This window comes from Cherax quadricarinatus, chromosome 43 (genome assembly GCF_038502225.1).
Source record: "Cherax quadricarinatus isolate ZL_2023a chromosome 43, ASM3850222v1, whole genome shotgun sequence".
Classification (NCBI taxonomy): Eukaryota; Metazoa; Arthropoda; class Malacostraca; order Decapoda; family Parastacidae; genus Cherax; species Cherax quadricarinatus.
Genome location: NC_091334.1, coordinates 32,230,939 through 32,375,117, shown reverse-complemented (window position 1 = coordinate 32,375,117; position 144,179 = coordinate 32,230,939). Strand labels below are relative to the sequence as shown.

Below are 144,179 nucleotides of genomic sequence, written 5' to 3'. Positions count from 1 at the left end.
ATCCAAGGAATTGGAACTACTTTTCCTTTTCATGGATAGATCCTGATTACCTTCCATTCCTCAGGAACTGTATAGCCCTATATATTTAACACTTACCAATAACGATAATAATAATGCGGTAATATTAATAATGTAATAATAATGATAATTAGTACATAGCACATTATTAACCCTTTCAGGGTTTCGGCCGTTCTAATACGGCTTACGCACCAGGGTCCATGACGTACTAGTAGTCATAAATTCTAGCGCCTTCAAATCTAGTGAGAGAACGCTGATAGGCCTACATATGAAAGAATGGGTCTATGTGGTCAGTGTGCGCAGTATAAAAAAAAATCCTGCAGCACATAGTGCATAATGAGAGAAAAAAAAAACTGACCATGTTTTTGGATTAAAACAGCGAATTTGCACTGTATTTTCGTATGGTATTTATTGTTGTATTCTAGTTTTCCTGGTCTCATTGTATAGAATGGAAGACATATTACAGAAATTGAGATAATTTTGACTGGTTTTACAATGAAAAGTACCTTGAAGTTGAGCTCAAAGTAGCAGAAATGTTCGATTTTTACCAAAGTTCAAAAGTAAACAAATCATGCTAAGTGTCCAATACATGTCAACTGGTGAGTCTAATTTTCTTTCACAAGTGCGCCGATATTATTTATACCATTTCTACACTAATGCAGTAGTCTGCATAACAGTAAATCTTCTATTTTTTGTGAGAATAAAAATTCAAAGTGGAAAGCAAAAGAAATGTAAGAGGGGCCTGGGGACGTGACTAATGAACAGAGGAAATGTTATTTTAGTGCCAGGAATGTCTTTCTTGTTTATTCTGGACCCTATTTGGAAATTGGCATCTTTTGAAATTTGTATGAAATTGGCAAAACTGCTAAATTCTGACCACTGTACTGGATAGTTCAAATCAGTAAATTGGTGGTTTCTTGTACTCATTCGATAGAAAAAAATGGAGTTCTAGCGAAATAGTTATGATTTTTGTCGACTAGTACATTGGAATTGGCCGAAAATAGGGCTCAAAGCGGGCAAAATCGCCGATGCATAAACATTGAGAGCATAATTCCGTAAGTTTTCCATCAAATTTCATACTTTTGGTGTCATTATGATTGGGAAAAGATTCTCTATCTTTTCATAAGAAAAAACTGTTTTTTTTTTTTTTTTTAAATTTGGGGGACCCTGAGAACAAGTCTCTGAGAGGGCCTGTGGACCCTGAAAGGGTTAATGTATACTCTGGGTCACACAGAGCCTGGGATGACACTACCATATTTTATGGCATTGAAGACACTATTTTTTCCCAAAATAAGTCTTGAAAATTTACCCAGAGTCATGGAGGCTGAAGTACCATTTGTCTTTTATTCCCAAACTTAGCCAATCAAAACTGGAGGGCATCCTCAATACCAGATAGTCTTGTTCTATGTAAAATACAGTAATCAGGTTTGATCCAACGAAAGGAAAGATAGCTTCAGTTTCTTGGATCAAGTCCTTCACAAGGATCAAGAGTCGTTCAACATCAAGAATGTTTCACCGGGATCAAGAACACCAACTCTGGAAGGTATTACATAGTACCAGGTGTGTACAATGATGTTAGCTGTCCGCAACACCCGAACTGTGAAATTAATATTTTGTGATGGTCCAGTTGTCTTCTTAAATAGCAGACTTAGTCCACTGATGGAGAAGACAACCAGACACTAAGAATACAAGTATTGTAACCTGTACTACTACAGAACAGTACAGTACTGTACAGTAAGTTTACAGTACTCTATGTAATTTTCAGTAATTTTACTTACCCTTTTTTTGTGGTAGAGATAAGAGGTGTAAACTGCTGTGATCAATACTGGTGACACAGAATAACTTTATTCTGAGTTAGAGGAACTGTAAAACACCGCTAGTGAAAATAATGTAGATGACTGTGATGTAGATGGTTGAGATGTTGTAGATGGTCGAGAAGATGTATATGGCTGAGATGTAGATGGCTGAGATGTAGATGGCTGAGATGATGTAGATGGTTGAGATGATGTAGATGGTTGAGATGATGTAGATGGTTGAGATGATGTAGATGGTTGAGATGATGTAGATGGTTGAGATGATGTAGATGGTTGAGATGAAGTAGATGGTTGAGATGATGTAGATGGTTGAGATGATGTAGATGGTTGAGATGATGTAGATGGTTGAGATGATGTAGATGGTTGAGATGATGTAGATGGTTGAGATGATGTAGATGGTTGAGATGATGTAGATGGTTGAGATGATGTAGATGGTTGAGATGATGTAGATGGTTGAGATGATGTAGATGGTTGAGACGATGTAGATGGTTGAGATGATGTAGATGACTGAGCAGATGTAGATGACTGAGATGTATATTTCACGTATGTGCCACTGAGACACCAGACTCAACCTTCCTTATTAATGTTAAGTGCTTAACACTGTGAACCACAAATTTCATCTTGGCAACACCACTTACTGTAGAAGTCACTCTTAACTGCTCTTTACTTAACATATTAATAAAGTCACACAAAATGCTCTAAATCCAGGGAGAATTAAAGACTAAATAATGAGTGTATGTGTGAGTCAGCACAAACAATAAACTAGCACAGGTGACCCACAGCTCAGGGAACAATGAAAACAAGCAGGGCCTGGACGTGGCCACTTTGGACAATAACGGACAAATGTCAAGAGTTAGTTGACATGGCCCATTATTTAGAAAACAACCGTATATTATTGCTATGGACAAAAATGTGGAATTACGTACTTTTGGCCATTTTGTCCCATAATCAGAACATTTGCCTGGCCAGAGTTTTTGTTCAAAATTATCAAAATCCATTAATGAGATGTTTTACTATATGACACCACACATGCCCATTATAACCCAAAGCATTCAAAAAAATATTTACAAATGTGGCATTTTTTTTATGGTTCAATTTAATTACAATAATTAAATATTGGTTTAAGTATATAAATATTTGAAGTATAGTGTTATTATTATTGTTCAAAAAAATACAGTAGTCCCTCCGTATCTGCAGGGAATACCTTCCAAGACCTACAGTGGATACCTGAAACCGTGGATAGTAGCAAACCGTATACATAAGTAATTTTTTTTACATATATACCTATGATAAAGTTTAATATACGAATTACACATGATAAATCGAGAATTAGTACTTTTTCACTAGTGGGAAGCACTTCACAGCTTCTCTTAGGCTTTGAAGAACTGTCACTATCACTACTTTTGTGCTTTGTGACCATTATTAAGCAAAATTAAAGGTTATTTTCAGGCCATGGTAAACCACAGACAACTGATACCACGGAAACCTAATCCTCAGATATGGGGGTTCTACTGTAATTTTTTTTTTTATGTGTTAATGAGACTTTGTATTGTCTTCTGGCAGGGAAAGGAAGTTTAGGTGGAGGGAGTACTAGAACAGTCAGCAACTTCCAACCAACAATGAAGACACCAATTAATCCCACTTGTTACTGGGAAATGCAGTACATATATCATTATATGGTTTTTTTTTTGCAGTTTAATGGCACTATCCTCTATGATGTCCAACAGATGGGTGTGTTCAGGTGCTATTATCCACATCATATAGAGGTGCAAAATGAATTAGCAACACTGGCAGTAAAACCTTAATGCAATCCCCTTATGAGCAGGACAACAGAGTTGCCTATCCTCTTGTACAGAAGTTTTTAGATCAGCTAACAGTGAATACTAGACAATTTTTGTGAGATACAATGGACCCAAGCCGTATCTCTCTATTTTTAACCAGGATGAGGACCTGGGTTCATTTGTTTAATCCCACTTTTAAAATTACGTTGTAGTTAGACTTGCGTGCAGTTCAGCACCCTATCTGTACTCATGGTGTTGTTGGTAATGCTATCCTTGTTGAACTTTCTTCTAATGTTATTCTGTTATGTCACAGCTCTTTTTTTACTGTTATGTCCAAGATCATTTTGTTCCCTAGTGCCATCAATATAATATGGTTAACCCTCTACTAAATAGGCTAACAAGGGGGAGCAGTTGTCTGTTGATGAGAAATGTGGTGGAGAGAGATGAGATTGTTTTGCTGTAATCATATCAATAATAGACAATTCCATAACCAATGTTGTTTGGTGTTGCTGACTAATCCAGCAGATTTTGCCTCAAACTTCTGAGGTACATAAACTCGGAGATTTACTTGTCGCTGCGAAGGTTAATTTCTAGGAGACAATGTTATAGGTATAAAGGATGCAAAACTTTTCAACACCTACCTCCATTACAAGGGAAGATCCCGACACATTCCTAGCTATCTTCAAGTTCCTTAAGTCAATTTTACTAGCATCAGGAGACCGATTGTTCAGGCCATTAACCAGGCCTGGTCTGAGACCAGATTGCAGGGGCAATGACTCCCAGAATGAGCAACCAAGTTATAATAATGTAATCAAGTTAAGCACTAAACCTGAAGGGATTATACAATGTAACAGATAGGTATGCCCATTAACCCTTTGACTGTTTTGGTCATATATATGTCTTACGAGCCAGTATTTTGAACATATTACCTGGAGTTTACCTGGAGAGAGTTTCGGGGGTCAACGCCCCCGCGGCCCGGTCTGTGACCAGGCCTCAAATCAAATCAAATCAAGCGGCTTCAAATCAAGCAGGAGAAAGCTGGTAGGCCCACATGTGAGAGAATGGGTCTGTGTGGTCAGTGTGCACTGTATAAAAAAAATCCTGCTGCACACAGTGCATAATGAGAAAAAAAACTTCGACCGTGTTTTTGTATTAAAACACCGAATTTGAGGTGCATTTTCGTATGGTGTTTATGGATGTATTCTCGATTTCTTGGTCTCAATTGATAGAATGGAAAACATATTACAAAAATAGAGATATTTTGATTAGTTTCATGGTGAAAATGACCTTGAAATTGAGCTCAAAGTAGCGGAAATTTTCGATTTTTACCAATGTATGCTAAAATTACTAAATAAATAAATAAATAAATAAATAAATAAATGTTCATGAGTAAGCAAATCACACCACACGTTCAAACACGTCAACTAGGGAGTCTAATACAGTATTCTTTCACTAGTGCATTGATATTATTTATACCAGTTTTGCAATAATGCAGTAGTCTGCATAACAGCAAATCTATTTTTTGTGTGAATAAAAAATAAAAACAGAAAGCAATAGTAATATAAGAAGGGCCTAGAGACATGACTAATGAACAGAGGATATGTTATTTTAGTGCCAAGAATGTCTGCATTGTTTATTCTGGACCCTATTTTGAAATTGGCATCTTTCTTAATTTGCGTGAAATTGGCCAAATTGCCAATTTCTGACCACTTTATTACGTAGTTGAAATCGGTAAATGGGTGGTTTCTTGTACTCAATTGATAGAAAAAATGGATTTCTAAAGAAATAGCTATGAGTTTGGTCGACTGGAACAATGGAATTGACTGAAAATAGGGCTCAAATTCGGCGAAATCACAGATGTGTATACATTGCCGAGATCGCTAACTTCACAGGAGCGTAATTCTGCAAGTTTTCAATCAAATTTTGTACTTTTGGTGTCATTACCATTGGGAAAAGATTATCATTTCATAAGAATTTTTTTTTTTTTTTTCAAAAAATTTTTCAACATAGAATGACAGTTTCAGAAAGGGGCTTGCGACAGTCAAAGGGTTAATCTTTGAGGGCATCTATCTACAGTGGAACCTCGGCACTCAAACTTAATTGATTCCAGAAGACTGCTCGAGTGCCAATCTGTTCAAGTACAGAACAAATTTTTTCCAACCAGTTTTCTTTTTGGTTGGTCGTTATCACTAACCCTTAGGCCCCATGGTGACTCATTTATACAAATACTGTAACATAAAACACCAAAAAATGCGAAGAAACATGAAATAGTTTACAACGAAGTTCTGGCAGGTCATGTTTGGTTGGTCGAGCGCCAAGCATACAGTCGACTAACGAGTGATTTGTTTACTGAACAAAGTGTCTGAATACTGAATTCTTCGACTACGGAGCTGTTTGAGTAACAAGGTTCCACTGTATTTGGGCTTCAATGTAATGCTTCTCTATAACACAGAGTGAGTGAGTGAGTGTGTATGAGTGTGAGTGTGTGAGTGTGTGAGTGTGTGAGTGTGTGTGTGTGTGTGTGTGTGTGTGTGTACTCACTCACCTAGTTGTACTCACCTAGTTGAGGTTGCGGGGGTCGAGTCCGAGCTCCTGGCCCCGCCTCTTCACTGATCGCTACTAGGTCACTCTCCCTGAGCCGTGAGCTTTATCATACCTCTGCTTAAAGCTATGTATGGATCCTGCCTCCACTACATCGCTTCCCAAACTATTCCACTTACTGACTACTCTGTGGCTGAAGAAATACTTCCTAACATCCCTGTGATTCATCTGTGTCTTCAGCTTCCAACTGTGTCCCCTTGTTACTGTGTCCAATCTCTGGAACATCCTGTCTTTGTCCACCTTGTCAATTCCTCTCAGTATTTTGTATGTCGTTATCATGTCCCCCCTATCTCTCCTGTCCTCCAGTGTCGTCAGGTTGATTTCCCTTAACCTCTCCTCGTAGGACATACCTCTTAGCTCTGGGACTAGTCTTGTTGCAAACCTTTGCACTTTCTCTAGTTTCTTCACGTGCTTGGCTAGGTGTGGGTTCCAAACTGGTGCCGCATACTCCAATATGGGCCTAACATACACGGTGTACAGGATCCTGAATGATTCCTTATTAAGATGTCGGAATGCTGTTCTGAGGTTTGCTAGGCGCCCATATGCTGCAGCAGTTATTTGGTTGATGTGCGCTTCAGATGTGCCTGGTGTTATACTCACCCCAAGATCTTTTTCCTTGAGTGAGGTTTGTAGTCTCTGACCCCCTAGACTGTACTCCGTCTGCGGCCTTCTTTGCCCTTCCCCAATCTTCATGACTTTGCACTTGGTGGGATTGAACTCCAGGAGCCAATTGCTGGACCAGGTCTGCAGCCTGTCCAGATCCCTTTGTAGTTCTGCCTGGTCTTCGATTGAGTGTATTCTTCTCATCAACTTCACGTCATCTGCAAACAGGGACACCTCAGAGTCTATTCCTTCCGTCATGTCGTTCACAAATACCAGAAACAGCACTGGTCCTAGGACTGACCCCTGCGGGACCCCGCTGGTCACAGGTGCCCACTCTGACACCTCGCCACGTACCATGACTCGCTGCTGTCTTCCTGACAAGTATTCTCTGATCCATTGTAGTGCCTTCCCTGTTATCCCTGCTTGGTCCTCCAGTTTTTGCACCAATCTCTTGTGTGGAACTGTGTCAAACGCCTTCTTGCAGTCCAAGAAAATGCAATCCACCCACCCCTCTCTCTCTTGTCTTACTGCTGTCACCATGTCATAGAACTCCAGTAGGTTTGTGACACAGGATTTCCCGTCCCTGAAACCATGTTGGCTGCTGTTGATGAGATCATTCCTTTCTAGGTGTTCCACCACTCTTCTCCTGATAATCTTCTCCATGATTTTGCATACTATACATGTCAGTGACACTGGTCTGTAGTTTAATGCTTCATGTCTGTCTCCTTTTTTAAAGACTGGGACTACATTTGCTGTCTTCCATGCCTCAGGCAATCTCCCTGTTTCGATAGATGTATTGAATATTGTTGTTAGGGGTACACATAGCGCCTCTGCTCCCTCTCTCAATACCCATGGGGAGATGTTATCTGGCCCCATTGCCTTTGAGGTATCTAGCTCACTCAGAAGCCTCTTCACTTCTTCCTCGGTTGTGTGCACTGTGTCCAGCACTTGGTGGTGTGCCCCACCTCTCCGTCTTTCTGGAGTCCCTTCTGTCTCCTCTGTGAACACTTCTTTGAATCTCTTGTTGAGTTCTTCACATACTTCACGGTCATTTCTTGTTGTCTCTCCTCCTTCCTTCCTTAGCCTGATTACCTGGTCCTTGACTGTTGTTTTCCTCCTGATGTGGCTGTACAACAGTTTTGGGTCAGATTTGGCTTTCGCTGCTATGTCATTTTCATATTGTCTTTGGGCCTCCCTTCTTATCTGTGCATATTCGTTTCTGGCTCTACGACTGTTCTCCTTATTCTCCTGGGTCCTTTGCCTTCTATATTTCTTCCATTCCCTAGCACACTTGGTTTTTGCCTCCCTGCACCTTTGGGTAAACCATGGGCTCATCCTGGCTTTTTCATTAATCCTGTTACCCTTGGGTACAAACCTCTCCTCAGCCTCCTTGCATTTTGTTGCTACATATTCCATCATCTCATTAACTGGCTTCCCTGCCAGTTCTCTGTCCCACTGAACCCCGTTCAGGTAGTTCCTCATTCCTGTGTAGTCCCCTTTCTTGTAGTTTGGCTTCATTCGTCCTGGCCTTCCTGCTTCTCCCTCCACTTGTAGCTCTACTGTGTATTTGAAGCTTAAAACCACATGGTCACTGGCCCCAAGGGGTCTTTCATATGTGATGTCCTCGATATCTGCACTACTGAAGGTGAATACTAAGTCCAGCCTTGCTGGTTCATCCTCTCCTCTCTCTCTCTTGTAGTGTCCCTTACGTGTTGGTACATGAAGTTCTCCAGTACCACCTCCATCATCTTAGCCCTCCAAGTATCTTGGCCCCCATGTGGGTCCAAGTTCTCCCAATCTATCTCCTTGTGGTTAAAGTCACCCATGATCAGGAGCTTTGCCCTGCATGCATATGTATATATGTGTGTGTGTGTGTGTGTGTGTGTGTGTGTGTGTGTGTGTGTGTGTGTGTGTGTATATGTGTGTGTGTGTGTGTGTGTGTGTGTGTGTGTGTGTGTGTGTGTACAGTGGACCCCCGGTTAACAATATTTTTTCATTCGAGAAGTATGTTCAGGTGCCAGCACTGACCGAATTTGCTCACATAAGGAATATTGTGAAGTAGATTAGTCCATTTCAGACCCCCAAACATACACGTACAGACGCACTTACATAAATATACTTACATAATTGGTCGCATTGGGAGGTGATCGTTAACCGGGGGTCCACTGTATATATACAAGAGCAAGCGAAATATACACAAACACTGATCTCTGGCTGAAGGAGACTTGAACCTACGAATCTTGGAACAAGGTATGCATTGCTATACCAATCTCACCACACTGGACCAATTCCTTGGTATCCAGCATGCGCTAAACGTTTTGATCCAAGGCAGCCAACCAGAAATTATACACAGGAGGGATTGCATATTCGGCACCCTCTTCTCGGTGTTCCATTATTCACTACGTTCAATGCTTTTACCACTGCACCACCATTTTCACACAAAATCTGCATAAGGGAAGGGCAACCAGCACCATATTTTAAGGTAAGTATTGTATGTTATTATTATTATTATCACACTGGCCGATTCCCACCAAGGCAGGGTGGCCCGAAAAAGAAAAACTTTCACCACCATTCACTCCATCACTGTCTTGCCAGAAGGGTGCTTACACTACAGTTTTTAAACTGCAACATTAACACCCCTCCTTCAGGGTGCAGGCACTGTACTTCCCATCTCCAGGACTCAAGTCCGGCCTGCCGGTTTCCCTGAACCCCTTCATAAATGTTACTTTGCTCACACTCTAACAGCACGTCAAGTATTAAAAACCATTTGTCTCCATTCACTCCTATCAAACACGCTCACGCATGCCTGCTGGAAGTCCAAGCCCCTCGCACACAAAACCTCCTTTACCCCCTCCCTCCAACCTTTCCTAGGCCGACCCCTACCCCGCCTTCCTTCCACTACAGACTGATACACTCTTGAAGTCACTGTTTCGCTCCATTCTCTCTACATGTCCGAACCACCTCAACAACCCTTCCTCAGCCCTCTGGACAACAGTTCTGGTAATCCCGCACCTCCTCCTAACTTCCAAACTACAAATTCTCTGCATTATATTCACACCACACATTGCCCTCAGACATGACATCTCCACTGCCTCCAGCCTTCTCCTCGCTGCAACATTCATCACCCATGCTTCACACCCATATAAGAGCGTTGGTAAAACTATACTCTCATACATTCCCCTCTTTGCCTCCAAGGACAAAGTTCTTTGTCTCCACAGACTCCTAAGTGCACCACTCACCCTTTTCCCCTCATCAATTCTATGATTCACCTCATCTTTGTACAGTGGACCCCCGCATAACGATATTAATCCATTCCTGAGAGCTCATTGTTATGCGAAATTATCGTTATGCGAATGAATTTTCCCCATAAGAAATAATGGAAATCAAATTAATCCGTGCAAGACACCCAAAAGTATGAAAAAAAAATTTTTACCACATGAAATATACATTTTCCTACACACAAAGAGGAGGATACATGCACAATAGTAGAGTAGTACATGCACAGTATATATTGTGCATGTACTACTCTACTAAATGAAGAATGACACTTACCTTTATTGAAGATGCAGCAATGACTGATGAGACACTGTGTCCTGGGAGTGCCTTTTCCTCCTGAGTACTGTAGGTCCTGTTTGGCATTTTCTTCCAGAACAGGCCTTATCACACTGTGTATGCCACTACGATATTTAAATCTCTCAAACCAACTTTTGCTGGCTTTAAATTCACCAATATGAGTACTAGTTCCAGGCGTTTTTCCCTGTTCACCTGGGTGTTAGTCGACTGGTGTGGGTTGCATCCTGGGAGACAAGATTAAGGACCCCAATGGAAATAAGTTAGACAGTCTTCGATGACACTGACTTGTTTGGGTTATCCTGGGTGGCTAACCCTCTGGGGTTAATTGTTTCTTGGTATTCTCACTAAGCCACACCAACAACGGTACTACAGCAGCAGCTGACAGTGCTACAGCAGCAGCTGACAGTGCTACAGCAGCAGCAGACGGTGCTACAGCAGCAGCAGACGGTGCTACAGCAGCAGCAGACGGTACTACAGCAGCAGCAGCAGCAGCTGATGGTGGTACAGCAGCAGTAGCAGCTGATGGTACTACAGCAGCAGCAGCAGCAGCAGCTGATGGTGGTACAGCAGCAGCTGATGGTGCTACAGCAGCAGCAGCAGCTGACAGTGCTACAGCAGCAGCTGACAGTGCAGCAGCAGCTGACAGTGCTACAGCAGCAGCAGCAGCTGACAGTGCTACAGCAGCAGCAGCTGACAGTGCTACAGCAGCAGCAGCAGCAGCAGCAGCTGACAGTGCTACAGCAGCAGCTGACAGTGCTACAGCAGCAGCAGACAGTGCTACAGCAGCAGCAGACGGTGCTACAGCAGCAGCAGATGGTACTACAGCAGCAGCAGCTGACGGTGGTACAGCAGCAGCAGCAGCTGACGGTGGTACAGCAGCAGCTGACAGTGCTACAGCAGCAGCAGACAGTGCTACAGCAGCAGCAGACAGTACTACAGCAGCAGCAGCAGCTGACAGTGCTACAGCAGCAGCAGCAGCTGACAGTGCTACAGCAGCAGCAGACAGTGCTACAGCAGCAGCAGACGGTGCTACAGCAGCAGCAGATGGTACTACAGCAGCAGCAGCTGACGGTGGTACAGCAGCAGCAGCAGCTGACAGTGCTACAGCAGCAGCTGACAGTGCTACAGCAGCAGCAGACAGTGCTACAGCAGCAGCAGACAGTACTACAGCAGCAGCAGCAGCTGACAGTGCTACAGCAGCAGCAGATGGTACTACAGCAGCAGCAGCTGACGGTGGTACAGCAGCAGCAGACAGTGCTACAGCAGCAGCAGACAGTGCTACAGCAGCAGCAGCAGCTGACAGTGCTACAGCAGCAGCAGCAGCTGACAGTGCTACAGCAGCAGCAGCAGCTGACAGTGCTACAGCAGCAGCAGCAGCTGACAGTGCTACAGCAGCAGCAGACGGTGCTACAGCAGCAGCAGACGGTACTACAGCAGCAGCAGCAGCTGACGGTGCTACAGCAGCAGCAGCAGCTGACAGCGCTACAGCAGCAGCAGCAGCATCAGCAGTTGACCATGGTACCACAGTATTTCGATAATATTTCTCACCCTTTTTATCACAGGGTTGGCACTAGAAGCTTTCTTGGGGCCCATGGTCACTTATTTTGCAGATAAAATCACCAAAAACGCTGTAATAATACGAAATGTTCCGATTGTATGCTTGGATGTTACCGCGGAGGCTGGCTTGTAAACAATGCCACCGGCGGAACATGTGAGGCTGGCTCAGGCCGCACATTAGACGCGTTTCGGACGAACAGCGTTGAGCGGGTTTTTTAGCGGTATGCGAGGCAAAATCTTAGCGATAAAATGTATCGGTATGCGGATTTAACGTTATGTGATGCCAATGGTATGCGGGGGTCCACTGTATTTGTATGTATTGAACATTTGTTTTACTTTTTCATCTATTTGTTTTATGCCTAGTTGTATTAGGCACTTAACCCTTAAACTGTCCAAACGCAGATCTATGTTCACTCGCGTGGCGCTCTGAATATTTTGAAAAATAAATATTTTTTTTTTAAATGAAGAGCATATTTTTCTACAAGTTATAGGATAAAAAAAAATTGGATCAGTACTTACTGATATATAAGACCGCGAAGTTGGCTCTGGATGCTCACCTGACGGCAACAACCGATTCTTGCTGCTTGCAGAAGTGTTGCCGATATACCTTTTTTAGTCGTTTATATTTTAACTTGTATATTTTTATGTTCTGATAATTACAATTTATAATAGTTCTTGTGATTTTATAGCCAATCTTTGTTGTGACACTAATATTAGGTACTGAAATAGTACTCAAATAGTCACAATCACACTGACAGGTGAACATTTTCACCTGCCTGGGTCATTTACTACTGTCCAGAAATATATACGAAGTATTTATAGGTTCCAGCAATGCTTTAGAAATGCTGGACTATACCTTGAAGCATGGTGTTATGAAATGCATCCCTATACTGTTGACAGTCCAGTGACATCTGATAAATGCCCACTGCTCCAGCTAACCCTCCTCTATTTGTTATCACTGTTACACACAAACATATCTTGTATGTCTATCTATCTGTCTGTATGTCTGTCTGTCTTTGCCTGGAATCTTTGGGTTATCCTAGGTAATTTACACTATGTATAATAACTGTACTTACGTGTACATGTGAGAGAGAGAGAGAGAGAGAGAGAGAGAGAGAGAGAGAGAGAGAGAGAGAGAGAGAGAGAGAGAGAGAGAGAGAGAGAGAGAGAGAGATACAGAGAGAGAGAGAGAGAGAGATACAGAGAGAGAGAGAGAGATACAGAGAGAGAGAGAGAGATACAGAGAGAGAGAGAGAGAGAGAGAGAGAGAGAGAGATACAGAGAGAGAGAGAGAGAGAGAGAGAGAGAGAGAGAGAGAGAGAGAGAGAGAGAGAGAGAGAGATACAGAGAGAGAGAGAGAGAGAGAGAGATACAGAGAGAGAGAGAGAGAGAGATACAGAGAGAGAGAGAGATACAGAGAGAGAGAGAGATACAGAGAGAGAGAGAGAGAGATACACAGAGAGAGAGAGAGAGAGATACAGAGAGAGAGAGAGAGAGAGATACAGAGAGAGAGAGAAAGAGAGATACAGAGAGAGAGAGAAAGAGAGATACAGAGAGAGAGAGAGAGAGATACAGAGAGAGAGAGAGAGAGATACAGAGAGAGAGAGAGAGATACAGAGAGAGAGAGAGAGAGAGATACAGAGAGAGAGAGAGAGAGATACAGAGAGAGAGAGAGAGATACAGAGATATAGACAGAGAGACAGCCAAAGCCAGCCAGCCAGCCAGCCAGCCGAATACATAAGAACATAAGAAATAAGGAACACTGCGACAGGCCTACTGGCCCATGTAAATCAGGTCCATGTCACCCCTCCCACCCTGGCTTTGACCAATGACCCACCTAGTCAGGTCACATCCACTGAAGGAAGGAGCACGACATCAGACCTAGTAGCACAAGCTAGTCAGGTCCAACTCACACCCACCCACACTCACTCGTGTATTTACCTAACCCTCGCTGTAGTTGTCATCACTGTTACACACAAACATGCCTGTCTGTCTGTCTGACTGCCTCTGCTTATGTCTAGCTCTGCTTATCTGTCTTTCTGTCTGCCTGTGTGTGCCTGGAGTACATATCAAACTCCTTGAAAATTGGTGTTATGACAACTGTTGACAGCTCAGTGACATTTGATAAATAGGTACTTGGGGAACCCTGGATTTACTTGTTTTCAATGATACACGCAAACATGTTTGTCTGTCTATGTGTCTGTCTATCTTTGCCTGGAATTTTTGGGTTATCCTAGGTAATTAGGTAATTTACACTATGTATAATAACTGTACTTATGTATACATGTGAGAGAGAGAGACAGAGATAGACAGAGATACAGACAGAGAGACAGCCAGAGACAGCCAAAGCCAGCCAGCCAGCCTGCTGAATACATAAGAACATAAGAAAGAAGGAACACTGCAGCAGGCCTACTGGCCCATGCAAGGCAGGTCCATGTCTTCCCCCCCCTGCCTTAGACCAATAACCCACCTAGTCAGGTCACATCCACTGAAAGAAGGAGCACGACATCAGACCTAGTAGCACAAGCTAGTCAGGTCCAACTTACACCCACCCACACTCACTCATGTATTTATCTAACCTATTTTTACTTTCCTCTTAAAAGTGGAGTGGTAATGCGACATGGCATCAGTGAATCACTGGTGTTTGCCACGCTATTTGCTCTAGCTGCCGCTCAATTGAACTGGTGCTCCCACAAGGTACTAAGTGGTTACTGAGTCTTTTATTACTGCGCACACTGAGTGCGCAGACACATTCTTTCATGTGATGAATGGTTTGAAAAACCGACAAGTTGAAGATTGAGACACTTATGCAGCATATGGGAATCTTTATTCAGGAAACGTTTTGCCACACAGTGGCTTCATCAGTCCAATACAAAGAGGAAGGCGTAAGGAGAGGAGGAGTATGAGGTAATCAGTCCCTCAGCCTGGAGTCGATGGACTGAACACATCGACTCCAGGCTGAGGGACTGATTACCTCATACTCCTCCTCTCCTTACGCCTTCCTCTTTGTATTGGACTGATGAAGCCACTGTGTGGCGAAACGTTTCCTGAATAAAGATTCCCATATGCTGCATAAGTGTCTCAACATTCTTTCATGTCTAGGTGACTCGAGCCTATTGTGCCAAATTTGAAGGAATGAAAATAAAACATAAATCTACATTCGGAGTGCTACGCGTACAAACATGGATCTACGTTTGGATAGTTTAAGGGTTAATGTATGATAGTGTAAACATGTTATCAGGCATTTTAGATGCATTAAAAAAAATTGCTCTTTTTCACCTGCTGGCAATTTTTGCTTACTGCACAGTGTGGGGAACCTAAGAGCCATACAAATGGGGGCCAACTGTACTGTGTACTTTCATAAGCCTCATTTTTGTTAATCAGCCGTCTGTTTTTTAAGACTGTTCAACTGCCTCCCAGCACACATAAGGGGGATTACCAACAGACCCCTGGCAGTCTTCAAGCTGGCACTGGACAAGCACCTAAAGTCAGTTCCTGATCAGCCGGGCTGTGGCTCGTACGTTGGTTTGCGTGCAGCCAGCAGCAACAGCCTGGTTGATCAGGGGCTGATCCACCAGGAGGCCTGGTCACAGACCGGGCCGCGGGGGTGTTGACCCCCGAAACTCTCTCCAGGTAAACTCCAGGTAAACATCAGCATCAGCTGCCATGTCAATATGACGACTAAGATAACGCCCTCAGTCACTTTGTTTACCTAAATTTATGCAAAAGTATGCAAAAAACATCAAGTGAATAGTCACCGTAATACAGCTTATATAACTGAGATTATGACTTAAATAAAAAAAAATGAAAATTGCCTCCCCTCTATATGAATTAGAAAATTTATAGCAAAGAATGCATATGACATGAAGCTTTCAAGGAAGACATGTGAGGATTACACAACACTTGGAAATCAGAGAAGCAGTCAAGAAATTCAGCAGTTTGATAAACCAGGAAAAGGTATTCAAATTGTATTCATGGAAAAACCTTAAGCCAACAGGGATTATACAGCACCTGGGGAAAGGAAAGTAATCATGTTCAATCCAAGGAGAAAGTACCTCAGATTCCTTGAAGCAAGAGCTCATCATCATTAAAAACTCCCTCCTTGAAGGGCTTAATCAGCATAACTAAAACTTTGAAGCAGTGTGATGCATTTCAACTACCAGTGCAGTCGCTGGTACTCTATGGCACGGCAGCTGCCAGCTGACCGCCAGTAAGAACAGAAGCCATTCACACACAAACCACAAAATCATACGAGGGAGAACTAAGGAATACTGATGGGTATTTAGTGTATGTTAGTGCTAAATACATACAGTTACCCCAGTAATATTACAGTACAGGTAATATGGCATCATTGTGACCTGCAGTGTGCCAGATTAGTGAGTCTGCCGGATTACAGAGTGGTTAGGTTAGAATACACTTAATTAACCTATCACTAGAGACTTTCTGCTACGTCTTCCTCATTTTTATCACTGCTTTCTCGTCCACTGGCTTGTTGCTGTGGATATACAACCATCTGTACAAATTCTATGTCAGTATAATGATGAAATTTGAGTCAGTATAATGATGAAATTTGAAATTATGCTAGCTGAAATTAGTGAAGGATCAGTGACAGAACCGGATAACTGATTGCCGGATTAGTGATGGCTGACCTGTATACACATTTTCTCTGATGTTGGACTAGAGAAAACGTATATATCTTGTTTATGTTACGTATCGTGTTTACTATATAATTTTGAAAAAATATCATAGATGGATTAATGAAAATGTGTATATTAATGTAATATATGATATTTAATGAGACTCGGTGATTATTAACCCTTTCAGGGTCCAAGGCCCAAATCTGGAGTCACGCACCAGTGTCCAAGAATTTTAAAAAAAAAAAAATTTTATTTTTTCTTATGAAATCGTAGAGAATCTTTTTGTGAAGGTAATAAAACAAAAAGTACGAAATTTGGTGGAAAATTGACGAAATTATGCTCTCACGAATTTTGATGTGTCAGCGATATTTACGAATCGGCGATTTTGCCGACTTTGACTCCCATTTTAGGCCAATTACATTATTCCAATCAACCAAATTCTTAGCTATTTCACTAGTATTACTTCCATTCTATCGATTGAGCACAAGAAATTGCCAAGTCAACTGTTTCAACTACAAAATAAAGTGATCGGAAATTGTTAATTTGGCCAATTTAACACAAAGTTCAAAATATTCCAATTTCAAAATAGGGTCCAGAATAAACAATGTAGGCATTCCTTGCACTAAACTAACATTTCCTCTGTTCATTAGTTATGTTTTGAGGCTTTACAAATAAATTCCATTTTGATTTTTTATTCACATAATGAATTTTTATTCACACCAAAAAATAGAAGATTTACTGTTATGCAATACTGTAATAATTGTATAAATATCATCACCATATTTGTGAATGTATATTAGACCCACCAGCTGACGTGTATTAGACGTGTGAGGTCGTTTGTTTACTCTTGAATATCGGCAAAAATTTAACATTTCCGCTACTTTGAGCTCAGTTTCAAGCCATTTCCAGTGCTAAAACCAATCAAAATCATCTCTATTTCTGTAATATGTCTTCCATTCTATCAAATGAGACCAAGAAATCGCAAATACAACTATAAAAAACATACGAAAAAACACTGCAAAGTTGCTGTTTTAATCGAAAAATCATGATTTCAGTTTTTTTCTCTCATTATACACAGTGTGCTGCAGGATCTGTTTTATGTGGTGCACACATACCACATAGATGTATTCTCTCATATCTAGGCCCAAATGTACCACTCACAGTTTATCAGAGTGAGCTGAGCTCATGGCATAGATCTACAGTTTGGACACTCACCATAAAGCCGTAGATCTACGGGACGGACCCTGAAAGGGTTAATGAGTATTATTTTTTTTTTTTTAACAAGTCGGCCATCTCCCACCGAGGCCGGGCGACCCAAAAAGAAAGAAAATCCCCAAAAAGAAAATACTTTCATCATTTAACACTTTCTCCTCACTCACACATAATCACTGTTTTTGCAGAGGTGCTCAGAACACAACAGTTTAGAAGCATATATGTGTAAAGATACACAACATATCCCTCCAAACTGCTAATATCCTGAAACCCCTCCTTTAAAGTGCAGGCATTGTACTTCCCATTTCCAGGACTCAAGTCTGGCTATATAAAAATAACCAGTTTCCCTGAATCCCTTCACTAAATATTATCCTGCTCACACTTCAACAGATCGTCAGGTCCCAAATACCATTCGTCTCCATTCACTCCTATTGAACACGCTCATGCACGCCTGCTGGAAGTCCAAGCCCCTCGCCCACAAAACCTCCCTTACCCCTTCCTTCTAACCTTTTCAAGGACGACCCCTACCCCGCCTTCCATCCCCTACATTTTGAAATGCTCTCCATGTCATTCTACTTTGATCCATTCTCTCTCAATACCAAACCACCTCAACAACCCCTCTTCAGCCCTCTGACTAATACTTTTATTAACTCCACACCTCCTAATTTCCACACTCTGAATTTTCTGCATAATATTTACACCACACATTGCCTTTAGACAGAACATCTCCACTGCCTCCAACCGCCTCCTCGCTGCTGCATTCACACGCCCATATAAGAGTGCTGGTACTACTATACTTTCATACATTCCCTTCTTTGCCTCCATAGATAATGTTTTTTGTCTCCACATATACCTCAATGCACCACTCACCTTTTTTCCCTCATCAATTCTATGATTAACCTCATCCTTCGTAAATCCATCCGCCGACACGTCAACTCCCAAGTATCTGAAAACATTCACTTCTTCCATACTCCTCCTCCCCAATTTGAAATCCAATTTTTCTTTATCTAAATCATTTGATACCCTCAACACCTTACTCCTTTCTATGTTCACTTTCAACTTTCTACCTTTACACACACTCTCAAACTCATCCACTAACCTTTGCAATTTTTCTTTAGAATCTCCCATAAGCACAGTATCATCAGCAAAAAGCAACTGTCAATTCCCATTTTGTATTTGATTCCCCATAATTTAATCCCACCCCTCTCCCGAACACCCAAGCATTTACTTCTTTTACAACCCCATCTATAAATATATTAAACAACCATGGTGACATTACACATCCCTGTCTAAGACCTACTTCTACCAGGAAGTAGTCTCCCTCTCTTCTACACACCCTAACCTGAGCCTCACTATCCTCATAAAAACTCTTTACAGCATTTAGTAACTTGCTACCTATTCCATATACTTGCAACATCTGCCACATTGCTCCCCTACCCACTCTATCATATGCCTTTTCTAAATCCATAAATGCAATAAAAACTTCCCTACCTTTATCTAAATGCTGTTCACATATATGCTTCAATGTAAACACTTGGTGTACACATTCCCTACCCACTCTAAAACCTCCTTGCTCATCCACAATTCTACATTCTGTCTTACCTCTAATTCTTTCAATTATAACCCTACCGTATACTTTTCCTGGTATACTCAGTAAACTTATTCCTCTATAATTTTTACAATCTCTTTTGTCCCCCCTTCCCTTTATATAAAGGGATTGTACATGCTCTCCGCCAATCCCTAGGTACCTTCCCCTCTTTCATACATTTATTAAACAAAAATACCAACCACTCCAACACTATATCTCCCCCCTGCTTTTAACATTTCTGTCATGATCCCGTCAGTTCCAGCTGCTTTACCCCCTTTCATTCTACGTAATGCCTCATGAACCTCCCCCACACTCACATCCTGTTCTTCTTCACTCCTAAAAGATGGTATACCTCCCTGGCCAGTGCATGAAATTACCGCTTCCCTTTCTTCGTCGACATTTAAGAGTTCCTCAAAATATTCTTGCCATCTAAACAAAACCTCCATGTCCCCATCAACTAACTCCCCTACTCTGTTTTTAACTGACAAATCCATTCATTCTCTAGGCTTTCTTAAGTTGTTTAACTCACTCCAAATTTTTTCTTATTTTCATTAAAATTTCTTGACAGTGCCTCTCCCACTCTATCATCTGCTCTCCTTTTGCACTCTCTCACCACTCTTTACTTTTCTTTTACTCTCCATATACTCTGCTCCTCTTATAACACTTCTGATTTGTAAAAACCTCTCATAAGCTAACTTTTTCTCTTGTATCACACCCTTTACTTCATCATTCCACCAATCACTCCTCTTTCCTCCTGCACCCACCCTCCTATAACCACAAACTTCTGCCCCACATTCTAATATGTACTGCATTTTTAAAACTATTCCAACCCTCTTCAACCCCCCACTACTCATACTTGCACCAGCCCACCTTTCTGCCAATAGTTGCTTATGTCTCACCCAAACTTCCTCCTCCCTTAGTTTATACACTTTCACCTCCCTCTTACTTGTTGTTGCCATTTTCCTCTTTTCCCATCTACCTCTTACTCTAACTGTAGCTACAACTAAATAATGATCCGATATATCAGTTGCCCCTCTATAATTGTGTAAATCCTGGAGCCTACCCATCAACCTTTTATCCACCAATACATAATCTAACAAACTACTTTCATTACGCGCTATATCATACCTTGTATATTTATTTATCCTCTTCTTCATAAAATATGTATTACTTATTACCAAACCATTTTCTACACATAGCTCAATTCAAGGCTCCCCATTTTCATTTACCCTTGGCACCCCAAATTTACCTACTACTCCCTCCACAACATTTTTGCCCACTTTAGCATTAAAATCCCCAACCACCATCACTCTCACACTTAGTTCAAAACTTCCCACGCATTCACTCAATATTTCCCAAAATCTCTCTCTCTCCTCTACACTTTTTTCTTCTCCAGGTGCATATATGCTTACTATAACCCACTTTTCACATCCAACCTTTATTTTACTCCACATAATCCTTGAATTAATACATTTATAGTCCCTCTTTTCCTGCCATAACTTATCCTTCAACATTATTGCTACTCCTTCTTTAGTTCTAACTCTATTTGAAACCCCTGACCTAATCCCATTTATTCCTCTCCACTGAAACTCTCCCACCCCCTTCAGCTTTGTTTCACTTAACCCTTTGAGGGTTTCGGCCATACTAGTACAGCTTACAACCCAGGGTTTTTGACGCACTAGTACGCCTAAATTCTAGCGCCCTCAAATCTAGTGGGAGAAAGCTGGTAGGCCTAAATATGAAAGAATGGGTCTACATGGTCAGTGTGCACAGTATAAAAAAATCCTGCAGCACAGTGCATAATGAGAAAAAAAAACAACTTTGACCGTGTTTTTGGAATAAAACAGGGACTTTGCAATGTATGTATTTTCGTATGGTATTTATTGTTGTATTCTAGTTTTCTTGGTCTCATTTTATAGAATGGAAGACATATTACAGAAATTGAGATGATTTTGATTGGTTTTACAATGAAAAGTACCTTGAAATTGAGCTCAAAGTAGCAGAAATGTTCGATTTTTACCAAAGTTCAAAAGTAAACAAATCATGCCAAGCGTCCAATACACGTCAACTGATGAGTCTAATATTCTTTCACAAGTGCGCTAATATTATTTATACCATTTTTACACTAATGCAGTAGTCTGCATAACAGTAAATCTTCTATTTTTTGTAAGAATAAAAATTGAAAGTGGAAAGCCAAAGAAATATAGAAGGGGCCTGGGGATGTGACTAACGAACAGAGAACTTGTTATTTTAGTGCCAGGAATGTCTTTCTTGTTTATTCTGGACCCTATTCGGAAATTGGCATCTTTTGAAATTTGTGTGAAATTGGCAAAATTGCTAAATTCTGACCACTTTGATAGTTGAAATCGGTAAATGGGTGGTTTCTTGTACTCATTCAATACAAAAAATAGAGTTCTAGCAAAATAGTTATGATTTTTGTCGACTAGTACATTGGAATTGGCCAAAAATAGAGCTCAAAGTGGGCAAAATCGCCGATGCGTAAACATCGTCAAGACCACTAACTTCGCGAGAGCATAATTCCGTAAGTTTTCCATCAAATTTCATACTTTTGGTGTCATTATGATCGGGAAAAGATTCTCTATCTTTTCATAAGAAAAAATTATTTTTTTTTTTTAAATTTGAGCGCCCCTGAGAACAAGTCTCGGAGAGGGCCTGTCGACCCTCAAAGGGTTAAAGACAGGACATCCAGCTTCTTCTCATTCATAACATCCACAATCATCTCTTTCTTATCATTTGCACAACATCCACGCACATTCAGACTTCCCACTTTGACAATTTTCTTCTTATTCTTTTCAGTAATTATTACAGGAAAAGGGGTTACTAGCCCATTGTTCCCGGCATTTTATTTTACTTTTACAACACGCATGGCTTACGGAGGAAAGATTCTTATTCCACTTCCCCATGGATAAAAAAGGAAAAGCCATAAGACCAAGAACTATTAAGATAAAATCAAAGAAAACTCAGACGAGTGTGTATAAATAAACATGTACATGTATGTGTAGTGTGACCTAAGTGTAAGTAGAAGTAGCAAGACGTACCTGTAATCTTGCATATTTATGAGACAGACAAAAGACACCAGCAATCCTACCATCATGTAAAAAAATTACAGGCTTTCGTTTCACACTCACTTGGCAGGACGGTAGTACCTCCCTGGGTGGTATCATTATTAATATGGCATCTCGAGACATAAGACACTCTTAGTGATTTTAATGTGTACCTGCATACCAGCACAGTGTGTAAGTATATTTAGGTACAGGTATACATAAGTATAATTATCAGAGTATATATAAATATGAAATAACTTTTAAAAACACTTGAAATTCTGGAAAGTTTCCAGACATAACGGAGAGAGCGGTGGTCATGGAGCTCACAGAGAATGTAAACAAACTGGGTGGGGTGCGGTGACCGTATTAGAAAGTCAGGTGGGGGAGCCGTATAGCGAGTTTTGGTCATAATTTGAAATGTCCGTATTAGAGGAATGCTGTAAAGCGAAATGCCGTAAAGCAGGGCCCTACTGTATATCAAAAGTTTATTGTACTGACACAAGTTCAAGGAGAGTAAATAGAACATTATAGGTTTCAACCACATGGGATGCAAAACTTAAATGGGTTTGGAATAAAGAAAATTAGGATACAAATGTAGACTTGGGATGCCAGAGAAAAGTGATTCTCTATTGTGTATGTTGCATCAATGGAATCTTGCTACGCTCCTGCCAGCAATTATAAGAAAACTTATCTAAGTCAAGTGAGTGCCTGCTTGCTAAATTATACACCTTTTTCCAAACTGCTACATATAAGGTTCAACAGAAATCAACATGTAAAGCTAATCTCAATTATACTTTCATTTATCCTAGAAGATGATAAACAAAGACAAGGAGGATAGGATTAGCTGGTAAACAAATGAGGCAATTTCCTTCAAACCAAGAAAGCCAGGAAGATGTGACATGGGAGAGAACTTATCAAGAAGGTTATGTACAAGAGAGAAAATAAGATGAAAGTTTAGGAGATGCAGATGGCACCAAGGCAAATTGGAGGGAAAAATGGGAAAAGGATGGGAGGCAGAGAAGAAAAGGGAACTGAAGCTGCAGAAGTAATGTCTAGTGGTTTCCTCTGATCAAGAGCTACATGCCTAGGAGTTATGGATAGGCAACCACTCTGCAGACAACTCATTTCTGAAAAAAATGCTAGAGAAATACTTTTCTTGTCTCAATATCTGAGACATCATGTGCTATACTTGCAAGAAGCAGCAGCTAAGGACAAGACACACAAGGAGAGGGTACAACAGAACAGGCAATGCTAGCCAAGGTACTCAAAAGAAACTGAGGCAAAGGAATCTACCTGGAGTCTACATGGAGGGAGTTCCCAGAGTCAACTCCCTTGTGGAACAGTCCTTGACCAAGCCTCCCAGTGAATTAGGACCTGATCAACTAGGCTGCACTCTACATTACTAGGGTACAATCAAGAAGCAACCAAGATATGCATCGGCAAAAACATATTACCCCAGGATTTAGGGAATAAAAACTAAGTCTGTCCAGAGGCGAAAAGTAAGAAAAAATACGAGAGTGAATACACAAATAGCCTGCCCATAGAAGGAGCCTACGACGACGTTTCAGTCCAACTTTGACCACAACTTTGTAAATGGTCAAAGTTGGACTGAAATGTTGTAAGCTCCTCTATCCTATGTGAGGGTTATCTGTATACTGTTCCAGTCATGAAATTGTGCCTTTTTGTTCTTTATGAGAGGGATGATTAGGATTACTTGGAGGTTCACAAGAGTTTAAAGCTGGAAAGTACAGTAATAAAAAATGCATAAATAAAACAAGGGTATACAAAAATATCCCACCCATAAGAGAAAAAAACTTATGACAACATGCTGGTCTGACTTGGACTGTTAGTATGTGTAATGAGATAGTGACCCAAGTGGAACCAAAACATCAAGAGTTTCTTTCTAATTTTCTTCTTTCAATAAACTGGTCATATCCCACTGAAGCAACGTGGCCCAAAAAGAAAAACAAAGTTTCTCTTTTCAACTCTAGTCAGGTTATTTGTGTATTGTTCCAGTCACGGTATTGGTATATAACCCTTAAACTGTCCAAATGTAGATCTGCATTTTTTTTAACATTTGAAAGAAAAATAAAACGTAGATTACGTTTGGAGCGCTCGCAGTGCAAACATAGATCTATGTTTGGACAGTGGAAGGGATAATATCCACAACTTGATAAGTGAGATGCACGTACTGGCTAATTTCGACGGGTATCAGTATTAGTACTGCCCTAATACTGGTATCAGCACTGCCCTTATACCAGGTATCAGTACTGCACTAACATTAGGTATCAGTACTGCCCTAATATTGGATATCAGTACTGCCTTAATACCAGGTATCAGTATTGCCCTAATACTAGGTATCAGTATTGCCCTAATATTGGGTATTAGTGCTGCCCTAATACTGGGTATCAGTATTGCCCTAATACTGGTCATCAGTATCACCCTAATACTGGGTATCAGAATTGCCCTAATACTGAGTATCAAAATTGCCCTAATACTAGGTATCAGTACTGCCATAATATTGGGTATCAGTATTGCCCAAATATTGGGTATCAGTATTTCCCTAATACTGGGTATCAGTAATGCCCTAATAATAGGTATCAGTATTGCTGTAATACTGGGTATCAGTATTGCCCTAATACTGGGTATCAGTATTACCCTAATACTGGGTATCAGTATTGCCCTAATATCAAGTATCAGTACTGCCATAATACTGAGTATCAGTACTGCCCCAATACTGGTCATCCATATCACCCTAATACTGGGTATCAGTAACAGCAAAAGATCTGATATCGTCCCATCCCAAGTTCTGACTTTTTTTTTCATCATTGTATGTTGAAAATCCTACTTTTGTAAGTAGGTTAAGTAACTTATGTACCTAACAACAGTATATTTCGCCTAAACTACATTACCTGTGTTGTACTGCATAAAACACAAAGCTGAATTTGAGGAAGATGACATTTTTAAGGTCAATGATGCAGTCAAGACTAGCCGAGGCATCAAGACTAGCCTGAGTCATCAAGACTAGCCTGAGTCATCAAGACTAGCCTGAGTCATCAAGACTAGCCTGAGTCATCAAGACTAGCCAGAGACATCAAGACTAGCCTGAGTCATCAAGACTAGCCAGAGTCATCAAGACTAGCCTGAGTCATCAAGACTAGCCAGAGTCATCAAGACTAGCCAGAGACATCAAGACTAGCCTGAGTCATCAAGACTAGCCAGAGTCATCAAGACTAGCCAGAGACATCAAGACTAGCCTGAGTCATCAAGACCAGCCAGAGACATCAAGACTAGCCTGAGTCATCAAGACTAGCCAGAGTCATCAAGACTAGCCAGAGTCATCAAGACTAGCCTGAGTTATCAAAACTAGCCAGAGTCATCAAGACTAGCCAGAGACATCAAGACTAGCCAGAGTCATCAAGACTAGCCTGAGTCATCAAGACTAGCCAGAGTCATCAAGACTAGACTGAGTCATCAAGACTAGCCTGAGTCATCAAGACTAGCCAGAGACATCAAGACTAGCCAGAGTCATCAAAACTAGCCTGAGACATCAAGACTAGCCTGAGTCATCAAGACTAGCCAGAGTCATCAAGACTAGCCAGAGTCATCAAGACTAGCCAGAGTCATCAAGACTAGCCAGAGTCGTCAAGACTAGCTAGTCATCAAGACTAGCCAGAGTCGTTAAGACTAGCCAGTCATCAAGACAAGCCAGAGTTATCAAGACGAGCCGTTGTCATCGAGACTAGCTGCAGTCGTAAAGACTAGCTGGAACCATTAAGACTAGCTGCAGTCGTCATGACTATTTACAGTCGTCAAGACCAGTCGCAGTCGTCAGACCAGTCACAGTCATCAAGACTAGTCGCAGTCATCAGACCAGTTGCAGCCGTGAAGACTAGTCGCAGTCGTGAAAACTAGTCACAGTCATGAAGACCAGTCGCAGTCGTCAAAGCCAGTCGGAGTCATCAAGACTATCTGCAGTAACAAGACTACTCGCAGTCATCAAGGTAGTCTCTCTGAGGAGAAACAACGTGCTGCACGACCCAAAATTATTATGCACTCACCTTTCTAACAAACCTCTTCTAAAAAGTTACTACAGTAGGACCCTGCTTTATGGCGTTTCGCCTTACGGCGTTCTGCTAATATGGCAATTTCAAATTATGACCAAAATTTGCTATATGGCGAGCAGTCTTTCAAATATGGTGCACCCCACCCGGTTTGTTTACATTCCCCGTGAGTACATCTCTATTATGTCTGGGAATTTTCCAAAATTTTAAGTGTCTTAAAGTTTTGTGTATTTTATATATACTCCAATAAATATACTTGTGTACCTGTACCAAAAATATACTTACACATTGTGCTGGCATGCAGGTACACAGAATCACTAAGAGTTTCTCTACTCTTGATGGCATATAATCTCTTGGGTGCACTAAATGTCATATATTACATTAACATAGACATTCCCATTAATCCGTATATGATAATTTTTTCAAAATTATATAGTAAACACATTACATAACATATAAACATGATACATACACCCACAGTATAAAAATTGACATAAATATGAGATTTCCTTACTAAGAGGTTGGTGGGAGGGTCGGAAGAATTACGTTTTCTCTAGTCAAACACTAGTAACTCAACCAGAAATTTATTCCTTTCATATGCCTTCACTCTATCTACAGCTATTCATAACCCTTGTGGGTTTAGTGCTTCTTTATGATGATGATAATAATTTGTAATAATAATAATTTGTAATACAGGTTGGCCATCAGTAATCCGGCATCATTGTGACCTGCAGTGTGCCAGATTAGTGAGTTTGCTGGATTACAGAGTGGTTAGGTTAGAATACACTTAACCTATCAATAGAAAGACTTTCTGCTACGTCTTCCTCATTTTCATCACTGCTTTCTCCTCCACTGGCTTGTTGCTGTGGATTTACAACCATCTGCACAACTTCTGAGTCAGTATAATGATGAAATTTGAAACTATGCTAGCTGAAATTAGTGCCAGATTACTGATGGAGCCAGATAACTGATTGCCGGATTAGTGATGGCCAACCTGTAATAATAATAATTTGTCAGACTATCATTCCTTCTAAAAATTACATGAGAATGGAAGTGTTGGTCTTTATTTATTCTACTGTACTACTGTGGATACAATTCGTCGTAAGCTCCTCTCTTCTATGTGCGGGTTATTTGTGTATTGTTCCAGTCACGGTATTGTGCCCTTTTTTGTTATTTATGTAAGGTTTTAGTATGAACGTGTATCAACCATAACCAGACAGTTTGTTAACGTAAGTAATCTGCGGCTCTGTCATCTTATTCGTTCTCTCTCTCTCATCTATTCGTTTTTATCTCGCTTACTCACCTCTCACCCTACATTAAGACTACAAATATTTTAGAGTAAGTAACGAGTGTATTGTATATGCATTTTATCGCTCTAGGGAGCTTCAAATGTCGCAGTAGGTGGGGTTGGCCAGGCAAGATGCCATACCTCCCACATGACTTTCTACAAATGAATACTTTTCACCTCTCACCCATTAAGACTACAAATATTTTAAGGTAAGTAATGAGTGTCCTGTAAATGCATTTTACCACTCTAGGGCATTTTAAGCATCGTAGTATATTAGGTATGGGTGGGGTGGCCAGGAGGGCTACCACACCTGACTCCTTACAGTAAATGCTACTCACCTTTTGCCTTACATTAAGACTACAAATATTTTGAGGTAAATAATGAGTGTACTGTGTGTGTGCATTTTACCTTTTTTGTTTTTTAATGCCTAGTTCTATTGCTAACTTAATATATGTTTGCACAAACTTATCTGGCATTTATAAGTGGAAAAAAAATGGCATTCTGCTCCCCAGCGAAGTCTGCTTTCCAGCAGTAGCCTGGAACCTAACCTGTGGAAAAAAAATGGCATTCTGCTCCCCAGCGAAGTCTGCTTTCCAGCAGTAGAACCTAACCTGTGGATGGCACTGCTAAGTCTGCTTTCCAGCAGTAGCCTGGAACCTAACCTGTGGAAAAAAAATGGCATTCTGCTCCCCAGCGAAGTCTGCTTTCCAGCAGTAGCCTGGAACCTAACCTGTGGAAAAAAAATGGCATTCTGCTCCCCAGCGAAGTCTGCTTTCCAGCAGTAGCCTGGAACCTAACCTGCTGTATAAGTGGGGCCCTACTGTATTTTGATAAAGTAAAAGTACATAAAAAATTTAAATACCAAGTAATATGAAGGCATTTCCATTCACTATTTAATTTTGGATGTACGTACTTTCTTAATCTAATTTACAAAATAATCCCAGTATATAGAAGAGTTTTTAAGAGGGCTGACTGAATCAACAAAATCATATGGATCACACTGCAATGAAAGAGCAAGATGCAAGAGTAAACCTCTGGATGCAAGAGTAAACCTCTGGATGCAAGAGTAAACCTCAGGATGCAAGAGTAAACCTCTGGATGCAAGAGTAAACCTCTGGATGCAAGAGTAAACCTCTGGATGCAAGAGTAAACCTCTGGATGCAAGAGTAAACCTCTGGATGCAAGAGTAAACCTCTGGATGCAAGAGTAAACCTCTGGATGCAAGAGTAAACCTCTGGATGCAAGAGTAAACCTCTGGATGCAAGAGTAAACCTCTGGATGCAAGAGTAAACCTCTGGATGCAAGAGTAAACCTCTGGATGCAAGAGTAAACCTCTGGATGCAAGAGTAAACCTCTGGATGCAAGAGTAAACCTCTGGATGCAAGAGTAAACCTCTGGATGCAAGAGTAAACCTCTGGATGCAAGAGTAAACCTCTGGATGCAAGAGTAAACCTCTGGATGCAAGAGTAAACCTCTGGATGCAAGAGTAAACCTCTGGATGCAAGAGTAAACCTCTGGATGCAAGAGTAAACCTCTGGATGCAAGAGTAAACCTCTGGATGCAAGAGTAAACCTCAGGATGCAAGAGTAAACCTCTGGATGCAAGAGTAAACCTCTGGATGCAAGAGTAAACCTCTGGTAAATGCAAGAGTAAACCTCTGGATACAAGAGTAAACCTCTGGATGCAAGAGTAAACCTCTGGATGCAAGAGTAAACCTCTGGATGCAAGAGTAAACCTCTGGATGCAAGAGTAAACCTCTGGATGCAAGAGTAAACCTCTGGATGCAAGAGTAAACCTCTGGATGCAAGAGTAAACCTCTGGATGAAAGAGTAAACCTCTGGATGCAAGAGTAAACCTCTGGATGCAAGAGTAAACCTCTGGATGCAAGAGTAAACCTCTGGATGCAAGAGTAAACCTCTGGATGCAAGAGTAAACCTCTGGATGCAAGAGTAAACCTCTGGATGCAAGAGTAAACCTCTGGTAAATGCAAGAGTAAACCTCTGGATGCAAGAGTAAACCTCTGGATGCAAGAGTAAACCTCTGGATGCAAGAGTAAACCTCTGGATGCAAGAGTAAACCTCTGGATGCAAGAGTAAACCTCTGGATGCAAGAGTAAACCTCTGGATGCAAGAGTAAACCTCTGGATGCAAGAGTAAACCTCTGGATGCAAGAGTAAACCTCTGGATGCAAGAGTAAACCTCTGGATGCAAGAGTAAACCTCTGGATGCAAGAGTAAACCTCTGGATGCAAGAGTAAACCTCTGGATGCAAGAGTAAACCTCTGGATGCAAGAGTAAACCTCTGGATGCAAGAGTAAACCTCTGGATGCAAGAGTAAACCTCTGGATGCAAGAGTAAACCTCTGGATGCAAGAGTAAACCTCTGGATGCAAGAGTAAACCTCTGGATGCAAGAGTAAACCTCTGGATGCAAGAGTAAACCTCTGGATGCAAGAGTAAACCTCTGGATGCAAGAGTAAACCTCTGGATGCAAGAGTAAACCTCTGGATGCAAGAGTAAACCTCTGGATGCAAGAGTAAACCTCTGGATGCAAGAGTAAACCTCTGGATGCAAAAGTAAACCTCTGGATACAAGAGTAAACCTCTGGATGTAAACCTCAAGAGTAAACCTCTGGATGCAAGAGTAAACCTCTGGTTGCAAGAGTAAACCTCTGGATGCAAGAGTAAACCTCTGGATGCAAGAGTAAACCTCTGGATGCAAGAGTAAACCTCTGGATGCAAGAGTAAACCTCTGGATGCAAGAGTAAACCTCTGGATGCAAGAGTAAACCTCTGGATGCAAGAGTAAACCTCTGGATGCAAGAGTAAACCTCTGGATGCAAGAGTAAACCTCTGGATGCAAGAGTAAACCTCTGGATGCAAGAGTAAACCTCTGGATACAAGAGTAAACCTCTGGATGCAAGAGTAAACCTCTGGATGCAAGAGTAAACCTCTGGATGCAAGAGTAAACCTCTGGATGCAAGAGTAAACCTCTGGATGCAAGAGTAAACCTCTGGATGCAAGAGTAAACCTCTGGATGCAAGAGTAAACCTCTGGATGCAAGAGTAAACCTCTGGATGCAAGAGTAAACCTCTGGATGCAAGAGTAAACCTCTGGATGCAAGAGTAAACCTCTGGATGCAAGAGTAAACCTCTGGATGCAAGAGTAAACCTCTGGATGCAAGAGTAAACCTCTGGATGCAAGAGTAAACCTCTGGATGCAAGAGTAAACCTCTGGATGCAAGAGTAAACCTCTGGATGCAAGAGTAAACCTCTGGATGCAAGAGTAAACCTCTGGATGCAAGAGTAAACCTCTGGATGCAAGAGTAAACCTCTGGATGCAAGAGTAAACCTCTGGATGCAAGAGTAAACCTCTGGATGCAAAAGTAAACCTCTGGATGCAAGAGTAAACCTCTGGATGCAAGAGTAAACCTCTGGATGTAAACCTCTGGAAGAGTAAACCTCTGGATGCAAGAGTAAACCTCTGGATGCAGAAGTAAACCTCTGGATGCAAGAGTAAACCTCTGGATGCAAGAGTAAACCTCTGGATGCAAGAGTAAACCTCTGGATGCAAGAGTAAACCTCTGGATGCAAGAGTAAACCTCTGGATGCAAGAGTAAACCTCTGGATGCAAGAGTAAACCTCTGGATGCAGAAGTAAACCTCTGGATGCAAGAGTAAACCTCTGGATGCAGAAGTAAACCTCTGGATGCAAGAGTAAACCTCTGGATGCAAGAGTAAACCTCTGGATGCAAGAGTAAACCTCTGGATGCAAGAGTAAACCTCTGGATGCAAGAGTAAACCTCTGGATGCAAGAGTAAACCTCTGGATGCAAGAGTAAACCTCTGGATGCAAGAGTAAACCTCTGGATGCAAGAGTAAACCTCTGGATGCAAGAGTAAACCTCTGGATGCAGAAGTAAACCTCTGGATGCAAGAGTAAACCTCTGGATGCAAGAGTAAACCTCTGGATGCAAGAGTAAACCTCTGGATGCAAGAGTAAACCTCTGGATGCAAGAGTAAACCTCTGGATGCAAGAGTAAAAGAGTAAACCTCTGGATGCAAGAGTAAACCTCTGGATGTAAACCTCAAGAGTAAACCTCTGGATGTAAACCTCAAGAGTAAACCTCTGGATGCAAGAGTAAACCTCTGGATGCAAGAGTAAACCTCTGGATGCAAGAGTAAACCTCTGGATGCAAGAGTAAACCTCTGGATGCAAGAGTAAACCTCTGGATGCAAGAGTAAACCTCTGGATGCAAGAGTAAACCTCTGGATGCAAGAGTAAACCTCTGGATGCAGAAGTAAACCTCTGGATGCAAGAGTAAACCTCTGGATGCAAGAGTAAACCTCAAGAGTAAACCTCTGGATGCAAGAGTAAACCTCTGGATGCAAGAGTAAACCTCTGGATGCAAGAGTAAACCTCTGGATGCAAGAGTAAACCTCTGGATGCACTAGTAAACCTCTGGATGCAAGAGTAAACCTCTGGATGCAAGAGTAAACCTCTGGATGCAAGAGTAAACCTCTGGATGCAAGAGTAAACCTCTGGATGCAAGAGTAAACCTCTGGATGCAAGAGTAAACCTCAGGATGCAAGAGTAAACCTCTGGATGCAAGAGTAAACCTCTGGATGCAAGAGTAAACCTCTGGATGCAAGAGTAAACCTCTGGATGCAAGAGTAAACCTCTGGATGCAAGAGTAAACCTCTGGATGCAAGAGTAAACCTCTGGATGCAAGAGTAAACCTCTGGATGCAAGAGTAAACCTCTGGATGCAAGAGTAAACCTCTGGATGCAAGAGTAAACCTCTGGTTGCAAGAGTAAACCTCTGGATGCAAGAGTAAACCTCTGGATGCAAGAGTAAACCTCTGGATGCAAGAGTAAACCTCTGGATGCAGAAGTAAACCTCTGGATGCAAGAGTAAACCTCTGGATGCAAGAGTAAACCTCTGGATGCAAGAGTAAACCTCTGGATGCAGAAGTAAACCTCTGGATGCAAGAGTAAACCTCTGGTTGCAAGAGTAAACCTCTGGATCCAAGAGTAAACCTCTGGTTGCAAGAGTAAACCTCTGGTTGCAAGAGTAAACCTCTGGTTGCAAGAGTAAACCTCTGGATGCAAGAGTAAACCTCTGGATGCAAGAGTAAACCTCTGGTTGCAAGAGTAAACCTCTGGATGCAAGAGTAAACCTCTGGATGCAAGAGTAAACCTCTGGATGCAAGAGTAAACCTCTGGTTGCAAGAGTAAACCTCTGGATGCAAGAGTAAACCTCTGGATGCAAGAGTAAACCTCTGGATGCAAGAGTAAACCTCTGGATGCAAGAGATGCAAGAGTAAACCTCTGGATGCAAGAGTAAACCTCTGCAAGAGTAAACCTCTGGATGCAAGAGTAAACCCCTGGATACAAGAGTAAACCTCTGGATGCAAGAGTAAACCCTGGATACAAGAGCTGGATGTAAGAGTAAACCTCTGGATGCAGAAGTAAACCTCTGGATGCAAGAGTAAACCTCTGGATGCAAGAGTAAACCTCTGGATGCAAGAGTAAACCTCTGGATGCAAGAGTAAACCTCTGGATGCAAGAGTAAACCTCTGGATGCAAGAGTAAACCTCTGGTTGCAAGAGTAAACCCCTGGATGCAAGAGTAAACCTCTGGATGCAAGAGTAAACCTCTGGATGTAGGAGTAAACCTCTGGATGCAAGAGTAAACCTCTGGTTGTAAGAGTAAACCCCTGGATACAAGAGTAAACCTCTGGTTGCAAGAGTAAACCTCTGGATACAAGAGTAAACCTCTGGTTGTAAGAGTAAACCTCTGGATACAAGAGTAAACCTCTGGTTGCAAGAGTAAACCCCTGGATGCAAGAGTAAACCTCTGGATGCAGAAGTAAACCTCTGGATGCAAGAGTAAACCTCTGGTTGCAAGAGTAAACCTCTGGTTGTAAGAGTAAACCCCTGGATACAAGAGTAAACCCCTGGATGTAGGAGTAAACCTCTGGATGTAGGAGTAAACCCCTGGATGTAGGAGTAAACCTCTGGATGTAGGAGTAAACCTCTGGTTGCAAGAGTAAACCTCTGGTTGCAAGAGTAAACCTCTGGATGCAAGAGTAAACCCCTGGATACAAGAGTAAACCCCTGGATACAAGAGTAAACCCCTGGATACAAGAGTAAACCCCTGGATACAAGAGTAAACCTCTGGATGTAGGAGTAAACCTCTGGTTGTAAGAGTAAACCTCTGGATGTAAGAGTAAACCTCTGGTTGCAAGAGTAAACCTCTGGATCCAAGAGTAAACCTCTGGATCCAAGAGTAAACCTCTGGTTGCAAGAGTAAACCTCTGGATCCAAGAGTAAACCTCTGGATCCAAGAGTAAACCTCTGGTTGCAAGAGTAAACCTCTGGATCCAAGAGTAAACCTCTGGATCCAAGAGTAAACCTCTGGATCCAAGAGTAAACCTCTGGTTGCAAGAGTAAACCTCTGGATACAAGAGTAAACCTCTGGTTGCAAGAGTAAACCTCTGGATACAAGAGTAAACCTCTGGTTGTAAGAGTAAACCTCTGGATACAAGAGTAAACCTCTGGTTGCAAGAGTAAACCTCTGGATACAAGAGTAAACCTCTGGTTGCAAGAGTAAACCTCTGGTTGCAAGAGTAAACCCCTGGATACAAGAGTAAACCTCTGGTTGCAAGAGTAAACCCCTGGATACAAGAGTAAACCCCTGGATACAAGAGTAAACCTCTGGTTGTAAGAGTAAACCTCTGGTTGTAAGAGTAAACCCCTGGATACAAGAGTAAACCTCTGGTTGTAAGAGTAAACCTCTGGTTGTAAGAGTAAACCTCTGGTTGTAAGAGTAAACCCCTGGATACAAGAGTAAACCTCTGGTTGTAAGAGTAAACCCCTGGATACAAGAGTAAACCCCTGGATACAAGAGTAAACCCCTGGATACAAGAGTAAACCTCTGGTTGTAAGAGTAAACCCCTGGATACAAGAGTAAACCTCTGGTTGTAAGAGTAAACCTCTGGTTGTAAGAGTAAACCTCTGGATACAAGAGTAAACCTCTGGATACAAGAGTAAACCCCTGGATACAAGAGTAAACCCCTGGATACAAGAGTAAACCTCTGAGTAAACCCCTGGATACAAGAGTAAACCTCTGATACAAGAGTAAACCCCTGGATACAAGAGTAAACCTCTGGATGCACCCCTGGATACAAGAGTAAACCCCTGGATACAAGAGTAAACCTCTGGATACAAGAGTAAACCCCTGGATACAAGAGTAAACCTCTGGTTGCAAGAGTAAACCCCTGGATACAAGAGTAAACCTCTGGTTGTAAGAGTAAACCCCTGGATACAAGAGTAAACCTCTGGTTGTAAGAGTAAACCTCTGGTTGTAAGAGTAAACCTCTGGATGTAGGAGTAAACCTCTGGTTGTAAGAGTAAACCCCTGGATACAAGAGTAAACCTCTGGTTGTAAGAGTAAACCCCTGGATACAAGAGTAAACCTCTGGTTGCAAGAGTAAACCTCTGGATGTAGGAGTAAACCTCTGGATGTAGGAGTAAACCCCTGGATACAAGAGTAAACCTCTGGTTGCAAGAGTAAACCTCTGGTTGCAAGAGTAAACCTCTGGTTGCAAGAGTAAACCTCTGGTTGCAAGAGTAAACCTCTGGTTGCAAGAGTAAACCTCTGGTTGCAAGAGTAAACCTCTGGATACAAGAGTAAACCTCTGGATGTAGGAGTAAACCCCTGGATACAAGAGTAAACCCCTGGATACAAGAGTAAACCCCTGGATACAAGAGTAAACCCCTGGATACAAGAGTAAACCTCTGGATACAAGAGTAAACCCCTGGATACAAGAGTAAACCCCTGGATACAAGAGTAAACCTCTGGATGTAAGAGTAAACCCCTGGATACAAGAGTAAACCTCTGGATGTAAGAGTAAACCCCTGGATACAAGAGTAAACCCCTGGATACAAGAGTAAACCCCTGGATACAAGAGTAAACCTCTGGATGTAAGAGTAAACCCCTGGATACAAGAGTAAACCCCTGGATACAAGAGTAAACCCCTGGATACAAGAGTAAACCTCTGGTTGTAAGAGTAAACCCCTGGATACAAGAGTAAACCCCTGGATACAAGAGTAAACCCCTGGATACAAGAGTAAACCCCTGGATACAAGAGTAAACCCCTGGATACAAGAGTAAACCCCTGGATACAAGAGTAAACCTCTGGTTGTAAGAGTAAACCCCTGGATACAAGAGTAAACCCCTGGATACAAGAGTAAACCTCTGGTTGCAAGAGTAAACCTCTGGATGTAAGAGTAAACCCCTGGATACAAGAGTAAACCCCTGGATACAAGAGTAAACCCCTGGATACAAGAGTAAACCCCTGGATACAAGAGTAAACCTCTGGATGTAAGAGTAAACCCCTGGATACAAGAGTAAACCCCTGGATACAAGAGTAAACCTCTGGATGCAAGAGTAAACCCCTGGATACAAGAGTAAACCTCTGGTTGTAAGAGTAAACCCCTGGATACAAGAGTTACAAGAGTAAACCCCTGGATACAAGAGTAAACCCCTGGATACAAGAGTAAACCCCTGGATACAAGAGTAAACCCCTGGATACAAGAGTAAACCCCTGGATACAAGAGTAAACCCCTGGATACAAGAGTAAACCCCTGGATACAAGAGTAAACCCCTGGATACAAGAGTAAACCTCTGGTTGTAAGAGTAAACCTCTGGTTGTAAGAGTAAACCTCTGGTTGTAAGAGTAAACCTCTGGTTGTAAGAGTAAACCTCTGGTTGTAAGAGTAAACCCCTGGATACAAGAGTAAACCCCTGGATACAAGAGTAAACCCCTGGATACAAGAGTAAACCTCTGGTTGCAAGAGTAAACCTCTGGTTGTAAGAGTAAACCCCTGGATACAAGAGTAAACCTCTGGTTGTAAGAGTAAACCCCTGGATACAAGAGTAAACCTCTGGTTGTAAGAGTAAACCCCTGGATACAAGAGTAAACCCCTGGATACAAGAGTAAACCCCTGGATACAAGAGTAAACCCCTGGATACAAGAGTAAACCCCTGGATACAAGAGTAAACCCCTGGATGCAAGAGTAAACCCCTGGATACAAGAGTAAACCTCTGGTTGCAAGAGTAAACCTCTGGTTGTAAGAGTAAACCTCTGGATACAAGAGTAAACCTCTGGTTGTAAGAGTAAACCCCTGGATACAAGAGTAAACCTCTGGTTGCAAGAGTAAACCTCTGGTTGTAAGAGTAAACCCCTGGATACAAGAGTAAACCTCTGGATACAAGAGTAAACCCCTGGATACAAGAGTAAACCCCTGGATACAAGAGTAAACCCCTGGTTGCAAGAGTAAACCCCTGGATACAAGAGTAAACCTCTGGTTGTAAGAGTAAACCCCTGGATACAAGAGTAAACCCCTGGATACAAGAGTAAACCCCTGGATACAAGAGTAAACCTCTGGTTGCAAGAGTAAACCCCTGGATACAAGAGTAAACCCCTGGATACAAGAGTAAACCCCTGGATACAAGAGTAAACCTCTGGTTGTAAGAGTAAACCCCTGGATACAAGAGTAAACCCCTGGATACAAGAGTAAACCTCTGGTTGCAAGAGTAAACCTCTGGTTGTAAGAGTAAACCCCTGGATACAAGAGTAAACCCCTGGATACAAGAGTAAACCTCTGGTTGTAAGAGTAAACCCCTGGATACAAGAGTAAACCTCTGGTTGTAAGAGTAAACCCCTGGATACAAGAGTAAACCTCTGGTTGTAAGAGTAAACCTCTGGTTGTAAGAGTAAACCCCTGGATACAAGAGTAAACCTCTGGTTGTAAGAGTAAACCTCTGGTTGTAAGAGTAAACCCCTGGATACAAGAGTAAACCCCTGGATACAAGAGTAAACCTCTGGATGTAAGAGTAAACCCCTGGATACAAGAGTAAACCTCTGGTTGTAAGAGTAAACCTCTGGTTGTAAGAGTAAACCCCTGGATACAAGAGTAAACCCCTGGATACAAGAGTAAACCTCTGGTTGTAAGAGTAAACCCCTGGATACAAGAGTAAACCTCTGGTTGTAAGAGTAAACCCCTGGATACAAGAGTAAACCCCTGGATACAAGAGTAAACCCCTGGATACAAGAGTAAACCCCTGGATACAAGAGTAAACCCCTGGATACAAGAGTAAACCCCTGGATACAAGAGTAAACCCCTGGATACAAGAGTAAACCCCTGGATACAAGAGTAAACCCCTGGTTGCAAGAGTAAACCCCTGGATACAAGAGTAAACCCCTGGTTGCAAGAGTAAACCCCTGGATACAAGAGTAAACCCCTGGATACAAGAGTAAACCCCTGGATACAAGAGTAAACCTCTGGTTGCAAGAGTAAACCCCTGGATACAAGAGTAAACCTCTGGTTGTAAGAGTAAACCCCTGGATACAAGAGTAAACCTCTGGATGTAAGAGTAAACCCCTGGATACAAGAGTAAACCTCTGGATGTAAGAGTAAACCCCTGGATACAAGAGTAAACCTCTGGATGTAAGAGTAAACCCCTGGATACAAGAATAAACCTCTGGATCCAAGAGTAAACCCCTGGATGCAAGAATAAACCTCTGGATCCAAGAGTAAACCCCTGGATGCAAGAATAAACCTCTGGATGCAAGAGTAAACCTCAGGATGCAAGAATAAACCTCTGGATGCAAGAGTAAACCTCTGGATGCAAGAGTAAACCTCTGGATGCAAGAGTAAACCTCTGGATGCAAGAGTAAACCTCTGGATGCAAGAGTAAACCTCTGGATGCAAGAGTAAACCTCTGGATGCAAGAGTAAACCTCTGGATGCAAGAGTAAACCTCTGGATCCAAGAGTAAACCTCTGGATCCAAGAGTAAACCTCTGGATCCAAGAGTAAACCTCTGGATCCAAGAGTAAACCTCTGGATCCAAGAGTAAACCTCTGGATCCAAGAGTAAACCTCTGAATGCAAAGTAAACCTCAGGATGCAAGAGTAAACCTCTGGATGCAAGAGTAAACCTCTGGATGCAAGAGTAAACCTCAGGATGCAAGAGTAAACCTCTGAATGCAAAGTAAACCTCTGGATGGCAAGAGTAAACCTCTGATGGTAGTGATGGTAGGGTGATGGTAGGGTGATGGTAGTGATGATAGGGTGATGGTAGGGTGATGGTAGTGATGATAGGGTGATGGTAGGGTGATGGTAGTGATGATAGGGTGATGGTAGAGTGATGGTAGTGATGGTAGGGTGATGGTAGGGTGATGGTAGTGATGATAGGGTGATGGTAGAATGATGGTATAGTGATGGTAGGGTGATGGTAGAGTGATGGTAGGGTGATGGTAGTGATTGTAGTGATGGTAGGGTGATAGTAGTGATGGCAGGGTGATGGTAGAGTGATGGTAGTGATGGTAGGGTGATGGTAGGGTGATGGTAGTGATGATAGGGTGATGGTAGGGTGATGGTAGTGATGATAGGGTGATGGTAGAATGATGGTATAGTGATGGTAGGGTGATGGTAGGGTGATGGTAGTGATGATAGGGTGATGGTAGAGTGATGGTATAGTGATGGTAGGGTGATGGTAGAGTGATGGTAGGGTGATGGCATGGTGACGCCAGTGATGGTAGGGTGATGGCATGGTGACGCCAGTGATGGTAGGGTGATGGCAGGGTGATTGTCATAAGAGAAGCAGCGTTCCAGTGATCGATACAACTGTGTCCCTCCAGTGGTTTACTGGTATTAATGTGAGCCTGGAAAGGAAAGCTCTATCCTCCAGTGGTTTACTGGTATTAATGTGAGCCTGGAAAGGAAAGCTCTATCCTCCAGTGGTTTACTGGTATTAATGTGAGCCTGGAAAGGAAAGCTCTATCCTCCAGTGGTTTACTGGTATTAATGTGAGCCTGGGAAGGAAAGCTCTATCCTCCAGTGGTTTACTGGTATTAATGTGAGCCTGGAAAGGAAAGCTCTATCCTCCAGTGGTTTACTGGTATTAATGTGAGCCTGGGAAGGAAAGCTCTATCCTCCAGTGGTTTACTGGTATTAATGTGAGCCTGGGAAGGAAAGCTCTATCCTCCAGTGGTTTACTGGTATTAATGTGAGCCTGGGAAGGAAAGCTCTATCCTCCAGTGGTTTACTGGTATTAATGTGAGCCTGGGAAGGAAAGCTCTATCCTCCAGTGGTTTACTGGTATTAATGTGAGCCTGGGAAGGAAAGCTCTATCCTCCAGTGGTTTACTGGTATTAATGTGAGCCTGGGAAGGAAAGCTCTATCCTCCAGTGGTTTACTGGTATTAATGTGAGCCTGGGAAGGAAAGCTCTATCCTCCAGTGGTTTACTGGTATTAATGTGAGCCTGGGAAGGAAAGCTCTATCCTCCAGTGGTTTACTGGTATTAATGTGAGCCTGGGAAGGAAAGCTCTATCCTCCAGTGGTTTACTGGTATTAATGTGAGCCTGGGAAGGAAAGCTCTATCCTCCAGTGGTTTACTGGTATTAATGTGAGCCTGGGAAGGAAAGCTCTATCCTCCAGTGGTTTACTGGTATTAATATGAGCCTGGGAAGGAAAGCTCTATCCTCCAGTGGTTTACTGGTATTAATGTGAGCCTGGGAAGGAAAGCTCTATCCTCCAGTGGTTTACTGGTATTAATGTGAGCCTGGGAAGGAAAGCTCTATCCTCCAGTGGTTTACTGGTATTAATGTGAGCCTGGAAAGGAAAGCTCTATCCTCCAGTGGTTTACTGGTATTAATGTGAGCCTGGAAAGGAAAGCTCTATCCTCCAGTGGTTTACTGGTATTAATGTGAGCCTGGGAAGGAAAGCTCTATCCTCCAGTGGTTTACTGGTATTAATGTGAGCCTGGGAAGGAAAGCTCTATCCTCCAGTGGTTTACTGGTATTAATGTGAGCCTGGAAAGGAAAGCTCTATCCTCCAGTGGTTTACTGGTATTAATGTGAGCCTGGGAAGGAAAGCTCTATCCTCCAGTGGTTTACTGGTATTAATGTGAGCCTGGGAAGGAAAGCTCTATCCTCCAGTGGTTTACTGGTATTAATGTGAGCCTGGGAAGGAAAGCTCTATCCTCCAGTGGTTTACTGGTATTAATGTGAGCCTGGAAAGGAAAGCTCTATCCTCCAGTGGTTTACTGGTATTAATGTGAGCCTGGGAAGGAAAGCTCTATCCTCCAGTGGTTTACTGGTATTAATGTGAGCCTGGGAAGGAAAGCTCTATCCTCCAGTGGTTTACTGGTATTAATGTGAGCCTGGGAAGGAAAGCTCTATCCTCCAGTGGTTTACTGGTATTAATGTGAGCCTGGGAAGGAAAGCTCTATCCTTCAGTGGTTTACTGGTATTAATGTGAGCCTGGAAAGGAAAGCTCTATCCTTCAGTGGTTTATTGGTATTAATGTGAGCCTGGGAAGGAAAGCTCTATCCTTCAGTGGTTTACTGGTATTAATGTGAGCCTGGAAAGGAAAGCTCTATCCTTCAGTGGTTTACTGGTATTAATGTGAGCCTGGGAAGGAAAGCTCTATCCTCCAGTGGTTTACTGGTATTAATGTGAGCCTGGGAAGGAAAGCTCTATCCTCCAGTGGTTTACTGGTATTAATGTGAGCCTGGGAAGGAAAGCTCTATCCTCCAGTGGTTTACTGGTATTAATGTGAGCCTGGGAAGGAAAGCTCTATCCTCCAGTGGTTTACTGGTATTAATGTGAGCCTGGGAAGGAAAGCTCTATCCTCCAGTGGTTTACTGGTATTAATGTGAGCCTGGGAAGGAAAGCTCTATCCTCCAGTGGTTTACTAGTATTAATGTGAGCCTGGGAAGGAAAGCTCTATCCTCCAGTGGCTTACTAGTATTAATGTGAGCCTGGGAAGGAAAGCTCTATCCTCCAGTTGGTGGTACAGTTAACACTCTTATAAAGCTCTTCTACACACTGCTATTATTTGTAAATGCTATTGGAAAAGTACATCAGAAACTGAATAGCATGAGAATAGGCCTTCATAATACATATATGCTATTAAATTTTGAACATTTTTCAAAATAACTATATAGAGTAATTTACTGCAAATCAACACATGACATGCCCCAAGATGCTGGTCTCTGTATGAGCACAAAAAATAGATCAAAGGCACAATGTCCTCTGATCTACTGTCCATTCAATACTGAAGCCTCAGAACTAATGGAAAAAGACATAGGCATGGGACTACAGTGGACCCCCGCTTAACGATCGCCTCCCAATGCGACCAATTATGTAAGTGTATTTATGTAAGTGCGTTTGTACGTGTATGTTTGGGGGTCTGAAATGGACTAATCTACTTCACAATAGTCCTTATGGGAACAAATTCGGTCAGTACTGGCACCTGAACATACTTCTGGAATGAAAAAATATCGTTAACCGGGGGTCCACTGTATTTGCATTCTCTCAAAAACCTTGCTTGATCCTTATCAATAAGGTCTTAAAAAAAAAAAAAAGTAATAATTTAGCAGATTTATTCAGGTGGACATGTGCTGGACCAGATATCCCAAAATTCTTTACTTGAAAATAATGAGGTGCCCAAAACATTAGACAACCAGTACAGTGATTCAGGTGGGCAACTCTGAGCATTCTATTTTCTCAAAGGACTTGTTTGACCTTGGTCAATAAAGTCTGAACCCATCCCTCACATCTTGAAGAGTCACCAGGGATGGCAAATACAAAGGGCAGCTGTTAAGTCAGCCTCCATTACTGTAGTTCCAGTGGCACAGGAAGTTCCAACCACTGCTGCTCAAGATATCTTTGGAGGCTTCTATTGTTCTGATCACCAAGATGACTGATCAAAACAATGACATGATAAGCAGACGGAGGACTGAGCCTCCACCACTGCTTGTGCTAAATGACCAACACTGCAGGTTTAGTGATTCATGAAATATGTCTATGGAGGCCTCTAAGCCCAGTCAGCACACACAGGGCTAGGATGCTTCAGTCACTGAGAAAAATGATTTAGTAAGAGCCATTTCTCTGCACTTTTCATTGAATATTGCTTTTTTTTTTATACACATATTGGACTTGAGTCCTGCAAGTGGGAAGTACAGTACCTGCACTCTCAAAGATGGGTGGGGATATTTGCTGTTTGGAGGGACATCTGAACTGTGGTATCTGCACGCCTCTGGCAAGACAGTGATAGTGTGAATGATGGTGAAAGTTTTTTTTGGGTCATCCTGCCTCGGTGGGAGACGGCTAGTGTGTTAAAAGAAAAAAACACCTCAAGAATTATTGAATCTCTTCATGGTTGTTTCTATAAATTTTGTACTATATACAGTTGATAATCAGTTATCCAGAAATCAGCTATTTAGTGTTTAATCTTATTTGGCTGTCTTATTCAATCCAGCAACTAAACAGACATGATAATGTTATCAAGGAATGTGCAGCAAAAAGGGATCATAAAAAATTAAGTGAACATACAGTGTGGTTGAAATATGGTATACCCTTCCCAATCAGTATGCTGGAAAATACAGTGCAGTTCCCAATTAGTGCTGGAAAAATCCATGATCTACCGTATATATTCAATTAATACTATCACTGTTACAAGTATAATAATCTTCAGTACACTGAACACACCTTCCCAGCCTCCTTATATATGATTTACCTTCAGGACATGTCAACACACCTACCCCAGTCTCTTTACACATGATCAACTAAACTGATTCCTTCTAGCATAAATTTTCACAAGCGCTGCAAATTCAGATGCGTTAAAACCCTTTAAAAACTAGTAACACTGAACTGCCGTGAACCTTAAATAGATCAGATTTTGTAGTGTAGTCTTATCTTATCATTATTATTATTATTATACTAAAACAAAGCATTAAACTTGAATGGATCACACAGTCTAATTATGATACACTTTTGCATGATTTTCTCACATGAGTGAGTTTACTTAGCAAGTTTTGAAAGTTGCTTAGGCACACTGAATGCAGATATGTTTTCCTCTCAAAATGATTTCTCCTACATGACAGCAAGTTTGTTGACAAATGTTGTAGACACTTTGAACACTAATATAGTTTCTCTCCTGTGTGATTTCTTTTGTATTTTATTACGCCACATTTACTGTATCAGAAAAACCTTTGATACTCTGCATTCTGACATCCTTTCCTCCTGAATGCTTTACCATGATGTGTCTTACTAAATTAGATTTTCTTGAATAGACTTTAAAACATTTTGAACATTGATGAGCTTTCTCTCCTGTGTGACTCCTCATGTGGTTTACTAAATCATATTTATTGGAGCAAACTTTCATACACTCAGAACACTGATATGGTTCTACCTGTGTATGAATTCTTGAATGTTTTGTTAGGTCAGATTTATCAGAGAAGTCCTTCTGACACTTGGGACACTGGTATGGCTTCTCTCCGGTATGAATTCTCAAGTGTTTGACTAAACCAAATTTATGTAAAAATTCTTTGGAACAAACTGTGCATTGATATGGTTTCACACCTATGTGATTTTTAATATGCTTTATTAAATTAGATTTTGTAGAAAAGTTTTTTACACACAATGAACAATGAAATGGGTTTTCTCCTGTATGAACTCTCATGTGATTAGTTAAACTAGCTTTATCTGAAAAGTCTTTTGGACACTCTGCACACTTAAATGGTCTCTCTCCAGTGTGAACTCTCATGTGTCTTATCAAATGGGTGTTTTGCAAAAAGTCTTTAAGACACACAGAACACTGGTATGGTTTTTCTCCTGTATGAATTCTTGTATGCTTTACTAAATCAGATTTAGCTGAAAAATCTTTAAGACACACTAAACAATGGTGTGGTTTCCCCTCTGAATGAATTGTCCTGTGTGCCAAGAGCTGAGATATAGTTGGAAAATCTTGTACACACTCTAAACATTGGTATGTTTTCTCTTCTGCTTGAGTGGCAATACTTTCTGTTGCTGAAGCAGCTGCTCCTTCAAATATTTCAGACTTCTCTTCTGAATGAACTGTAACTTCTACTGCTGGTACAGATGCTTCAAATATTTCATGTAGTTTCTCTGAATGAATTCTAACTTCTGCTGCTAGAAAAGATTCAAGTATTTCATTTGGCTTTTCCTCTAAATGAACTTCTGCTGCTGGAAAATATCCTTCGAGTATGTCATGTGAATTCCCTGAATGAACTCTAACTTCTGCTGCTGCTGCTGCTGCTGCTGCTGCTGGAGCAGATTCCTCTTCAGGTATTTCAGACATAGTGAATACAGTGATGTCCAATACAAACTTGCACACACTTTACCAGAAATGATTCTTGTGAATATTTTTTCAGAAACTTACAACTGGTATCTATTTTCCATGTGAACATCAATATTGGTACTTAAACCTATAAATATTCAGATATCCTCCTTATGAAATTTCTATGCACTGAAATACACTATCATTGCTTCCAAGAGTTTCAAGTATAGATATACACGATATATATTAGAACACATTAACAAGGGAATTAATATAACTTTTCTACATGACCTTTTGAAAAGTGATACAGTACTAAATGAACAGGGTGTGATGTTATTGAAATGCCTGTGTTATGCAGAACATTTTTGAGAGAACAAGAACATAAGGACATGTATATCAGCACAAGGGGTGATACTACTGGCTTATCTTCCCGAGAGAGAACAATAACACAAGGATGCACTTGTAAGCAGTACTGTGCTGCAATGCATCCAAACTCTACATTATTAAGACTTTCATTTTGCTAATTCTCAAACATGTTACCTAAGTAAATTCATTAGAATCTTCAACTCACTAAAAACTGAATTGTTCTATCTCTACTGCAGTGTAGGTACATCCTATATCCTGATTTTATCTCCTCAATGGTCTTAGTTTGTATCACGTACACTGACATATCACAACTGCCTTAACTTTTATCATGTATACTGACATATGGCAATGCACATTAGAAATGTGCTAAATAAATTTACATTTTTTATTTGTCAGGAAACAAGACAATGTCTTCTAATGCAGTGTTTTGTCATGTGATGGCTGCCTCAGTGGTTAATCTACCACTGGCTTAAAGGTGCTATATACCTGTGGTTATGCAGCTGCTGTTGCACCCAATCTACGTTTCTCCGCCCCATCTAAAAAAAAAGCAAAAAACAAAGGATCACCATACTTAAAAGTGCATGTCACAAAAGTTAAAATTTAATTGGAAAATGAAGACAAAATGTCAGAATACATCAAGTTGTCATCAACTCTGTTATATCCTACAGAACATAACATAAAAAAGGAGAAACACTGCAGCAGGCCTATTGGCCCATACTAGGCAGGTCCTTCTCAAACCCAAACCCACAAACATATTTGCCCAACCCATTTTCAGTGCTGCCTAAAGAAGCTTTTATAATCCCATTAACTCATGTGCAGCTTCAAACTCAAATTCAACCCTTCACACTCATGCATTTATATGAACAGAAGTACAGTAGATCACTACCTATCGAGTGACAAGTTCTTCAGCTTCCATCATCTGGCTGTAAAGTGACAGTCACCATGTATATACACAATACTGAAATGTTGTTTGCAAGACAAAAGAACCATACAAAAATGATTACTAAGGTTTGTTCACAATCTGGTGCACCATTACCCTGATAGAACAATATCTGATGCACCCTCTCCCTGATGGGACAGTATCAGATATACCCTCTCCTCAATGGGACGGTATCAGATATACCATCTCCCCGATGGGACAGTATCTGCTCCACCCTCTCCCTGATGGGAGAGAATCTGCTCCACCCTCTCCCTAATGGAGCAGTATCTGCTCCACCCTCTCCCTAATGGGATGGTATCTGATACACCCTCTCCCTGATTGGACAGTATCTGATACACTCTCTCCCTGATGGGACAGTATCTGATACTCTCTCTCCCTAATGGGACAGTATCTGATATGCCCTCTCCCTGATGGGACAGTATCTGATATGCCCTCTCCCTGATGGGACAGTATCTGATACACCCTCTCCAGGATGGGACAGTATCTGATACACCCTCTCCCTGATGGGACAGTATCTGATACACCCTCTCCCTGATGGGACAGTATCTGATACACCCTCTCCCTGATGGGACTATCTGATACACCCTCTCCAGGATGGGACAGTATCTGATACACCCTCTCCCTGATGGGACAGTATCTGATACACCCTCTCCCTGATGGGACAGTATCTGATACACCCTCTCCCTGATGGGACTATCTGATACACCCTCTCCAGGATGGGACAGTATCTGATACACCCTCTCCCTGATGGGACAGTATCTGATACACCCTCTCCCTGATGGGACAGTATCTGATACACCCTCTCCCTGATGGGACAGTATCTGATACACCCTCTCCCTGATGGGACAGTACCTGATACACCCTCTCCATGATGGGACAGTATCTGATACAACCTCTCCCTGATGGGACAGTATCTGATACAACCTCTCCCTGATGGGACAGTTATGATACACCCTTTCCCTGATGGGACAGTATCTGATACACCCTCTCCCTGATGGGACAGTATATGATACACCCTTTCCCTGATGGGACAGTATCTGATACACCCTCTCCAGGATGGGACAGTATCTGATACACCCTCTCCCTGATGGGACAGTATCTGATACACCCTCTCCATGATGGGACAGTATCTGATACACCCTCTCCAGGATGGGACAGTATCTGATACACCCTCTCCAGGATGGGACAGTATCTGATACACCCTCTCCATGATGGGACAGTATCTGATACACCCTCTCAATGATGGGACAGTATCTGATACACCCTCTCCAGGATGGGACAGTATCTGATACACCCTCTCCCTGATGGGACAGTATCTGATACACCCTCTCCATGATGGGACAGTATCTGATACACCCTCTCCATGATGGGACAGTATCTGATACACCCTCTCCCTGATGGGACAGTATCTGATACACCCTCTCCAGGATGGGACAGTATCTGATACACCCTCTCCCTGATGGGACAGTATCTGATACACCCTCTCCAGGATGGAACAGTATCTGATACACCCTCTCCATGATGGGACAGTATCTGATACACCCTCTCCCTGATGGGACAGTATCTGATACACCCTCTCCCTGATGGGACAGTATCTGATACACCCTCTCCCTGATGGGACAGTATCTGATACACCCTCTCCCTGATGGGACAGTATCTGATACACCCTCTCCAGGATGGAACAGTATCTGATACACCCTCTCCATGATGGGACAGTATCTGATACACCCTCTCCTTGATGGGACAGTATCTGATACACCCTCTCAATGATGGGACAATATCTGATACACCCTCTCCATGATGGGACAGTATCTGATACACCCTCTCCCTGATGGGACAGTATCTGATACACCCTCTCAATGATGGGACAGTATCTGATACACCCTCTCCATGATGGGACAGTATCTGATACACCCTCTCCCTGATGGGACAGTATCTGATACGCCCTCTCCAGGATGGGACAGTATCTGATACACCCTCTCCCTGATGGGACAGTATCTGATACACCCTCTCCCTGATGGGACAGTATCTGATACACCCTCTCCAGGATGGAACAGTATCTGATACACCCTCTCCATGATGGGACAGTATCTGATACACCCTCTCCTTGATGGGACAGTATCTGATACACCCTCTCAATGATGGGACAATATCTGATACACCCTCTCCATGATGGGACAGTATCTGATACACCCTCTCCCTGATGGGACAGTATCTGATACACCCTCTCAATGATGGGACAGTATCTGATACACCCTCTCCATGATGGGACAGTATCTGATACACCCTCTCCCTGATGGGACAGTATCTGATACGCCCTCTCCAGGATGGGACAGTATCTGATACACCCTCTCCCTGATGGGACAGTATCTGATACGCCCTCTCCAGGATGGGACAGTATCTGATACACCCTCTCCCTGATGGGCAGGATAATCAGTGATCCACTGTTATTGTTTACGTGATATTTAGCTTGATGAATGTCATACTTCATTCCAAACTACAGTTATAAAAACCTCACACACACACACACACACACACACACACACACACACACACACACACACACTGCACAACAATGAGGGAAAATGAAGGAATATTTCTGAAGAAAATGTACAGGTTATTCAAATTATTATATACTAAAAACTCAAAGTTGCTGGACATGTTTGATAGTGTATATGTGTATGGAAAATACAATCAGTGCAAGTAATGCAATAATGTATTATGGAAAAAAATTGTTCTTGTTAGACTAGAGAATAGTGCGCATGACAATATCTGAACACAGAACATGGCTGAATGGTGTATATGACAATATTTGAACACAGAACATGGCTGAATGGTGTATATGACAATATTTGAACACAGAACATGGCTGAATGGTGTATATGACAATATTTGAACACAGAACATGGCTGAATGGTGTATATGACAATACAGTGGACCCCCGCATAACGATCACCTCCGAATGCGACCAATTATGTAAGTGTATTTATGTAAGTGCGTTTGTACGTGTATGTTTGGGGGTCTGAAATGGACTAATCTACTTCACAATATTCCTTATGGGAACAAATTCGGTCAGTACTGGCACCTGAACATACTTCTGGAGTGAAAAATTATCGTTAACCGGGGGTCCACTGTATTTGAACATACAACATTATCTCAACAGACCATTAAGTGGGAACAGTTAAGAATACAGTGGAACTTCGGCTTGCAAGTGCCCCAACCATACGAGTTTTTCAGGATATGAGCAGTCACTTGGTCGATTTTTTGTTTCTGGATACGAGCAAAAATTCAGGATGCGAGCTTCCCCCTCAAGAAAGGTTCCTTCACGCTGGTGAGGGGCTCTTGATCTAGGGAATTGTATCTGTGCTCCAGTTCCCTAAATTAAGCTTGAATACCTTCCATCCCCTCCCCCCCACAGGCACTGTATAATCTTATGGGTTTAGCACTTCCCCATTACAATATTCAATAAGTCAGTCAAGTCAGTAAGTCAGTTAAGTCAGTAAGTCAAGTCAGTAAGTCAAGTCGGTAAGTCAATAAGTCAGTCCATAAGTCAGTAAGTCAGTCAGTAAGTCAGTAAGACAGTCAGTAAGACAGTCAGTAAGACAGTCAGTAAGACAGTCAGTAAGACAGTCAGTAAGTCAAGTCAGTAAGTCAAGTCAGTAAGTCAAGTCAGTAAGTCAAGTCAGTAAGTCAAGTCAGTAAGTCAAGTCAGTAAGTAAAGTCAGTAAATCAAGTCAGTAAATCAAGTCAGTAAATCAAGTCAGTAAGTCAAGTCAGTAAGTCAGTCAGTAAGTCAGTCAGTAAGTCAGTCAGTCCAGTCATTCAATAAGTCATTCAGTAAATCATTCAGTCATTCAGTAAGTCAAAACACAATTCACAAACACAGCTAGCTTGTAGGAGAGAAGTGCAACTGAACAGTATTCATGAAAGCTGGGATGGTGGTGTTGGGAGTGTCGGGGGATGGCAGTGCACCTCGTGGTGGAAGGATTCTCACTTGCCACATAATGACATATTTTATTCATTCTAGAGTACATATCAAGTTTCTATGTTATTTATATTGTTTATTATGTCATATTAGATTAATTTTTTTTTTCAACAAGTCAGCAGTCTCCCACCGAGGCAGGGTGACCCAAAAAAAAGAAAGAAAATCCCCAAAAAGAAAATACTTTCATCATCATTCAACACTTTCACCACACTCACACATTATCACTGTTTTGGCAGAGGTGCTCAGAATACAACAGTTTAGAAGCATATACGTATAAAGATACACAACATATCCCTCCAAACTGCCAATATCCCAAACCCCTCCTTTAAAGTGCAAGCATTGTACTTCCCATTTCCAGGACTCAAGTCCAACTATATGAAAATAACCGGTTTCCCTGAATCCCTTCACTAAATATTACCCTGCTCACACTCAAACAGGTCGTCAGGTCCCAAGTACCATTCGTCTCCATTCACTCCTATCTAACACGCTCATGCACGCTTGCTGGAAGTCCAAGCCCCTCGTCCACAAAACCTCCTTTACCCCCTCTCTCCAACCCTTTCGAGGATGACCCCTACCCCGCCTTCCTTCTCCTATAGATTTATATGCTTTCCATGTCATTCTACTTTGATCCATTCTCTCTAAATGACCAAACCACCTCAACGACCCCTCTTCTGCCCTCTGACTAATACTTTTATTAACTCCACACCTTTTCCTAATTTCCACACTCCGAATTTTCTGCATAATACGTATTTACACCACACAGGACATCTCCACTGCCTCCAACCGTCTCCTCGCTGCTGCATTTACCACCCAAGCTTCACATCCATATAAGAGTGTTGGTACTACTATACTTTCATACATTCCCTTCTTTGCCTCCATAGATAACGTTTTTTGACTCCACATATACCTCAACGCACCACTCGCCTTTTTTCCTTCATCAATTCTATGATTAACCTCATCCTTCATAAATCCATCCGCCGACACGTCAACTCCCAAGTATCTGAAAACATTCACTTCTTCCATACTTCTCCTCCCCAATTTGATATCCAATTTTTCTTTATCTAAATCATTTGATACCCTCATCACCTTACTCCTTTCTATGTTCACTTTCAACTTTCTACCTTTACACACATTCCCAAACTCATCCACTAACCTTTGCAATTTTTCTTTAGAATCTCCCATAAGCACAGTATCATCAGCAAAAAGTAACTGTGTCAATTCCCATTTTGAATTTGGTTCCCCATAATTTAATCCCACCCCTCTCCCAAACACCCAAGCATTTACTTCTTTTACAACCCCATCTATAAATATATTAAACAACCATGGTGACATTACACATCCCTGTCTAAGACCTACTTTTACCGGGAAGTAGTCTCCCTCTCTTCTACACACCCTAACCTGAGCCTCAATATCCTCATAAAAACTCTTCACAGCATTTAGTAACTTACCACCTATTCCATATACTTGCAACATCTGCCACATTGCTCCTCTATCCACTCTATCATATGCCTTTTCTAAATCCATAAATGCAATAAAAACTTCCCTACCTTTATCTAAACACTGTTCACATATATGCTTCAATGTAAACACTTGATCTACACATCCCCTACCCACTCTGAAACCTCCTTGCTCATCCGCCATCCTACATTCTGTCTTACCTCTAATTCTTTCAATTATAACCCTACCGTACACTTTTCCTGGTATACTCAGTAAACTTATTCCTCTATAATTTTTACAATCTCTTTTGTCCCCTTTCCCTTTATATAAAGGGACTATACATGCTCTCCGCCATTCCCAGGTACCTTCCCCTCTTTCATACATTTATTAAACAAAAGTACCAACCACTCCAACATTATATCCCCCCCTGCTTTTAACATTTCTGTCATGTTCCCATCAGTTCCAGCTGCCTTACCCCCTTTCATTCTATGTAATGCCTCATGTACCTCCCCCACACTTACATTCTGCTCTTCTTCACTCCTAAAAGATGGTATACCTCCCTGGCCAGTGCATGAAATTACCGCCTCTCTTTCTTCCTCAACATTTAAAAGTTCCTCAAAATATTCTCGCCATCTACCTAATACCTCCCTCTCCCCATCTACTAACTCCCCTACTTTGTTTTAACTGACAAATCCATACTTTTCCTAGGCTTTCTTAACTTGTTTAACTCACTCCAAAATTTTTTCTTATTTTCATTAAAATTTCTTGACAGTGCCTCTCCCACTCTATCATCTGCTCGCCTTTTGCACTTTCTCACCACTCTCTTCACCTTTCTTTTACTCTCCATATACTCTGCTCTTCTTATAACACTTCTGCTTTGTAAAAACCTCTCATAAGCTACCTTTTTCTCTTTTATCACACCCTTTACTTCATTCCACCAATCACTCCTCTTTCCTCCTGCCCCCACCCTCCTATAACCACAAACTTCTGCCCCACATTCTAATATGTACTGCATTTTTAAAACTATTCCAACCCTCTTCAACCCCCCCACTACTCATCTTTGCACTAGCCCACCTTTCTGCCAATAGTCGCTTATATCTCACCTGAACTTCCTCCTCCCTTAGTTTATACACTTTCACCTCCCTCTTACTTGTTGTTGCCACCTTCCTCTTTTCCCATCTACCTCTTACTCTAACTGTAGCTACAACTAAATAATGATCCGAAATATCAGTTACCCCTCTGTAAACATGTACATCCTGGAGCCTACCCATCAGCCTTTTATTCACCAATACATAATCTAACAAACTACTTTCATTACGTGCTACATCATACCTTGCATATTTATTTATCCTCTTTTTCACAAAATATGTATTACTTATTACCAAATCTCTTTCTACACATAGCTCAATTAAAGGCTCCCCATTTACATTTACCCCTGGCACACCAAATTTACCTACAACTCCTTCCATAACATTTTTACCCACTTTAGCATTGAAATACCCAACCACCATTACTCTCACACTTGATTCAAAACTCCCCACGCATTCACTCAACATTTCCCAAAATCTCTCTCTCTCCTCTACACTTCTCTCTTCTCCAGGTGCATACACGCTTACTATAACCCACTTTTCACATCCCGTCTTTTTTTTACTCCACATAATCCTTGAATTTATACATTTATAGTCCCTCTTTTCTTGCCATAGCTTATCCTTCAACATTATTGCTACTCCTTCTTTAGCTCTAACTCTGAATTGTGATAGATAAATAAGCAGTAGAGTTGATATTAGCGAAATATTGAAGTATTTTGTCCTGCCTCCTGAGAGCAGGAATTCCACTGGAACAGATTTATGGCATTTCAATTAATTTAACCCTTTGACTGTCGCAGGCCCCTTTCTGAAACTGTCATTCTATGTCGCAAAATATTCGAAAAAAAAAATGATTTTTTCTTATGAAAATGTTAAGATTATTTTTCTGATTGTTTTAGTCCAAAAAATTTTTTTTTTGCCATCAGTACTTACCAAGATATAGAGGCGTGAAGTTGGTAGAAAATGAGCTGCGTATGGCAACAGCGGTGACTGCCACTCACCCGGTAAACTTTAGTTTACTTGTATTTGAAGTTTTTTTTTTTTCACTATTTTATTTTTTCACATAACTTATGTGGCCTGTGAGACCAAAGTTAGGTGCAATGTACATATATACACTCGTTGTATATAACACAATAAGCACACAAGCATAATTATCAATATATTGTTTACAAAACTTGTTTACAAAAACAAACAATACAAACATTTTTTTATTACTATTGTTCTATAATATATATACCAATATACAGTCACCGAACATATTCCTAGAAGTTCTGCAGCTTGTGGAACTCTTTGAAACATGTTTTCATACACAATGGTGTTTTACACTCTCACACATAAAACCAGTGTGTGTGCATTTTTGTGGACCTTTTTTATTTATGTGCAAAGACAAAACACCTCATCTCAGCAGTTTTCTTCAAAGTATAAGCAGGCAACTGTGTTATGTAGTTATCCTAGGTAAATGGTCATGTGTTATCACTCCTTCCTTCCTACCTTCCTGCATTCCTTTCCTACCTTCCTGAATTCCTTTCCTACCTTCCTGCATTCCTTTCCTACCTTCCTGCATTCCTTTCCTACCTTCCTTCCTACATTCCTTCATCTTTACTTCCTTACTTTTTTCCATCGTTTCATCTCGTCCTTCTTTCATTCCTGCCTTCCCCTCTTCCTTCCTTCTGGTTTCTATAATATACATACACATATATAGTCAGGTAGTAAGGTTGGTAGGTTGGTAGACAGCAACCACCCAGGGAAGTACTACCGTCCTGCCAGATGACTGTGAAACAAAAACCTGTAACTGTTTTGCATGATGGTAGGATTGCTGGTTTCTTTTTCTGTCTCATAAACACGCTAAGATAACAGGGATATCTTGCTACTCCTACTTACACTTTGGTCACACTTCACAGACACGCACATGCATATATATATATACATACATCTAGGTTTTTCTCCTTTTTCTAAATAGCTCTTGTTCTTTTTTATTTCTTCTATTGTCCATGGGGAAGTGGAAAAGAATCTTTCCTCGGTAAGCCATGCGTGTCGTATGAGGCGACTAAAATGCCGGGAGCAATGGGCTAGTAACCCCTTCTCCTGTATACAATTACTAAAAAAGAGAAGAAGAAAAACTTTATAAAACTGGGTTGCTTAAATGTGCGTGGATGTAGTGCGGATGACAAGAAACAGATGATTGCTGATGTTATGAATGAAAAGAAGTTGGATGTCCTGGCCCTAAGCGAAACAAAGCTGAAGGGGGTAGGAGAGTTTCAGTGGGGGGAAATAAATGGGATTAAATCTGGAGTATCTGAGAGAGTTAGAGCAAAGGAAGGGGTAGCAGTAATGTTAAATGATCAGTTATGGAAGGAGAAAAGAGAATATGAATGTGTAAATTCAAGAATTATGTGGATTAAAGTAAAGGTTGGATGCGAGAAGTGGGTCATAATAAGCGTGTATGCACCTGGAGAAGAGAGGAATGCAGAGGAGAGAGAGAGATTTTGGGAGATGTTAAGTGAATGTATAGGAGCCTTTGAACCAAGTGAGAGAGTAATTGTGGTAGGGGACTTGAATGCTAAAGTAGGAGAAACTTTTAGAGAGGGTGTGGTAGGTAAGTTTGGGGTGCCAGGTGTAAATGATAATGGGAGCCCTTTGATTGAACTTTGTATAGAAAGGGGTTTAGTTATAGGTAATACATATTTTAAGAAAAAGAGGATAAATAAGTATACACGATATGATGTAGGGCGAAATGACAGTAGTTTGTTGGATTATGTATTGGTAGATAAAAGACTGTTGAGTAGACTTCAGGATGTACATGTTTATAGAGGGGCCACAGATATATCAGATCACTTTCTAGTTGTAGCTACACTGAGAGTAAAAGGTAGATGGGATACAAGGAGAATAGAAGCATCAGGGAAGAGAGAGGTGAAGGTTTATAAACTAAAAGAGGAGGCAGTTAGGGTAAGATATAAACAGCTATTGGAGGATAGATGGGCTAATGAGAGCATAGGCAATGGGGTCGAAGAGGTATGGGGTAGGTTTAAAAATGTAGTGTTAGAGTGTTCAGCAGAAGTTTGTGGTTACAGGAAAGTGGGTGCAGGAGGGAAGAGGAGCGATTGGTGGAATGATGATGTAAAGAGAGTAGTAAGGGAGAAAAAGTTAGCATATGAGAAGTTTTTACAAAGTAGAAGTGATGCAAGGAGGGAAGAGTATATGGAGAAAAAGAGAGAAGTTAAGAGAGTGGTGAAGCAATGTAAAAAGAGAGCAAATGAGAGAGTGGGTGAGATGTTATCAACAAATTTTGTTGAAAATAAGAAAAAGTTTTGGAGTGAGATTAACAAGTTAAGAAAGCCTAGAGAACAAATGGATTTGTCAGTTAAAAATAGGAGAGGAGAGTTATTAAATGGAGAGGTAGAGGTATTGGGAAGATGGAAGGAATATTTTGAGGAATTGTTAAATGTTGATGAAGATAGGGAAGCTGTGATTTCGTGTATAGGGCAAGGAGGAATAACATCTTGTAGGAGTGAGGAAGAGCCAGTTGTGAGTGTGGGGGAAGTTCGTGAGGCAGTAGGTAAAATGAAAGGGGGTAAGGCAGCCGGGATTGATGGGATAAAGATAGAAATGTTAAAAGCAGGTGGGGATATAGTTTTGGAGTGGTTGGTGCAATTATTTAATAAATGTATGGAAGAGGGTAAGGTACCTAGGGATTGGCAGAGAGCATGCATAGTTCCTTTGTATAAAGGCAAAGGGGATAAAAGAGAGTGCAAAAATTATAGGGGGATAAGTCTGTTGAGTGTACCTGGTAAAGTGTATGGTAGAGTTATAAATGAAAGAATTAAGAGTAAGACGGAGAATAGGATAGCAGATGAACAAGGAGGCTTTAGGAAAGGTAGGGGGTGTGTGGACCAGGTGTTTACAGTGAAACATATAAGTGAACAGTATTTAGATAAGGCTAAAGAGGTCTTTGTGGCATTTATGGATTTGGAAAAGGCGTATGACAGGGTGGATAGGGGGGCAATGTGGCAGATGTTGCAAGTGTATGGTGTAGGAGGTAGGTTACTGAAAGCAGTGAAGAGTTTTTACGAGGATAGTGAGGCTCAAGTTAGAGTATGTAGGAAAGAGGGAAATTTTTTCCCAGTAAAAGTAGGCCTTAGACAAGGATGTGTGATGTCACCGTGGTTGTTTAATATATTTATAGATGGGGTTGTAAGAGAAGTAAATGCGAGGGTCTTGGCAAGAGGCGTGGAGTTAAAAGATAAAGAATCACACACAAAGTGGGAGTTGTCACAGCTGCTCTTTGCCGATGACACTGTGCTCTTGGGAGATTCTGAAGAGAAGTTGCAGAGATTGGTGGATGAATTTGGTAGGGTGTGCAAAAGAAGAAAATTAAAGGTGAATACAGGAAAGAGTAAGGTTATGAGGATAACAAAAAGATTAGGTGATGAAAGATTGAATATCAGATTGGAGGGAGAGAGTATGGAGGAGGTGAACGTATTCAGATATTTGGGAGTGGACGTGTCAGCGGATGGGTCTATGAAAGATGAGGTGAATCATAGAATTGATGAGGGAAAAAGAGTGAGTGGTGCACTTAGGAGTCTGTGGAGACAAAGAACTTTGTCCTTGGAGGCAAAGAGGGGAATGTATGAGAGTATAGTTTTACCAACGCTCTTATATGGGTGTGAAGCGTGGGTGATGAATGTTGCAGCGAGGAGAAGGCTGGAGGCAGTGGAGATGTCATGTCTGAGGGCAATGTGTGGTGTGAATATAATGCAGAGAATTCGTAGTTTGGAAGTTAGGAGGAGGTGCGGGATTACCAAAACTGTTGTCCAGAGGGCTGAGGAAGGGTTGTTGAGGTGGTTCGGACATGTAGAGAGAATGGAGCGAAACAGAATGACTTCAAGAGTGTATCAGTCTGTAGTGGAAGGAAGGCGGGGTAGGGGTCGGCCTAGGAAGGGTTGGAGGGAGGGGGTAAAGGAGGTTTTGTGTGCGAGGGGCTTGGACTTCCAGCAGGCATGCGTGAGCGTGTTTGATAGGAGTGAATGGAGACAAATGGTTTTTAATACTTGACGTGCTGTTGGAGTGTGAGCAAAGTAACATTTATGAAGGGATTCAGGGAAACCGGCAGGCCGGACTTGAGTCCTGGAGATGGGAAGTACAGTGCCTGCACTCTGAAGGAGGGGTGTTAATGTTGCAGTTTAAAAACTGTAGTGTAAAGCACCCTTCTGGCAAGACAGTGATGGAGTGAATGATGGTGAAAGTTTTTCTTTTTCGGGCCACCCTGCCTTGGTGGGAATCGGCCGGTGTGATAATAAAAAAAAAAAAAATATATAGTCACTGGATACTTTTATATAACTGCTATTATTTTCATTCAGCAAACTTGTCTTGTGTGCGAGTGTGTGGCTTATAATTGTTTTGAGTCAGGGCCCAGCTGTCAAAATGACATATTGTCTCATTACTCACTTCCCCTACCGCCTGTCAAAACAATGGGGTCGGATGCTCGCTTCCCCTCCATTCTATCTAATTATCTTTCTCCCTCATTCTATCTCTGTCTCCTTCATTCTCCTGCACTCTTCATTCTCCTTCACTCTTCATTCTCCTTCACTCCTCCTCCATCATTCTTCTGGTATCCTGGGCAGTGCTTTTGGTCACAAACTCCTCAAAACCATGAAATTGAGCTTCACTGACACTTCCATCTGTGTTAGAGGATCACTTGAGAAGAGAAGAGTCCTAGATTTGCTGGGGAGTCACATATTTCTTACCACTAGGCATGCTGAACAAGGACGAGTGAAATGGCATTCCCACAATGCACCACTGGCTCCCCAATTTTTTTTATATGGTGCACACTGACCATGGAGACCAATTCTCTCACATGTGGGCCTACCAGCTTTCTCCTGCTTGATTTGAAACTGCTAGAATTCACGCGTATAAATACGTCTGAAACAGGGCGTGTAAGACATATATATACGACCAAAATAGTCAAAGGGTTAAATGAGGAAAATTGACTCGGCATACAAGCAAGGTCACGGAACAGATTAAACTCGTAAACCGAGGTGCCCCTGTATTTACCCTACACTTACATACAGTGAATGAGCTTTATAACACTCATGTTTGCACTCTATGTACAGTACCTCTATCATTGGTTACTTAGTGCTGACATTATACATGTAGTATGTCTAACACTAGCTACTTATATACAATAGACAGTCGCTGAACACGGTTATGTTCCTGAAAACAGTGTGTTAATTAAAACTGTGCTAGACAAACTGAAGAACTTATGGAAAAAATAGGGTTACATTCCTGGTAGCCCCCAAAAAGCCAAACAACTGTTTTTAGACCAACAGATCTTACAAAAATAAAAGTGAATATGTAATTGTAGTTTATTGTCGTGATATATTACTGTAATAGTATTTCTTACCTTAAATTGTGGGTAATGGTGTTTGTGGATAATTGTGCAGAGAGTGGATATGGATGGTGTGGCCCTACTGGGCTGAGGTGGATGGTTGTTGGCAGAAGTGGATGGTAGAGGTTCTGGTACTAAAGTCGATGGTTGTATTGGAGTGTGCATAAATTCTGTAATGGATCTCTGGGCTCTTTTACCCTGCAATACATTATACAGCTGATGGTAAGGCATCATCAGCTGGTCTAAACCCCATTTCAAAGCACTGCTTCTTGATCTGTCAGGATCCTCTTCAGTGAAAAAGTCTGCAACTTTACCAATAATATGGAACTGCTCACATAACTGCTGCAATGCTAACTGTTTTTCTTCAGGTTCTTCATCTTCTTCTGTTATGTGGCTCTCTTGTATCTGTGCACTGAGCTCTGCCAACATTTCCTCTGGACTCCTGTCTTCATCATCATCATCTTCTAAGAGCTCATTCACATCTTCCTTCATATCTTCAAAACCATCACCTGGTACTCTCCTTGCCAGCTGAACCTGACTATCAAGCAAGGGAAAACCAGTGATAGAATTAACTACAGAAGACCATAACTTTCCCCAGATTACATTTAACCCCTTGAGGGTCCGTGCCATAGATCTATGGCTTTACATTGAGGGTCCAAACCGTAGATCTATGCCAAAATTCTAGCAGTGTCAAATTTAGTGCGAGATGGCTGGTAGGCCTACATCTGAGAGAATGGGTCTGGGTGGTCAGTGTGCGCACTATAGAAAAAATCTGGATGCCCGCATGGCATTGTGGGAACGCCGCCAAAGTAGCTTTGTTCATCGTGCCTGGCGGCAAGGAAGCTCTCACTTCCCACTCACTCTCTGGGCGAATTCTGACTCTCCTCTTCACAACTTACAGTTGTAAGACTGTGAAGCATAATGTGAGTGTAGCATGCAGTTGAAAAAAGTGCAACAAAAAAGGAGCGTCTATACTCGCCTCTGCCCTTATTTTTCCAGTCCAGTTTCAGCAAAATAAATATTTACAAAAAAATTTCTATTGCATATATGAATACAGTAGTGGTCTGGATGTATACAAAACATTTTTATTGTCCTTCCAGATCAATGAGAAATTGTTTTATGGGGAGCCCTCCAACACCAGGTCAAAATATCTCTGCATTTTGGAGGACAGTGACTCAGAACCAGAGGTAGATGACCCAGAATTGCTTGATAGTGATGAATACGGATGCAGAGGTGTCAAGTGATGAGGAGGAAGAAAGGCCAGCCAAAAAGCAGAAATTACTGGCCAGTGCTAAGCAAGCTGCTTAGTTTCAAGTATTGCAGCAGAAAGAAGTTTTGTTACATCCTCATTCTACTGTTCTGTATGCAAAGTAATTCTATGCATAAAGGATAAAAATTGCTTCATAGACTTTCATTCTAGCAATCAGTAATATAGAATGATTGCTCTTCCTCATGAATCTCAGGAATATGGGACTTGAAAGTTTTATCCCTTTGTAATGTGTCCATGTTGCTATTTGTTTCATTTTTATATTTTTCTAATACTTACAAAATGTTCTGATACAAGTTCCATTTATGTTTTTGACATTGTCTGTTTGTATAATAAATTTAAAAAAATAGTTATTGGGTGTTTTATTAACATTTGCAAGTTTGCACCATTCACATTTATACTCTCTATTTTGGGCAGGGGCTAGTACAGTCTGTCTTCTCAGATTAGCAATTGCTTGAAAAATAACCACCAGAATTCCATTTAAATGGGCTCATTTAACTTATATTGAGATACTCTATCCACTCTAGGGAGTTAAGTTCAAAATTCTAATTTCTCATAATCTGCCCTCACAAGGGTTAAGCCCTTGACTGTTGCAACCCCAAATCCTGAGGTGTCTCCTGGTGCCGCAAAATCCCCCCCTCCCCCCCCCCCCCAAAAAAAAAAATTATTTTTCCTTATGAAATGATAAAGAATCTTTTCCCGATTGTAATGACACCAAAAGAACAAAATCTGATGGAAAACTGACGGAATTACGCTCTCGTGAAGTTAGCGACCCTGGTGGCATTTATGAATTGGTGATTTCACCCACTTTGAGCCCTATTTTCGGCTAATTTCTTTGCTCCAGTCGACCAAACCCATAGCTATTTCTTTAGAACTCCATTTTTTCTATCGATTGAGTACAAGAAACTGCCCATTTACAGATTTCAACTACCTAATAATGTGGTCAGGAATTTGCAATTTGGCCAATTTCACGAAAATTTAAAAATTTGACAATTTCAAAATAGGGTCCAGAATGAACAATGCAGACATTCCTGGATCTAAAATAACATTTTCTTTGTTCATCAGTCACGTCTCCAGGCCCCTCTCATATTCCTCTTCCTTTCTATGTTGAATTTTTATTCAGACAAAAAATAGAAGATTTATTGTTATGTAGACTACTGCAATATTGTAATAATTGTATAAATACTGTCAACCCATTCATGACTGCATATTAGAATGGCTACTTGGACATTTATTGGAAAATGACATCATTTGTTTACTTTTGAACATCTGCAAAAATCAAACATTTCCCCTACTTTGAGCTCCATTTCAAGGTTCCTTTCATAGTAAAACCAATCAAAGTCACCTCTATTTCTATAATATGTTTTCCATTCTATCAAATGAGACCAAGAAAACGAGAATAAAACCATAAATACTATATGAAAATAGACCCCAAAGTCGGCATTTTAATTAAAAAAAAAACGGTCGGAGCTTTTTTTTTCTCATTACGCACTGCGTGCCGCAGGATTTTTTTATATGGTGCACACTGACCACACAGACCCATTCTCTCACATGTGGGGCCTACCAGCTTCCTCCTGCTTGATTTGAAGCCGCTAGAATTTATGAGTATATATGCGTCAAAAACGGTGGCTCATACGGCATATACATACGACCAAACCAGTAAAAGGGTTAACTCTGCCAAGCAATCATGGCACCCAGTAGGCATACAAGTGTTGCTGAAAGTGGCAAGAAAAGGTTTAAGCATTTAAGTCTTAGAATTAACAAAGAAAATAGAGATATTAGACAAGAGATAGTCTCTGGCTGTAATGAAGAGTCACTTTGTGCACATAAAAAGAATGAGGTAAATATGAATTTGTGTGATGACTGACTGACTGACTGCAATACTGACTTACTGACTGATCTACTGACTTGCTGTATTACTAACTTAATGACTTGACTGATTTACTGACTGACTGACTGATTTATTTCACTGACTGACTTACTGGCTGAATGACTGACTTACTGACTTACTGATTGACTGATTTATTGACTGACTTACTGACTGACTTAAAGTTAGACTTTCTCACTGAAGAGGACCCTGAAACAGTGTCTAGAGCAGCTGATGCCTTACCGTCAGTTGTATAATGTACTGCGGAGTAAAAGAGAACAGAAATCCATTCCAGAATTTATTCCACTCCAGTACAACCATCGACTTCAATACCAGAACCTCTACCATCCACCTCAGCCCAGTAGAGCCACAGCATAACTCTCCACAATCATCCAGCACCCACAATTTAAGGCAAGAAATACTATTTCTGTTGCATTTGTAATCTTAAGCAGTAAAAACAACATAATACATCACGATAATGAACTACAATTACACACTCACTTTTATTGTTGTAAGATCTAGGGGTCTAAAAAAAAGTTGTTTAGGGCTCCCAGGAACGTAACCCAATTTTTCCCATAAGTTCTTCAGTTTATCTAACATGATTTTACCTAACACGGCACTTTCAGGAACATAACTACCGTGTTAACCCTTAGCGCTTTCAGGGTTTACGTTGAGGGTCCAAACCGTAGATCTACGCCAAAATTCTAGCAGCGCCAAATATAGCACGAGAAGGCTGGTAGGCCTACATCTGAGAGAATGGGTCTGGGTGGTCAGTGTGCACACCATAGAAAAAATCTGCACGCCCGCATGGCATTGTGGGAACGCCGGCAAAGTAGCTTTGTTCATAGTGCCTGGCGGCAGGGATGCTCTCACTCCCCACTCACTCTCGGGGCGAATTCTGACTCTCCTCTTCACAACTTACAGTTCTAAGACTGATGGAAGTGGAGCTGAAGATGAATTCTATGGTTTTGAACCATATGGTACCATTGTGCCAAATGGTACAATGGTACCATATGGCACAATGGTGCCATGTCATACAATGGTATCATATGGTACAATGGTATCATATGGTACAATGGTACCATATGGTATAATGTACCATATAGTACATTGTACCATATGATACATTATACCATATGGTACAGGGTACAGGGACCCTAATGGAAATAAGTCTGTCTGACTTTTTTGGGTTATCCTAGGTTCTCCAAACATATGCTGCTAAGTATGATATTCTATGTAACTTTATTTGTGTATAACTAAATAAACTTACTTATGATGCCACATGCACTTGAGTAAGTTTATTCAGGTGTACAGAAATACAATTACATAGATTATCATACATAGCAGCATACGTATAAAATCTTAGGATAACCCAAAAAAGTCAGGGTGACTTATTTCAATAGTTATCCCTGTATCTGTACCATATGGTGTCCTGTACTGTATGGTACCCTGTACCATATGGTAACCCTGTACCATATGGTAACCCTGTACCATATGGTAACCCTGTACCATATGGTAACCTGTACCATATGGTACCCTGCACCATATGGTACTCTATACCATATAGTACAATGTAACATATGGTGTCCTGTACTGTATGGTACCCTGTACCATAAGGTACCCTGTGCCATATGGTACCCTGTGCCATATGGTACCCTGTACCATATGGTACCCTGCACCATATGTTATCCTGTACTGCATGGTACCCTATACCATATAGTACCCTGCACCATATGTTGTCCTGTACTGCATGGTACCCTATACCATATAGTACCCTGCACCATATGTTGTCCTGTACTGCATGGTACCCTATACCATATAGTACAATGTACCATATGGTACTCTGTAACATATGATACCGTGTACCATATGGTCAATAGGTGTTGGTGGTATGAGACACCAGCCAAGACTGAGTGAGTGGCGACACAAGCTAGCTACTGACTCCGCAGTTTCCCAGACAAAGTACTTTGTCATCCACCTCAAGGAACACGTCAGGTTCCTGTACACTTGTAAATATATAATAGAACATTACTAATATACAACATTTTTGCATATTTTTGTTGTAGTAAACAACTATTGTAAACAAAATAATAATGAAAATATTAGTGTGTTTATTGTGTTGAATACAACAGTACCATATGGTACAATGAACCATATGGTATCATTGTACTGTATGGTACAATGTACCATATGGTACCATTGCATCATATGGTACCATATGGTACCATTACACCATATGGTACCATAAGGTACCATTGCACCATATGGTACCATAAGGTACCATTGCACCATATGGTACCATTGTATATGGTACCATTGTACCAAATGATGCCATTGTACCATATGGTACCATTGTATATGGTACCATTGTATCATGTGCCATTGTGCCATATTGTACCATTGTATCATATGGTGCCATTGTACCATATGGTACAACTGCACCCTATGGCACCATTGTACCATATGGTACCATTGTATTCAACACAATAACCGCACTAATATTTTCATCATTTTGTTTACAATAAACTTGTAAACAAGTTTGGTAAGCAATATAATGATAAACAAATTAGAAAAGAAAAGAAAAAAGTATAAAAAAAACGTAAAATAAAAAAATGGGATTTTGCGGAAGTCACTGATGTTGCCGCCACCCGGTCATTTTGGGTCAACTTCTCGCCGCTGTATCTCGGTAAGTACTGATCAGAAATTTTTGTGTTTTGTCTTATTACCTTCACAAAAATGTACTCTTTAATTCTGTAAGATTTTTTTTTTTTTTTTTTCAAAATTTCTTGGACACTGGAGCACCACTTCAGATTTTGGCCTTGGACCCTGAAGGGGTTAAACTGTCCAAACATAGATCTATGTTTTTTCAACATTTGAAAGTATGTAAAAAAAGATCTTCTTTTCTTTTTTTACATTTGAAAATGTGTAAAAAAAACTTTGATCTACTTTTTTTTTTTATATTTGAAAATATGCAAAAAAAAAGTAGATCTACTTTTGGAGCACTACACATGTGAACGTAGATCTGCTTGGACAGTTTAAGGGTTAAATAACGGTCTATAGGTACACTTGCCTAAGTTTTTTGACATAGTGTTGACACTGATGTTGACAACGCTGGTGTAACTCCCATGCTTCAAGAACAAGCTGCAGAAGAACAGACTGGTAATATCATGTTCATGGGAAGCGATAAATCCCCCAACACCTGGGGAGTTTTGGGAGGGGAGGGGGTGCAGAGTAATTGAGGGCCCTTCATCACCTTCCAAGCATCCAGTTGAGGGGAGAAATTACATAAGTACATAAGAATGGAGGAACACTGCAGAAGGCCTACTGGCCCATGCGAGGCAGGTCCTTGCCAAAACGACTACTACCTAAAGCTTCCCAAGAAATAACTCCCGTACCCAATGACACTAATCAAACCCAGCCCCTCCCACTCACATATTTGTCCAGTCTCTTCTTAAAGCTACCCAAGGTCCTAGCCTCTATCACCCCACTGGGAAGACTGTTCCACGCATCTACAACTCTGCTAGAAAACCAGCACTTACCTATGTCCTTTCTAAATCTAAACTTATCCAACTTAAATCTTATTTACACAGTAAATAGTTTAATTAACCCTTAAACTGTACAAACATAGATCTACGTTCACATGCGTAGCGCTCCAACCTTAATTTTCCCTACTTAAAAGCATGTAAAAAAAAAAACGTAGATCTATGTTCGGAGCCTGCCGCACGTCAACTTTCACGGGCTTCACACATTCGTGAATTCCCAACCGCCAAATCATATTTATGTTGAGGACTTTGAAGTTGATGAATGACATTGAGGCATAATTCCCTACAAAATTCTGTTTGTATGAAGAAATGGTCTCAGTTCCCCATCACAATGTTCTTCACAAGGAAGCCTGCCACTACAGTCCCCATCCCTTTACCCAAGGTCCTATCTATGCTAAAACCTTGGGTAGTTTCAAATTGAGGTTGGATAAATACACGAGTGAGAGGGGTTGGATTTGAGTGGGGCTTGCACGTCAGTAAATAGAATTATCAAAGCTTATTGCTCGGGTAGTGTTTATTCTGTTAGTGGGTTGGATTTGTGAAGGACCTCCAAAGCACATAAGAACATAAGAAAGAAGGAACACTGCAACAGGCCTACTGACCCATGCAGAGCAGGTCCATGTCCCCCCCATTACCCCAATGACCAACCCAGTCTGGTCACCTCCATTCAAGAAAAGAGCACAGCACCAGACCCAGCAACACAAGCTAGTCAGGTCCACCTCACACCCACCCACACCCACTCATGTATTGAGCTAACCTATTTTTAAAACTACACAACGTTTTAGCCTCTATAACTATACTCGGGAGTTTGTTCCACTCATCCACAACTCTATTACCAAACCAGTGCTTTCCTATATCCTTCCTGAAGCTGATTTTTTTCAACTTGAAACCATTGCTGCGAGTCCTGTCTTGGCTGGAAATTTTCAGCATGCTACTTACATCCCCTTTATTTATTCCTGTTTTCCATTTATACACCTCGATCATTTTTTTATTTTTTTTATTATCACACTGGCCGATTCCCACCAAGGCAGGGTGGCCCGAAAAAGAAAAACATTCACCATCATTCACTCCATCACTGTCTTGCCAGAAGGGTGCTTTACACTACAGTTTTTAAACTGCAACATTAACACCCCTCCTTCAGAGTGCAGGCACTGTACTTCCCATCTCCAGGACTCAAGTCCGGCCTGCTGGTTTCCCTGAACCCCTTCATAAATGTTACTTTGCTCACACTCCAACAGCACGTCAAGTATTAAAAACCATTTGTCTCCATTCACTCCTATCAAACACGCTCACGCATGCCTGCTGGAAGTCCAAGCCCCTCGCACACAAAACCTCCTTTACCTCCTCCCTCCAACCTTTCCTAGGCCGACCCCTACCCCGCCTTCCTTCCACTACAGACTGATACACTCTTGAAGTCACTCTGTTTCGCTCCATTCTCTCTACATGTCCGAACCACCTCAACAACCCTTCCTCAGCCCTCTGGACAACAGTTTTGGTAATCCCACACCTCCTCCTAACTTCCAAACTACGAATTCTCTGCATTATATTCACACCACACATTGCCCTCAGACATGACATCTCCACTGCCTCCAGCCTTCTCCTCGCTGCAACATTCATCACCCATGCTTCACACCCATATAAGAACGTTGGTAAAACTATACTCTCATACATTCCCCTCTTTGCCTCCAAGGACAAAGTTCTTTGTCTCCACAGACTCCTAAGTGCACCACTCACCCTTTTCCCCTCATCAATTCTATGATCATATGCCTCCTAATTCTACGCCTTTCGAGAGAGTGCAGATTCAGGGCCTTCAGTCTATCCTCATAAGGAAGATTTCTGATACATGGGATCAACTTTGTCATCCTCCTCTGAACATTTTCCAGAGCATTTATATCCATTCTGTAATACGGTGACCAGAACTGAGCAGCATAATCTAAACGAGGCCTAACCAAGGATATATAGTGTAGAAGAACAACCTGAGGACTTCTATTATTTATACTTCTACATATGAAGCCAAGAATTCTGTTAGATCATAAGAACATAAGAAAGGAGGAACACTGCAGCAGGCCTGTTGGCCCATACTAGGCAGGTTCTTTACAATCCATCCCTTTAACAAAACATTTGCCCAACCCAATTTTCAGTGCTACCCAAGAAATAAGCTCTGATAACTCTATCCATTCATATGCAAGTGCCACTCAAATCCAACCCCTCTCACTCATGTATTTTTTTTTTTTCAACAAGTCGGCCGTCTCCCACTGAGGCAGGGTGACCCAAAAAAGAAAGAAAATCCCCAAAAAGAAAATACTTTCATCATTCAACACTTTCACCACACTCACACATTATCACTGTTTTTGCAGAGGTGCTCAGAATACAACAGTTTAGAAGCATATACATATAAAGATACACAACATATCCCTCCAAACTGGCAATATCCCAAACCCCTCCTTTAAAGTGCAGGCATTGTACTTCCCATTTCCAGGACTCAAGTCCGACTATATGAAAATAACCGGTTTCCCTGAATCCCTTCACTAAATATTACTCTGCTCACACTCCAACAGATCGTCAGGTCCCAAGTACCATTCGTCTCCATTCACTCCTAACACGCTCACGCACGCTTGCTGGAAGTCCAAGCCCCTCGCCCACAAAACCTCCTTTACCCCCTCTCTCCAACCCTTTCGAGGACGACCCCTACCCCGCCTTCCTTCCCCTATAGATTTATATGCTTTCCACGTCATTCTACTTTGATCCATTCTCTCTAAATGACCAAACCACCTCAACGACCCCTCTTCTGCCCTCTGACTAATACTTTTATTAACTCCACACCTTTTCCTAATTTCCACACTCCGAATTTTCTGCATAATATTTACACCACACATTGCCCTTAAACAGGACATCTCCACTACCTCCAACCGTCTCCTCGCTGCTGCATTTACCACCCAAGCTTCACACCCATATAAAAGTGTTGGTACTACTATACTTTCATACATTCCCTTCTTTGCCTCCATAGATAACATTTTTTGACTCCACATATACCTCAACGCACCACTCACCTTTTTTCAATCATCAATTTTATGATTAACCTCATCCTTCATAAATCCATCCGCCGACACGTCAACTCCCAAGTATCTGAAAACATTCACTTCTTCCATACTCCTCCTCCCCAATTTGATATCCAATTTTTCTTTATCTAAATCATTTGATACCCTCATCACCTTACTCTTTTCTATGTTCATTTTCAACTTTCTACCTTTACACACATTCCCAAACTCATCCACTAACCTTTGCAATTTTTATTTAGAATCTCTCATAAGCACAGTATCATCAGCAAAAAGTAACTGTGTCAATTCCCATTTTGAATTTGATTCCCCAAAATTTAATCCCACCCCTCTCCTGAACACCCTAGCATTTACTTCCTTTACAACCCCATCTATAAATATACTAAACAACCATGGTGACATTACACATCCCTGTCAAAGACCTACTTTTACTGGGAAGTAGTCTCCCAAACCCTTCAAAATCTTTCTTAATTTCCATACTAATTCTCACCGTTTTTATCACAGGGTTGGCACCAGAAGCTTTCTTGGGGCCCAGGTGACTTATTTTGCAGGTACAATCACTAAAAACGCTGTGATAATATGAAATGTTCCGATTGTATGCATGGATGCGACTGCACTGGCTGGCTTGTAAACACTGGCACCCACGGGACAACTGAAGCACGCTCAGGCCACATGTGGATGCATCTCGAACGAATTGCGTAGGGTGAGTGTTTTAGAGTTAGCCGAGGCAAAATTTTTGTGTTAAAATGTATCATATGCTGAATTTAACGTAAGGTGATGCCATCGTTAGCTGAGGGTCCACTGTAATCTGTTAACCTTGTTGCACACACTTCGACACTGCTATCTTGTGCAAGAAAGGTATAAAATACAAGCACTATGAAAGTAAGACACATGTGCAACATCTGGATATCCAGATTCTCCACCACCACGATGCTGTGAGCACTAACTCCAAGGCTGAGGGACTGATTACCTCATCTTTTGTACAGTAGGGCCCCACTTATATGCCAGGTTAGGTTCCAGGCTACCGCCATAAAGCGGAAATTGCCTTAAAGTGGAACACCCTTTTTTTCCACTTACAAATACATAGAAATACTAGTTAACAAGTTTACACTAACATATATTAAGTTAGCAATAGAATTAGGCATCAAAAAACAATAAAAAAGTACAATACACATATAGTGCACTCATTATTTAACTTAAAATATTTGTAGTCTTAATCTAGGGTGAGATGAGTAGTATTTATTGTAAGAAATCAAGTGTGGTAAGTATGGTAGTCAGCCAGGCTACCATACCAGGCCACCCCACCTACACATAATAGTCTATGATATTTAAGCATCCCAGAGCGATAAAATGCATATACAGTTCACTCATTACTTACCTTAAAATATTTGTAGTCTTAATGTAGGGTCAGGAGTAAGTAAATGAGATAAAACAAATAAATGAGAGAGAGAAAGAATGAGTGCATGAGAGAGGACAGGCGCAGAGTTATGTAAACAAACCAGGCGAAGGTAAGTTTTGTAAACGAAGTATACACGTCTGGTTTGTGTACAAGTTACATTGTGTACAAGTTGTCTCTACATTGATACGGTAGAATAAATAAAGAGCACTCCCATTCTCATGTAACACCATTTTGAGAAGAAATGACGCTCTGAGTGAAGGCAATGGAAATACAGTGGACCCCCGCATAACGGACGCCTTGCATAACGGACAATCCGCATAGCGGACGCTTTGATCGCTAAAATTTTGCCCCGCATAGCGCCCAAAAACCCGCTCAGCGGCCTTCGTCCGAGACGCGTCCAATGTGCGGCCTGAGCCAGCCTCATATGTTCCGCCGGTGGCATTGTTTACCAGCCAGCCTCCGCGGTAACATTCAAGCATACAATCGGAATATTTCGTATTATTACAGTGTTTTCGGTGCTGTTTCTGGAAAATAAGTGACCATGGGCCCCAAGAAAGCTTCTAGTTCCAACCCTACAGCAATAAGGGTTAGAATTCCTATAGAAATGAAGAAAGAGATGATTGATAAGTATGAAAGTGGAGTGCGTATCACCGACCTGGTCAGGTTGTACAAGAAACCCAAATCAACCATCTCTTCTATTGTGGCCAAGAAAACGGCAATCAAGGAAGCTGTTCTTGCCAAAGGTTTAACTGTGTTTTCGAAACAAAGATCGCAAGTGATGGAAGATGTTGAGAGACTCTTATTGGTGTGGATAAATGAAAAACAGCTAGCAGGAGATAGCGTCTCTCAAGCGATCATATGTGAAAAGGCTAGGAAGTTGCATGAGGATTTAATTAAAAAAATGCCTGCAACTAGTGATGATGTGAGTGAATTTAAGGCCAGCAAAGGTTGGTTTGAGAGATTTAAGAAGCGTAGTGGCATCCATAGTGTGATAAGGCATGGTGAGGCTGCCAGTTCGGACCACAAAGCGGCTGAAAAATATGTGCAGGAATTCAAGGAGTACATAGAAACTGAAGGACTGAAACCTGAACAAGTGTTTAATTGTGATGAAACAGGCCTGTTCTGGAAGAAAATGCCAAGCAGGACCTACATTACTCAGGAGGAAAAGGCACTCCCAGGACATAAGCCTATGAAAGACAGGCTTACTTTGTTGATGTGTGCCAATGCTAGTGGTGATTGCAAAGTTAAGCCTTTATTAGTGTATCACTCTGAAACTCCCAGAGCGTTCAGGCAAAAGAATGTCCTCAAGGATAATTTGTGTGTGCTGTGGAGATCAAACAGTAAGGCATGGGTCACTAGGGACTTTTTCTATAACTGGTTACACCATGCATTTGCCCCCAATGTCAAAGATTACCTAACTGAAAAGAAATTAGAACTTAAGTGCCTCCTGGTGTTAGACAATGCCCCTGGTCATCCTACAGACGTGGCAGAGCGACTTTATGGGGACATGAGCTTCATTAAGGTGAAGTTTTTGCCTCCTAATACCACTCCTCTCCTGCAGCCCATGGACCAGCAGGTCATTTCCAACTTCAAGAAACTGTACACAAAAGCTCTGTTTCAAAAGTGCTTTGAAGTGACCACAGACACTCGATTGACTCTAAAAGAGTTTTGGAAAGATCACTTTAATATCCTCAATTGTGTAAACCTTATAGGTAAGGCTTGGGAGGGAGTGACTAAGAGAACCTTGAACTCTGCTTGGAAGAAACTGTGGCCAGAATGTGTAGACAAAAGGGATTTTGAAGGGTTTGAGGCTAACCCTGAGAGGAGTATACCAGTTGAGGAATCAATTGTGGCATTGGGGAAGTCCTTGGGGTTGGAGGTTAGTGGGGATGATGTGGAAGAGTTGGTGGAGGAGGACAATGAAGAACTAACCACTGATGAGCTGATAGATCAACTTCAAGAGCAAGAGGCCAGACCTGCGGAAACTGGTTCAAAGGAGGGGAGAGAGAAATTGAAGGAATTGCCTACTTCAAAGATTAAGGAAATGTGTGCAAAATGGCTTGAAGTGCAAACCTTTTTTGATGAAAATCACCCTCACACAGCTATTGCAAGCCGTGCTGGTGACTGTTACAATGACAATGTTGTGAACCACTTTAGACAAATCATAAAGGAACGAGAGGTACAGGCCACTATGGACAGATATGTTGTGCGAAAGAAGTCCAGTGACTCTGAAGCTGGTCCTAGTGGCATTAAAAGAAGAAGGGAAGTAACCCCAGAAAAGGACTTGCCTCCTCAAGTCTTAATGGAAGGGGATTCCCCTTCTAAACACTAACACTCTCTCTCCCCTCCTCCCATCCCATCAATCATCACCAGATCTTCAATAAAAGTAAGTGTCATGTAATTGTGCATGCCTTTTTCAGTTTGTGTGTACTAAAATTAACATTTTTTTGTGGTAAAAAAATTTTTTTTTCATACTTTTGGGTGTCTTGCACGGATTAATTTTATTTCCATTATTTCTTATGGGGAAAATTCATTCACATAGCGAACATTTCGCATAACAGCCAGCCCTCTTGCACGGATTAAGGTCGCTATGCGGGGGTCCACTGTACAGTGGACCCCCGCATACCGTTGGCCTTGCATAACGTTAAATCTGCATACCGCTACATTTTATCGCCAAGATTTTGCCTCACATACCGCTAAAAAACCCGCTCAATGCTGTTCGTCCGAGACGCGTCTAATGTGCACCCTTAGCCAGCCTCACATGTTCCGCCGGTGGCATTGTTTACCAGCCAGCCTCCGCGGTAACATCCAAGCATACAATCGGAACATTTCGTATTATTACAGTGTTTTTGGTGATTTTATCTGCAAAATAAGAGACCATGGGCCCCAAGAAAGCTTCTAGTGCCAACCCTGTGGTAAAAAGGGTGAGAAATATTATCAAAATACTGTGGTACCATGGTCAACTGCTGATGCTGCTGCTGCTGTAGCACTGTCAGCTGCTGCTGCTGCTGTAGCACCGTCAGATGCTGCTGCTGCTGTAGTACCGTCTGCTGCTGCTGTAGCACTGTCTGCTGCTGCTGTAGCACCATCTGTTGCTGCTGTAGCACTGTCAGCTGCTGCTGTAGCACTGTCAGCTGCTGCTGCTGCTGTAGCACTGTCAGCTGCTGCTGCTGCTGTACCACCATCAGCTGCTGCTGCTGCTGTACCACCGTCAGCTGCTGCTGCTGCTGTACCACCGTCAGCTGCTGCTGTAGTACCGTCTGCTGCTGCTGTAGCATCGTCTGCTGCTGCTGTAGCATCGTCTGCTGCTGTTGTAGCATCGTCTGCTGCTGCTGTAGCATCGTCTGCTGCTGCTGTAGCACTGTCGGCTGCTGCTGCTGCTGTACCACCGTCAGCTGCTGCTGCTGCTGTAGCATCGTCTGCTGCTGCTGTAGCATCGTCTGCTGCTGCTGTAGCACTGTCAGCTGCTGCTGCTGCTGTAGCACCGTTGTTGGTGTGGCTAATTGAGAATACCAAGAAACAATTAACCCCAGAGGATTTGCCACCCAGGATAACCCAAAAAAGTCAGTGTCATCGAAGACTGTCTAACTTATTTCCATTTGGGTCCTTAATCTTCTCTCCCAGGATGCAACCCACACCAGTCGACTAACACCCAGGTGAACAGGGAAAAATGCCTGGAACTAGTGCTCATATTGGTGAATTTAAAGCCAGCAAAGGTTGGTTTGAGAGATTTAAGAATCGTAGTGACATACACAGTGTGATAAGGCATGTTCTGGAAGAAAATACCAAACAGGACCTACAGTACTCAGGAGGAAAAGGCACTTCCAGGACACAGTGTCTCATCAGTCATTGCTGCATCTTCAATAAAGGTAAGTGTCATTTATTCTTCATTTAGTAGAGTAGTACATGCACAATATATATTGTGCATGTACTACTCTACTATTGTGCATGTATCCTTCTCTGTGTGTAGGAAAATGTATATTTCATGTGGTAAAATTTTTTTTTCATACTTTTGGATGTCTTGCACGGATTAATTTGATTTCCATTATTTCTTATGGGGAAAATTCATTCGCATAACAATAATTTCGCATAACAATGAGCTCTCTTGCACGGATTAATGTCGCTATGCGGGGGTCCACTGTAAGTCACGCTGACTTTTTTGGGTTATCCTAGGTTCTCTACACATATGTTGTTATGTATGATAATCTATGTAACTGTATTTGTGTATACCTGAATAAACTTACATATATACGAAAGGGATAATTTTCTACAGTTACCCCCAGTAACACATTTTCTCTAATGTTAGATTCGAGAAAATGTTATTCTTGCCGTCACTTGTACAAGTTATCTGGCTACCACATCTCATATTTATGTTTATTTATTCTATTGTGGGGTGTATTTATCATCTTTATATGTTATGTATCATGTTTATTATATAATTTTGAAAAAATATCATGGATTGGTTAATGAAAATGTGTATATTAACGTAATATACAACATTTAATGAGACTCGGTGATTATTATTATTTCTAATATGGCGTCACTTGTACAAGTTGTCTGGCTACCACATCTCATATTTATGTTTATTTATTCTACTGTGGGGTGTATTTATCATATTTATATGCTATGCATCGTGTTTATTATATAATTTTCAAAAAATATCATAGATGGATTAATGAAAATGTGTATACAGTGGTCCCCTGCTTTTCGTAGTTCCCGGCAATTGTAAAATTCGCCAATCATAGGGGTATTTTCGTATAAACATGGACTCGCTTTTCATAGGTTGACTCGCGAGTCGTAGTTCGTCCAGGACGCGTACCCACTGCGTGAGCCGGGGCGGCAGCCATACTGGCATTGTTTACCAGTGAGCGAAGGTCCCCTCACGTGCTCCAGCAAAATATTTCATAATATTCCATTTATTTTAGTGCTTGAAAGTACTAAATAAGCTACCATGGCTCCAAAGAAAGCTCCTAGTGCCAAGCCTGTGGTAAAGAAGGTGAGAAATACGATTGAATTTAAGAAAACCATCATTGAACAATATGAAAGTGGTACAAGTGTGGCCGAACTGTCCAGGATGTATAAGAAACCCTACACAACCTTATGTTCCATAGTGGCCAAGAAAAAGGAAATAAAGGATGCTGTTGTTGCAAAGGGAGTAACTATGCTGACAAAAATGAGATCACCAGTACTGGAAGAGGTTGAGAAGTTATTATTGGTGTGGATAAATGAGAAACAATTAGCAGGAGATACTCTTATGACTTCGATTATTTGTGAAAAGGCTAGGCAGTTGCATGAAGATTTGGTAAAGAAATTGCCTGCAAATAGTGGTGAAGTGAGTGAATTTAAGGCCAGCAAAGGCTGGTTTGAGAGATTTAAGAACCGTACTGGCATACACAGTGTGGTAAGGCATGGTGAGGCTGCCAGTTCGGACCACAACGCGGCTGAAAAATATGTGCATGAATTCCAGGAGTACATAGAGGCTGAAGGACTGAAACCTGAACAAGTGTTCAATTGTGACGAAACAGGCCTCTTTTGGAAGAAAATGCCAAAGAGGACCTTCATTACACAAGAGGAAAAGGCAATGCCAGGACACAAGCCTATGAAAGACAGGCTGATGCTAATGTTCTGTGCTAATGCTAGTGGGGATTTCAAAGTGAAGCCATTACTAGTGTACCATTCTGAAAATCCCAGAGTGTTCAGGAAAAACAATGTTATGAAGAGTAAATTGTGTGTGTTTTGGAAATCTAATAGTAAGGCATGGGTCACGAGGGAAATTTTCGTCGAGTGGTTCAATGAGGTGTTTGGCCCTAGTGTGAAGGAGTATCTCCTGGAAAAGAAATTGGATCTCAAGTGCCTGCTAGTAATGGACAACGCACTTGCTCATCCTCCAAACTTGGATGATCTAATTTTCGAGGAGTTTGAGTTCATCACAGTAAAGTTCTTGCCCCTGAATACCACTCCTCTCCTCCAACCCATGGACCAGCAGGTTATTGCAAACTTTAAAAAACTCTACACAAAAGCAATGTTTCACAGGTGCTTGACTGTGACCACAGACACTCACTTGACCCTAAGGGAATTTTGGAGAGAACACTTCAGCATCCTCCACTGCATAACCCTTATAGGTATGGCTTGGGAGGGAGTGACTACCAGGACTTTGAACTCTGCCTGGAGAAAATTGTGGCCAGATTGTGTCGACAAGAGGGATTTTGAAGGATTTGGGACTGACCCTAATGAGCCTATGTCTGTTGTAAAATCAATTGTGGCACTGGGGAGTTCCATGGGGTTGGATGTGAGTTTGGAGGATGTGGAAGAATTGGTGGAAGACCACAATGAAGAGCTCACCACTGAGGAGCTGTAAGAGCTTCAGCAGGAAGAGCAACACATCGCAGCTCAGAATCTTGCTGCAGAGGAGGAGGAAGAGAGATGGAAGAAGGTGCCTTCTTCAGAAATTAGAGAGATTTTTACTATGTGGGGTAAGATGGAAAGCTTTATGGAGAAACATCACCCTAACAAGGTTGTTGCAAGCCAGGTTGGCAACATGTACAGTGACAAAGTCTTGGGCCATTTTAGGGAAGTGTTAAAGAGACGCCAGAAACAGAGCTCTCTCCACAGTTATTTTGTGAGACAGGACTCCAGTGACTCTCAAGGTGGTCCCAGTGGCATTAAGAAACAGAGAAGAGAAGCAACCCCAGAAAAGCAAATGGTACCTGAGGTGGTGATGGAAGGGGATTCCCCTTCCAAACTATAAACAATCCACTCTCTCTCCTCCTCCAGTCTCCCATACACTAAGAAGAATCTCCAATAAAGGTAAGTGTTATGCTGTTAATGTTTCATTCATCATTTCCCATTGTATTGTTTATGTACTACACGTATATTTCATGTTAAAAATTTTTTTTGTTTTAATACTTCTGGGTGTCAGGAACGGATTAATTGTATTTACATTATTTCTTATGGGGAAAATTGATTCGTAAATTGTAAATTTCGTTTACAGTAATGGCTCCAGGAATGGATTAATTACGAAAAACGAGGGACCACTGTATTAACATAATATACGACATTTAAATGAGACTCGGTGATTGTTATTATCATTACTAATATGATGTCTGGAGACATAAGACACTCTTACTGATTTTAATGTGTACCTGCATGCCAGCATAGTGTGTAAGTTTATTTAGGTACAGGTACATAAGTATAATTATCAGAGTATATATAAAATATGAAATAACTTTTAAAAACACTTGAAATTTTGAAGTTTCCAGACAAAATGGAGAGACTTAGTACTTACGGATCTCACAGAGAATGTAAACAAACAGGGTTGGGCGTGGTGACTGTATTAGAAAGTCAGGTGGGGGGAGCCGTATAGCGAGTTTTGGTCATAATTTGAAATGACCGTATTAGCGGAATGCCGTAAAGCAAAACACCGTAAAGCAAAACACTGTAAAGTGGGGCTCTACTGTATGTAGTTATACTGTCTTCTAATTATGTCCTAGAAACTGTATTGATAAAGCCACTGGATGGCAAAACGTCTACAATTAAGATATCCAGATGTTGCACATGTGTCTTAACTTTCACTGCTGTCTTGGCTTCAGCTTTCTGCTTACCATGACTCCCAAGTCTTTTTCACATTCTGTATGATCAAGCTCTACTTCACCTAGTATATAGCTTCGAGGGTTATTTTCATTACCAAGGACTAGTACCTTACATTTATCCACGTTGAACATTCTTCATCTAACACGTGATCAGTTTTAGGCCCTACAAGGATCAGTTTAAGGCCAACAAGGATCAATTTTAGGCCCTCTCTTGTTCATAATTTACATTAATGACCTTGATGAAGGGATTACGAGTGACATGAGTAAATCTGCTGATGATACAAAGATAGGCCGTGTAATACACTCTGAGGCAGATAGCAATGAACTCCAGGAGGATTTGGACAAATTAATGTCTTGGTCTGAAAAATGGCAGATGAAGTTCTATGTGGATAAGTGTAAGGTACTAGTCTTTGGTAATGAATTAACCCTCGAAGCTATAAACTAGGTGAAGTAGAGCTTGATTATACAGAATGTGAAAAAGACTTGGGAGTCATGGTAAGCAGAAATCTAAAGCCAAGACAGCAGTGGCTTAGTGTGTGCAACAAGGCCAACAGATTACTTGGATTTATCTCAAAAAGTATAAGTAACAAGTCCAAAAGTTATTTTACAGCTCTATACATCACTAGTGAGGCCTCATTTAGATTATGCTGCTCAGTTTTGGTCTCCTTACTACAGGATGGATATAGACTCATTGGAGAACATACAGAGAAGAATAACTAAAATGATTTACTGTGTAAGGAATCTCCCGTATGAAGACTTAAAGCCTTAAATCTCCACTCTCTGGAGATGTAGAATGAGGGGAAATATCACTGAAGTGTATAAGCGGATGACGGGCATAAACAAAGGAGATATTAATAAAGTACTGAGGGTGTCGAACCAGGTAAGAACCAGGAATAATGGATTTAAGTTGGATAAATTTAGATTTAGAAAGGACATAGCCAAGTACTGGTTTTCTAACAGAGTTGTGGATGCGTGGAACAATCTTCCCAGTAGGGTGATCGAGGCTAGGACTTTGGGCAGCTTTAAAAAGAGATTGGACAAATATATGAGTGGGAGGGGCTGGGTTTGATTTGTGTCATTGGGTACGGGAGTAAATTCTTGGGTAGCTTTGGGTAGAGGTCATTTTGATAAGGACCTGCCTTGTATGGGCCAGTAGGCCTTCTGCAGTGTTCCTCCATTCTTATGTTCTTATGTTCAATCTTTCTTCATAAGGAAGATTTCTAATGCTATGTATTAATTTAGTCATTCTACGCTGACTAGACAGCAATGCTTAGGCATTGCTGTCTAGGTTTAAGGCTGCTGCTTATCATAACCCCTAAGTCCTTTTCGCAATCTGTATGGCTAAGTTCTACATTATTTAGCTTATAAGTCCTAGGGTTGTGGACACTCCCGAGCTTTAGAACCTTGCATTTATCTACATTGAACTGCATCTGCTACTTTTCTGACCAGGTACTGAGTTTGTCTAAATCCTCCTGAAGTTCCCTGATATCTACGTTTGAATCAGTTATCCTACCTATCTTTGTGTCATTGCCGAATTTGCTCATTTCACTAGTAATTTCCTCATCAACATCATTGATATATATTATAAACAACAACAGGCTCAAGATTGATCCCTGTGGAATGCCACTTGTTACAGGTCCCCACTCGGATTTAACCCCATTTATGGACACTCACTGCTTCCTGTCTGTGAGCCATGACTCGATCCATGACAGCACTTTTCCCTTAATGCCATGAGCTGCCACTTTCTTTAACAGTCTTTGGTGCAGAACTCTATCAAAAGCCTTACTAAAATCTAAGTAAATAATATTAAATTCTTTATCGTGATCAACAGCCTCAAAAGCTTTACTGAAGAAAGTTAATAAACTGCTTAGACAAGAATGGCCTCTCGTGAATCCATGCTGAGTATCATTAACCCTTAAACTGTCCAAGCAGATCTACGTTCACATGTGTAGTACTCCGAAAGTAGATCTACGTTTCTTTTACATATTTTCAAGTACAGTAGGGCCGCCGCTTTACGGCATTTTGCATTACGGCGTTCTGCTAATACGGCGATGTCAAATTATGACCAAAATTTGTTATACGGCAAGCGATCTTTCAAATACGGTGCCCCCCACCCGGTTTGTTTACATTCTCCATGACCACATCCATTATGTCAGGAAATGTTCCAAAATTTCAAGTGTTTTAAAGTTACTGTGTACTTTATATGTACTCTGATAATTATACTTATGTGTACCTGTGTTACAAAAAACGCGATTCTAAAAGCTTAGAGATCTCCAGTGAATACTAGAAAGGACTGCCCTTCTAGTATTCACTGGAGATCTCTAAGCTTTTAGAATCGCGTTTTTTGTAACAAATGGGGGCCTGTCCGGGATGTTCTTGATCCAAGGTGTTGGAGAAATTGTCCAGTTTGACATACTAGTGAATCTATGGTCAAACACTTTGAGTACTTTCCTAATCTGAAGACTTTGAGTTTAGTCTTGTACAACATACCAGGTGGATGTATGTACCTGACTGAGTCTCTTGTTCCAAGGAGATGGAAATACTGTTTATGAGTTCTAGCTCTAAGACATCCAACACTAAAATTCCTATCAGGATTATAGTTTCCAGTAATCACTCTCTCGTAGTACAATTATTTTCGTGATGTATGCCAAAGTGAAACAGTTAATTGATACTCTGACTTTGTCTGAGTTAAGTACATTAAAACTTCAGACGTGTTGGCGAGTAGCCAAGTATCTCGGTGTGACGTATAACAGGAATTACACCGCTGAAACTGTCAGAGCATTAATTAAAGATATATTGTTTCCTGCTCATACAGAGATGTCTGATTATGATTCAGATTCTGAAAACCTAGTGTCACAATTAGGAAGTATGGCTCTATTTGAAGTTGAAGAAAGAGCAACTAGAGCAGAAGTGAGCCTAGTGGCTGAGCCTAGTGTAGCTCAGTTCTCGCTCACACCTTCCCGCCTCACTGACACTATAGCACAGAGTGTAGCTGGTTGGATGACACAGCCTAATACTAGTACCGTGTATACTACACCTGTATTTACTTATCCTAGACCAGATCTAGACACTCTAGAGACGGCTGGACCAAGTGTCCGACCTAAGGACCGTCCAGACCATGTTAATTTCCCTACTCCTCCATTACCCACTGGTCCTATCTCTCAGGAACAGTTTGCGAGGTTTGATGGAGAAAAATACATGTAAATTGTCAGCTGATAGTGTTTCTACCACAGTCAAGAATCTAGTTGTGTTACCAGTTACATTTCGTGAACAAGCCATTGATTTTGCTCACAATAGTCCCATAGGAGGACATTTGGGTGTCAAGAAGACACTCGGTAAACTGGCAAAACATTTTACTTGGCCAAAGATGAAGGAAACAGTAGCTGATCATGTGCGACGTTGCCACGTGTGTCAAGTGACAGGCAAGCCAGCGCACACACCTCCACCAGCGCCTCTCATTCCTATCACCGTGCATGGTGAACCATTCTCACGTCTTATTATTGATTGTGTTGGTCCTTTGCCTAGAACCAAACTAGGAAACCAATACTTATTTACTATTATGGACGCTGCAACACGCTATCCCGAAGCTATTCCTATGAGAAAAATTAATGCTCGTGCTATTGTGAGAGCGTTGATGAAATTTTTCTCCCAGGTTGGATTGCCACGAGAGATACAATCAGATCAGGGATCTAATTTCACTTCTAAGATCTTTCGAGAAGCATTATCCCACCTAGGAATAAAGTCTGTACTTTCAACCAGTTATCATCCACAGTCACAAGGGGCTCTAGAGAGATTTCATCAGACACTGAAGTCCATGATGAGAGCTTATTGTGAACATTTTTCTAGAGACTGGGATGAGGGTATACCTTTTCTTCTGTTCGCTATGAGAGAAAGTGAGCAAGAAAGTCTCGGGTTTAGTCCGTTTGAACTAATATTCGGACACCAAGTGCGTGGTCCTCTCGCAGTGTTAAAAGACGTGTGGACAGGAAAATCAAATCCATCATTGAGTACTTCACCTTCATTAATGCAACAACATTTGACAGCCGCTAGAGAGCTAGCTTCGAAAAACCTAGTTTCAGCCCAAGCTAGAATGAAGCAACATTATGACAAGCGTGCTGTCTCTCGTTCTTTTAAAGCAGGAGATAAGGTGATGGCTCGGAAATTAGTACCAGGTCAAGCTCTACAAGCCAGGTATGATGGTCCCCTGGAAGTAGTGAAAAAGTTTAGCGACGTAAATTATTTGGTACGTACGCCTGGGAAAAAGAAATCTAATCATGTGTACCATGTTAACCAGCTCAAGGCATACTACGCTAGTCCTCTACCTACTACTTCTATTCTTCCTAGGACAGAGGAAGAAAACGTCAGTCTACCTGACATCTCTAGAGGTATAGAGGTTCGTTTAGAAAATTCAGTGACTCTACAATCACTAGACGATTTTCTTAGTAACATTGGGATTGATAAAGCTGGTGATATTAAAAACATGATTTTGCATTTCCCTGAATTGTTCGGTGATGTTCCTAAACGTTGTACTCTGGGTGTACATGACGTTGATGTACAGGGAGCATCACCCATTAAGCAAACACCATATAGGATGAGTCCAACAAAGCATAAAGCATTGAGAGAAGAGGTTGATTTTCTGTTATCTCACGGACTTATTGAGCGCAGTAAAAGTCCATGGGCATCTCCCTGTATTTTAGTGCCTAAACCTGACGGTAGTTTCAGGATGTGCACTGATTACAGGAAAGTGAACTCTGTCACCTTGCCTGATGGTTATCCTCTACCTCGCATTGACGACCTTATTGATCGTGTGTCAGGAGCCCAGTTTGTCAGCCGTTTAGATCTCTTACGAGGCTATTATCAAGTCCCGCTTACTGAACGTGCTCAAGAAATATCTGCTTTTACTGTTCAAGATGGATTGTTTAACTACCTCGTCACCCCCTTCGGCCTATGTAACGCGGCTTCTTCATTCCAACGTATAATGAACGAGTTGACCCACAACTTAGAAGGAGTAGAAGCCTATCTTGACGACTTAGTGGTGTACAGTGACGAGTGGGAACAGCACTTGACGCGTCTCAGAGCATTGTTTGAGAGACTGGCGCACTACAACTTCACTGTTAACTTAGCCAAATGTAGTTTTGGTCAAGCCAAGATTACCTATCTAGGCTTTTGTATCGGCCAAGGTGAGGTTGCTCCTATTGAGGCTAAGGTTCGTGCAATTTCTGAATTTCCAGTGCCACAGGATAGGAAAGGAGTACAGAGATTCCTGGGTATGGCAGGATATTATCGCAGGTTCTGTCCAAACTTTTCTCAGATTGCAGCTCCGCTCACTGAGCTTACTAGTAGCAAAGTTCAGTTCACCTGGACTAGAGATTGTTCAGACTCGTTCAAAAGTTTGAAGCGCTTGCTATCCTCTGCTCCTGTGTTGAAGAGTCCTAATTTCAATCTTCCCTTCTTTTTACATATAGATGCGAGTGGCTATGCGGTGGGTGCTGTGCTGCTCCAACAGTCAACATCCACTGACATTCTCCATCCTATATGTTACTATTCATCTAAGCTTAAACGACACCAGAAAAATTATGCCACTATTGAGAAAGAGGCTCTAGCTCTTGTGGTGTCCTTAGAACATTTTGACGTGTATTTGGGCACTTCCCCATTTAAAATTAACGTTTTTTCTGACCACAATCCACTCACTTATATAAATACTATGAAAAGTAAAAATGCTAGGATCATGAGGTGGGCCCTCAGAATCCAACCTTATTCTATTAGTATAAAACACATAAGTGGTCATTGTAATGTAATTGCTGACGCTCTGTCTCGTCCTTAATAATTATCAGTTACATTAAATTAACGTAATTTTATGCCCAAATACCTTTTGTTACTTGCTATGTCAAATTCAGTAAAGTAACTTAATCCCTCCAGCCCATATTAACTATATATACTCATGTCATGTCTAATTATTATATTTATATATTCACAGTAATGTTGTGTGAGGAGGAGATAAGCTGAGTGTTGAGTGGGTAGTGTGGTGCGGGTGATGTACTGCGTGACGCAACACTGTCCTGCCGCAGACCCCCCCCCTCACTACACACCTTAAGCTGTTTCATACTCAATGTTCATACTGCCTAGCATTCCACAACCACTACTTAAGAGTGGAATGCAGTCTCCTCTACTATGATCGAGCCTCATCGTGCCCTCCTTGTCAGCGCTATCCTGTCTCTACACTGATGTATATAACCACGAGTATGCAGAAATACGATACTGTGTACTGCCCTAGTTAGGGGCATATCCTAGTGACGGACGCTGTGAAACTGTAGAAGTGCTTGGCACAAGAGACTCGGATTAATATTTTATTGATATGAGTAACCAGAAATAATGTAATAGACATTCATGCAACTCCTAGTGCGACCCTCTGTCGTGTTGGGGGGGGTGTTGCAACCCCTGAATGGGTTACAATGATTTTTATGTATATATGTAATGTATATTATCTTTTCATATAATTTTATATTGCTTATATTTGCGATAATAGCTAAATCGTAAATGTATGACTTTATATTATTATTTGACTGTTGATTTGTTATTTAGCTTATGTTGTTAGGATGTATATAAAATGTGCTCAGTTAGGCTTGAATGTCAAACGACTGTAATTATCGCTTGTCGCTCGTTATACTGCCGGCTTCTGAGCTGCAGTTGTCCACGTAGCTATCACGTGATCGAGGGGGGGGGGTGTCCTCACCTCGTGTGAAGTATTCAGTCTGCTGGAGACTCGCTTGCTGGTTGGACAGCTTGTCTGTCTGACAGTCTGCTAGAGACTCGCTTGCTGGTTGGACAGATTGTCTGTCTCATTATTCTTGTTAGTTCTGTAGAACTTTGTTCACAGAACATTGTATAGACTTAGTGATTTTCGACGTTGTACTGAGGTTGTGTGTCGCTTAGACACTCTGAACATCTCAGGTCCTTAGCTATAGCTTCTGACCTAATTTTGTACTGGTTTCTGTGCATTGTCACAGTCGAGTTTTCCTATGCTGAACGAAGATTCAGTATTATGGGAGTTTTGTAACTTTGGTGGAGGATCTGCTGATGGTCCCTACTTAGTGTCGTTATATTATCTCCTTGATCCTGATTGTGTCGCAGTCGCATATTGCATTGCTATTGGGCTTAGCATTCTTTGTTGTTCAAGCAGACTGTTCGGGTTGCCAGTCGGTCAAGAAGTTAGTTTATTTGAGGACTTTGTCAGTCACTTGTTTAAGTCTTATTCGAGTATTGAGACATAGCTAACTACTTAAGAGCACTTACACGCATACACACACATGTACATATTTGTAATATCTTATTAAATGTTAATGTACCTGACGGTACTTAAGAATTATAAATGTGATATGTGCTTTCAGCACAATAATATTGAACTCGAGAGATTGATTTTATTTTGATTGATGTGATTTAATTTACTTTAATAATATACCTCTAGACAACTTATATACTTAATAAATTTATTAAATTTTAATTTCTCTAGTTAGTAGCCTACCAGTTGTAATCCTAAAGCACTATTGAACCATACTGAATTTTAATGGATAATTGGACAAGGATACTGACTACTTGTTACGAAAACCCAGTAACAGGCTGGATGCTAGAAGGGCAGTCCTTTCTAGTATTCACTGGAGATCTCTAAGCTTTTAGAATCGCGTTTTTTGTAACAACCTGTATCTAAATATACTTACACACTGTGCTGGTGTGCAGGTACACATTAAAATCGCTAAGTCTCTCTCTATTCATGACGCCTATACTACGTAATAATAATCACTCTTGGGCACACTAAATGTCTTATTTTACATTATAAGCATTTTTATTAATCCATCTATGATATTTTCCTCAAAATTATATATGAAACCCGTTACATAGCATATAAACATGATACATACACTCACAGAATAAAAATTGCCGTAAATATGAGATTTGTTTACAAAGCAGCTGTGTAGGTAGTGTCGGAAGAATTACGTTTTCTCTAGTCAAACTGGAGGATAACTGTAGAAAAATATTCTTTTCATATGCCTTTACTCTATATATAGCAATTCACGGCCCTTGTGGGTTTAGTGCTTTTTATAATAATAATAATAATAATAATAACACTCCAAAAATGGTGTGTTGCTGTTTGTTTATTCTGTACTAACTTGTACAACTTGTACACAATATAAGAGTATTTGTATTGTGAGGTAATTATTATTATAATACAAAAATATTGAGGTAAATGTTTTACAAACTCTTACAAACGTACGCGAATGAACTAAAAGTAGACACACATTAATACGCATTTATTTCGCCTGACCAAGTGATCGCCCATTACCTGTTCAGTTTGTTTTCTTACATTATCTCAACTCTGTATCTCGTTCTCTCTCTCGTTTACTCTTTCGTTAACTAGTTGGCTCTCATTGACGATGGCGTCTAAGGTTAGCTGTAATAAAAAGAGAAGTCGTAAGCCTCTTGCTTTAAGTGCCAAGTTAGAGGATGATGGTGTGCCATTCTGATTTTATTTAATAAACACCCTGCCACTCACCTCTCACACATTAATATTAATATTTTATATTGATAATAATACTTGTAGAGCTGTGTGGTAGCCGGGTGGAGGGACAACATTACGTTTTCTCTGCTCAGCCATCAGAGAAAACGTGTATGAATCTGCGTTTGGCCCAGCCACTCCCCCACTTCGCTTTTGTTTACAATTTTCAGCATGAATTATTCATTACTTCTCCCTTCATTTATGATGGCATCTAAAGGTAGTTGTTAGAAATTATTAAATTCAGTGAACAAGGTATGTTGATGTTAATAATGACTCTGGGCCACAGTGTAGCCCAGGTGGGCTACACCTACCGGCTACCTACACTGACTTCCTACAAATAAATACTACTCACCTCATCCTACCTATATTAACCCTTTGACTGTTTCAGGCCCCTCTCTGAAACTGTCATTCTATGTCGCCAAATACAGTGGACCCCCGCATAACGATTTTAATCCGTGCAAGAGGGGTAATTGTTATGCGAAATAATCGGTATGTGAATGAATTTTCCCCATAAGAAATAATGGAAATAAAATTAATCCGTGCAAGACACCCAAAAGTATGAAAAAAAAATTTTTTTACCACATGAAATGTTAATTTTAATACACACAAACTGATAAAGGCATGCACACTTACATGACACTTACTTTTATTGAAGATCTGGTGATGATTGATGGGATGGGAGGAGGGGAGAGAGAGTGTTAGTGTTTAGAAGGGGAATCCCCTTCCATTAAGACTTGAGGTGTCGAGTCCTTTTCTGGGGTTACTTCCCTTCTTCTTTTAATGCCACTAGGACCAGCTTCAGAGTCACTGGACTTCTTTCGCACAACATATCTGTCCATAGTGGCCTGTACCTCTCGTTCCTTCATGACTTCCCTAAAGTGTTTCACAACATTGTCAGTGTAATAATCACCAGCACGGCTTGCAATAGCTGTGTGAGGGTGATTTTCATCAAAAAAGGTTTGCACTTCAAGCCACTTTGCACACATTTCCTTAATCTTTGTAGTAGGCAACTTCTTCAATTTCTCTCTCCCCTCCTCTGAACCAGTTTCCTCAGGTCTGGCCTCTTGCTCTTGAAGTTGATCTATCAGCTCATCAGTGGTTAGTTCTTCATTGTCCTCCTCCACCAACTCTTCCACATCCTCCCCACTAACCTCCAACCCCAAGGACTTTCCCAATGCCACAATGGATTCCTCAACTGGCATAATCCTCTCAGGGTTAGCCTCAAACCCTTCAAAATCCCTTTTGTCTACACATTCTGGCCACAGTTTCTTCCAAGCAGAGTTCAAGGTCTTCTTAGTCACTCCCTCCCAAGCCTTACCTATAAGGTTTACACAATTGAGGATATTAAAGTGCTCTCTCCAAAACTCTCTTAGAGTCAGTTGAGTTTCTGAGGTCACTACAAAGCACCTTTCAAACAGAGCTTTTGTGTACAGTTTTTTGAAGTTTGCAATAACCTGCTGGTCCATGGGCTGCAGGAGAGGAGTGGTATTAGGAGGCAAAAACTTCACCTTAATGAAGCTCATGTCCCCATAAAGTCGCTCTGCCACGTCTGTAGGATGACCAGGGGCATTGTCTAACACCAGGAGGCACTTAAGTTCTAATTTCTTTTCAGTTAGGTAATCTTTCACATTGGGGGCAAATGCATGGTGTAACCAGTTATAGAAAAAGTCCCTAGTGACCCATGCCTTACTGTTTGCCCTCCACAGCACACACAAATTATCCTTGAGGACATTCTTTTGCCTGAACGCTCTGGGAGTTTCAGAGTGATACACTAATAAAGGCTTAACTTTGCAATCACCACTAGCATTGGCACACATCAACAAAGTAAGCCTGTCTTTCATAGGCTTATGTCCTGGGAGTGCCTTTTCCTCCTGAGTAATGTAGGTCCTGCTTGGCATTTTCTTCCAAAACAGGCCTGTTTCATCACAATTAAACACTTGTTCAGGTTTCAGTCCTTCACTGTCTATGTACTCCTTGAATTCCTGCACATATTTTTCAGCCACTTTGTGGTCCGAACTGGCAGCCTCACCATGCCTTATCACACTATGTATGCCACTACGCTTCTTAAATCTCTCAAACCAACCTTTGCTGGCCTTAAATTCACTCACATCATCACTAGTTGCAGGCATTTTTTTAATTAAATCCTGATGCAACTTCCTAGCCTTTTCACATATGATCGCTTGAGAGACGCTATCTCCTGCTAGCTGTTTTTCATTTATCCACACCAATAAGAGTCTCTCAACATCTTCCATCACTTGCGATCTTTGTTTCGAAAACACAGTTAAACCTTTGGCAAGAACAGCTTCCTTGATTGCCTTTCTGGTGCCCACAATAGTAGCGATGGTTGATTGGGGTTTCTTGTACAACCTGACCAGGTCGGCGATACGCACTCCACTTTCATACTTATCAATGATCTCTTTCTTCATTTCTATTGGAATTCTCACCCTTATTGGTGTACGGTTGGCACTAGAAGCTTTCTTGGGGCCCATGGTCACTTATTTTCCAGAAACAGCACCGAAAACACTGTAATAATACGAAATATTCCGATTGTATGCTTGAATGTTACCGCGGAGGCTGGCTGGTAAACAATGGCACGGGCGGCACATGTGAGGCTGGCTGAGGGCGCACATTGGACGCGTCTCGGACGAAAATCGGTGAGCGGGTTTTTAAGCGGTATGCGCGGCAAAATTTTTGCGATTAAAGCAAGCGGTATGCGGATTAATCGCTATGTGATGCCATCGGTATGCGGGGGTCCACTGTATTCGAAAAAAAAAAATTATTTTTTCTTATGAAAATGTTAGGAATATTTTTAGTGTTTTAAGCCTAAAAAAAAATTTTTGCCATCAGTACTTACTGAGATATAGAGCCGCAAAGTTTGCAGAAAGTGACGTGCGTACGGCAACAGCGGCGACCGCCGCCCACCTGGTATTCTTTTATTTAGTCTAATTCAAAGGTTTCTTGCATTTTTCAATATTTTTCTGTTCCAGGTAACTTATGTGGCCTGTGAGACCAATGTAAGGTGCATTGTTCAAATATACACTCATTGTTTACAACACAATAACAGAACAAACTTTATCACTATTAGTTTGTGTATACACTTTGTTTACACAAACAAACAATACAAAACAATGTTTATTACTATTGTTCCATAATATATATACATATGTACAGTCACTAAACACATTCCTAGAACTGCTGCAGCTTGTGGAACTCTTTGAAACATGGGTATATGCAGAGGGGCACTTGACACTCCTCACACATAAAACGAGTGTCTCTGCGTGTTTGTGGGCGTTTTGTGGTATGCATACATACATAACACCTCTTCTGAGCATTTTTCTTGGCAGTAGTAGGAGGCAGTTGTATGGGGTAGTGATCACCAGGCCTGAAACGAGATGTCGTGTGTGGGCGCTGGTCTATTGCAGGAGTTGCTCCTTGGTACTTTGCAATTATTTGTCTGATTACTGACAGGCAAAATTCACCACATTTTGGTGTTTTGTTGGTCTTCAACTTGTATATGTTATAAGCATTTAGCATAGAGATATCAACAAGATGGAAAAAAAGTTTTATATACCACTTATAACTCTTGCGTACACAGTCTGCAAACCCAATCTGCATGTCACATTTGTCCACTAAGCGCATATTGAGGTTGTAGTCCATGACAGTTGCAGGCTTTAGAATGGGTTCATTGGTCTCTCTGTTGTCCCTGCCACTGGGTACCATTTCGTTTCTGTGAACTGATGTCAACAATGTGACATCACGTTTGTCATGCCACCGAAATGCCATGATGTCATTGGCAGCAAAGGCTTGCACCTCACTTCTGCGAGTGCCAGCGTTGAACCTTGGCATATGTTTACGATTACCACGCACTGTGCCACACACGTCTGTCAAGTTCACTCGCAAGAAATCACTGAGTAAGGGGCTTGTGTACCAGTTATCAGTAAATAACATATGCCCCTTACCAAGATATGGTTCCATCATTGTTCGAACCACATCACCAGAGATACCCAATAACTTCATGGTATCTCTCAAAGTATTACTGCCAGTGTACACAATTATATCCAAAACTAGACCACTTCTGCAATCACACAGTACAAATAGCTTTATACCAAAGCGTTTCCTCTTGCTTGGTACATATTGCTTGAATAAGAGTCTTCCTTTGAATAAAATCAAGGACTCATCAATAACAAGCTTCCTGAAGGGATAAAAATACATGCAGCACTTTTGTTTCAGGTACATAAACACATTTCTGATCTTATATAACCTGTCGCTTCTGTCAGGCCTGGTTTTGTCTGAAAAGTGCAACATACGTAACAGTATCAGGAAACGATTGACACCTATAATGTCACTAAAACCTGGAGTTGAAATCAGGCGTTCTGTTGCCCAGTATGTGGTGACAGTGTGCTTATACACATGTGGCATAAGCATTATTGTGGCAAAAAACAGGTACATCTCTGCCACAGTCGTCTCCTTCCACTTGTGTAGCCGTGATTTTGGTGAGAGAATTGTATTTGCCATGGTGTAATCACAGTATGTGTTTGTTTCCCTGACAATGATGTCCATCAGGGGTTCATCGAAGAATAACTCAAAGCAGTCCAGTTCACTGGCATTGTTCCCAAGTGGACAAGATGGCTTTATTCCACTTTGTGTTTCATCAAAGTCATGGGGACTGGGAACAAACTCGTCACCGTCCTGCCAATCCCAGATGCGGTCTGCTGGTGGGATCTGGATATTGTACCGTGGTTGTGGTTGTGCAGGTTGTGGTTGTGCAGGTTGTGGTGGTGCAGGCTGTGGGAGTGTGGGGCAGGGTGAGGCTGGTTGTTGTGCTGCGTCAGCAGCGTGGGTAGTAGCGTGGCCCGCTGATGGTGCCACATGGGCCGTGCCACCCTCACTATCACCACCACTGCCTCCTCCCTCACTGTCACCATTCATACCCATCGTTACAATATCGTCATCTTCACTATCAGGTCGTGGTGTAGGGCCACGGGATGTGCTCCCAGAGTTTCTCCTTCCCCTTGGAACAACATATGAAACACTACCAGACCGCATGCTACGTCGTACATACTGCCGCTTCACTGGGGAATATTCACTCTCACTGTCACCAGAACTGCTTTCAATGACCTTGAAATCACTATCACTGCTATCATCTGGGTGTTGTACACGACCAAACAGTTTTCTCTTTCGCCCTGGTACAGGCGAACGTGAACGTGAACAAGCCGGCACAGCACCAGAGGTGGAAGGTTGTGGGTCATCTGGGTTTTCATCACTAATTACGTTATCCTGGGCACTTTTTCCGGTAAAACTCACTTCAAAACCCTGGAATTCACTGTCACTGACATTTTCATCGCTGTTAGAGCTATCACTTGGGAACAAAAGACCTCCAATCCGCCGAGGAGTGAGGAACTTCTTACCGAGAGGCATGGTGAAAATGGACTAACAACATGGCGTTCCCACAATGCACCGCTGGGTCCCAGATTTTTTTCACAGGGTGCACACCGACCACTGAGACCCATTCTCTCTCGTGTAGGCCTACCAGACCTTTGGCGCTTGATTTGAAGCCGCTAGAATTTGTGCGTATAAATACGTCAGAAACATTGGCTCGTAAGACGTATTTATATGTCGGAAACAGTCAAAGGGTTAAGACTACACATATTTTAAGGTAAATAATGAGTGTACTGTATGTGTATTTTACCTCTCTGGGATGTTTTAAATATCGTATATTAAGTATGAGACGGGGAGCCAGGGCTACCTACACCAGGGCTACCTGCACCTGACTTCCTACAAATAAGTACTACTCACCTCTCTCCCTACATTAAGATTACAAATACTTTAAGATAAGTAATGAATGTACTGTGAATGTATTTTACTTTGTGTGTTTTTAATGCCTAGTTCTATTACTAACTTAATATAATTTAGTGTAAACTTGTATCACACCGGCCGTCTGGAAAAACTTTCACCATCATTCATCCATCATATGCTTTACACTACAGTTTTTAAACTGCAACATTACATGGCACTGTAAAACTCAAGTCCGGCCTGTTTCCCTGAATCCCTTCATAAATGTTACTTTGCTCACACTGCGTCTTCCGGCGATGTCTGCTTTCCTAGGCGACTAGCACTGACTGATACACCTTGAAGTCATTCTGTTTGCATGTGTAGCCCTCTACAGTGGGAATTCTCTGCATTATATTCACACCACACATTGCCCTCAGACATGACATCTCCACTGCCTCCAGCCTTCTCCTCGCTGCAACATTCATCACCCACGCTTCACACCCATATAAGAGCGTTGGTAAAACTATACTCTCATACATTCCCCTCTTTGCCTCCAAGGACAAAGTTCTTTGTCTACTGTGCACCACTCACTCTTTTTCCCTCATCAATTCTATAACAAATATCTGAATACGTTCACCTCCTCCATACTCTCTCCCTCCAATCTGATATTCAATCTTTCATCACCTAATCTTTTTGTTATCCTCATAACCTTACTCTTTCCTGTATTCACCTTTAATTTTCTTCTTTTGCACACCCTACCAAATTCATCCACCAAAAAAAAAAACTTTGTGTGTGATTCTTTATCTTTTAACTCCACGCCTCTTGCCAAGACCCTCGCATTTACTTCTCTTACAACCCCATCTATAAATATATTAAACAACCACGGTGACATCACACATCCTTGTCTAAGGCCTACTGGGAAAAAATTTCCCTCTTTCCTACATACTCTAACTTGAGCCTCACTATCATGCCACAAAGACCTCTTTAGCCTTATCTAAATACTGTTCACTTATATGTTTCACTGTAAACATGGTACAAATACATCTGCTATCCTATTCTCCGTCTTACTCTTAATTCTTTCAATTATAACTCTACCATACACTTTAAGATAAGACTTATCCCCCTATAATGAAGTATGCTCTCTGTAGGTACCTTACCCTCTTCCATACATTTATTAAATAATTGAATGCTTTTAACATTTCTATCTTTATCCCATATCCCGGCTTTACTTTGTGTGCTCTTTTTACAAGAATTAAACAAAATTTGTTGATAACATCTCACCCACTCTCTCATTTGTACTGCTTCACCACTCTCTTAACTTCTCTCTTTTTCTCCATATACTCTTCCCTCCTTGCATCACTTCTACACTTTCATATGCATTTATACATGGAAAAAAATGGTGTTCTGCCTTCCGGCGATGTCTGCTTTCCGGCGACAGCCTGGAACCTAACCCGCTGTATAAGTGGGGCCCTACTGTATAACAAAAAAAAAAAAAACCGTAGATCAAAGTTTTTTACACGTTTTCAAATGTAAAAAAAAAAAAGAACTACTTTTTTTACATACTTTCAAATCTTGAAAAAACGTAGATCTACGTTTGGACAGTTTAAGGGTTAATCAGATTAAGCTTATCCAGATGGCTTCTTATAGTCTCAGCTATAATTGACTCAAGCAATTTACCTACAATTGAGGTCAGGCTTACTGGGCGGTAATTTGATGGTAACGACTTATCCCCCGATTTAAAAATAGGAATTACATTAGCCATCTTCCACATATCAGACACTACATCTGTTTGAAGAGATAAATTAAAAATATTAGTTAATGGTTCACAGAGTTCCATTTTGCATTTTAAGAACCCTTGAAAAAAGCTCTTCAGGCCCTGGCGACTTATTTTGCTTCAGTCTGTCTATATGTTTCATAACCATTTCACTAGTGACTGTGATGTTACATAATTTATCTTCTTCAGGCCCACTGTAAAAATGAATTACTGGGATATTGTTAGTTTCTTCTTGTGTAAAAACCGAGAGAAAATAATTATTTAAAATCGAGCACATTTCATTCACTTTGTCAGCAAGATGCCCATAGTTATTTTTAAGGGGACCTATCTTATCTCTAACTTTTGTTCTATAAACCTGGAAAAAACTTTTTGGGTTAGTTTTCGAAACCCAGGCAACTTAAATTTCATAGTCCCGTTTAGCTTTTCTTACCCTCTTTTTAACGTCCCTCTTAATGTCAATAAGATGACTCTCACCTCTTTTGATACGCCTATAAATTCCTTTCTTATGCCCTAAAAGATATTTGAGCCTATTATTCATCCATTTTGGATCATTTCTGTTTGATCTAATTTTTTTATATAGGATAAATGTCCTTTGGGCAACATGTAGTGTTCAGAAAACTGTCATACTGATAGCTCTCTTTGTTACCCCAGTCAACAGATAGTAAGTGTTCTCTAAGCCCATCGTAATCTGCTAAGCGAAAATCTGGGACTGGTCACTAGCACCAAGTTCCTCTGAAATTTCTAAATTACAGTGGACCCTCACCTAATGAATGCATCGCATAACATTAAATCTACCTAACGAAGTGTTTGAGCATAAAAATTTTTGCCCCGCCTAATGATAAAAAACTCGCCCAATGTGATTTGTCCGGGACCTGTCCACGCTGCCCCGTGGATGCCAGTGTTTACAAGCCAGCCAGTGCAGTCGCATCTATGCATACATTCGGTACATTTCACATTATCCCAGTGTTTTTAGTGCTTGTAACTGCAAAATATGTCACCATAGACCCAAGAAAGCTTCTAGTGCCAACCCTGTGGTAAAAAGAGCGAGAATTAGTATAGAATTGAAAAAAGATATCAAGGGAATGTGTGCAAAGTGGGTTGTAGTGCAAACCTTTATGGATGAAAATCACCCTCACACAGCTATTGCAAGCTGTGCTGGTGACTATTACAATGACAATGTTGTGGCCCATTTTAGGCAAATCTTAAAGGAACGTGAGGTATAGAGCTCTATGGGCAGATTTGTTGTGCGAAAGAGGTCCAGTGACTCTCAAGCTGGTCCTAGTGGCATTAAAAGAAGAAGGGAAGTAACCCCGAAAAAGGACTTCCTACCTCAAGTCCTCATGGAAGGGGATTTCCCTTCCAAACAATAACAACTTCCACCATCTCCCCTTCTCCCATCCCATCAATCATCACCAGATCTTCAATAAAGGTAAGTGTCATGTATTCTTTATTTAGTATAGTAGTAATTGTGCACGTCTTCTTTTTGGGTGTATAAAAATGTATATTTCATGTGGTAATTTTTTTTTCATACTTTGGGGTGTCAGGAACGGTTTAATTTGATTTCCATTATTTCTTATGGGGAAAATTAATTCGGCTAACGATAATTTCGGCTAACGATGAGCTCTCAGGAACGGATTAATATTGTTAGGCGAGGGTCCACTGTATTAACAAGGGATTCCTTGTTTGCCAGAATTAAGTCAAGCAGGTTATTTCCCCCTTGTAGGTTCTGTCACAAACTGCTTCAAAAAACAATCCTGAACTACTTCTAAAATGTCGTTAGATTCTAAATTCCCAGTTAGAAAATTCCAATCAATATTACTAAAGTTAAAGTCCCCTAGAATTACAACTTTATCGTGCCTTGTGGCCTTAACAATTTCCTCCCAGAGTAGTCTTCCACGGTCTCTATCCAAGTTTGGTGGATGGTATATCATGCCTAAAATCAATTTTTCATGCCCCTCTGTAAATTCCACCCAAACAGACTCAGTATGTGTTTCAGACTTTATACCCGTTTTTATGCAACAATTTAAATGATCACAGACATAAAGTGCCACCCCCCCCCCAATACTTCTGTCTACTTGGAACAATTTAAAACCCTGTATGTGACATTCAGCAGGCATGTCCTTATTTTTCATATTAAACATCTCAGTTATGGCAAAAACATCAATGTTACCCAGCACTCGCAACTAATCTCAATTCGTCCATCTTATTTCTCGCACTACGACTATTTGTATAATATATTTTCAGAAACCCTCCCTTCTCTTTTCTCTTCCTGCTGATTGTTGTTCCTCCACTATGCCTGTTACTCTCCTTATCACCTAATGCCATTGGCTTTCCTATGTTCATCAATAACTTTTCCTCATTCTGCCTATGACTGGTTTCCTTAAAACTCACACTATCACCACACTCAGAATACATTGATTTTCCACGAAATCCCATACCACTATCTATTTCTAGTTTAAAGACCTAACAGCTCCCTCCACTGCAGTTGTCAGTGCTCCCACCCCAAACCTAGATAAGTGAACCCCATCCCTGGCATACATGTCATTTCTGCCATAGAAGAAGTCCCAGTTGTCAATGAATGTGACTGCATTTTCCTTATAGTATTTGTCCAGCCAGCATTTCACACCAATTGTCCTGGACAACCATTCATTTTCAACTCCTCTCCTTGGCAAAATACCACATATGACAGGGTTCCCACCCTTCCTCCTAATTATCTCTATTGCTGACCTATACCTGCTAATCAGGTCCTCACTCCTATGTCTGCCAACATCATTGCCTCCAGCACTGAGACAGATAATAGGATTGCTCCCATTACCTTTCATAATGTCATCCAGATGGCTAACAATATCCTTCATCCCAGCCCCAGGAAAACACCCTCTCTGCCTCCTACTCCTATCCTTCAAGCAGAATGCCCTATCCATGTAGCTAATCTGGCTATCGCCAACAACAACGTTTTTATCTTCCTTGGCGCCGTCCGCCATGATGTTCCCAATAGTCAACTCACATTCGTCAGGTAGTACTACACCTTCACTTGTGGAATTCGTCAAGACATTCTCGATGATATTCGTTGGGGTTTCTAGGGATGTCTCACTCACGTCTGCCAATGCTTCCTTGGTACTCGTTGTGGCCAACAGGTCTGCTGCAGTGTTCCTCCTTTCTTATGTTCTTATGCTCTTATCCTTTTCGCAATCAGTAGTATTAAGATCTACATTATTTAGTTTATATGTCGCATGGTTATTTTCCTGTCCAACATTTAGAACTCTGCATTTGTCTAAATTAAACTGCATCTGCCACTTCTCCGACCATTGCATCAGTCTATTCAAATCATCCTGGAGTGCTCTAGTGTCCTCAATAGAATGAATTGGACGGCCTATTTTGGTGTCATCAGCAAATTTGCTTATGTCGCTATTTATTCCCTCATCTACATCATTTATTTAAATTCTGAACGACAACGGGCCCAACACTAACCCCTGTGGAACCCCGCTTGTGACGTGCCCCCATTCTGATTTCTCTCCATTTATGCAAACTATCTGCTGCCTATTTGCCAGCTATGCCTCCACCCAGGAAAAAAATTTCTCCTCCTATTCCGTGTGCCTTAAGTTTCCTCAATAGCCTCTGGTGTGGAGCTTTATCGAGAGTCTTACTGAAGTCCATATACACAATATCATATTTTTTACCTGATCTACCTCCTCAAACACCTTAGTGAAAAAAGTTAGTAAATTCGTAAGATAGGAACGCCCCTTTGTAAAACCATATTGAGATTCATTAATCAATCTGTGCCTATCAAGATGGCTACGAATTGCTTCAGCAATTATTGATTCCATAAATTTTCCCACTATGGAGGTAAGGCTTATTGGTCTATAGTTCGAAGCCAAGGACCTGTCACCTGCCTTGTAAATAGGTATTACATTTGCCATTTTCCACTTATCAGGAACTATGCCAGTTTGTAGTGATGTTAAAAAGATTAATGATAAATTAGACACTTGTGCAACTCTTGGGTATCTTTATTGAGAAAACGTTTCGCCACACAGTGACTTCATCAGTCCACACAAAGGAGAATCTTGAAGAACAGGAGGAGAATGAGGTAATCAGTCCCTCAGTCTTGAGTCGATGTGGCCAGTCCATCAATCTTGAATAGAATACGGCATAAGTGCGGAGAAGGAGCTTATAAACCATAGGCAGGAGAGGTGCAGCAGTCGTAGGTGGTGTTACATTTGTTCAATGTGGAAGTAGGTCGTGCCCAAGGGTTAGCAAGCGAAGAATTCCCAAGTATTATGATGTAGAGGGCATAGTAGGTAAGTTTAGGGTGCCAAACCTTTTTTTATTAATATGTTGACCATCTCCCACTGAGACAGGGTGACCCATAAAAGAAACACTTTCATTATTCACACATAATCACTGTCAAACTTGCTTACTATGAAATCGGGCACAAAGAAGCAGGAACACAGTAAACGTTCAATAAAATGTACCCCCCATAAAGTGGATGCTGAATAAAATGTATACAAAAAAAAAATGTGGCCCGACAGAGGTCCATACAGCATATGCCAGATAAGTAACCACAATGTGACCAGAGATGAAAACTGCCACTGGGTATGGAAGTCACAAACATGTATAGACAGACATAATAAATGTAATGATAAAAAGGTTACCCAAAAATAAAACTTTCCCAGAAAATTCATCAATAATATGTCAGGTAAGAGGGTCCACATAAACACAAACTTGATATCTATAGTCTCACCTCATCTTTATGTTCCACTCAAAACACAGAAATATTCCATGGCAAGTTTCAAGATTTTGGGGTCCATTTAGGGGTCCCCAACAACTTCAAAATTTCACTCCTATTAAGTAGCAATTCTTGTTTTCTCTCTAGAAAAATCACAACAAACCTGAGAACAAATAAGAACAAAAAATTAGAAGTGATTCTTGATGATTGATGGTACCATACATAAGCATAAACTATTGTGCCAAGTGACGTGCGTAATTTTTCACTATTGTGTAGCATGGAATTAGTGATAAAATTGTGCACAAAGTCAGTATATACAGATGTATTTTATATGTACAGTAGGGCCCCACTTATACAGCAGGTTAGGTTCCAAGCTACCAATGTAAAGCAGAAATCGCTGTAAAGTGGGAAACCCTTTTTTTTTTTTTCACTTACAAATGCATATAAATACTAGATAACAAGTTTACACTAACATATATTAAGTTAGCAATAGAACTAGGCATTAAAAAAATAAAAAGTAAAATACACGTATAGTACACTCGTAATTTACTTACACTTAGGTCACACTACACAGGCACACACATGCATATATACTGTACATACATACACACATCTAGGGTTTTTCTTCTTTTTCTTGAGAGCTCTTGTTCTTGTTTTTTCTTTCCTCTATTGTCCATGGGGAAGTGGAAAAGAATCTTTCCTCCGTAAGCTATGAGTGTCGTATGAGGCGACTAAAATGCCGGGAGCAATGGGCTAGTACACGTAACCCCTTCTCCTGTACACATTTACTAAAAATGAGAAGAAAAACTTTATAAAACTGGGATGCTTGAATGTGCGTGGACGTAATGAGAATGATAAGTAAAAGATGATTGCTGATGTTATGAATGTAAAGAAGCTGGGTGTCCTGGCCCTAAGCGAAACAAAACTGAAGGGGGTAAACCATATCACGGGCGGGGATAGAACCCGCGATCAGAGTGTCTCAAAACTCTAGACCGTCGCATTAGCCACTTGACCAGCTAGCCACAATAAGATTCGTCCAACTAGGTACATTTCTACACCATAGGAAGGTTAGCATAGGCACCACTGTGACCACAAATGCAAGTTTTTACAGACGAATCTCCAGCTAGTGTGGCCGTGACGAACTCTAGCTCAAGTCCCCTCAAAGCCGTTAACATGACTCACGAAATCGTAATGACACGATTGCAAACAAACTAATCGTGTCATTATGATTTCGTGAATCCTGAAGGAGGTAAGCGAGTTTCAGTGGGGAGAAATAAATGGGATTAAGTCAGAAGTATCTGGGAGAGTTAGAGCTAAGGAAGAGGTAGCAATAATGTTGAAGGATCAGTTATGGAAGGAGAAGAGGGAATATAAATGTGTAAGTGCAAGGATTATGTGGATTAAAATAAGGGTCGGATGTGGAAAGTAGTTCATAATAAGCGTGTATGCACCTGGAGAAGAGAGGAGTGTAGAGGAAAGAGAGATTTTGGGAGATGTTAAGTGAATGTATAGGAGCCTTTGAACCAAGTGAGAGAGTAATTGTGGTAGGGGACCTAAATGCTAAAGTAGGAGAAACATTTAGAGAGGGTGTGGTAGGTAAGTTTAGGGTGCCAGGTGTAAATGATAATGGGAGCCCTTTGATTGAACTTTGTATAGAAGGGGTTCAGTTATAGGTAATGTGTATTTTATGAAAAAGAGGATAAATAAGTATACAAGATATGATGCAGGGTGAAATGACAGTAGTTTGTTGGACTATGTATTGGTAGATAAAAGACTGTTAAGTAGACTTCAGGATGCACATGTTTATAGAAGGGCCACAGATATGTCATATCACTTTTTAGTTGTAGCTACAGTAAGAGTAAAAGGTAGATGGGATATAAGGAAAATAGAAGCAGCAAGTAAGAGAGAGGTGAAGGCGTATAAACTAAAAGAGGAGGCAGTTAGGGTAAGATATAAACAACTATTGGAGGATAGATGGGCTAGTGAGAGTAGTATAGGCAATGGGGTCAAAGATATGGGGTAGGTTTAACCCTTTGACTGTTTCGGTCGTATATATACGTCTTATGTGCCACTGTTTCTGACGTATTTATACGCGTAAATTCTAGCGGCTTCAAATCAAGCAGGAGAAAGCTGGTAGGCCCACATGTGAGAGAATGGGTCTGTGTGGTCAGTGTGCACCACATAAAAAAAAATCCTGCAGCACGCAGTGCATAATGAGAAAAAAAAACTGACCGTTTTTTTGGATTAAAACGCCGACTTTGAGGTGTAGTTTCGTATAGTATTTATCGTATTCTCGTTTTCATGGTCTCAGGTGATAAAATGGAAAACATATTACAGAAATAGAGATGATTTGATTAGTTTCACAATAAAAATGGCCTTGAAATTGAGCTCAAAGTAGCAGAAATGTTCGATTTTTACCAATGTTCAGGAGTAAGCAAATCACACGACACGTCCAATACACTTCAACTGGGGAGTCTAATATTCTTTCACTAGTGCACAGATATTATTTATACCATTTTTACAATAATGCAGTAGTCTGCATAATAGTAAATTTTGTATTTTTTTGTATGAATAAAAAATAAAAATAGAAAGCAACAGTAATACGTATAAGAGGGGCCTAGAGGCGTGACTAATGAACAGAGGATATGGTATTTTAGTGCCAAGAATGTCTACATTGTTTATTCTGGACCCTATTTTGAAATTGGCATCTTTTTTAATTTGCGTGACATTGGCCAAATTGCCAATTTCTGACCACTTTACTGGGTAGTTCAAATTGGTAAATGGGCAGTTTCTTGTACTCAACTGATAGAAAAAATGGAGTTCTAAAGAAATAGCTATGAGTTTGGTCAACTGGAACAAAAGAATTGGCCAAAAACAGAGCTCAAAGTCGGCAAAATCGCAGATGCGTATATGTCGCCAAGACCGCTAACTTCACGGGAGCGTAATTCCGTGAGTTTTCAACCAAATTTCATAGTTTTGGTGTCATTACAATCGGGAAAAGATTCTATATCATTTCATGAGAAAAAAATAATTTTTTTCCAAAAATTTATCGACATAGAATGACAGTTTCAGAAAGAAGCCTGCGACAATCAAGGGTTAAGAATGTAGTGTTAAAGTGTTCAGCAGAAGTGGGTGTGGAAGGGAAGAAGAGTGATTGGTGGAATGATGATGTAATGAGAGTAGTAAGGAAGAAAAAGTTAGCATTTGAGAGGTTTTACAAAGTAGAAGTGATGCAAGGAGGGAAGAGTATATGGAGAGAAAAAGAGAGGTTAAGAGAATGGTGAAGCAATGTAAAAAGAGAGCAAATGAGAGAGTGGATGAGATGTTATCAACAAATTTTGTTGAAAATAAGAAAAAGCTTTGGAGTGAGATTAACCTTTTCAGGGTCCATGCCGTAGATCTACAGCTTCACGTTGAGGGTCCAAACCGTAGATCTATGCCATGAGCTCAGCTCACTCTGATAAGCTGTGAGAAGTAAATTTGGGCCTAGATATGAGAGAATACATCTATGTGGTATGTGTGCACCACACATACCATAATTTTCTATTAAAACAGCAACTTTGTAGTGTTTTTTGTATGTTTTTTTATGATTGTATTTGCGATTTCTTGGTCTCATTTGATAGAATGTAAGATATATTAGAGAAATAGAGATGATTTTGATTGGTTTTAGTACTGGAAATGGCTTGAAACTGAGCTCAAAGGAGTGAAAATGTTAAATTTTTGCCGATGTTCAAGAGTAAACAAATGACCTCACATGTCTAATACACACCAGCTGGTGGGTCTAATATACGTTGACAAATGAACTGATATTATTCATACAATTATTACAATATTACATGACAGTAAATCTTCTATTTTTTGGTTTGAATAAAAATTCATTATGTGAATAAAAAATCAAAATGGAATTCATTTGTAAAGCCTGAAAATGTAACTAATGAACAGAGGAAATGTTAGTTTAGTGCCAGGAATGCCTGCATTGTTTATTCTGGACCCTATTTTGAAACTGGAATAATTTGAACTTTGCACTAAATTGGTCAAATTACCAATTTCCGGTCACATTATTTTGTAGTTGAAACAGTTGATTCTTGTGCTCAATCGATAGAATAGAAGTAATACTACTGAAATAACTAAGAATTTGGTCGACTGGAATAATGTAATTGGCCTAAAATGGGAGTCAATGTCGGCAAAATCGCCGATGCATAAATATCACTGACACACGAAAATTCGCGAGAGCATAATTTTGTCAGTTTTCCACCAAATTTTGTACTTTTTGTTTTATTACCTTCAGAAAAAGATTCTCTATCATTTCATAAGAAAAAATAACAAAATTATTTTTTGAAAATTCTTGGACACTGGTGCGCACTTTGAAATTTGGCCTCTGGACCCTGAAAGGGTTAATAAGTTGAGGAAGCCTAGGGAACAAATGGATTTGACAGTTAAAAACAGGAGAGGAGAGTTATTAAAGGGAGAGTTAGAGGTATCGGATAGATGGAGGGAATATTTTGAGGAATTGTTAAATGTTGATGAAGATGGGGAAGCTGGAGTTTACCTGGAGAGAGTTTCGGGGGTCAATGCCCCCGCAGCCCAGTCTGAGGCCAGGCCTCATGGTGGATCAGGGTCTGATCAACCAGGCTGTTACTGCTGGCCGCACGCAAGCTGACGTACGAATCACAGCCCGGTTGGTCAGATACTGACTTTAGGTGCCTGTCAGGGGTCTATTGGTAATCCCCCTTATGTATGCTGGGAGGCAACTGAACAGTTTTGCGCCCTGGACACTTATTGTGTTGTCTCTCAGTTTACTTGTGGCACCCCTGCTTTTCATCGGGGGAATGTTGCATCTCCTGCTGAGTCTTTTGCTTTCATATGGAGTGATTTTCGTGTGCAAGTTTGGTACCAATCCCTCCAGGATCTTCCAAGTGTATATTATCATGTATCTCTCTTGCCTGCGTTCAAAGGAATACAGATCAAGTACCTTCAACCATTCCCAGTAGTTTAGGTGCCTTATCGCGGGGCCTTACTGTACAACAATACTAGAACAAATTGACATAACTGTGGGGTATGGTACCCAGGCAGGCTACCACATCTCTCAATTATTTCTTCAGTCCACTACCACCAGAGTAACTGTGTATATTAATTAAAAATCAAAACTATTTCTTTGCTAAGGTTACAATGGGTGTTTACATTTCATAATTTGATTGGTACAAAGAAAGTCACTATCATGCTGAGACTTTCTGGATAGACTTAACCTAATACTTAACCCTTTCACTGTCAGCCCTGCAATATTACAGCTTGCAAGCCAGTGTCAGTCCCAATATTAAGCCAAAATTCTTGTGGCTTCAAATCTTGCAGGGGAAAGCTGACAGGCCTACATATGAGGGAATGGGTCTGAGTGGTCAGTGTGTGCAATATAAAAAAAATTCTGCAGCATGCAGTGTATGATAAAAAAAACTCAGACCATGTTTTTGGTTTAACCCTTACAGAATTGAGATGCCCTCTCCTAAACTTGTTCTCAGGGTTGAAAAATTTTCAGGAAAAAAAAAATTATTTTTTCTTGTGAAATGATAGAGAATCTTTTTCCGATCATAATGACACCAAAAGTATGATATTTGATGGAAAACTTACGGAATTATGCTCTCGCGAAATTAGTGGTCTCAACGATGTTTACACATCAGCGATATCGCCTACTTTGAGCCCTATTTTCAGCCAATTCAAGTGTACTAATCAACGAAAATCATAACCATTTCACTAGAACTCCTTTTTTTTTCTATTGAATGAGTACAAGAAAGCACCCATTTACTGATTTCAATTATCCAATAAAATGGTCAGAAATTGGCAATTTTGTGAATTTCACACAAATTTCAAAAGATGCCAATTTCCAAATAGGCTCCAGAATAAACAAGAAAGACATTCCTGGCACTAACATAATATTTTCTCTGTTCATTAGTCACGTCCCCAAGCCCCTCTTACATTTCTTTTGCTTTCCACTTTGAATTTTTATTCTCACAAAAATAGAAGATTTACTGTTATGCAGACTACTGCATTAGCGTAGAAATGGTATAAATAATATCAGTGCACTTGTGAAAGAATATTAGACTCACCAGTTGATGTGTATTGGACGCTTGGCATGATTTGTTTACTTTTGAACTTTGGCAAAAATCGAACATTTCTGCTACTTTGAGCTCAATTTCAAGGTTCTTTTCATTGTGAAATCAATCAAAATCATCTCAATTTCTGTAATATGTCTTCCATTCTATAAAATGAGACCAAGAAAACTTGAATACAACCATAAATACCATACAAAAATACACTGCAAAGTCGCTGTTTTAAACCAAAACACAGTCAAAGTTTTTTTCTCATTATGCACTGTGTGCTGCAGGATTTGTTTTATACTGTGCATACTGACCACATAGACCCATGCTTTCATATGTAGGCCTATCGGCTTTATTTCGCTAGATTTGAAGGCACTAGAATTTACGCGTACTAGTACATCAATAACCCTTGTGCGTAAGACATACTAGTACATCGGAAACCCTGAAAGGGTTAAAACACCAACTTTGCGGTGTAATTTCATATGGTATTTATGGTTGTATTCTCGTTTTCTTGGTCTTATTTGATAGAATGGAAGATATATTACAGAAACAGAGATGATTTTGAATGGTTTACGGACTAAAAGTGCCTTGAAATTGAGCTCAAAATAGTGGAAATATTCGATTTTGTCTATGTTAAAGAGTAAACAAATCACGTCACGTGTACAATACACATCAACTGGTGGGTCTAATATGCTTTAACAAATGTGCTGATATGTTGTGTATCTTTATATGTGTATGCTTCTAAACTGTTGTATTCTGAGCACCTCTGCAAAAACAGTGATAATGTGCGAGTGTGGTGAAAGTGTTGAATGATGATGAAAGTATTTTCTTTTTGGGGATTTTCTTTCTTTTTTGGGTCACCCTGCCTCGGTGGGAGACGGCCGACTTGTTGAAAAAAAAAAAATGTGCTGATACTATTTATGCCATTTTTACACAATGCAGTAGTCTGCATAACAGTAAATCTATTTTGTGTGTGGAAAGCAAGCATAATATAAAAGGGGCCTGGAGATGTGACTAATGAACAAAGAAAACATTATTTTAGTCCTAGGAATGTTTGTATTGTTAATTTTGGACCCAATTTTGAAACTGGCCTTACTTGAATTGCGTATGAAACTGGCCAAATTACCAATTTCTGATTACTTTTTTGGGTAGCTGAAATTGGTAAATGGGTGGTTTCTCGTACTCAATCGATAGAACAAATAAGAGTTCTAGTGAAATAGCTATGAGTTTGGTCGACTGGAACAATGGAATTGGCAGAAAATAGAGCTCAAAGTGGGCGAAATCGCCAATGCGGAAACATCGCCAAGACCGCTAACTTCGTGAGAGTGTAATTCCGCAAGTTTTACATCAAATTTTGTACTTTTAGTGTCATTCCCATCGAGTAAAGATTCTCTATCATTTCATAAGAATTTTTTTTTTTTTTAAATTCTTCAACACAGAGCAAGTTTCTGAGCAGGGGTCTCGACAGTGAAAAGGTTAAGACTACTTAAATCTAGACAGGTAAAGAGTGGTAGATTATAAATATTCAATATTTTACTTTATTATTAACCCTTTGACTGTCGCAGACCCCTTTCTGAAACTTTCATTCTATGTCGCAAAATATTCGAAAAAAAAAAAAAAATTCTTACCAAAATGTTAGGGTTATTTTACTGAGTGTTTTAAGCCTAAAAAAATTTGTTTTGCCATCAATGCTTACCAAGATACAGAGGTGCAAAGTTGGCAGAAAATGAGCGGTGTATGGCAATAGTGGCGAATGCCGCCCACCCGGTATTCTTTTATTTACTCCAATTCAAAGGTTTCTTGTATTTTCCAATATTTTTCTTTTCTAAGCAACTTACGTGGCTTGTGAGACCAAAGTAAAGTGTATTGTTCAAATATACACTCATTGTTTACAACACAATAACTGAACAAACATTATCACTATTAGTTTGTGTATAAAACTTTTTTACACAAATAAAAAACATTGTTTATTACTATTGTTCCATAATATATATACATATGTACAGTCACTAAACACGTTCCTAGAACTGCTGCAGCTTGTGGAACTCTTTGAAACATGGGTATATGCAGAGTGGCACTTGACACTCCTCACACATAAAACGAGTGTCTCTGCGTGTTTGTGGGTGTTTTGTGGTATGTCCACATACAAAACACCTCATCTGAGCACTTTTCTTGAAAGCAGTAGGAGGAAGTTGTATGGTGTTGTGATCAACAGGCCTCAAATGAGATGGCGTATGTTGGTAATTTCGTGGGCGCTGGTCTATTGCAAGTGTTGCTCCTTGGTACTTGGCGATTATTTGTCCGATGACTGGACTGACAAACAAAATTCACCATATTTTGGTTTGTTGTTGGTCCTCAACTTGTACATGTATATGTTATAAGCATTTAGCATGGAAATATCAACAAGATGAAAAAAAGTTTTATACAGTGGTCCCCCGCATACCGTTGGCATCACATAACGTTAAATCCGCATATCGATACATTTTATCGCTAAGATTTTGCCTCGCAAACCGCTAAAAAACCCGCTCAACACTGTTCGTCCGAGACACGTCTAATGTGCGGCCTCAGCCAGCCTCACACGTTCCGCCGGTGGCATTGTTTACCAGCCAGCCTCCGCGGTAACATCCAAGCATACAATCGGAACATTTTGTATTATTACAGTGTTTTTGGTGATTTTATCTGCAAAATAAGTGACCATGGGCCCCAAGAAAGCTTCTAGTGCCAACTCTACAGGAATAAGGGTGAGAATTACTATAGAGATGAAGAGAGAGATCATTGATAAGTATGAAAGTGGAGTGCGTGTCTCCGAGCTGGCCAGGTTGTATAATAAACCCCAATCAACCATCGCTACTATTGTGGGCAACAAAAAGGCAATCAAGGAAGCTGTTCTTGCCAAAGGTTCAACTGTGTTTTCGAAACAGAGATTGCAAGTGATGGAAGATGTTGAGAGACTCTTATTGGTGAGGATAAATGAAAAACAGATAGCAGGAGATAGCATCTCTCAAGTGATCATAAGTGAAAAGGCTAGGAAGTTGCATCAGGATTTAATTAAAAAAATGCCTGCAACTAGTGATGATGTGAGTGAATTTAAGGCCAGCAAAGGTTGGTTTGAGAGATTTAAGAAGCGTAGTGGCATACATAGTGTGATAAGGCATGGTGAGGCTGCCAGTTCGGACCACAAAGCAGCTGAAAAATATGTGCAGGAATTCAAGGAGTACATAGACAGTGAAGGACTGAAACCTGAACAAGTGTTTAATTGTGATGAAACAGGCCTGTTTTGGAAGAAAATGCCAAGCAGGACCTACATTACTCAGGAGGAAAAGGCACTCCCAGGATATAAGCCTATGAAAGACAGGCTTACTCTGTTGATGTGTTAGAATGCTAGTGGTGATTGCAAAGTGAAGCCTTTATTAGTGTATCACTCAGAAACTCCCAGAGCGTTCAAGCAAAAGAATGTCCTCAAGGAGAATTTGTGTGTGCTGTGGAGGGCAAACAGTAAGGCATGGGTCACTAGGGACTTTTTCTATGACTGGTTACACCATGCATTTGCCCCCAATGTGAAAGATTACCTAACTGAAAAGAAATTAGACCTTAAGTGCCTCCTGGTGTTAGACAATGCCCCTGGTCATCCTACAGACGTGGCAGAGCGACTTTATGGGGACATGAGCTTTATTAAGGTGAAGTTTTTGCCTCCTAATACCACTCCTCTCCTGCAGCCCATGGACCAGCAGGTTATTGCAAACTTCAAAAAACTGTACACAAAAGCTCTGTTTGAAAGGTGCTTTGTAGTGACCTCAGAAACTCAACTGACTCTAAGAGTTTTGGAGAGAGCACTTTAATATCCTCAATTGTGTAAACCTTATAGGTAAGGCTTGGGAGGGAGTGACTAAGAGGACCTTGAACTCTGCTTGGAAGAAACTGTGGCCAGAATGTGTAGACCAAAGGGATTTTGAAGGGTTTGAGGCTAACCCTAGGAATCCTATGCCAGTTGAGGAATCAATTGTGGCATTGGGGAAGTCCTTGGGGTTGGAGGTTAGTGGGGATGATGTGGAAGAGTTGGTGGAGGAGGACAATGAAGAACTAACCACTGAGGAGCTGCTAGATCAACTTCAACAGCAAGAGGCCAGACCTGAGGAAAATGGTTCGGAGGAGGGGAGAGAGAAATTGAAGAAGTTGCCTACTACAAAGATTAAGGAAATCTGTGCAATGTGGCTGAAAGTGCAAACCTTTATGGATGAAAATCACCCTCACACAGCTATTGCAAGCCGTGCTGGTGACTATTACACTGACAATGTTGTGAAACACTTTAGGGAAGTCATAAAGGAACGAGAGGTACAGGCCTCTATGGACAGATAGGTTGTGCGACAGAAGTCCAGTGACTCTGAAGCTGGTCCTAGTGGCATTAAAAGAAGAAGGGAAGTAACCCCAGAAAAGGACTTTGACACCTCAAGTCTTAATGGAAGGGGATTCCCCTTCTAAACACTAAGACTCTCTCCTCCTCCCATCCCATCAATCATCACCAGATCTTCAATAAAGGTAAGTGTCATGTAATTGTGCATGCCTTTTTCAGTTTGTGTGTATTAAAATTAATATTTCATGTGGTAAAAATGGTTTTTTTTCATACTTTGGGGTGTCTTGCACGGATTAATTTGATTTCCATTATTTCTTATGGGGAAAATTCATTTGCATAACGATAATTTCGCATAACAATGAGCTCTCATGAATGGATTAATATCGTTATGCGGGGGTCCACTGTATAGTCTCCTGTGCACGAGTTTCTCAAAGATTTTGGATAGCAATGGTAAGTTTGATATTGGCCTATAGTTGTTTAAATCTGTAGGGTCACCACCTTTATGTATTGGTGTAACCGTTGCCGTCTTGAGTAGTGTCGGGAAGGTCCTTGTTTCTAGTGACTAGTTAAAAAGTAATGAGATAGCATGCAAGAGGACATGGGCCGCTCGCTTCTACAATAATGGTGGGACATGAGACAGATTCCCTGAGTTATTTTTGAGTGACTTTATAATCTTGGTGACTTCCATGGGCTCAGTTGGTGCAATATAGAAGGAATTTGGGAAATTCCCAGCTAGGTAGTCCCCGGCATGGGCATTGGTACGTGGGATTTTATTGGCGAGATTAGAAGGGTTGTTGAGGTGGTTCGGACATGTAGAGAGAATGGAGCGAAACAGAATGACTTCAAGAGTGTATCAGTCTGTAGTGGAAGGAATGCGAGGTAAGGGTCGGCCTAGGAAAGGTTGGAGGGAGGGGGTAAACGAGGTTTTGTGTGCGAGGGGCTTGGACTTCCAGCAGGCATGCGTGAGCGTGTTTGATAGGAGTGAATGGAGACAAATGGTTTTTAATACTTGACGTGCTGTTGGAGTGTGAGCAAAGTAACATTTATGAAGGGGTTCAGGGAAACCGGCAGGCTGGACTCGAGTCCTGGAGATGGGAAGTACAGTGCCTGCACTCTGAAGGAGGGGTGTTAATGTTGCAGTTTAAAAACTGTAGTGTAAAGAACCCTTCTGGCAAGACAGTGATGGAGTGAATGATGGTGAAAGTTTTTCTTTTTTGGGCCACCCTGCCTTGGTGGGAATCGGCCAGTGTGACAATAAAAAAAAAATAAAAAAAAATTAGATCCTATGGTTGAGAAGAAGTCGTTTATCTTGTTAGCTGTATCAGTGGGATGCAGTGGTGTTTCATTAGGTGTAGTTAGGACAATATTCTTGTTTTTTTTCAGTTTGTGGGTCCCTAGAATCTGAGAGAGTGTTTTCCAGGTCTTTTTTATATCTCCTCTTATGTCAGTGAATCTGCTGTAGTAGTATAGTTGTTTGGGTTTCTTTATTACTTTGGTGAGGACTGATGAATAGTGTTTAAGAATATCTTTGTGTATTAAGCCCTGTCTATATTGCTTTTCATATTGGTGTTTCTTATCAATGGATTTCAGAATGGTGCTGGTTAGCCATGGGCAACCAAGCTGTTTGTTTGTGATCTGTTTCGTTTTTATAGGACAATGTTTGTTGTATAGTCTAAGTAATTTGTTAAGAAAAATGTCTGTCCAGTCATCAATACTATTGGCCTTGGAGAATTCTGTAGGCCAGTCAACAGTCTCTAGGTCAGCTGTGAACTTCCTTATTGAGGCCTCATCATGGAGTCTAAATGAAACTTCGTTGTATTCAAGTGGTGGTTTACTAATGTTTGTCAAGAGGAAGGTAGGGTAGTGGTCTGTAGTGCTATCTGTGATTATCCCTGATTTAAGGGGAGCTAGTATATTGGTCCATATGTGGTCTATTATGGTTGCACTTGTTTCAGTGAGCCTGGTTGGTTTAGTTATTGTTGGTATGAGAAGTGTGTTGTTCACATAGATGATGAAATCAGTTACAGGCTGATCATCTAGTAGGCCAAGGTTGATGTTGAAGTCTCCAGCTAAGAGAAGGTGGTGCTTATTCATTTGTCTGTCTGTTATTAGTGCCTTTAATTTCTCACTGAAATTTGGGATGTTTGTGTGGGGTATCCGGTAAATGGCACCGATTGTTATAGGCGTCTTAGGGTTTTTTACAGTAAAATTAGCAAAAATGTATTCTCCATATTCATCACTAAAGCAAGTAGTGCTAATACAAGATAATTGGTTAGAGTAATAGATTGCAATACCACCCCCAACTTGGTATGGTCTGCAGTTGTGGATTGCTGTGTATCCTGGTAGAGGGTAGATATCTATTGTGTCCTGCTTAAGCCAGGTCTCAGTAAGAATAATGCAGGAGAAGGGTGTCTTTAGTGATTCAAGGAGTGCCAGGAGGTCATCATAGTGTTTGCTTAAGGACCTAGTTGCAAGCAAAACTGCATTACCCAACGTAGCACCCAGAATGACCAAAGATTACCAACAGTGAAACCTACAAATTGAAAATAACAGAGATCAAAGGAAGACTGCCCTCAAACCCAAAGCAACACCCCGCTGCCAGCCGAACAACGTAACCCTAAGTTGTACTTGAATAACTACTACTTCTTAACTACAACAATTCCTGTAGTATTATGAGGTGCAATCTCAGAGGAAACAGCACCAAGGCCAGCAAGAAAACACCGAAAAATTAACTATTCAACAAGTGTAGCCAGGAGCACGCCAGCCTAGCTACCACCCCCTCTCACCACCGCTCGAGGCAACACCACAACAATAACAACAAACATGGCTACCCCCAGCCCATCCACCCCTCTCTTCCCCGGATTCAACCTACCAAGTAGTCTCTCAGGTATGGCCAACGATCCAGATACCCTAAAGTCATGCATCTCCACCTTAGTTATTGAAAATATGAATCTTCGAGAGACGTTAACAAAATAAGACACCAGGATGACACAACTCGAGAACAAAATCCTCAGTCTTGAACAAAAGTTATCAACACCAGGAATGACTAACTATGGCAAGACCATCCAAGCAGTCATAGATAGCCATACCCAACAAATAATATCTCTTAATACAAAGGTTGAAGAAGCAGTAAAAGAATGGAAGAACAACTTAGATAACCAGTTCAGTGACTACTTTGCTCTCCAAGAAGATAAAACTGAACAAGATAAACTATCGGACGCAGTAATAGTTAACAGTCCACTTTTTCCCAGTGATATGAACCAAACAAACAGTAAAGAAATTACTCTGCAGATCATAAAGGACCAAACAAGTGTTATTGTACCAGAGTCTGAAATAAAAGAAGCCAGGTTACTAGGATCCCATGGTAGAAAAAGTGTTATGCTTAGATTCCACTCACATGACAGGAAAAAAGACTTAATTATTGCATCTATTAAAGTAAAGAAAGAGGTATACATAAACGAGTGTCTTACCAAAAAACGTCAGAACCTCGTGTATAGAGTCGGAAAACTTAAGCGGGAGAATAATGACACAATACACCAATGCTTCACACGGGATGGGAAAATTCTAGTTAGGAAAACAAATGTAGGTCAACTGTACACAATCACGAACGAGAATGATCTATCACGATTTCTCAGGGATACTAATCTTACAGAGAATAACTAAACAATGTCCAACCTAAAAGCCTAGGTAGTGTAGTGTATGTTTTGCTCCATTATTGTTCAAATTTCATAGTACAATCTCTTAGTAATTAAATAATCAACTACCTTATTATGTGATTTTACTAGTAAGCATAAGTCACCTTATGTAATTTTCTTATTTACTGTTGTTTGCTTAACCTCTTCAGGGTCCAAGGCCGAAATCTGAAGTGGTGCTCCAGTGTCCAAGAAATTTTGAAAAAAAAAAAAAAAAAGTCTTACAGAATTAAAGAGTATATTTTTGTGAAGGTAATAAGACAAAAAAAAAATTTTCTGATCAGTACTTACCGAGATACAGCGGCGGGAAGTTGACCCAAAATGACCGGGTGGCGGCAACATCAGTGACTTCCGCAAAATCCCATTTTTTTATTTTACGTTTTTTATACTTTTTTCTTTTCTTTTCTAATTTTTTTCTTTTTCTAATAACATTTGTGACCTAGGAGACCAGTATAATGTATATTGTGTAAGTGTACACTCATTGTATTCAACACAATAACTGCACTAATTTATCATTATATTGCTTACAAAACTTGTTTACAAGTTTATTGTAAACAAAATGATGAAAATATTAGTGCGGTTATTGTGTTGAATACAACGGTACCATATAGTACCATATGGTACAATGGCACCATATGATACAATGGTACCATATGGTACAATATGGTACAATGGCATATGATACAATGGTACCATATGATACAATGGTACCATATGGTACAATGGCACCATTTGGTACAATGGTATCATAAGATACAATGGTACCATATGGTACAATGGTATCTTATGGTACCATATGGTGCAATGGTACCTTATGGTACCATATGGTGCAATGGTACCTTATGGTACCATATGCACACATACAGTGCAATGCAGTATGCCAAACACTTATACTATGCATAGCATTACGGGCTGGCTTAAAATATAAGATTAACTAAGCAATGATTATTATTATTATTATAATCAAAAAGAAGCGCTAAGCCACAAGGACTATACAGCGCTGCTACTAAGCAATGATGAAATCAGTGATAAAACATTAATGCAATGGTACCATATGGTACATTGTACCATACAGTACAATGATACCATATGGTTAATTGTACAATATGGTACTGTTGTATTCAACACAATAAACACACTTATATTTTCATTATTATTTTGTTTACAATAGTTGTTTACAACAAAAATATGCAAAAATGTTGTATATTAGTAATGTTCTATTATATATTTACAAGTGTACAGGAACTTGACATGTTCCATGAGGTAGATGACAAAGTACTTTGTCTGGGAAACTGCGGAGTCAGTAGCTAGCTTGTGTTGCGAGCTTGTGTCGCCACTCGCTCAGTCTTGGCTGGTGTCTCATGCCACTAACACCTATTGACCATATGGTACACAGTATCATATGTTACAGAGTACCATATGGTACATTGTACTATGTGGTATAGAGTACCATGCAGTGCAGGGTACCATATGGCACAGGGTACCATATGGCACAGGGTACCATATGGTACAGGGTACCATACAGTACAGGACACCATATGGTACAGATACAGGGATAACTATGGAAATAAAGTCACACTGACTTTTTTGGGTTATCCTAGGATTTTATACGTATGCTGCTATGTATGAAATTCTATGTAATTGTATTTCTGTACACCTGAATAAACTTACTCAAGTGCATGTGGCATCATAAGTAAGTTTATTTAGTTATACACAAATAAAGTTACATAGAATATCATACTTAGCAGCATATGTTTGGAGAACCTAGGATAACCCAAAAAAGTCAGACTTATTTCCATTAGGGTCCCTGTACCCTGTACCATATGGTAGAGTGGTACCATATGGTACAATGTACTATATGGTACATTGTACCATATGGTACCACTCTACCATACGATACCATTGTATGACATGGCACCATTGTACCATATGGTACCATTGTACCATATGGCACAATGGTACCATATGGTTCAAAACCATAGAATTCGTCTTCAGCTCCACTTTCATCAGTCTTAGAACTGTAAGTTGTGAAGAGGAGAGTCAGAATTCACCCGGAGAGTGAGTAGGGAGTGAGAGCTTCCTTGCCGCCAGGCACGATGAACAAAGCTACTTTGCCGGCATTTCCACAATGCCATGTGGGCGTCCAGATTTTTTCTATGGTGTGCACACTGACCACCCAGACCCATTCTCTCAGATGTAGGCCTACCAGCCTTCTCCCGCTAAATTTGACGCCGCTAGAATTTTGGCATAGATCTACGGTTTGGACCCTGAACGTAAAGCCATAGATCTACGAGACGGACCCTGAAAGGGTTAAATATTAGCTGAATTGATACTTTCTCTGTCCATATTACTACCTCATATTTTTTTAAATACTATTAATTGATATTACTAACTAAAATTAATAATTAATTACCATTTTTACTATCAGTACAATTTACTCTTAACATTTTTAACATCATTTAATTACCATTACTTGTCTAATAACAATAACCTGTTTTAATACCACATTTACTATCTTAGAGTACTCTTAAATACCTTGTACTGCCAAATAACCTCTAGTATAACTACCAGTCCAATATTGAATCCAAATAACTGTTCTTAAAATTTAGTACTTGAAATAAACATTACTTTTTCACTTTTTTTTTTTTTGCTAATTAATCTTTTTTTGTAATCATTATTACTTACTAAAATTTTATTAAACACCATATTTACTACCAGTCAATTTTACTTTTGTACATTAATCATTATTTTATACTTTTCTTAACATTTTGTTGCCAAATTTTCAAGTTTGTATATTCAACTCCAACCGTTATATTATCCTTTGTACCTGTGTACCTGTCTACCATCTTACTATCATATTATAACCAAGTCATTGCCATTGCTATTTTTTACTTATTATTCTTTTGGTACTTTAATTTGCAAATTTTATTTTGTCAATTTAAATCTAGTTATACTCTTGATCTTGTTAACAACCTGTATCAGACCCTAGTGCAATTGCAAGTACCATTTTAATTTGTATTTTTATATTATAAGTTTATACCTAGTTGTACTTTAGCTCATTCTAGCTCAATACTTAGACAACACCTAAACTAACTATACCTAGTTGTACTTCAGCTCATTCTAGCTCAATACATAGACAACAACAAATTCATTATGTTAGACCTTAGTGCAATTACAAGAGTGAGTCTGGTGCCACTTGTAATTTGTTTTTTTTATAGTATTAGTTTATACCTAATTGTACTTCAGCTCATTCTAGCACAACACATAGACAATATCAATTTCATTATGTTTATTAGTGACTATACTCTATATGACCAAAGTGCTTTAATGGTATACCTATCCAAACCTCCCACGACTACAGAAATCAGTATTAAAACTCACCACATAATACAGGATATAAACAACCACTATTTAAACCTAAAAGATGAATGATCACGTTGACCCTGATCTAAACCTCCATAATCTAATACACAATCAAAACTTATTGGAAAGTAACTGCCTTTTATTACACAGCATCACAAGCCACCACTATCCTGAACACTGCTCAAAGTCTATCAGTTCTTAACTACAACATCAGGTCCTTAAGCAAACACTATGACGACCTCCTGGCACTCCTTGAGTCACTAAAGACACCCTTCTGCATTATTCTTACTGAGACCTGGCTTAAGCAGGACACAACTGATATCTACCCTCTACCAGGATACACAGCAATCCACAACTGCAGACCATACCAAGTTGGGGGTGGTACTGCAATCTATTACTCTAACCAACTATCTTGTATTAGCACTAATTGCTTTAGTGATGAACATGGGGAATACATTTTTGCTAATTTTACTGTAAAAAACCTCAAGACGCCTATAGCAATTGGTGCCATATACCGGATACCCCACACAAACATCCCAAACTTCAATGAGAATCTAAAGACACTAATAACAAACAGACAAATGAACAAGCACCACCTTCTCTTAGCTGGAGACGGCTAAAAGAGGTCAATATATCTGAAATGCGTAGGGAGACACTGGTCAGAGAAATAGCAAGCATCGAACTCAAGCTAAAGGAATCTTATAGGAGTCGGGAATCGCGGGAAGAACTAAAAGCCATAAATGAAATCGAAAGAAACCCAAAGTATTTCTTCTCCTATGCCAAATCAAAATCGAGAACAACGTCCAGTATTGGGCCCCTACTTAAACAAGATGGGTCCTACACAGATGACAGCAAGGAAATGAGTGAGCTACTCAAGTCCCAATATGACTCAGTTTTTAGCAAGCCGCTAACCAGACTGAGAGTCGAAGATCAAAATGAATTTTTTATGAGCCACAAAATTTGGTTAACAGAAGCCTATCCGATGTTATCCTGATGCCAAATGACTTCGAACAGGCGATAAATGACATGCCCATGCACTCTGCCCCAGGGCCAGACTCATGGAACTCCGTGTTCATCAAGAACTGCAAGAAGCCCCTATCACGAGCCTTTTCCATCCAATGGAGAGGGAGCATGGACACGGGGGTCGTCCCACAGTTACTAAAAACAACAGACATAGCCCCACTCCACAAAGGGGACAGTAAAGCAACAGCAAAGAACTACAGACCGATAGCACTAACATCCCATATCATAAAAATCTTTGAAAGGGTCCTAAGAAGCAAGATCACCACCCATCTAGAAACCCATCAGTTACACAACCCAGGGCAACATGGGTTTAGAACAGGTCGCTCCTGTCTGTCTCAACTATTGGATCACTACGATAAGGTCCTAAATCCACTAGAAGATAAAAAGAATGCAGATGTAATATATACAGACTTTTCAAAAGCCTTCGACAAGTGTGACCATGGCGTAATAGCGCACAAAATGCGTGCTAAAGGAATAACAGGAAAAGTCGGTCGATGGATCTATAATTTCCTCACTAACAGAACACAGAGAGTAGTCATCAACAGAATAAAGTCCGAGGCAGCTACGGTGAAAAGCTCTGTTCCACAAGGCACAGTACTCGCTCCCATCTTGTTCCTCATCCTTATATCCGACATAGACAAGGATGTCAGCCACAGCACCATGTCTTCCTTTGCAGATGACACCCGAATCTGCATGACAGTGTCTTCCATTGCAGACACTGCAAGGCTCCAGGCGGACATCAACCGAATCTTTCAGTGGGCTGCAGAAAACAATATGAAGTTCAACGATGAGAAATTTCAATTACTCAAATATGGTAAACACGAGGAAATTAAATCTTCATCAGAGTACAAAACAAATTCTGACCACAAAATAGAGCGAAACACCAACGTCAAAGATCTCACCTTCAAGCACCATAACATTGTAACAATCGCATCTGCTAGAAAAATGACAGGATGGATAATGAGAACCTTCAAAACTAGGGAGGCCAAGCCCATGATGACACTCTTCAGGTCACTTGTTCTATCTAGGCTGGAATATTGCTGCACACTAACAGCACCTTTCAAGGCAGGTGAAATTGCTGACCTAGAAAATGTAGAGAGAACCTTCACGGCGCGCATAACGGAGATAAAACACCTCAATTATTGGGAGCGCTTGAGGTTCCTAAACCTGTATTCCCTGGAACGCAGGCGGGAGAGATACATGATTATATACACCTGGAAAATCCTAGAGGGACTAGTACTGAACTTGCACACGAAAATCACTCACTACGAAAGCAAAAGACTTGGCAGATGATGCAACATCCCCCCAATGAAAAGCAGGGGTGTCACTAGCACGTTAAGAGACCATACAATAAGTGTCAGGGGCCCGAGACTGTTCAACTGCCTCCCAGCATACATAAGGGGGATTACCAACAGACCCCTGGCAGTCTTCAAGCTGGCACTGGACAAGCACCTAAAGTCGGTTCCTGACCAGCCGGGCTGTGGCTCGTACGTTGGTTTGCGTGCAGCCAGCAGCAATAGCCTGGTTGATCAGGCTCTGATCCACCAGGAGGCCTGGTCACAGACCGGGCCGCGGGGGCGTTGACCCCCGGAACTCTCTCCAGGTAAACTCCAGGTAATATCAACCTTGGCCTACCAGATGATCAGACTGTAACCGATTTCATCAACAATATGAACAACACACTTCTCATACCAACAATAACTAAACCAACCAGACTGACTGAGACAAGTGCAACCATAATAGACCACATATGGACCAATATACTAGCCCGCCTTAAATCAGGGATAATCACAGACAGCACTACTGACCACTACCCAACCTTCCTCTTAACAAACATTAGTAAGCCACCACTCGAATACAACAAAGTTTCATTTAGACTCCATGATGAGGCCTCAGTAAGGAATTTCACAGCAGACCTAGAGACTTGACTGGCCTACAGAATTCTCCAATGCCAATGGTATTGATGATTGGACAAACATTTTTCTAAACAAAATACTTAAACTATACAACAAACATTGTCCTATAAAAACAAAACAGATCACGAATAAATGGCTTGGTTGCCCATGGCTAACCAGCACCATTCTGAAATCCATTGATAAGAAACACAATATGAAAAGCAATATAGACAGGGCTTAATACACAAAGATATTCTTAAACAATATTCAACAGTTCTCACCAAATTAATAAAGAAAGCCAAACAACTGTACTACTCCAGCAGATTCACTGATACAAGAGGAGATATAAAAAAGACCTGGAAAACACTTTCCCAGAATCTGGGGACCCACAAACTGAAAAAAAACAAGAATATTGTTCTAAGTAAACCTCATGAAACACCACTGCATCCCACTGATACAGCTAACAAGATAAACGACTTCTTCTCAAACATAGGATCTGATCTCGCCAGTAAAATCCCACGTACCAGTGCCTGTGCCGGGGACTACCTAGATGGGAATTTCCCAAATTCCTTCTATCCTGTACCAACTGAGCCCACGGAAGTCACCGCGATCATAAAGTCACTTAAAAATAACTCGGGGAATCTGTCTCACGTCCCACCATTATTGTACAAGCGAGCGGCCCATGTCCTTTCGCATGCTATTACATTACTTTTTAACAAGTCACTAGAAACTAGCACTTTCCCAACGCTACTCAAGACAGCAAGGGTTACACCAATACATAAAGGTGGTGACCCTACAGACGTAAACAAATATAGGCCAATATCAAACTTACCATCGCTATCCAAAATCTTCGAGAAACTCGTGCACAGGAGACTATATTCATTTATAACATCACAAAACATACTCAACCCCTGCCAATTTGGATTCAGGAAAAATAAAAGCACTAATGATGCAATTATAAAAATGCTAGACCTGCTTTACACAGCATTGGAAAATAAGGAATATCCACTAGGAATTTTTATTGACCTAAGAAAAGCGTTTGACACAGTAGACCACGGCATCCTACACCACAAACTTGACCACCATGGTATAAGAGGCCATGCGCTTGCATATTTTAAATCCTACCTTTCTAATAGGTATCAGTATCTCACCATTAAAGACACAGCCTCATCAATACGGCCACTTGATACTGGAGTTCAGCAGTGAAGTGTCCTTGGACCCCTGCTCTTCCTCATTTACATTAATGATCTTCCAAACATATCCCAACACCTGAAACCCATTCTCTTTGCTGACGACACGACTTATGTCATCTACCACCCTAATCTTGCCACCCTCAACACCATTGTTAACGAGGAGCTGCTCAAAATATCGACTTGGGTGACAGCCAATAAACTTACACTTAACACTGGCAAAACCTACTATATTATGTTTGGTAGTAGACCAGGTGTTGCGCAACTTAACATTAAGATCGACAACACTCTAATTGCCAGACATAATGAGGGCAAATTCCTTGGCTTATACCTCGACAACAACCTAAATTTCAGCACCCATATCCAACACATAACCAAAAAAGTATCCAAAACGGTGGGAATCCTCTCCAAGATACGATACTACGTACCACAAACTGCCCTTCTCACACTATACCATTCACTTGTATATCCATACCTCACCTATGCTATCTGTGCTTGGGGTTCAACTGCAGCAACACACCTTAAGCCAATAATAACCCAACAAAAAGCCGCAGTAAGAATAATCGCTAGATCCCATCCCTGGCAACACACCCCCCACTCTTCATAGATCTAAACTTACTCCCTGTTCAGAACATCCACACTTACTACTGTGCAATCTATATCTACAGGACCTTAAATTCCAATATTAACCTTGACCTAAAACACTTTCTTGACAGTTGTGACAGGATCCACAGGCATAACACCAGACACAAACATCTCTATGACATTCCCCGTGTTCGACTAAACCTTTACAAAAATTCAATGTATTTCAAAGGACCTAAAATCTGGAACACCCTACCTGAAAACTCTAGAACTGCACACACATTCATCTCTTTCAAAACTACAGTTAGAAAACATCTTATCTCCCTGATCCACCCCGACAACTAACTACATGATAACCACTTGGTGGTTCACAGTTACACTCACTCACCCACTGACTATAAACCCAGAAATACTAATCTTAAAATAATAAATCCTAACTAGTCATAAGTTTGCCTATGATACTCCAATATAGACACTTTGTATTGTGCCAAAACAAAAGCATTCACATTGCTTAACTCACAAATTATGATGTAGTCACTTAGCCTTAATACCATAATCTGTAAGGATTTAATGTTAAGATTTAATCTAAGTCTGCTCTAAATGCCTAGCCATGCTAGGTGTCCTAGTGGCCCCCTCTGTAATTAGTATTTTATAACATGTAAACCACACAATACCCAAAGCCTGTAAACCCCACATTGTAACCCTTATAGAGAATAAACTTGAACTGAATTTAATTGAATTCGTATGCCTTTATTCATAAACAGAGTTGCTTGCTCTCAAAAGGTTATGTTGCCATGAGCCAGGGTATGTTGCTATACTACATTAATGTGAAGATAATTTGTTTAGTGTCACTAGCCACTCCCAGTTAGATGTACAATACCTGTCCAATACGTATACATCTGACCGCATCAATTATGCGTTCACCCAAAACACTGACATTATAACGCCTCTCCTCACTTAGCGACGCACTCGTTTACTGACAGCTCAGACGTACAACGTACTCTCTGACCAGTACGAATACATAATGTATATTAGACCTGATTTCTTCTATTCTGTTTATTACAATATACAGTACACTACAACCTATGCTCACTTAGCGACATACTCATTTACCAATGCCTCAGACTTATGAAGGGCTCTCTGACCAGTATTCATACCTAAATAATGTATATTAGAGCTGATTTCCTGTATTCTATTTATTTCAATATATAGTACACTATTGTATAAACATTTAAAAACATTAAAACAATATCAAAGATAGATGACAAACTCACTACCATTATAGTAAGCTTCTCACTTAGCGATGAATTCATTGAACAATGTGGTCTTAGAAATGAAACTCCGTTGTTAAGTGAGGAGAGGCTATACTGTACGAGCATTTAAAAATACAGTCTCTCCTCACTTAACGACGGAGTTCCATTCCTAAGACCACATTGGTAAACAAATTCATCGCTAAGCAAGGAGCATACTGTAATGGTAGTGGGTTTGTATCAACCATCTTTCATATTGTTTTAATGTCACCTTTGCACCATTCATAATATTTTTAGTATATTTTTAAATGTTTATACAGTAGTGTACTGTATATTATAATAAACAGAATAGAGAAAATCAGCTCTAATATACATTATTTAGGTATGTACACTGGTCAAAGAGCCCGTCGAAAGTCCGAGTCGTTGGTGTGTGATTACGTTGCTTCGTGAGGAGAGGCTGTATACTAAAAATGTTATAAATGGTGCAAAGGTGACACTAAAACAATATCAAAGATGGTTGACACAAACCCACTACCATTGTAATATGCTCCTTGCTTAGTGACAAATTTGTTTACTGACTTGGTCTTAGAAACTGAACTCTGTTAAGTGAGAAGAGGTTGTATATACATTTATGAAGCATTTTCCCCACAATACAGCTTACATTACATACAAATTAACTTCACATTGATGCAGCAACCTGCATAACAGATGCCATAAGCCAGGGTAAGTTGTCAGTGATTCAGTCTGTTTACAGAATTTGTGCTCTGCATCTCTCTCTACTCTTGTAATTTTTTACATTCCAGTTACAGTAGAACCTCTACTTACGAGTTTAATCCATTCCGTGACCTTGCTCGCATCTGGATTTGCTCATTTGCAGAGTCAATTTTCCTCACTTAAATTCATTGAAATGGAATTAATCCATCCCAGTTGAATTCCAGGCACGACACAATACTTGAATATTTCCCTAATGTTGACTCTACAGCTTATTTATCTATCACAATTCATCTGACGTAATAAACAATATTAATAACTTAGAAACATAATATATACACTAGAATGAATGAAATATGTCATTTTCTGTGACAAGGGTCTGGTGACTCTCAAGATGGTCCAAGTGGCATTAAAAGACAAAGAAGGGAAGTAACCCCAGATGTGGACTTGTTACCTAGTCTTTATGGAAGGGGATTCCCCTTCCAAACAGTAAGTCCTCCCTCTCTCCTCCCTATCTTCCAGATGCCAGCAAGACTCTTCAATAAAGGTACGTAAACGTGATTTTAACCCTTAAACTGTCCAAATGTAGATCTACCTTTGCACGCGTAGCACTCCAAATGTAGATCATTTTATTTTTCATTCCTTCAAATTTGGCACAATAGGCTTGAGCTGCCTAGACATGAAAGAATGGGTCTGTGCACTCAGTGTGCATACTATTAACCCTTAAATGGTCCAAACGTATATATACGTTTTTTCAACATCTGAAAGTATGTAAAAAAAAACGTAATTTTTTTTTTGTTTTACATGTGAAAACGTGTAAAAAAAAATTTTATCTACATTTTTTTTGTTATATTTGAAAATATGTAAAAAAAAGTAGATCTACTTTTGTAGCACTACGAATTTGAACGTCGATCTGTTTGGACCGTTTAAGGGTTAAAAAAATCTGGGAGCACTTACTACCTTGTGGGAGCACCAGTTCAACTGAGCACCAGCTAGAACAAATAGCGTGGCAAACGCCAGGGATTCACTGATACCATGTCACATCAGATAAATACATGAGTGAGTGTGGGTGGGTGTGAGTTGGACCTGACTGGTTTGTGCTACTAGGTCTGATGTCATGCTCCTTCCTTCAATGGATGTGACCTAACTAGGTGGGTCATTGGTCTAAGCCGGGGGAGGAGGGTGACATGTATGCCTTGCATGGGCCAGTAGGCCTGCTGCAGTGTTCCTTCTTTCTTATGTTCTTCTGTATTCGGCAGGCTGGCCGGCTGGCTTGCTGTCTCTCTGTCTATATCTCTATCTGTCTATATCTCTGTCTATCTATATCTCCGTATATCTATATCTCTGTCTCACATGTAAGTATACAGTTACTATACATAGCGTAAATTACCTAGGATAATCCAAAAATTCCAGGCAAAGATAGACAGAGACAGACACAGACAGACAGACAGAGACACAGACAGACAGACAGACAGAAACATGTGTGTGTGTATCAGTGAAAACAAATAAAGCCAGGGTTCCCACGAGTACCCATTTATCAAATGTCACCGAGCTGATAACAGATGTCATAACACGATTCTTCAAGGAGTGTGATACACTCCAGGCAGACAGAAAGATAGTTAAGCAGAGACAGACAGACAGACAGGCAGGCAGATAGACAGAGATACAGGCAGACAGACAGATAAATAGACAGAGAGACAAGACGTGTTTGTGTGTAACAGTGATAACAAATACAGAGAGGGTTAGCTGGAGGAGTGGGCATTTATCAAATGTCACTGGACTGTCAACAGTATAGGGATGCCTTTCATAACACCATGCATCAAGGTATAGTCCAGCAGTTCTAAAACATTGCTGGGACCTATAAATACCTTGCATATATTTCTAGACAATAGTAAATAACCCAGGCAGGTGTAAATGTTCACTTGTCAATGTGATTGTGACTATTTGAGTACTATTTCAGTACCTAATATTAGTGTCAGAACAAACATTGGCTATGATATTACAAGAACTATTATAAATTTAATTATCAGAACATAAAAAATATATAAATTCAAATAAAAACAAGAAAAAAAGGTATACTGGCAACACTTCTGCAAGCGGCAGGAGCCAATGTTGCCGACAGGTTAGCATCCAGAGCCAACTTCACGGTCTTATATCTTGGTAAGTACTGACCCTAATTTTTTTTTTAATCCTATAACATGTAGAAAATGTGCTCTTCATTTTAAAAGAAAAAAAAAATTTTATTTGTCAAAATATTCGGAGCGCCACACGAGTGCACGTAGATCTACATTTTGACAGTTTAAGGGATAAATGTTTATTTATGTATTACATTATTCATTTAAGTACTATGTTAAAATATAGTTATTCTTTAAAAAATTTATTTTTTTTTGTGAATATTTTTGTGGGTCTGGAGCTAGAGCAAATAGTGTGGCAAACACCAGGGATTCACCGATGCCATGTTGCATTAGATAAATACATGAGTGAGTGTGGGTGGGAGTGAGTTGGACCTCACTAGCTTGAGTTACTAGGTCTGATGTCATGCTCCTTCCTTCAATGGGTGTAACCTGGCTAGGTGGGTCATTGGTCTAAGCCGACGAGGGGGGGAGTGTGACATGTACCTGCTTTGCATGGGCCAGTAGGCCTGCTGCAGTATTCCTTCTTTCTTATGTATTCGGCAGGCTGGCCGGCTGGCTTGCTTTGGCTGTCTGTCTATATCTCTATCTGTCTATATCCCTGTCTATCTATATCTCTACCTGTCTACATCCCTGTCTATCTATATCTCTATTCCTTCAACTTTCGGCCACTTCAAGTTTAGGCCTAGCTCCTAGAATGGATTACGGCCGAAACTCAGGGTTCCACTGTACATCCAATGCATCATGCATCTTTCCTAGGAAAATAGCACGAGGGCTTTGAATTTGCGCTCGGTGAAAAGGCTTAAGAACATAAGAAAGAAGGAACACTGCAACAGGTCTACTGACCCATGCAGAGCAGGTTCATGTGACCCCCCTGGATTAGCCCAATGACCCACCCCCCTGGATTAGCCCAATGACCCACCCCCCCTGGATTAGCACAATGACCCACCCCCCTGGATTAGCCCAATGACCCACCCCCCTGAATTAGCCCAATGACCCACCCAGTCTGGCCACCTCCACTCAAGGAAGGAGCATGGCACCAGACCCAGCAGCACAAGCTAGTCAGGTCCAACTCACTCCCACCCACACCCACTCATTACCCACTATTACCAAACCAGTGCTTTCCTATATCCTTCCTGAATCTGAATTTTTCCAACTTGAAACCATTGCTGTGAGTCCTGTCTTGGCTGGAAATTTTCAGCACGCTATTTACATCTCCTTTATTTATTCCTGTTTTCCATTTATACACCTCGATCATATCCCCCCTAATTCTATGCCTTTCGAGAGAGTGCAGATTCAGGGCCCTCAGTCTATCCTCATAGGGAAGATTTCTGATACATTGGATCATCTTTGTCATCCTCCTCTGTACGTTTTCCAGAGCATTTATATCCATTCTGTAATACGGTGACCAGAACTGAGCAGCATAGTCTAAATGAGGCCTAACCAAGGATATATAGGGTTGAAGAACAACCTGAGGACTTATATTATTTATACTTCTAGATATGAAGCCAAGAATTCTGTTAGCTTTATTGCGAACACTAATGCACTGTTGTCTTGGTTTTAGATTACTGCTAACCAAAACTCCTAAATCCTTTTCGCAATCAGTAGTATTAAGATCTACATTACAGTGGACCCCCGGTTAACGATTTTAATCCGTGCAAGAGGGGTAATTGTTATGCGAAATAATCGTTATGTGAATGAATTTTCCCCATAAGAAATAATGGAAATCAAATTAATCCGTGCAAGACACCCAAAAGTATGAAAAAAATTTTTTTTTACCACATGAAATATTAATTTTAATACACACAAACTGAAAAAGGCATGCACACTTACATGACACTTACTTTTATTGAAGATCTGGTGATGATTGATGGGATGGGAGGAGGGGAGAGCATTATCTTCTTACTGTTTAGAAGGGGAATCCCCTTCCATTACGACTTGAGGTAGCAAGTCCTTTTCCGGGGTTACTTCCCTTCTTCTTTTAATGCCACTAGGACCAGCTTGAGAGTCACTGGACCTCTGTCGCACAACAAATCTGTCCATAGAGCTCTGTACCTCCCGTTCCTTTACGATTTGTCTAAAATGGGCCACAACATTGTCATTGAAATAGTCACCAGCACGGCTTGCAACAGCTGTGTCAGGGTGATTTTCATCCATAAAGGTTTGCAGTTCAACCCACTGTGCACACATTTCCTTAATCTTTGAAGTAGGCACAATGGATTCCACAACTGGCATAGGCTTCTCAGGGTTAGCCCCAAACCCTTCAAAATCTTTCTTAATTTCCATACTAATTCTCACCCTTTTTACCACAGGGTTGGCACTAGAAGCTTTCTTGGGGCCCATGGTCACTTATTTTCCAGAAACAGCACCGAAAACACTGTAATAATACGAAATATTCCGAGTGTATGCTTGGATGTTACCGCGGAGGCTGGCTGGTAAACAATGGGACGGGCGGCACATGTGAGGCTGGCTGAGGGCACATTGGACGCGTCTCGGACGAAAATCGGTGAGCGGGTTTTTAATCGGTATGTGCGGCAAAAATTTTGCGATAAAAGTAAGCGGTATGCGGAAAAATCGCTATGTGATGCCATCGTTATGCGGGGGTCCACTGTATTTAGTTTATATGTGGCATGGTTATTTACCTGTCCAACATTTAGAACTTTGCATTTGTCAATATTAACCCCTTCAGGGTCCAAGGCCAAAATCTGAAGTGGTGCCCCAGTGTCCAAGAATTTTCAAAAAAAAAAATATTTTTTCTTATGAAATGGTAGAGAATCTTTTTTTGAAGGTAATAAAACAAAAAGTACGAAATTTGATGGAAAATTGACGAAATTATGCTCTCGCGAATTTTGATGTGTCAGCGATATTTACGAATCAGCGATTTTGCCGACTTTGACTCCCATTTTAGGCCAATTACATTATTCCAGTCGACCAAATTCTTAGCTATTTCACTAGTATTACTTCTATTCAATCGACTGAGCACAAAAAATTGCCAAGTCACCTGTTTCAACTACAAAATAAAGTGATTGGAAATTGGTAATTTGGCCAATTTAACACAAAGTTTAAAATATTCCAATTTCAAAATAGGGTCCAGAATAAACAATGTAGGTATTCCTGGCACTAAACTAACATTTCCTCTGTTCATTAGTTATGTTTTGAGGCTTTACAAATAAATTCCAATTTGATTTTTTATTCACATAATGAATTTTTATTCACACCAAAAAATAGAAGATTTACTGTTATGCAGTGTTGTAATAATTGTATAAATATCATCACCACATTTGTGAATGTATATTAGACCCACCAGCTGGTGTGTATTAGACGTGTGAGGTCGTTTGTTTACTCATGAACATCGGCAAAAATTTAACATTTCCGCTATTTTGAGCTCAGTTTCAAGCCATTTCCAGTGCTAAAACCAATCAAAATCATCTCTATTTCTGTAATATGTCTTCCATTCTATCAAATGAGACCAAGAAATCGCAAATACAACTATAAAAAACTTACGAAAAAACACTGCAAAGTTGCTGTTTTAATCGAAAATCATGGTCTCAGTTTTTTCTCTCTCATTATACACAGTGTGCTGCAGGATTTGTTTTATGTGGTGCACACATACCACATAGATGTATTCTCTCATATCTAGGCCCAAATGTACCACTCACAGTTTATCAGAGTGAGCTGAGCTCATGACGTAGATCTACGGTTTGGACCTTGAACGTAAAGCCGTAGATCTACGGGACGGACCCTGAAAAGGTTAAACTGCATCTGCCACTTCTCCGACCATTGCATCAGTCTATTCAAATCATCCTGGAGTGCTCTAGTGTCCTCATTAGAATGAATTGGACCGCCTATTTTGGTGTCATCAGCAATTTGCTTAGGTCGCTATTTATTCCCTCATCTATGTCATTTACGTAAATTGTGAATAACAAGGGGCCCAACATTGACCCCTGAGGAACACCGCTTGTGACGCGCCCCCATTCTGATTTCTCCTCATTTATGCAAACTCTCTGCTGCCTATTTGTCAGCCATGCCTCTACCCAGGAAAAAATTTCTCCTCCTATTCCGTGTACCTTAAGTTTCCTCAATAGCCTCTGGTGTGGATCTTTATCGAAAGCCTTACTGAAGTCCATGTACACAATATATTCATTACCATTATCTACCTCCTCACACACCTTAGTGAAAAAAGTTAGTAAATTCGTAAGACAGGAATGCCCCTTTGTAAAGCCATGTTGAGATTCATTAATCAATCTGTGCCTATCAAGATGGCTACGAATTGCTTCGGCAATTATTGATTCCATAAATTTTCCCATTATGGAGGTAAGGCTTATTGGTCTATAGTTCGAAGCCAAGGACCTGTCACCTGCCTTGTAAACAGGTATTACATTTGCCATTTTCCACTTACAAGGCACTATGCCAGTTTGTAATATGTTAAAAAGATTAGCCAAAGGTATGCTTAGTTCCTCTTTACATTCCTTTAACACCCTTGCAAACAGTTCATCAGGAGCTGAGAATTTGTTAGGTTTTAGTTTCTCTATTTGTCTGAGGACCATGTCACTAGTTACCGCAATCGTGCATAGTTTATTATCATCCTGTTGTTCATAATCTATTATTTCAGGAATATCACTAGTATTTTCCTGGGTGAAAACTGAGAGGAAGTAGGTATTGAGAATTTCACACACATCCTTATCACTGTCAGTGATCTGACCAGAGTTACTCTTAAGTGGGCCAATCTTGTCCCTAATATTACTTCTGTATACCTGAAAGAACCCTTTTGGGTTAGTCTTCGATTCCCTTGCAACTTTAACCTCATAATCTCTTTTTGCTTTTCTTATTCCCTTTTTTATTTCTCTCTTTAACTGAATATATTGATTTATTAACTGCCCATCCTCTCTTTTGATATGCCTATACATGTATATGCCTCTCTTTTGACCAATGAGGTGTTTTAATCTACTGTTCATCCATTTGGGATCATTTTTGTTAGATCTAATTTCCCTACTTGGAACAAAAGTTGTCTGGACAGCTAGAACTATGCTCTGAAAAATGTCATATTGGCAACCATGATCACCTACCTGACCCATAGTTAGGACATCCCAATTTAGCCCACCCAGGTAATTTTTCAGTCCCATGAAGTCGGCCAAGCGAAAATCTGGGACGGAAATTTGATTGCAGTTATCTGGGTAATTCCATGATATATTGAAATTAAGTGATTTGTGATCACTTTCCCCAAGCTCATCATTAACCTCAAGATTATTAATTAGTGAATCTTTGTTGGCAAGAACCAAATCAAGCCGATTGTTTCCTCTAGTTGGTTCTGTCACAACCTGTTCTAAAAGGCAATCCTGAACCATATCAAGAAAGTCACTAGACTCAAGATTTCCTGTCATATTGTTCCAATCAATTTGTCTAAAGTTAAAATCTCCCATTATCACAACATTTTCATATCTTCATGGCAAACATGATATGTATGCAAGGGATGGGGTACATCTTTCTGGGGCAGGGGTGGTAGCTCTTGCAAACTCAATCGAGAGGACCATTGCTGAAATGCCTAGGATTTTAAACTGATAGAAGATAGAGGTATGGGTGTGTGTGGGAAACAGTCAGGTTACAACACTAGGGTTGAAAACAGTAAATGTATAAAAGACATTCATCATGAAGTTATAAATAAAGACAATAGATCACGTCAGCAAACAAAGGGAGACAGCAGAGGGTAGCAAGGGACTAGCTCCCTTAAGGTCTATTATACTAATAGCAGGAGTGTAAGAAATAAGATAGATGAGCTAAGATTAATTGCAAGTGCAGGAAGCATAGATATCATTGCTATAACAGAGACCTGGCTCAATCTGAAAGATAGAGAGATGCCTTCTGAATACCACAAACAAGGCTATAAATTATTCCACACTGACAGGGTCAACAGGAAGGGTGGTGGAGTAGCGATGTACGTCAGAGACAATTTAAAGTGTTGTGTTAGACAAGATATAAAATTAGAAGCGTCAGCCACTGAATCTGTTTGGTTACAGCTTCTCGAGGGCTGTGAAAAACTAATTTTGGGTGTGATTTACAGGGCCCCAAATCTTGATAGGGAGTGCGGTAAACTTCTATGGGATGAAATTCGTAAGGCCTCTACATACGAAAATGTTGTGATAATGAGAGATTTCAACTATAGACAGACTGGAGCAATTTGACAGGAAATTTAGAATCAAGTGACTTTCTTGATACGATTCAGGATTGTTTTTCAAAACAGTTTGTGACAGGGTCAACTAGAGGAAATAACCTGCTTGACTTGGTTCTTGCCAGCAGGGAAATGCTAATTAATAATCTTGAGGTTAATGATGAGCTTGGGGAAAGTGATCACAAATCACTCAGTTTTAATATATCATGGAATTCCCCTAATAATGGCAATCAAGTCTCTGTCCCTGACTTCCGCTTGGCTGATTTCATAGGGCTGAAAAATTACTTGGGTGGGCTGAACTAGAATGACCTGACTATGGGTCAGGTAGGTGGTGATGATTGCCGATATGACATTTTCCAGGGCATAGCTCTAGCTGCTCAGACAACTTATGTTCCAAATAGGGAAATCAGATCAAGCAAAAATGATCATAAATGGATGAACAATAGATTAAAACATCTCATTGGTCAAAAGAGAGGCATATATAGGCAAATCAAAAGAGGAGAGGTGCAATAAGAAATCAATATATTCAGTTAAAGAGAGAAATAAAAAAGTGAATAAGAAAAGCAAAAAGAGATTATGAGGTTAAAGTTGCAAGAGAATCGAAGACTAACCCAAAAGGATTCTTTCAGGTATACAGAAGTAAGATTAGGGACAAGATAGGCCCACTCAAAAGTTACTCAGGTCAGCTCACTGACAGTGATAAGGAAATGTGTAGAATTTTTAACACATACTTCCTCTCAGTTTTTACTCAGGAAGATACTAGCGATATTCCAGAAACAATAAATTATGTAGAACAGGATGATAATAAACTATGCACGATTAGGGTCACAAGTGACATGGTTCTTAGGCAAATTGCTAAATTAAAACCTAACAAATCCCCAGGACCTGATGAACTGTATGCAAGGGTTCTAAAGGAATGAAAAGAGGAGCTTAGCAAACCTCTGGCTAATCTTTTCAATATATCACTACAGACTGGCATGGTGCCAGGTAAGTGGAAAATGGCAAATGTGATACCTATTTTCAAAGTAGGTGACAGGTCCTTAGCTTCGAACTATAGACCAATAAGCCTAACCTCCATAGTGGTAAAATTTATGGAATCAATAATTGCCGAGGCAGTTCGTAGCCACCTTGAAAAGCACAAATTAATCAACGAATCTCAGCATGGTTTTACAAAGGGGCGTTCCTGCCTTACGAATTTATTAACTTTTTTCACTAAGGTATTTGAGGAGGTAGATCATGGTAATGAATATGATATTGTGTATATGGAACTTTAATAAGGCTTTTGACAGGGTCCCACATCAGAGACTATTGAGGAAAATTAAGGCACATGGAATAGGAGGAGAAATTTTTTCCTGGATAGAAGCATGGTTGACAAATAGGCAGCAGAGAGTTCGCATAAGTGGGGAGAAATCAGAGTGGGGAAGCGTCACGAGCGGTGTTCCACAGGGGTCAGTGTTGGGCCCCCTGTTGTTCACAATCTACATAAATGACATTGATGAGGGTATAAAGTTTGCCAATGACACCAAAATAGGCCGCCATATTCATTCTGACGAGGACATAAGAACATAAGAACATAAGAAAGGAGGAACACTGCAGCAGGCCTGTTGGCCCATACTAGGCAGGTCCTTTACAATTCATCCCACTAACAAACATTTGACCAACCCAATTTTCAATGCCACCCAAGAAACAAGCTCCGATGTGCAAGTCCCTCTCAAATCCAACCCCTCCCACTCATGTACTTATCCAACCTAAATTTGAAACTACCCAAAGTCCTAGCCTCAATAACCCAACTAGGTAGACTGTTCCACTCATCAACTACCCTATTTCCAAACCAATACTTTCCTATGTCCTTTCTAAATCTAAACTTATCTAATTTAAATCCATTACTGCGGGTTCTCTCTTGGAGAGATATCCTCAAGACCTTGTTAATATCCCCTTTATTAATACCTATCTTCCACTTATACACTTCGATCAGGTCTCCCCTCATTCTTCGTCTAACAAGTGAATGTAACTTAAGAGTCTTCAATCTTTCTTCATAAGGAAGATTTCTAATGCTATGTATTAATTTAGTCATCCTACGCTGAATGTTTTCTAACGAATTTATGTCCATTCTGTAGTATGGAGACCAGAATTGAGCTGCATAATCTAGGTGAGGCCTTACTAATGATGTATAAAGCTGCAGTATGACCTCTGGACTTCTGTTGCTTACACTTCCCGATACAAATCCCAGTAATCTATTTGCCTTATTACGTACGCTTAGGCATTGCTGTCTTGGTTTAAGGTTGCTGCTTACCATAACCCCCAAGTCCTTTTCGCAATCTGTATGGCTAAGTTCTACATTATTTAACTTATAAGTGCTAGGGCTATGGACACTCCCGAGCTTCAGAACCTTGCATTTATCTACATTGAACTGCATCTGCCACTTTTCTGACCAAGAGTAGAGTTTGTCTAAATCCTCCTGAAGTTCCCTAACATCTACGTTTGAATCAATTATCCTACCTATCTTCGTGTCATCGGCGAATTTGCTCATATCACTAGCAATTCCTTCATTAAAATCATTGATATACTATATTATAAACAACAACGGGCCCAAGACTGATCCCTGTGGAACACCACTTGTTACTGATCCCCACTCGGATTTAACCCCATTTATGGACACTCTCTGCTTCCTGTCTGTGAGCCATGACTCGATCCACGAGAGCACCCTTCCCCCAATGCCATGAGCTGCTACTTTCTTCAACAGTCTTTGGTGCGGAACTCTATCAAATGCCTTACTAAAATCTAAGTAAATAATATCAAATTCTTTATCGTGGTCAACAGCCTCAAAAGCTTTACTGAAGAAAGTTAATAAATTAGTTATACAAGACCGGCCTCTTGTGAATCCATGCTGAGTATCATTAATCAAGTTATGCTTATCGAGATGGCTTCTTATAACCTCAGCTATAATTGACTCTAGCAACTTGCCTACAATTGAGGTCAGGCTTATTGGGCGGTAATTTGACGGTAACGACTTGTCCCCTGTTTTAAAAATAGGAATTACATTAGCCATCTTCCACATATCAGACACTACACCTGTTTGAAGAGATAAATTAAAAATATTAGTTAATGGTTCACAGACTTCCATTTTGCATTCCTTAAGAACCCTTGAAAAAACCTCATCAGGACCCGGTGACTTATTTTGCTTCAGTCGGTCTATCTGCTTCACAACCATTTCACTAGTGACTGTGATGTTACATAATTTATCTTCTTCTGATCCACTATAAAAATTAATTACTGGAATATTATTAGTGTCTTAAAGGACATTAGAGCACTCCAGAAAGATTTGAATAGACTGATGCAGTGGTCGGAGAAGTGGCAGATGCAGTTTAATATAGACAAATGCAAAGTTCTAAATGTTGGACAGGAAAATAACCATGCCACATATAAACTAAATAATGTCGATCTTAATATTACGGATTGTGAAAAAGATTTAGGAGTCCTGGTTAGCAGTAATCTGAAACCAAGACAACAGTGCATAAGTGTTCGCAATAAAGCTAACAGAATCCTTGGCTTCATATCAAGAAGCACAAATAATAGGAGTCCTCAGGTTGTTCTTCAACTCTATATATCCTAGGTTAGACCTGATTTAGATTATACAGTGGACCCCTGCATACCGTTGGCATCACATACCGTTTATTCCGCATACCGCTCACTTTAATCGCAAAAATTTTGCCTCGCATACCGCTCAAAAACCCGCTCACCACTGTTCATCCGAGACGCGTCCAATGTGCGCCTTAGCCAGCCTCACATGTTCCGCCGGTGGCATTGTTTACCAGCCAGCCTCCGCGGTAGCATCCAAGCATACAATCGTAACATTTCGTATTATTACAGTGTTTTTGGTGATTTTATCTGGAAAATAAGTGACCATGGGCCCCAAGAAAGCTTCTAGTGCCAACCCTACAGCAATAAGGGTGAGAAGAAAAAGATCATTGATAAGTATGAAAGTGGAGTGCGTGTCTCCGAGCTGGCCAGGTTGTATAATGAACCCCAATCAACCATCGCTACTATTGGTGGTACAGCTGCTGCTGCTGCTGCACTGTCAACTGCTGCTGCTGCTGTAGCATCGTCTGCTGCTGCTGTAGCATCGTCTGCTGCTGCTGTAGCATCGTCTGCTGCTGCTGTAGCATCGTCTGCTGCTGCTGTAGCACTGTCAGCTGCTGCTGCTGCTGTAGCATCGTCTGCTGCTGCTGTAGCATCGTCTGCTGCTGCTGTAGCATCGTCTGCTGCTGCTGCTGCTGTAGCATCGTCTGCTGCTGCTGTAGCATCGTCTGCTGCTGCTGTACCATCGTCTGCTGCTGCTGTAGCATCATCTGCTGCTGCTGTAGCATCGTCTGCTGCTGCTGTAGCATCGTCTGCTGCTGCTGCTGCTGTAGCATCGTCTGCTGCTGCTGTACCATCGTCTGCTGCTGCTGTAGCATCGTCTGCTGCTGCTGTAGCATCGTCTGCTGCTGCTGTAGCATCGTCTGCTGCTGCTGCTGCTGTAGCATCGTCTGCTGCTGCTGTAGCATCATCTGCTGCTGCTGTAGCATCATCTGCTGCTGCTGTAGCATCGTCTGCTGCTGCTGTAGCATCGTCTGCTGCTGCTGTAGCACTGTTGTTGGTGTGGCTTATTGAGAATATACCAAGAAACAATTAACCCCAGAGGATTTGCCACCCAGGATAACCCAAAAAAGTCAGTGTCATCGAAGGCTAACTTATTTCCATTGGGGTCCTTAATCTTGTCTCCCAGGATGCAACCCACACCAGTCGACTAACACCCAGGTGAACAGGGAAAAATGCCTGGAACTAGTGCTCATATTGGTGAATTTAAAGCCAGCAAAGGTTGGTTTGAGAGATTTAAGAATCGTAGTGACATACAGAGTGTGATAAGGCCTGTTCTGGAAGAAAATGCCAAACAGGACCTAGAGTACTCAGGAGGAAAACGCACTCCCAGGACACAGTGTCTTATCAGTCATTGCTGCATCTTCAATAAAGGTAAGTGTCATTTATTCTTCATTTAGTAGACTAGTACATGCACAATATATACTGTGCATGTACTACTCTACTATTGTGCATGTATCCTTCTCTTTGTGTATAGGAAAATGTATATTTCATGTGGTAAAAATTTTTTTTTCATACTTTTGGGTGTCTTGCACGGATTAATTTGATTTCCATTATTTCTTATGGGGAAAATTCATTCGCATACCGATTATTTCGCATACCAATGAGCCCTCTTGCACGGATTAAAATCGGTATGCGGGGGTCCACTGTACTGCAAAGTTTTGGTCACCGTATTACAGAATGGATATAAATGCTCTGGAAAACATACAAAGGAGGATGACAAAGTTGATCCCAAGTATCAGAAATCTTCCCTGTGAGGATAGACTGAGGTCCCTGAATCTGCACTCTCTAGAAAGGCATAGAATTAGGGGGGATATGATTGAGGTGTATAAATGGAAGACAGGAATAAATAAAGGGGATGTAAATAACATGCTGAAAATATCTAGCCTAGACAGGACTCGTAGCAATGGTTTTAAGTTGGAAAAAATCAGATCCAGGAAGGATATAGGAAAGCACTGGTTTGGTAATAGAGTTGTGGATGAGTGGAACAAACTCCCAAGTACAGTTATTGAGGCTAAAACGTTGTGTAGTTTTAAAAATAGGTTAGATAAATACACGAGTGGGTGTGGGTGGGTGTGAGTTGGACCTGATTAACTTGTGCTACTTGGTCAGTTGTCGTGTTCCTTCCTTAAGTGAATGAGACCTGACCTGACTAGGTTGGGGCATTGGCTTAAGCCGGTAGGAGACTTGGACCTGCCTCGCATGGGCCAGTAGGCCTGCTGCAGTGTTCCTTCTTTCTTATGTTCTTATGTTCTTAAATGCCTTACGAATTTCATCCCATAACAGCTTACTGCACTCCCTATCAAGGTTTGGGGGCCTATAAATCACACCCAAAATTTATTTGTCACGTCCCTCGAGAAACTGTAGCCAAACAGATTCTGTGTTCGATGTTTCTAATTTTATATCATGTCTAAGACAACAATTTAAATTTTCTCTGACATACATCGCCACTCCACAACCCTTCCTGTTGACCCTATCAGTGTGGAATAGTTTATAACCCTGTATGTTGCATTCTGAAGGCATTTCTCTATCTTTCAGGTTGAACCAGGTCTCTGTTATACCAATAATATCTATATTACCTACACTTGCAAATAATCTTAGCTCATCTATCTTATTTCTTAGACTCCTACTATTTGTATAGTAAACCTTAAGGGAGCTAGTCACTCATTGCCCTCTACTATCTCTCTTTGTTTGTTGATCAATTGATTTGCCATTACTAGCAACTTTATTTTGAATGTTGTCTTTTAAACATATCCCTGAGGTATCCCGGTAATAACTGCTGTTTTTAACCCTAATGCTGCAGCCTGATTGTTTCCCACAAACACCCATACTTCTATAATCTATCAGTTTAAATTCCTAGACAAGTCATCAATTAGAATTAGCAAAGATATGAGTTATGTGTGAAACTAGAAAATTAGATACATATGCAACATCTGGGTATCTTTAATGTAGACATTTAGAAATCCAGTGGTTTTATCAATGCAGTGGAACCCTCGGTTTTTGTATGCACTAGTTTGTGTGTAAAACTATAGTTGTGTGTTTTTTGTTAATATTTCCCATAAGAAATAATGTGAATCAAATTAATCCATTCCAGATACACAAAAAATATTAACAAAAAATACATTTTATACAGAATAACTATAGTTTTACATACAAACTGGGGCGTACAAAAACAGAGGTTTAACTGTACAAATTCTAGGATATAATTTGAAGACAGTAGAACTATATACAGTGCTCTTCACACCAACTCCAAGGCTAAGGAACTGATTACCTCATCATCTGTATATAGTTCTACTGTCTTCAAATTATGTCCTAGAATTTGTACTGATAAAGCCACTCGATGTCAAAACGTCTACATTAACCCTTTCACTGTCGGTGCCATAATATTATGCCTTGGAAGCCAGTGTTGGTGCCAAAGTATTACGCCAAAATTCTAGCGGCTTCAAATCTAGTGGGAGAAAGCTGGTAGACCTACATGAGAGAATGGGTCTGCATGGTCAGTGTGTGCAGTATAAAAAAAAAAAAATCAAAGAGGCCGCAGTGCATTGTAGGAGTGCCAATTCAGTATGCCTTGTTCACCATGCCTAGCAGTAAGGAATACAGTACCTCACTCCCCAGCAAACTGGAACTCTTCTCTTCCCAAGTGATAGTTCTAACACAGATGGAAGTATCATTCAAGATGAATTTCATGATTTTAAGGAATTTGTGACTGAAAGAAATGCCCAGGATACCAGAAATAGTGCTGAAAACCCAGACGACCATCAACCTTCCACCTCTGGTGCTGGGCCGTCTCGTTCATGTTCAGATGTACCACAGCGAAAGAGGAAACTCATATTTTTCCATGTCTCAAAGAATAAGTAAGTTTATTCAAAGTATACAGAAATACTGTTACATAGATTATCGTACATAGCAACATAGGTGTAGACAGCCTAGAATAACCCAAAAAAGTCAAAGTGACTTATTTCCAAGTGGGTGGTGGGGAAGATAGCATGGTTGGTGGGAAAGACAGCATGGTTGATGGGGAAGACAGTATGGGTAATGTTACAAGTGGGATGGATTATATACATGTGGCAGCAGGTGGTGGTGGTGGTGGTGGTGGTGGTGGTGTAATGCATCATGTAGCACCAGCAGCACCCCAGGCTGGTAGCCACGCCACTGACTCAGCACATCCACAACAAAGGCCACATTCAACCACCTACATACCACAACAACCTGCACAACCACAACAACCCACCCACAAAAACACAGACACTCGTTTTATGTGTGTGGAGTGTAAAACTGTGCATAACGCCATGTTTCAAAAAGTTGCACAAGCTGCAGCACTTCTAGGAATGTGTCCAGTGACTCTATATGTGAATATATATTATAGAACAACAGTAATAAACAACTTTTTGAATTGGTGGTTTTTGTAAACTAGTTTTGTGAACAATATAATGATAACAATATTTGTGCAGTTATTGTGTTGCTTACAATGAGTGGATATATATACAATATGCATTATATTGGTCTCACAGGCCACAAAAGTTACTTGAAAAAATTAAATATTAGAAAAGAAAAAACAGAATAAAAGTAAAAATATTACCGAGTGAGCGGCAGTCGCCAATGTTGCTGTGAGCAGTTCACTTTGTCAACTTTATGCCTCTATATCTTGGTAAGTACTGATCACATAAAAAAAAAAAAAAATTCTTTTAAAACAATCAGAAAAATATTGAAGCCTGGTCACAGACCGGGCCGCAGGGGCACTGACCCCCGAAACCCTCTCCAGGTATAATCCAGGTAAGATTTTGGTAAGAAAAAATATTTGTTTATTCTTCTGAATATTTTTCGACGCAGCAAGTTTGTGATCAGGGGTCTCGACCGTGACCGGGTTAAAGATACCCACATGTTGCATATGCGTCTAATTTTCATCTTGTTGCATTATATACCATTCATGTGAAACTAGAAAATCAGAATAAATAAAGGTGATATAATTAATGTAATAAAAATGTCTAAGCAACAACTTGTAACAACCAATTTAGAAAAGATATTAGAAGTGAGGTGGCAATATAGTTGTAGATGAGTGGATCAAACTTCTGGGTAGTGTCACTCGTGTAAGAATTCTGGATAACTTTAAACACAAGTTGGACAGGTACATGAGAAGCTTTAAGTTAGGTATGAGTTGGACCTGCCTAGCATGGGCCAGTAGGTCTGCTGCTGCTGTGTTATTCATGGTCATTAAGGCAGACATTTCCCCCTAAAAGGGATAATTCTGCAGTAGCACAGTTAAAAGTGACACAGTAAAGAAGTCGGGTATGAGTCAGACTAGACAAGACTCAGGTACGAGTGTGCTAACACCTACCTACACCAGTAAATAGGTACTCCAGTATACCTTAGGAGGACCTAAAAAACTTCACAAATATGTCATGCTGCCTTTACTAAGTTATCCTGGAATATTAACTCTTCCCGGGTAACCATCCGGAGACATTGTAATATTAATAATCAAACTAAAGAACAAAATTAATAACGTAAATAAAGTTTTGTGAGAATTAATCCCGAGAAGAGAGAGTGAAAGTTGAAGATGACAGAGACGCTGATATATTACTCCACTTTACTGCCGTTATTAACAACCTTCCTTAACAAAACTATCACACTGACACTCCCACTTACTTCAAGCATCACTGGACACCACATCACCTGCAAATATTGCACATAAAGCGGTGTTTTAGCAGGATAATTGTCAGTGTAGTTGAGTGTTGTTGTTGGTGGTGTCGGATATAAGGACCATCACAACTCACTTCGTATATAACAACTTCCTCCGTCAACCAGGAAATTTTGGACAAAAATGGACAGAGAAAGGAAGTGATTTTATTTTTCTTACTTTATTGGTTATGGAAAAAGTTTTCTTGCGTGAGTATTTGTCGAGAGATGAGATGTTGAGTGGTGTCGACACTATGGCCGCGGGAGTGGCTATAATTGTGTTTAATAATGTTCATATGTTCTTTGGTTTTATTGTGGACCGCCACTGATGGTCCGCAGTTTTATCCTCCCGACTCCAGGTGGAAAATAGAAGTCAAGTCCCTAAATCTGAAGGAAATAAGTGCTTCTCAATTAGGTCAAGTAGATCCCCCCATCACCCCCACCACTTAAGTCTCGGGAGGACCAGACGCTAACACACTATCCGAGTCAATAGCCGGCTTTCCATAAAGCCGTACATGTATACTAACATGTAAATCTAAACAAAAAACTGGCTGTTGAAAGTCAGCTGGCAAGGCAGGAAGAGAACAAGCCTTCCTACACATAGATTAATAAAGATTTTTCACTGTTAATCATGGCAGAGCGAGACATGTGCAAATTACCAAGACCGGTGACGACAGCCGTGATGTTTTCGTTGCTGTTGTTCGTTGTTGAGTTTGAAGGGCCATGGACGGCTTACGGCGTATCGATCCCTCCCTCCCGGTGTCCCGGGAGCAAATATTGCCAAATCGAGGTTATGGGATGAGAGGAAATGTTATTAAGAGCTTCCTTAGGGAACATAAATGGGAACGAACCTTCGAAATTAAGTCTGCAGAGCATAAGGTCGTTAGGTATGAGCACAATGGCACAAACTCTTATTTGAGTCAATAAAATGCTTGTTCAGCAGTCGAGAGTCTCTGTCAACATTCCTAATTAAGTTAAGTAGACCCCTGCTTGAACCCCGGCATTATTATTATTATTATTCTGTAAAAGTTATTGAGCATCGCCATAATGGGAGGTAATCGGATTTGAGTCGAGGAAGGAAATGTAAGCTCTATTTCCCTGGATTAAGAGCTCTTTACAATGATCAAGGCACACCCTTGGAGAGTTAATCCATGGCTGGGGGAGACTTACACATCCTACCTCAGTCAGTAACTAGTTTCGTACCTCCCCTACACAAGGTTATATACACCGAGACTGTCTTTGTCTTCACACTTCTCTACACTACGACATTTGATCAAGTTTGTTATTAAATGTACTGAGAGAAGTATACACACGAGAAATATATAATTGTATCACAAGAGTGATAAAGACATGCTGTGTGTGGGCCCATAGCCAGGCTTGGGTTTTTAGGGAGTTTCAGTAGCCACCTGAGAGACTAGTTTATTGTACATCTCATGTTAATCCATTAAACAATAGTACAAAAAAGAAGGATTACAGAGATCACAATGGGTCTTTATTAGGCCACAATGGTCACTGATACATCACTTAACAAAATATTAGTCATTTCATAAGTTACAATTTATTCATGTAGCTGAGGTACACAATATACATAGACAAGGATGTCAGCCACAGCACCGTGTCTTCCTTTGCAGATGACACCCGAATTTGCATGACAGTGTCTTCCATTGCAGACACTGCAAGGCTCCAGGCGGACATCAACCGAATCTTTCAGTGGGCTGCAGAAAACAACATGAAGTTCAACGATGAGAAATTTCACTTACTCAGATATGGTAAACATGAGGAAATTAAAACTTTATCAGAGTACAAAACAAATTCCGGCCACAAAATAGAGCGAAAAACCAACGTCAAAGACCTGGGAGTGATCATGTCGGAGGATCTCACCTTCAAGGACCATAACATTGTATCAATCGCACCTGCCAGAAAAATGACAGGATGGATATTGAGAACCTTCAAAACTAGGGAGGCCAAGCCCATGATGACACTCTTCAGGTCGCTTGTTCTATCTAGGCTGGAATATTACTGCACACTAACAGCACCTTTCAAGGCAGGTGAAATTGCTGACCTAGAAAATGTACAGAGAACCTTCATGGCGCACATAACGGAGATAAAACACCTAAATTACTGGGAGCGCTTGAGGTTCCTGAACCTGTATTCCCTGGAACGCAGGAGGGAGAGATACATGATTATATACACCTGGAAAATCCTAGAGGGACTAGTACCGAACTTGCACACGAAAATCACTCACTATGAAAGCAAAAGACTTGGCAGACGATGCAACATCCCCCCAATGAAAAGCAGGGGTGTCACTAGCACGTTAAGAGACCATACAATAAGTGTCAGGGGCCCAAGACTGTTCAACTGCCTCCCAGCATACATAAGGGGGATTACCAACAGACCCCTGGCAGTCTTCAAGCTGGCACTGGACAAGCACCTAAAGTCGGTACCTGACCAGCCAGGCTGTGGCTCGTACGTTGGATTGCGTACAGCCAGCAGTAACAGCCTGGTTGATCAGGCTCTGATCCACCATGAGGCCTGGTTACAGACCGGGCCGCGGGGGCGTTGACCCCCGGAACTCTCTCCAGGTAAACTCCAGGTATAGTATAGAATACAACTTCCAAAAATTTATATATTATTATCACTAAAAAAACATTGGTCATAAATAGACTCCAGTCTGCTCATAAACCTCAAAATGTGGACACAAGTTCAAGATTATTAACTTATTAACATTGATGTGTGTTCCCATATCCTGTTAGGTTTTCATTGATGCATCTCTGAATGAGTGGATGTTTGAACACCAGTGTATGTCCTGCAGTGGCTTGCAGAGGGGGGGGGGGGGCGCGAAGGGGCGATGGCTCCTGGCATCAAAATAGGGGGGGGGGGATGACCCAATTAGAGAGGAAAATAAGAGAGTGATTTTGGGCATACAATCAAGGAGTTGGCCCCGGGCATCACCAGACCTCTGCATGCCACTGTGGTCTTGTCTCTGGCCACACACTTTACAGTTTATACCACTGACATCCTCATACTGACCTTGTTATTTTCTCCATAGATATGTTCAACTTGACGCGTTTCATTATGATGGACAAGGTACCTGCTAGTTCCTACATGTACTGTTCTACTTTCCTCAAACTCGTTTGCTACTTCCTTTCTGACACTGGTTCTCAAACTTCTGTTTGGAAAAGTAAAATAATTATACTCATCATTCTATTTAAAGCCGGTTTTGTTAATTCACGAACTTTGTCATGGAGGCCTATGTGAGAGGGAATCTATGACAGCTTGACTGTCATCAGTTTCTTATTGAAGAATTGAGACACTGGTGGCCTGGTGGCTAAAGCTTCCGCTTCACACACGGAGGGCCCGGGTTCGATTCCCGGCGGGTGGAAACATTTCGACGTTTCCTTACACCTGTTGTCCTGTTCACCTAGCAGCAAATAGGTACCTGGGTGTTAGTCGACTGGTGTGGGTCGCATCCTGGGGGACAAGATTAAGGACCCCAATGGAAATAAGTTAGACAGTCCTCGATGACGCACTGACTTTCTTGGGTTATCCTGGGTGGCTAACCCTCCGGGGTTAAAAATCCGAACGAAATCTTATCTTATTAATTTGTGTACATCTGTGCCTAGCTTCATAGAAGCAAACTATTACTCTCCAGTAAGACTCATGCGGGTGAGAGGGAAGAGTGGGGAGAGTGGAAGAGAAGTGGGAGTAGAGGACGGGTTAGAGGATGAGGGAAA

General features: G+C 40.7%; 1 protein-coding gene across 2 annotated transcripts; it reads right to left on the bottom strand.

Annotated features, from left to right (window-relative positions):
• Positions 1-42,234: 42,234 nt before the first annotated feature.
• LOC128702570 (gastrula zinc finger protein XlCGF57.1-like) lies at positions 42,235-141,248 on the bottom strand. Of its 2 annotated transcripts, none has more exons than XM_070093836.1 (3): positions 141,105-141,248; positions 98,702-98,849; positions 42,235-45,850 (listed from the first exon to the last, which is right to left on the bottom strand). In XM_070093836.1, the coding sequence occupies exon 3, from the start codon at positions 44,967-44,969 to the stop codon at positions 43,830-43,832; it is 1,140 nt and encodes a 379-aa protein (XP_069949937.1). In that variant the 5' UTR covers positions 44,970-45,850; positions 98,702-98,849; positions 141,105-141,248; the 3' UTR covers positions 42,235-43,829. The 2 variants fall into 2 exon arrangements, with proteins under 2 accessions (XP_069949937.1, XP_069949936.1); XM_070093835.1 differs by lacking the exon at positions 141,105-141,248 and adding an exon at positions 140,416-140,549.
• Between the last annotated feature and the right edge of the window lie 2,931 nt (positions 141,249-144,179).

Excerpts from the sequence above, each read along its gene's own strand:
- LOC128702570 (XM_070093836.1), bottom strand. The coding sequence starts at position 44,969 with ATGTCTGAAATACCTGAAGAGGAATCTGCTCCAGCAGCAGCAGCAGCA.